The following is a 110,909-nucleotide window of genomic DNA, read 5'->3' on the forward strand; positions in this document are numbered from 1 at the left end:
TGGGTTGGTTCCAGATTTTGGGTGTTACACACAGTGCTTCTATGCACATATTTTTTCCTACAGGGCATCTGGTATAGATGATCAAGAGTTTCTTTAGAGTAGTCAGCTCTTCATATTTGCAAATTCAATCAGATGCAGATTTAAAATATTTCTAATCCAGAAAGTTGCAGAAGGCAAAATTTTAATTTGCCGTGAATCGGGCAATATGATGAATCCACACGGATGCAGTGGTGTATGGGTACGCCCTGCTGCAGCCTCCTGCCACTTTGCAAATCTTCAGTCTCTCTCTCCAGCACACACTGTCTGCTGTTTCCTGTGTCTCCTTCATGGACATGCAGGTAATTCTGAGATGGTTGAATCTGTACTAAGCATGCATAGACTCTTTCTTATCATTTTCCTCCTAACAATACAGTATAGCAACTATTTTCATAGCATTTGCATTAGGTAGTATAAATAATCTATAGATACACAGGAAGGTTTGTATAGATTATATGTAAACATTATGTCATTTCATATAATAGACTTGGCCATCCACAGATTTTTTTTTTTTTTTTGTGGGTCTGGGGATGGAACCCAGGGGGCATTATTTTGAAACCGGATCTCCCTGAGTTGCAGAGGGCCTCACTAAGTAGCTGAGGCTGTCCATGAACCGCGATCCTCAGCCTCCTGAATGCTGGGATTACAAGTGTGCACCACCATGCCAGGCCATCCACAGATTTTGAAATGGGGAATGGTGTGGAACTAATTCTTCATGGATACCAAGATGACCATGCATGTCCAGAGGTAGACCTGCTGGGTCATAAGGTATGCAGAGTTTCAACTTTATGACCTAATGCCGAATTATTTTCCAAAGTCTCATTTTAATAATCATGTCTATCTTCAGTATTTAAGAATTCTTTTCTTTTTCTTTTTGTACTGGGAATTGAATCCAGAAGTATTCTATCTCTGAGCAACAGCCTCATCCTTATTTTATGTTTTTTTTTTTTGTTTTTAAACAGTCTTACTAAGTTGTCGAGGGCCTTGCTAAATTGCTGAGGCTGGCTTCAAACCTGCACCCCTCCTGTCTCAGCCTTTTAAGTACTGAGATTATATAGGCCTTTGCCACCACATCTGGCTGAGTCCCTGTTTTTCTACATCTGTAAGCATAGACATTATCATCTCTTTACAAATTTTGGCTCATCTGATGAGTAAGCAGTCTCCTCTCGTGGCTTATAAACTAGCATCTAAACTACTTAATTCACTCAGCATGTTTCTGGGTCCATTAGGTTTCTCTCTAGTGAAAAGTGTGATGATGTCTTTTGTCATTTTTGGTTTACGCTTGTTTTCCCAAATATATTCTCCCAGTATGTGATAAACAGAATAAAAAGTGTATTCAAATGTGCATAATGTATTGATGTAATCATTTATGTCCATCTTCTTCTTTAGTTAGTGAATTGTGTCTTTAAAAAAACCTTTTTTGCCTTGATGTCAGAAAATGTTCCTATATTTTTTTCTAAATGTTTAATTTTTTTGTCTTCTGTATTGAAGTTGCTGAGACAGGCCTGGAGCCTGCAATCCTTCTGTTTCAGCTCCCAAGTACTAGGGTTACAGGTTTAGGGCTCCATGCTCTGTTTGTCGCTGTGGTTTTCTCATTGTTACTGTTCGTGTTGGCTTTTATAGATCTCCTTGATCAGACAAAGGAAGTTACCTTCCATGTGTAGTTTAAAACAAGGTAGGATTTTTATTACTAATGAATAAATGTTAAATGCCATCTAATGCTTTTTCTAGACCTAATGAGATAATTATCTCTTTAATTCTCTTACTGGGATAAATTATATGAGTATGTTTCCTAATATAACTTCCTGGAATAGGCCCATATATTATTTTTTAAACATAGATGGATTATGTTTGAAATATTTTATGTAGTTTTCCTCTTCCATATTCATGAAGGAGACTGATCTGTAACTTTTTCTTGTGCTATCTTTGTATTGTGTGGGGATCCATATTCTCTTGGTCTCACACAGTGAATTTGCGAATATTGTCCCTCCCACTATCTTCTGTAAGAGATTGAATAAGTTTGAATTAACATCTATTTCTGCCTCTTGAGAACCTGTTAGAACTCACTTGTATAATTGTTTGGGCCCATTTTTTATGATTCAATTTCTTCAATAATTATGAACCACTTTTTTTGTGTATTTGGGGATCGAATCCAGGAGCATTCTACCCCAAACTACACCTCAGACCAGTCCTTTTTAAAAATTTTTTCAGTCTATGCAGATCTCTGGGGGTATGGAGAATCCTCAGAAGAATGGAAACAAATCTACCATTCAATCCAGCAATACTACTTCTGGGTATCTACCTAAAAGAAAGGACACCAAACTACCAAGCTAATGCATGTGTATCTATGTTTACAGCTGCACAATTCACCATAGCCAAACTGTGAAACCAGCCAAGATGTCCATAAACAGACGAATGGATTACAAAAATGTGGGATATGTACACAATGGAATTTTACTGGGCCATAAAAAATACAATTGCGGTATTTTCAGGGAAATGGATGGATCTCGAGGACATTATGCTAAGTGAGATTAGTCAGTCACAAAAAGTAAGGAATCAGATGCTTTCCCTAATATGTGAAAGCTAGGGTGAATGGGGTCATAGGAGGAACTCCAGGTGAAAAAAGAGATCCTATAGAAGAGCAAATAAGACAACCTAACTGTGGGGATGGGAGGTGGGGAGAGGGAAACGCTTTAAAGCACACGATGTACTTATTCATATCGAAGTCAACCACTAAACCAAGAATGTGGGGGAGAAATGGGGAGGTAGTGAGGTGGGGACTTGGCGGAGGCTGGCCGGGTGATGTATGCACTTATGTCTACACAAATTTTTTACCCCATTATGATGTATAAATACAATGGACCAATAAAAAAATTAATATTTTTTTCAATTTTTTTAGTCTCACCCGGTTGTTGAGGGTCTTTCTTTCTTTCTTTCTTTCTTTTTTCTTTCTTATTTTTTTGGTGGTACTGGAGGTGGAATCCAGAGGCTTTCTACCTCCAGGCTATACTCCCAGATCCATTTTATATTTTATTTGGAAACAGGGTCTCACTAAGTTTCTGAAAGCCTCACTAAGTAGCTGAGGCTGGCTTCAAACCCGTGCAATCCTCCTGTCTCAGCCTCCCAAGCGCGGGGATTACAAGCATGCGCTACCACGCCCAGCTGAGGGTCTATTTTTCTAAGTTGCTGAGGTTGTCCTCAGAAGGAACCTGTGATCCTCCTGATCCTCCTGTCTCAGCTTCCCAAGTACTGACTTAATTCAAGCTATTAAGAATATAAATTTTCCTCAAATCTTAACTTTAGTTTTGAATTTAACATTGCTATTGTTTAGATTTAGTGTGTGTGGGGGGTTACTGGGGATTTAACCTGGAGGGATTCTATCTTTGAACTACATCCTCAATTGATTTTGTTTTTTTTTTTTGTTGTTGTTGTTGTTTGTTTTTGTTTTTGTTTTTGGCAGTACTGGGGATGGAGCCCAGGGGCATTCTGCCTCTGAGCTGCACCCCTAGCCCTATTTTTTATTCTTTTTATTTTTGAAACAGGGTTTCTCTGAGTTGCAAAGAGCCTCACTAAGTAGCTGAGGCTGTCCGCAAACCACGATCCTCCTGTCTCAGCTTCCCAAATGCTGGGATTACAAGGGTACGCCACCATGCCTGGCTCTCAGTTGATTTTATTTCTTATTTGGAAGCAGGGTTTTGATGGATTAGTGAGTCTCACTACTTGCCAAGGCTGTCCTCAAACCTGCCATCCTCCTGTCTTAGTCTCCCAAGTACAGGGATTACAAGTGTGTGCCACCACACTCAGCTAGAGTTAAATATTTTTCAAATCTATGTTACTTTGTTTAAAACCTGAAGTATTTAGAGCTCTCTTAAAATTCCTAGATCTGGGGATTTTTAAAAAATAGGTATGTTTTTGTTACCTACTTTTATTTGTGGTATTGGAGATTGAACCCAGGGGTGTTCTACCTCCAAGCTATACCTCCAGCCCTTTTTATTTTTTGTCTTAGAAACAGGGCCGAGGATATCTTCAAACCTGTGATACTCCTATCTCAGCCTTCCAAGTATTAGAATTGCAGGCGTGCACCACCACCACCAGGATTTGTTACTAAATTTTAAACATAGAATGTTTATGACTAGATAATAAGGTCTGTTTGATAACTCTTCTTTAAAATTTATCAAAAGTTGATTTATGGCCTACAATGGTAATCAATTCTTGAAAAAAAAAGGGTTTTTTTTTTTTAAAAAGGTGTTTTTTCTTTTTTTCAAAAAAAGTGTTTTTATTAGTTAAGCATACAGTTAACTTATGCCCATAACAGTTAACTTTGTTAATTGTTTCATTATTAGATCTGGGCACAGTGGTGCATGCTTATAATACCAGTACTTGGGCCAGGTGTGGTGGCGCACGCTTGTAATCCCCGCGCTTGGGAGGCAGAGACAGGAGGATCACGCAGGTTCGAAGCCAGCTGCGCACGCTGGCTTAGGAGACCCTGTTTCCAAATAAAAATGTAAAAATAGGTCTGGGAGGTAGCCCGGAGGTAGAAGGGCTTCCAGGAATCCCAGTACCACCAAAATAATAATAATAATAATAATAATAATAATAATAATAATAATAATAATAAAAAATAATAATACCAGTACTTTGGAGGCTGAGACAGGAGGATTTTAGATTTGAATCTACCCTCAGCAACTTAGCAAGGCCCTATCTCAAAATAATAAAATAAAATAGGGCTAGAGGTGTAGAATATTCCCAGGTTCATTCTTGAGTACCAAGGGATTCGGGGGGGGGGGGAGAAAGTTTTAGAAGGCCAAAGAACAGAGAAATTTATCTATTCAACCTCCTTTTGAAATAGACTCCCTCTAAAATAAGGACAACTTCCTGATAACTTGGCTTTTTTTTTTTTTTTTCATCCAGTCTTTCCTCCTGCTGAGCTTAAAGATTGAAGGACTGCCCCTTCCCTGGTCTGACCGAGGCCAAGGGAGCTGAGCCCTGTGCTCTCCGTTGTCTAAATCTTTATTCCTTTCTTTGGCCATTTGCTGTCTCTTCTCTTAAGAAAGCTTTGCTTGCCCTTGAGTTCTCCAAAAATGGAGATCTGAAAGGAGAAATCTTCCTTCATCTTTCGTCAAAGCTGGCTTTAAATAAAACCCATTTTCCTGCAATTTTGACTCTGGGTATCTGTGGCCCAGGTGAGCAGTAGAGCTCGCTCTTCAGCCCCACGCAGCAACGTCTCCATCTGGGCACAATTGGTTAACAAATTATTAATGTGCTTCAGCAAGGACAGGAGAAAGGCAAGGCAGAGGAAAACATAGGCGCCGGGGAACAGCAGCTGTCACTCAAGAGAGCAGCCACCCCCTAGGCTGAGAGTGTGCAGCAGGTCTCCCATCAGGCGTTCCAGGTCCCACAAAGAAGGTGTTCAGCAAAAAAAAAAAAGCCAGATTCCAGTTTGTAGGCAAGACAGCAGACCAGAGAAACCCACTATGTAGTAGCGGCACCCCAATATTGACTCAAAATAGCAGTCCTTCAGTGGGAAACCAAAAGACGGCTATGGGAAAATACCAGGAGGCAGCCCCAAAAGCGGTGACCAGCTGGAGAAAAAAAAAAAATGAGTTTCTAGAATAGAAAGAGAATTAATGAAAGTGCTAGACAGCAGCTTCTGGTGAACAGTGGCCCGGTGGGGGAGAGGGTGCTCCCCTTCCAGGAGACAAAAGATACTCTCCCGGAGCTCTCCTTCCCTGGGAGTTTAAGAGAAGCAGATGCTGCTGCTGGCCAGCGCAGTCACAATCTGAGCAGAAAATAAACTCAGAAGAGCCAGCTGAACCATGGGAAGAAGCCTGGCGCTCTGCAGTGGAGACAGCTAGATGGGGGAGCTGCGGGGAGAGCTTAAAAAGGCTCCTTGTTTGGGTCTCCCAAGGGAATGGATGACTGGGAATCCCTGCAGTCTGTTTGTTTTTTTTCCCCCCATATTTGGCTCTTTTTCTCTTTTCTTCTTGTTTTCTTACCCTCTTTTTTTTCTTTTTCTTTTTCTTTTTTTTTTTTTTTTTGCTTGCTCAGGGTACACTTGTTTTTGAATGCTCACGCCTACCTAAACAGCCACTTAGGCACTCCTTTTCACTGGATCAGTGAGTGTCCAGGCTCAGAGTCAAAAACTCAGGGTGGTCAGGGCAGTTGCCCTCTGTCTTCTAGTCTGCAGGGTGGAGAAAAGCAATGGACACTTGCATTTGAGAGTGGCCGTGTGAGATGGGGTAAGGAGCTGGGCTGCCTTGTGGGGAACTGCGCAGGAGCAGGGTCAGATGGCGGGCAGTGAGTGCCTCTGTGCTGAAGGGGCTGAAGGACAGGCTGGCGGGTCCACACACCTCCCCCAGCACGTGGACTGCGGACTGTGGTGCTCAGAAGTAGGGATGGGGCTCCACCCAGGTGAGTCTGCAGGTGGAGGGCAGACAGAGCTGGCTAGCACACCTGACGATGTTCCTTTTCACCCCCAGACACCAGAGCCAAGCCATTTCCATGTGAAGTCAACTTTGAAGCAGGCCAGTCTCCACCATCATAGCTGCCTGGTGGAGCGCGGTGCATCTCTCCTAGCAAGGTTTGGGTCAGAGCTGAGAACAATCAAACAGCAGGATATCTGTGTCTCACAAAGTTCCTCATAATTAGGAGATTCTAAATTTGAAACAGTGAAAAGAAAAGCTTCTATTTTGAAAACCTCGGCAAGAAGAAAACCAAATCTTTGTGTGATACATATTGCCTAGCTGCCTGGTACCCATCTTTAGTGATTCCCCACATTTTGTGTGTGTGTTTTTTTTCAGTTCGATCTAGTTGTATATGTTTTGTCCTTGATTGGGTCTGCTCTGAATACTTCTTTTTCCCCATCATCTCTTACCCCTTATCCTCTCTATCATCTTTTCTACTGTCCTCATTTTTAACTTCTGTCTCCCTTCACTCCTCTTTTTTCTTCCTTTATTCTTTTTTCTTTATGTGTGTGTGTGTGTGTGTGTGTGTGTGTGTGTGTGTGTGTAAGGGTACTGGGAATTGAACCCAGGAGCATTCTGCCTCCAAGCCACACACCCCCACCTTTGTTTTTAAATTTGAAACAGGTTATCACTAGGTTGCTGAGGATATTGCTAAGTTTCTGGGGGCTGGTCTCAAACCTGTGATCCTCTTGTCTCAGCCTCCTAAGTACCAGGGTTGCAGGTATGCACCACCATGCCCAGATCTTTCTTCTCTATTTTTAATTTTTTTTCTCTTCTTCCAACTCAATTTTGTATACTGTCATTAATGCAAAACCCTTTCAGATTATTCTCAATCACTTCTCATCATGTTTCTTTGGTCAGTGGAGTGGTAGATATCATTAGTGATGAGCATATGTTAGCACATATGTTAGTATATGATTTGTTCTTATATTACCACGGTTACTGGCGAGTACTCTTTTCTTTTGATATGTCTGATACTGGTGGTTGAAATGAACACTTTGATGATAATGATGATTGGACTTGTTGAAGCTAAGGCATACCCCCAATCTGGGGCTTATTTTAAAGAGATAACTACTCACTAAAGGATCCCCATATCAAAGAAGAAGAGGAACTAATCTCCACAGACATGCAGATCTAACACCTCTAAAAACAGAAACAGGCCACCAAGTGCGAGACAAAAATGTCTGGATTTGATGGGAAACCAGGTGGGAAATCTGGGGTCAGGAAGGCTTATAGTGGTGAAGGTAAAATAGAATGAGTTTGTCTTTCTCCTAAACAGAATGGCTGGTATTTATGCATAATTAACATGAAGGAAAATTGCTAAAGAAAAAAAAATCACCCACACTCTCTTCACAAACACATCAATTAAGCTTAACCTTCTCCTTGCTCAGCATTCTCATCTATATGCATGGAAGCTTTATGTTTTTTTTTAATTTTAGCATTGTGTAGTAGACTATTTGTGTGTGTGTGTGTGTGTGTTACTGGAGACTAAACCCAGGGGCACCCTACCTCCAAGCTGCACCTTCACCCCCTCACACCTATTTGATTTGATTTGATTTGAAACAGGGTCTCACTAAGTTGTTGAGGGTCACACTAAGTTGCTGACGCTGTTCTCAAACCTGCAATCCTCCAAGTACTGGGGTTATAGGCATGCACCACCACACCCAGCTCTAACATTTTGATATATGAATCCATGAGTTTATTTTTAATTTGGTTTGCTCTGTTCTATCTTATATCTTAGTTCTTCCTAGACTGAATCAGGAGGGTCAGTATAGCAGGAGTAAATAATGAAATTATCAAATGTTGGACTATGATTTTAAAAATTGAAGTCCAGGCTAAAGACAAAAGGCATTGGAAGTACATAAACAGTCAGTCCCAGTTTTCCTTACCCCAAAGACTTTGGTCAATATGCTGGACGGGGCAGAGCTACAGGGATGTGAAGGAAGCTGCGTGTCCTGGAACACTTGCCTCACCTGCACCCCAGGGTCTTGTGCATGAAACCTGAACCACACTCCTGGAAGGAGCCTGGGACAAGTGGGCAGTGTCACCGAGGTCCTTCCACTTAGCATCACGTGGGAGCAGCAAGGATTAGAGGGCCCAGCTAAGATGGGCATACCCAAGACAACATCTCAGAATGCTCTATAGCCCTGGGATGGTTTCATGATACAGACTGAAAGTAGCAAGGACAGAAGCTGGCCTTAAAAACTTTTGTATTAGAAAACAGAAAAAAAAAATCCACATCCTCCATGGATCAGTGGCCAAAGAAGACAGAAGTCAATGGACATCCTTGATGCCAGCAGGATGTCTAGACACAGAAGGAGCAACCCCCACCCCAAGGGGAAAGCAAGTAACTGGGGACATGGAGGATGGCAAGAGGGCATAGAATTACAATCCCAAGTACTGGGATTACAGGCATGGGCCACCACACCAGTCTTGACTATACTGTATTTTAACTATTCTCTTATCATTGGAAATTGCATATTGTTACATATTTTTAATATAATAAAAATACAACAAAATAGTTTTTTCTGCAATATTTATTTGTCAACTGTAATTAGTCCAGATTCTGAACTAAGCATTAGGAATTTAAAAAGTGGTTAAAAAAAAGGTATCAAAATGTCCCTTTGTCTGATGGAAGAATCAGAGGTATAAAACAATCATCGTGAAGCAATATAAATGGGATTATGAAAAGCATTTATAGCCGGGCGTGGTGGCGCACGCTTGTAATGCCCGCACTTGGGAGGCGGAGACAGGAGGATCACGCAGATTTGAAGCCAGCCTCGCTGGCTTAAGAGACCCTATTTCCAAATAAAAAATATGAAATAGGTCTGGGAGTGTAACCCGGAGGTAGAAGGGTTCTATCCCCAGAACCACCAAAAAAAAAAATATATATATATATATATATATATTATTGATTTAAAATACATCTTTAAAGTCAGAACAAAGCCAAGTATTGGTGGCATACATCTGTAATCTCAATACTTGGGAACCTGAGACAGAAGGACAACAGATTTGTAGCCAGCCTTAGCAACTTAGCAAGACCTTATTTCAAAATAAAAATAAAATGGGGCTGGGTGTGTATCTCAGAAATAAAACACCTCTGGGTTTGATCCCCAGTAACCCTGCCCCCACCCTGCCAAAAAAAAAAGTCAAGAACAAAACTTTAAGTGTGTATTATGTCCATAGACAATGTAGAAAGTTCTCTCTCTCTCTCTCTCTCTCTCTCTCTCTCTCTCTCTCTCTCTCTCTCTCTCTCTCTCTCTGGATTAAACTGATTAAACCCAGAGGCAGTATATCTCCAAGCTACATCCTCAGTCCTATTTTATCTGAAACACAGTCTCACTAGGTTTCGTTTTTTTCTTTTTTCTTTTCTTTTCTTTTCTTCTTTTTTTTCCTTTGCAGGTCTGGGGATGGAACCCAGGGGCATTTGACCTCCCAGCTACACCCCCCACACCCTATTTTTTATTTTGAAACAGGGTCTCGCTAAGTTGCGGAGGGCCCCACTAAGTAGCTGAGGCTGTCTGCAAACCGAGATCCTCCGGTCTCAGCCTCCTGAATGCTGGGATTACAAGCATGGGCCGCCATGCCCAGCTGGTCTCACTAGGTTTCTGAGGCTGGCTTTGAACCCTTGGTCCTCCTGTCTCAACCTCTCAAGTACTGATATTACAGGCATTTGCCACCATACTTGGCCTTCCTCCCCCCTTTTTATAGACATAGTTGAGATTTATTTTCTCTTTGTGCCAGGGGAGTGCAAAACTCTTTCATGAACTGTTAACTTTGTGGGAGTCATGTGATGGCCAAACCCTGCCAGATTTCCTTCAGACAGATCTTTGCCCAACTTCTCCTCCTCTCCTGGGGGATGATGATGCATTGCCTGGGGCGGTCCTGATTCACACCTGCTGTCCCAACACAGTAACAGAAGTGTTCTTCACGCTCAGAAGTGTGCAGTCACTCTAGCCATGGAGTCTTTCTGACACAAGGTGGCAGCACCTGCCCACTGCTGAAAACACACTGCACTTGTGGGTCTCAATGGATTCCATGGCAGGGAAAGTGGCCCATTCATTAAACCAGGACACATGCAAAATATAGCACGAGACTATCGGAAGGAGGGAACCTGAGAATATGAGGACTTAAAACGCAGTCACCCTGTCCATTCCCTAAAGCATCAGGCTGCCAACCCTTCCTGGCAGCTATGAGAAATGCTGTCCTCAGGTGGGGGATTCTCTCAGCATGTGAAACTAGATTTTGTTCCAGCCACTCCTGGAAAGGAGGGCAGTGTCCTCTCCACCAGAAGTTTCTGAGATTCTCACTACAAAGATATTAGTCTTTATCTGCCAAATGGATAGACCGCTCGGAGGTGTTCAACTGACCCATGGAGAGGGTGTTTGTTTTCCTGATGGTACTTCTGGGATTAATTGTTCTCTGTTTCTCTCCTTGTTATGGATTGAAATGTGCCAAAAAGATAGGTTGAAATCCTAAACATCAAAATGACCTTAATTGGAAATAGTGTCATTGATGACGGAATCAGATGAGATGAGTCCATAGGCTTTGGGGACATAAACACAAAACCAGTGTGCCTCCTCCATCAATTTCTTTCTAGACAAAGCTAACTAGGAGGCCAAGTGTTGAAAGGGAAATACCATGAGACGGAGGGCATTGATCCCTGAAAGGTGGTTTGGAGAAGAGCTTTTGTCATTCCCCCACGGAACTTGACATGTATGAGAGATAAAGTCTACTGTTCTAAGCCATAGAGATTCTAGGGTTTATCTATTGCATTGACCTAGCAGCAAGAAGTCTGAAATACTATCTCTGTTTGGGTTTCCTTATTAGCCCCCAGACAACGCTTTGCAAAGGAAAGCTCCACCAAGCTCATGCCAATTATCCCAAACCTGGGATAAAGAGATCTGTTAGGGCACTTGGATAATAACAAGACTTTATTCTGTTTTCTGTCACTTACAAACCATGTGACCTTGATAAAACTATTTAGCCTCTGTGCCTTAGTTTCTATACTAGTAAAATAGGTTTTTATCAGTGCCTTTCCATATATATGGTCTTTGTGTAAAAGTAAATGAGTAAAAATACATTGAGCACTGGAAGAGTTCCTGGGTCATCACCAGACACCAAATGGAGCTCCTTCTAAATGTTAACCCTAACCTTGTCAATACACTCTCTAGAGCTTCTCCTGAGTCCAGGAAAATGACTGCACAGACCATCCTCCCAAGTAATATCAATTTAAACTCTTTCATTCTTCCCTGACTCCTCTTCAGGCTACAGTCTTCCTTTTCTTAACACTAGAGGGTGCCTCAAGACTGGTACCACCCAAAGCTGTAGTTTTGACTCTGCCAGCCCAGCAGCAGCCGGCAGAGTCTGGGCAGTTGGCCACATGTGGAACATGATGCTTTGACCAAGGACGTGGGCTTCTCACCATCAGAATGGCTACCAACCCTTAAGGTTGTCTTATAGCAAGGTATCCGGTTTCACACCTATCCTGGATCACTTCCTTTGACTCTTATTCTTTTCCTTCCTCATAGTTACCAGCACTTGCAAATCACTTAACATTTATATATACACCACTTGTATGCTGATTGGTTTAAAGTCTCTCTTTCCACCAAACTACAAGTTCCAGGAAGGAAGGGACATATTTGTTTTCACAATATTCAAATGGTTAAAGCATCTTGAAAAACACTTCAGAACTCATTGACCCCATCCCCCCTCTCCTCTCACCTCCTATCCCTGCCCTCCCTCTAGAACACCACAGGAACATCACCCTGAACTTGGGCTGTTACCTGGCACCACCCTCCCAAACTCCGCACTTTATCATCATTTACTAACAGGTTTTCCATTTTCTAAATAGTTTCCTTCTAATTATGTCTACTACTACTACTACCCTGCGCAAACACACACACACACACACACACACACACACACACACACACACACACGAAACAAAAAAACACAAATTATTACTAATGGGTTTAACTCTCTTAGGCTTTTAAGGCATACTGATAAGTCCCATGTACAAGGAAACACCGCAGTGATGTTGGATTGAACTTCCCCGAGGCTCTAGAGTTCTTATTGATGCAGTGGGAATAGTAAGGCTGAGTTATGAGGTCAATGCAATGTTTAAATGAGATTATTGCAGGCATGGAGTAGAAAAGACATATACTAAGAAAGAACGGCTACTTGAATTAATCATACTTATGATTTTAGTCCAAAAGAATGAGGACTGTTCAGGCAAACAGAAGACTAGAGAATTGTTTCCAAGGCCTTTGGAAAGAGGAGTAGATTTAATCCTATTTAATTTTATCTTTCTCCTTTTAGAAACTAAAATGAGTCAGATAAAGTGGACATGACACATACCTGTAATACAAGTCCTTGAGAGACTGAGATAGAAGGATTGTAGGTTTAAAGCCAACTTCAGCAACTTAGGGAGACCCTGTTTCATAATAGAATATAAAAAAAAAATGGTCGAGGGTGTATTTGAGGTAGAATAACCCTGGCTTCAATCCCCAGTAAACCCCTCAAAAGTTAGGTAGTTCCCAATTTGAATTTCTATATTTTAAAAATAGTTGAAAAAAGAATTGCCTTTATATTCTCTGTCAGTGGAGATAATCAAATTGAAACCAAGTGCTGAGTTTTAAAAAAAATTCTGTGAAGATATTGTGCCTTGAGAATTTTGAATTAGATCACTTCTAACTCTGGTCCTCTACTTCTATGATTCTGTGAGAATTTATGATTCTGTGAGAATTCTTTTCTAATTTCTCCAGCCCATGAATTCTCTCACTCTTCAGAGGTCTTGTGTTTTGGAAATATGTAAGTATTGTATCAAAATTTGAGTTTTCATTTTCATCCACTATTAAGTAGTTTGTTTTTTAAAAAGGAAACTCATGGTAAATGAAGGATTAAGGGTAATTATCTCTGAATATAATGTGCCTTCTCAAAGTAAGTAATTTCATCAGTGTAGAGCTTAGAGGTAATAGTGTAAACAAATAGCATTTATTTAGAACTTATATTAACTTGAATCAGAATGAAATTCCTCATCATTATGGAGCCTGTCCCATTGCAGCAAAAGTGGAGATTAGATACATGCACTTGTTTCAGCATTTGTAAGAAAATGATCTTTGAGAGCTCCCCTTGTTGTCTCTTGTAGGATTTCAGCAAACTGGGAAAGTCACATAACAATTTCTCTGTAGAAAAAGTTGGTGTGCTCTTTCTATTTCATAGACATATACAGGCTAGAGACCAAAGAGAATGGACAGATTTGGAGGATGGTGGGACTCTGGAACTTGGTGGGGATGGCTAAATGGATGAACCTCTCAAATTTTGAACTTTCAGAGTCTTCTAAACCTTCTGAGCCTGCAGAACTTGCCCATTCCTCCCTAAAAAGAGTCAACAATCTCTCCCTCTCCAATCATCCCACTCCAGCATTGCTTGAAGAAAATACAGGGGCCTCTCCCCACTATCTTCAGCTCCCAGTAACTAGGCTCATATCAGGGTTAAACATTGCATAACCCAACAGTACAGTATGTGCTGTGTCTGTGCTAATGGCCAAAAGGGATTATAGAGCCCAAATGAGATGCAAGTCCTAGGTAGCAGATTAGAAGGAGTTTATGTGGATGAAAACTGAAGGCACCAGATCAAGAGGGCTGGAACATAAGACAGGGGAAAATTTACTGATTAGGGAGCACTTCTCCAGAAAGACAGAATGTAATACCCTCACAAGGACCCAGAGCAGTGATGGGTGATGGGTGACCTTGCTGTTCAAATGAGTTTTAGAAGCATGGAAAAAATGATGAACCAAGCTAGATGAAGTTGAAATGCCAGTACTATCCCAGCAGGCAGTAGAGAAAGAAATGAGAAAGCTCACGGAAGCAAGTATGGTTGAGTGGATATACCATAGAGTTGGAAGACTTACCCATGAGGAAGCCCAGATAATACATCATTCACAAATTCCAAAAGAAATGAGCTAGTGAGAAGGACACCAGCATCACTGAAAAGATCAGTTGGGCTCTCCTCCATAATCCAGGGTTGATGCTAGGAGAGGCAGGTAGAGAATCAATGGTGATGTTAGGCCCACAACTGAAGAATCCAGGTGGAGGCCCTTAACTATAGAGACCAGGTGGTTATAGTTATTATGATGAGCAACAGGATTGGAATGGCAGTCAAATGGGTCTGACCCACAGAGTTATGGATGTGATTTAAAAAAAAAAAAAAAGCAGAGAGAGGAGGGGGACTCAGAACGGAGCTCAGAGCCACAGAGAAGATACACCAGCTTCATGACGCGGCAGCAGCGCCTTACTGCCAGCGGCAACGACGAGTTCACTGGAAGGCACCAGACCAACGCACTCAACAGCCCACCAGGCTCCAGATAGGAGTGGTGGACAGTGAGCTGAAGTGAGCCGCTGCAGATCAGCTAGGTGGAATTCAGCAGATTTCTCGGTGCAGGGAGCATCTAAAGCTCCCAGGGGCTGGGTTCAGCACACCCTGCAGGGACTCAGAGCGGAGCTCAAAACCAGAGAAGAAATACACCAGCCTCACGGCTGAGGGTGTGGCAGTGGTGCCATATTGCCACCGGCGGCAGCAGCAACAAATTCACCAACTCCACTACAGCCCCATCAGCGCACTTAACAACAGTGAGTCAAATTGTGGCCCCTAGAGGAGAAATCCCAGTACTGCACTCCCAGGGACTTGACCGAGTGGGGGAGTGGCAGTGGCAGAGATACCACACCATAGTCACAACTCCCCGCAGGAGAACGCCAAACCTGGCACCACCCATGGTCTAAAGCAGCCTCAATTGACTCCCTGGGTCTGAGACTTTGCGATACAACCCAGTAAAGGAGTAGTGGGGACTGAGATACCACAGACTCAAGATCCAGAACACCTTAAGTGAAGTCGTAGTGACCCAGAGAAGGCACAAACTTCCGAAATCATGGAAAAGAGGAATGACAATGGAGCAATGAATGCCCACAACCCCACAACATCAGAACCTGATAAAACAGAACTTCAGAGATTTCTAGAAGATCAAATCAGGAAAATAACTGTAGAAATAATAGAGGTGTTTCGAAAAGAATTCAGAGAGAGCCAACAAGAGATAAAGGATGCAATTAATGAAGTAAAGGCCTCAATTCAAAGTACAAACAACTGATTAGACCACATGGAGAATAGAATCTCGCTCCTAGAAGATGATCACTCCAAAAATGAACGCATAGTTTCTAATTTAGAAAAAAAAATCCGACAGCAGGAATCTGACATTGAAGAAATATGGGCCCATTTCAAGAGAGCTAACCTAAGAATAATTGGAATAGAGGAGGGAAAAGAAGGTAAAACCAAAGAGATCAACAATCTCTTCAAGGAAGTAATAGCAGAAAATTTTCCAAACATAGAGCAAGAGGTTGATACACAGGTCCAGGAAACTTATAGAACTCCCTTTAGCAGGATCGGAGAAGAGGATCCCCACGCCACATAATTGTCAAAATGACCACTGTGGAAGCCAAGCAGAGAATCTTAAAGGCAACAAAAACAAAGGGCCAAGTAACATTCAGAGGTAAACCAATTAGAATCACTCCAGACTTCCCAAACCAAGTCATGAGAGCCAGAAGGGCTTGGAGTACCATATTCCAAACTCTGAAAGAAAACAACTTCCAGCCAAAAATTTCCTACCCAGCAAAACTTTCTATCAAATTAGATGGGGAAATAAGAAGCTTCCACGACAAACAGAAACTGAAGGAATTTATGTCTTCAAAACCAGCGCTAGAGAAAATACTCAAAGAGATTAACTACAAAGAAGAAATAGGTAACACACACCAGAACCAGAGAAACAAGAGTTTCCATCCAACAGACAACTAAGATTGGTTATCTGTGGAGATTCATTATTTATGTTAGTCTTTTACCTATTTCTAAATTGTATTGTTTGCTTTTATTGTTGCTAATGTTTAGGATTTCTAGTTGGAATACTAATATACCTTCAGATATAGCATTTGGAAATATTTTATCCCATTCTATTAGTAACTTTTAACTCTGTTTACATTGTCTTTGGATATACATTTTTTTTTTATTTTTAGGGAGTTTGTTTACCCTTCTGTTGCCTGTGCCATTGAAATCATATCCAAGAAATCACTGCCAATTTCAATGTTGTGAAGTTTTATGACCCAGGTTTTCTTCTAAAAGTTTATAGTCTTAAGATTGATATTTAGGTCTTTTATCTATTTTGAGTTAATGTTTGTATATGGTGTTAGGTAAGGGTCCAATTTTATTCTTTTTCATGTAATTATTATTTTTCAACAATATTTAGTTAAAAGATTATTATTTCTTCCACCAAGTGTTCATGGAAACTTTGTTCAAAATAACTTGACAATATATGGAAGAATTTATCTCTAGGCTTTTATTTAACTCCAATGGTTTATATATCTGCCTTTAGAACAGTACTACACTGTTTCAATTATTGTAGCTTTATATGGTTTGAAATCAGAAAATATACATCTTCTAGCTTTGTTCTTTTTTGAGATCGTTTTGGGTATCTAGAGTCCATATTCCATATTAGGATAGATTTTTTGTGAAAAATAAATAAATAAATATATGATAGTTTCACCTTAAAAAGGAAAAAGAAAGAAATATTCTCTGGTAAGAAAGAAAGCAAAAAGAAATATTGAAATGTTATCTTTAAGTCATCAAAAGCTTGGTATCAGACAAGTGAAACTGTTATGTGAGATTATCAACATTAATATTGGATAAATTGCTATAATACTAGATGTCAACTGCAGATACCAGCTGCAGCCACGCCCTCTCAGCATCTGCATTCTTATTCATGCAGTCCATAGGCGATTCTCAACGTGAGAAATAAGCCCCGAGAGAAGGTGTGGTCGCTGGCCAAAAGTATTCTCCACTCTTAGATATTCTTTCATAACTATTATTTTTTTAGTAATGATTCTTTTAACTCTCCACATGAAATTGCTCCGGTGGTGAAAGATCAGGACTGTGAGAGATAAGTCTATCGTTTGAGGAAAATTGCTCAGCTGCTAGAGAAATATATCTGACAACTAAATCTAAAGACTTCATGTTATTTCTTGGTGTTTACCTGCTAAACTGTGTCATGAGTTTGTTTAAGTTTTCAGACAGCGGATAGTATTGCAGACAAAATCCAGCAGACATTCATCGAAATTCTCTAAATCATTATATGAAAGCTGGAATCTCCGGACTTCGTCCCCCATTCAGCTCAAAGGAGGTTGATAGATAAAGAAGGACATTGGACTAAGCCCTAGGAAAGCTCCGAAAGGGTTAAAGAAAATCAAGGGTTAAAGAAAATCGGACTCTTCAAGTGATTTTGGGTGTGACTTTTGTTCTTCTGAAATTAGACTACTAAAAGCCTCTGCAGCTGCAAGGCCAAAGGGGGCTGGGCTCCAAGCACAAGATCCACCTGAGATAATGGGACTGATCTCAATCACAAAGACCTGTGATATCCCAGGTCCTTACTTTTGTCTTGTCCAGGGTTGGTAATCTGCATGTGTATCTCTCTTTTTTACTTTGGGTGATTTGCACTTTTTTACTAGAAATTCACTGGGAGAGGGGAATATATAAAAAATCTTGTGTCCAGAATAAAGTTGTTCGATTGCACAAGAAGCATTGATCCATGTCAGGTTCTTTTTCAAAAGGTGCCGATCATAGGATTATTTTCCTAGGAAAGAACCACTACAGATAAGAATCTGTAGTATATCACTCTATCTTTCCCCATCTTTGCTGAGACTCTCGACTGCGAGCAAACTCGTGCCCCATTGGACTAGCTGGCTTTCAACAGTCAACCACTAAGCCAAGCATGGGAAGGAGGGATGGGGAGGGAACGGGGTGGGGATCGGGTAGGGGCTAACTGGGAGATGTGTGCATGTATGTCTACAAAAGTATTATTTTTATCCCATTATGATGTATGAATACAGTGCACCAATTAAATACATACATACAGAAAAGAAAAGAAAAGAAAAGAAAAGAAAAGAAAAGAAAAGAAAAGAAAAGAAAAGAAAAGAAAAAAGATTTGGGGGTGTATCTCAGAAGTATAACACCTCTAGGTTAAATTTTCAGCATGAAGAATAAGAAGGATGAGGAGTGTCCTAGACACAAAACAGATAACCAATATGGCGTTTCCTTGGCTTGAACCAGTAGAAGACATTGAGGATGGATGACAAGGAGTCTGGAAGAAGTATCTCCAATAAAATGTCATGATCCCTTTGCAATTTTCTGGACCTGAGCCAGTTTTTAGGCTTAGCTAGGTCCCTGGGATAAAGAACCCTGAAACCCCACAGCAAATGGATACAGTACTCTAAAAGTTCTTCCTAAAGGAGCCCACAATCATTTATTTGAGTAATTGTATACTAGGAAATCAGGCTCTCAAATATTCTAGGGACCACTAGGCACAGGATCCAAGCTGACTTGTTATCCAGAGAACTAAATAATCCCCATGGTTCCTTGTTCTGGATGGTAGGGCATATGGGAGACAGCAATAAACAAAGTCCTCACCTAGATGCAGCTCATACCCAATAGGAAGTTCTCCATGCTCTAAATGTAAGTTTTGGGTTGATATAGTTGTTAGTTTGATCATTGGGTCCTAGGACATTGGGCTAAAATCTATCAAAGTGGGGCCAAGTGAAGCCTTTGAAATTTCCCCACCACCAGCTAAGATAGTAAACATACAAACAACATCACATGGTAGAGGTAATTCTGGATATTAGTATCAAAAGGATCAGGAATGATAATTCCCATAATATCTCCACTTAATTCAACAATTGGCCCATTTAGAAACTAAATGGATCCTGAAAGATTACAGTAAACAACCACAAACTCAAACAAACAGTAGCCCCAGTTCCAGCCACTGTATCTATTTATCTGCTCTGAGCAGATTAACATGGCCTCGGGTCCACAGCAGGCATCCTTTGATATTCTTTTCAGAGAAGAGGACTAGACACCACTTTAATTCATATGGAAAACTAACATAATATGTGCAATTTTGTACTAGTACTATGCAACTCTCTTCTATTATAGACATAAAGTCAAACAAGCCTGACAGAAATTCATCATGTTATAAGGGGTATATCTAGGACCAAGCACATGAACCTGAGAGAACAAACAAGCTGCATGAGCAAGTATCCCAGACCCTATAGGGGCTCGCACCACAGTCGCACAATGCCCCTCCCTCAGGTCATGAGAAACCATAGGAGCAAACTCAAACTTGGTCCACAGATGAGCTGGTTTGGTGTATAGGTTCAAGTTGAAATTCTATAGTAGCTACAGAACAAAGAGTGGCAAGAGAAAATCTTTTCAACTGGGAGAACTTTGGATAGTGCACTTAGTCATCTATTTCATGAGAAAGAAAAATAGCCTAATGTTAGATTATGTAGAGTCTGGTTGGAGAAAGATTGAAAGGCGAGGGTAGAAGTACATGGATGGTCATGTGAGTGGGCAAGACATGTGAAGATCTTTGTAGATTATGCCAAAGCCCACCACAGAGATTCCACCATGGACGAGGCATTAATTACCAAGTAGACTGAATGAATGGTACTGCACAAGGATACAGAAGGAAGGTTCCACAATCTGAAAATTGGAGGGTGTACATGGGTCCAACCAACAGCATGATTTCCCACTAACCAAGGTTGAGTTTGCTGCTGTGTTTGGTTGTAATGCTGGGAATTGAACTCAGAGCCACAAGCGTGCTAGGCAAGTGCTCTACCACTGAGCTGCATCCTGAGCCCCTGTATAGCTCTATTCCTTGAGAAGACCAATAGCCTCCCCTGACAACTGAATTATCACTTGAGGCCCCTTCTATTCTGCAAGGTCCACGATTCTGTTTTCCTATAACAGTTTGTACCAACATTCTGCTATGTGCTACAGCCAAACTTTTAGTCCACTATACTCTACTAAATGTTTAGCTATAAAATGATCTGGTATTCTTTAGTCTGTGCTTTGGCCAGCAGTCTGCACATGAACTTAACCGTCTCAGCACCCTCTAACTGCCTTTGTGTTTGGAGGTTGAATGTTATTGGATCAGGAGTTTTCCTATCAGCTAAATGATGGTTGAGGTTGTAAAATCTGCTAAATGACATTATAAAATAACTTTCGATGCTGTACAAATATTTTCTTCTGTTTTTATTTGGAGGAGTGACAAGTTTCATAGTTCAGGTTTCTTTATAGATTTCTCAGTAGGTGGTCAAGGACTGTAGTAATGTGTTTTACACAGTGTTTTATTTAATACTAATAATAATGAGTATTGCAAGCAGAAAGTGTTGCTATAATATAGAAGGAGTTTAAGCTCTTAATACCAAGGTAGAGGAAAGAACTGGGTGAGCCCCAGTGCGCACAAACACTGCTCATTATATACTAAAACACATGTTTCAGAGGAAGATCAGTAGGAATAGTTTTATAGCACAAGTAGCTTTCCTTGCTTGGCTTAGCCTTCCTGCTTGTTGATTTTTACTCTTGTGGGTACATTCAGTAAATACAAATCTTTGCTAAGACTAGGACCAGGGGATTAAAGATTGGGAAAGCAAATAAAGCTCTTCCCAGATTTGGCATTTGATCAAAGTATTATTTAGCCTGATTCAAAGTCTGGGTCCTTAACTCAAAAAGTTATGGTGTCAGAAAACAGTATGAAAGAGCCCCCCTATAGCTTTGTATTAGGCAAGAAAAAAATTCAATTAGACCCCACAAAGAAGTAATCAGTGAGAAATTTTCTCCTCTAGAAAGTTTTAGAAAGGAGATATCATGGCTCAGGGGCAGTACTCTGAAAACTAGTATATTATAACTAATTATACTTTAATTTATGCCTTTAATAATAATTAAGTATTCAAGGTCTTAAAAAGTAGCTAATATACAAAAATGTATTTTAAAGGTGCAAAATGATTGTATCATTTATAAAATGATGAGAATATGACAAACATTCATTTAAAATATAAATATAATGTCATGACCAAGGGCATCTAGAAATGTACTTTGGCATATTGATTTTTAATCTTTCAAATGGAGAGAGAGAGAGAGAGAGAGAGAGAGAGAGAGAGAGAGAGAGAGAAACTTTTGAGTAGATAAACTTCAAAGAATTATTTTGAAGGTTTGATCATTATGAGATGCCTGCTTCTTCTTGCTATAAATTAAGCTAATCATATTATGAGCTAATATTTTCTGAGAATTTACTAAATGTAAGGCACTTTAGTTACATAGATTGTTGCATTTATTCTATACAATATCTTTATGAGGTAGGCGCTAGTACTTCCTGTTAACAGATTAGGAAAACAAGGTTTAAAGATAATGAGTAACTTGACCTATATCAGGGGATAAGGAGGTTCTGCTCTGCCAAATAGACTTGGCAGAGGCAGGAAGAAGGAACCTGACTCCAGAGCCTGATCCAGCATGATGCAGTGCTGCTCCCTAAGGAGCTGAGAGGGGGGATCTAGCCAGGCATTAGCCACCTTTCTACCACCTGCCTGGGGATCATAAAATTCTAGACATGAGTCTCAGAAGATAGCATCAGCACGTAGAGTTCTTCAGGAGCACTGCTCAAGGAGGTCACTTCCGAGCATGTTGTGCATTTATTCTGACTTCTATGGGAAACTCTAAGTGGGGATGAAGATCTGGAGGTTGGGACTGGAGCTGCTCACTAAATCTTGGAATAGTATTACTCACAGCTGTGTACATAGTCACCAGCACAAACACATGTATGGGATTGCCTGCTCCCAGTCATGCTCCAGGCACCCCTGGAGCTCTCTGTATGCTGGTCCTCTCCTACTGCATTCAGTGACTCAGCTCTTACCCCAAACCTGACTTTAAGGCTAGAAGGGGAAATTCCTGGAGAACAGGTGCTGCCATCAGTGGCTGTTCACATTGCATGGGTTTTGGGTTTTTAACTACATCCTGCAGCATCCTTGTTCCATTGGGTCCCTTAGTTGTTGAGTGCTGGGGCTTTGTCAGTTCAAGACCAGAAGAGCTAGAAAGATGACACCTTTTACAAAGAAAAGAATCCCCAAAAGTGTTTTCCAAAGGGAAATATTAGGGTATTTTCGAGTGTGTCATCCACTTAGATAAACCACACTTCTCTGTGTTCTCTTTCCATGAAGATGGCCTCGTTTGCTGTTTTGTTCTTTGTTTAACACATAAATTAGTAACCATCAGGCTGTGTAGTCAAACTGGAGTCAGTGACCCAAACCACCCAGATGGCTTCTCCAGAAGATTGGAAGGGCCAGGTCAGCCGGAGTGCATCATCTGCCAGCCAGGCAGCAGGGGAATTCCTTTGCAGAGGTTTGAAGTTTCTCTTCTCTCCTGCCCAGGTTGTTGCATCATTTGTCTGGCAGATGCCCTAATGAGCCAGCTAAGCAGGAGCATCCTAAAAAGTCTGGAACCCTGCACTGGAGGGGAAAGAAGAGAAGGGAGGATGTGGATCAGTGTGGTTTTCTTGAAACTATTGTCACCAACCCTGGAAAAGTTCTGCAGGAATAAGGACAGTAAGGACAACGAGGGACCAGGACTGGGTTCGTCTTATAAGTAATAAGACCCAGAGAGAAGGGATTCGACGCGAGTGGCAGAGAGGTAAGTGCCAGAGCTACCCCTTGCACCCCAATCTTCTAGCACCTGCTCCAGCCACTGCTTGACACATCACGCTGGCTTCTTGGTCTCCAGGTTTGAAGAAAGCAGCTAGAAGACATCCAAATACCAAGGCTTCTTAAGTGTAAAAATAAAAGTCCAAGTGAATCTTATTTCTGGACTGAGATGGATGGAGAAGCCCCAGCTCAGCCCAGAGGACACATGGTGAGATGGGTTTTCTCTTGGTGGTGGGGTCCTGCTCTGAATGTGAGTATCGCAAGTGTCCTTCCTAGAGCAGGTGAGCTTCTTCCCACCTGGAAGAGACCAAGGAAGGATTCTGAGTGCAGGCCATAGCACCCCCCCACACACTCTTCTGCTCAACAGAACGCACAAACATTAGACAAAGAAGGAACATGGTGACCGTGCAGGCAAAGCTCTTCTTTGATAGCGGCAAGGATTGGAACATTGTCATTAGCCTCAGGCAGAGCAGGACCATCTGATCCTGCTTCTGCACCCTTCCCTCTGCACCATACTGACTTTTTTCTTTTTGTTTGTTCCCAGAAGTGAGGGCAGGGGAACAGGAGAGATGTGGGGCTCAGAGGGCAGTAGGAAGCCAGGAAGTCAAACACCAGCTCATGTTGCAGATGAAGTACCTGTGCTTCTCAGCAGGAACAGAGAGATGAGAGAATCTCCCGTGCTGTCTTGGTCCCCTCATAGGGCCTTGTCCCCTAAAATGTGGTGTGCTTTAACAGAGAGCCAGGCTACTAAATCAGGACTCCCTAATCTCCTAGAGAAAGGATTCCCGAAGGTCACTGACTAGAAGGTACTTTGGAGATATTCCCTTGAATGATATCCTCACTGCCGCCTCCCCAATCTGGGCTGATAACTCTCTGGAGTCATTATCTCTCCCACTCTGAGCTTCCTCATTGCCTCAGAGGCAGCTTTTGCTTTGAAGCCAAGAGATTGCTGCACCATTGGGCTTTGGAAGAACTGGGCAGGACATTGTAGAGACTTTGACCCCAATGTGTGCCACATAAGGACTTAGTACTTTAGAGAAATTAGCCCAGGGAGAGTCCCGGGTGCTGGTCCCAGAGGTAGCTTGGACTTGGTGCATATTAATTAAACTAGGGGTTAGGTGCAGAACCCTGGGAGAGCTGCAGGGGAGGGCAGGAGACTCAGTAAGGCAGGGAAAGGTCTGGGGCTGCCATGGCAAAGCTCAAGGTGGGGGCTTGCTAAAGGAAAGATGGGAGGAACCTGTGGAGTTTTCAAATGTGACCACTCCTGGGCCTTAGCCATCTATGGCAGCCAAAGGTCTCAATGAAGATGGCTGGGGCAGGGGGGAGAGGACAACCAGGTGATGAGATGCTGCTACATATCCACCCTATAGACTCTGCTTTCTTTTTCTTCTCTCTTTCTTCCTGTCTACTTCTCTCACCTCTTATCTTCCTGTCCTTTCCCCCTTTCTCCTACTTCTTCCCCCACCCTATTCTTTTTTTCTTTTTTGGTTGATTCCCTCTTGCATATTCCATATCCCAGAATTGTCAGTAGCTTTGTGTAGCTTGGTTTAGTTGGGGAGCAAGGAGTTTCTGACCAGGGCACAAACCAATGATTTCAAGTACCTTCTTAACACCAGTGAAATATGCATTAGAGTGGGAAGGAGAAAGCAATGGCCGACTCTAAGTCCCAGGAATTGCAAGCAGTAGGTAGGTTCAAAGAGCAGATCCTTAACCAATCAAAAAATACCCATGCATACCCCAAGGGGAATAGAGAGAAGTATAATGTGCAATCTCTATCTTTTCAACCAGCAAGTAGTAAAAGAGTAATCATCCTAATGGTGCTTATTAAGCACGGTGGGTTCCTGAGCACGATAGCGGCACATCACACATCTGCCTGTGATTCTGTTTCAGAGCCTTAAAGTACAGGAGTGGGACACTGTTCTGCTTCCCCAGGCAATGGGAGAGACCAGGGGAAAGATCAACATGGACTTGGGGTTGGGGGGACTGAAAGATGTGGAGAAAAAAAACAATAGTATCCCAGTGCCGGCAGTTATTTGATCTGAGGTTTAATTTTCAGCACCTCCTTACTGATGAAGGCACACAACGGTGAAGCAGAAAGCTTCCCTTGAAGGGACCAACTCCTCTTCTGAGAGAGGAAAGAGACAGGAGCAAAGGGGAAGGGGAACTCTCTGAACCACCAGGGCATTGCCTGTCACTTTTCCCATGCTTACCTGTACTGTACAAGAACAGCCCCATCCAGATTCCCTTTCCTCTGGAAGGAATAGGGATTCCAGACACTGCCTTTTCCAGGGCCCTACAGTTTCACTAATGTCTGAATTTCAAATATGTGGTCTTTCCACTCGAGGATGCTGCACTTGAATTCAGAGTTCTGTGCCGGCACGTGGGTGCTCGACTTTCAGGCTGGTGGCAGCAACCCAGGCCTCATGCACATGCACAGGAGCATGAGGATAGAGTCACACTGTTCTGAGAAAGTTTGGAGAGCTCAAAGGGAGAGGGTGCTCAGCTCTAATCTCACTGCCATCCCCAGTTTCTCCTTTGCTTCCTCTCAGGTCTCTTTCCCATTTAAAGATGTTTGTCTGTTTGCTTTTCAGGCCATCAACCAAGGGACAGGTTGGAAAGTGTTCCTCCTTCTTATGCTCTGCCTGCTGCTACAAGGTGAGTCTCAAACATGGCCCAGGTTCAGGGCTTTCAAAACCAGACCTGAGTTTTCTAAGCTGCAAAGTTTCCTGGTGACACGACAGGGGGAATCGGCGCAGTCATGGCCTGCCCAGGGCTCTCTGTCCTGGGATTCAAGGCCATGTAGGGACCCAGGGAGTGGTCAGACCTGGGTTCAGGGGCACAAGAGAGGTAAGAGGCACACACTGAAAGGGCATATGGTGATTTCTAGACTATCTGCTCTTTTGATATTCCCCATGTCTCTGCTGTCTCCCACTGGAGTTGAGAACTGCAATTTAGCTGCATTTTTAAGATAAGGGTTTCAAAAGACTGCAGTAGCAGTCAAAAGACTGTGTAGCAGATGGAGGAAGCAGTGCTCCATCAACACTTGTTCTACAAACCTCTGGAGCCAGTCCAACACCAGAGACATAAAGATAAAGACATTTCCCTAATCTTTAATTTTTTTTGCGGGGGTACTGGTTGATTGAACCCACTGACATTCTACCTCTATGCTACACTCCATCCCTTTTTATTTTTTGGTGGTACTGGGGTTCCTGGAAGCCCTTCTACCTCTGGGCTACACTCCCAGACCTATTTTTACATTTTTATTTGGAAACAGGGTCTCCTAAGCCAGCACACATGGCTGGCTTCGAACCTGTGCGATCCTCCTGTCTCTGCCTTCCAAGCGCGGGGATTACAAGCATGCGCCACCACGCCTGGCACCCCTATCCCTTTTTTATTTTTATTTTGAACTAGGTTTTCACTAAATTGCTGATAGTCTCACTAAGTTGCTGAGTTTGGCCTTGAACCTGTGATCTTCTTGCCTCAGCCTCTCAAGTACTGGGATCACAGGCATATGCCCCTGTGTCTAGCTGGACAGTTTGTTAATCTTAAAGAGTTCAAAGTCTACACCAAAACTATACAGGAATAAAATTTACATGTATTCATTCACTTACTTTATTATGTATTTAACATTTATGTGACATTTAACATTTATTTATTTAGCATACATTTGTAAAGGGTTTACTATATGCCAGGCACTGAGGACAAATTAATAAAAAAAAAACAGGTTCCCTGCCCTCAAGGTCTTTGCAGGTTAGTGTGGTAAGGCTAACCAGGTTTAGATTAGGCTCTGATGATAAACGGCCCTGTTTTCCAGTCCTGGCATCTGGATTTTATTCTTCTTCTTTTTTTTTTTTTTTTTTTTTTTGTCATGGTACTGGGGTTCCTGGAAACCCTTCTACCTCTGGGCTACACTCCCAGACCCATTTTTAAAAATATTTTTAAAATTTGGAAACAGGGTTTCTTAAGCCAGCAAGTCTGGCTTCGAACCTGCACGATCCTGATCCTCCTGTCTCAGCCTCCCAAGCTCAGGGATTACAAGCGTGGGCCACCACACCTGGCTGGATTTTATTCTAATGGTAATGAGGAGCCACCGGGAATATAGTATGTGCTTAGAGTAACTATTAAAATCTGGTCCCAACTAGATGCTGCACTAATTAATTATAATACCAAAAAGGAATTAACTATGTCTACTATGTCTGGCTTTTCAACAAATCAAAGTTTTCAGTATTTGCTCAGCACTTTGTGAGATTACAAGCATGTGTCACTGGCTTCCCTACTGGTTTTTTTTTTTTTTTTTTTTTGGTGCTGGGGATTAAATCCAGTGGCATTCTACCTCTGAGCTACACCCACAGCCCTATTTTATATTTTAGTTTGAAACAGAGTCTAAGTTTCAGAGGGCCTCACTAATTAAATTACTGAGGCTGGCCGAGAACCTGCGAACCTCCTGTCTCAGCATTCTCTTTCTAGAACTACAGGCATATTGCCACCATGCCTGGCTTCCTTACCCTTAAAAAGTTCACAGTCTACCAAGAAACTGTATGGGAATAAAAGTTATATGAATATTTCAACACACTACCTTTTTATTGTAATCACCTACTGCCTCCTTTAATTTTCCAGTAAAGGCAGTCTTCCCCTGTCTCCAATCAGGAGGCCCATAATTTTTCTGCTAACATATAAGTAACAGTCCTAAATTGAGCACTGTTTAAGTTTCAAATGTTCTAAATTTGACTTGTTTTTCTTTTTCTTTTTGCAGTACTGGAGATTGAACCCAGGGGTATTTTACCATCGAGCTACACCCCCATCCCTATTTTATTCTTTAAACTTATTTCATTCTTTTGAAACAGGATCTTACTAAGATGTGGCAGGCCTCTCAAGTTGTTGAGGCTGGCCAAGAACCAAGGATTCGGTTAAATATTTTGGTCAGCACTTTATTCTGAGTTATACAATGTCATCCCCACGCCCTGCAGACCAAGCCCTTGCTCCCTTCTCTCTCCCCCACCCTCACTTTTCTTGGGATCCCCTCGGGTCTAAGCAATGGGAGGGAGGAGGCTCTCTTCCTTAAGGGGATGGCCCATAGGGATCTTCTTTCCCTATGGAAGCCACCTCTTTCTCGTGGTTGTTGTGGTGGCTTCGTGGACACTTGGATGGCCCCAGTGACTCAACTCTTCTCTTTGCTTAGGTTCTTTTTTGGCCCCTGTGAATGGAGGACCCCATGCCAGATGGCTGCAAGCTGGCTCTCTGTCCTATGAGACCCACCTTTGTGCCATGGAAACGTTTGTCCACTGGCAAGAGAATTCCTTTGCAGGTACAGTATCTCTCCTCTTTTCTCAAACCAGGCCCAGGTCCAGTCTGCATCCCTTCCTACTGCAGGCAGTGCAGGGAGTCAGATTAATCCAACTCTCCTGCTGATGAACAGAACAATGCTCCTCTCCATTGTGCCACATGTACATCAGGAGAATTCCTGAAATCTGGGGTAGGAGCACTTTATCAGAATGTCATCACTATCATTCTGAGATGGTCCTTGTTTTTAATAGCGAATATTCTTTTCTTTTAAATTTTTTATTGGTGCATTATATTCATACATCATATTGGGGCAAAAACTTGTGTGTACATACATGTACACATCATTAATTTAACCCCTACCCAATTCCCACCCCATTCCCTCCCCGTCCCTCCTTCCCTTGCTCGGCTTAATGGTTGACTTCGATATGTTTAAGTACATTGTGTATTTTAGAGATTTTTCTCTCCCCCCCTCCTTTCTCCTCCTTTAGGTTGTCTTGTTTGCTCCTCAATAGGATTTCCTTTTTCATCTAGAGTTCCTTCTATGACCCATTTCTCCCTAGCTCTCACATATTAGGGAAAGCATCTAATTTCTTATTTTTTTGTGACTGACTAATCTCACTTAGCATGATGTCCTCTAGTTCCATCCATTTCCCTGAAAATTATGTAATTGAGGTTTTTTTAATGGCTGAGTAAAATTCCATTGTGTACATATCCCACAGTTTTGTAATCCATTCATCTGTTGATGGACATCTTGGCTGGTTCCATAGTTTGGCTATGGTGAATTGTGCAGCTATGAACATAGATACACATGCATTAGTTTGGTAGTTTGGTTTCCTATCTTTTGGATAAATACCCAGAAGTGGTATTGCTGGATCAAATGGTAGATTTGTTCCCATTCTTCTGAGGATTCTCCATACTGTTTTCCAAAGTGGTTGTACTAATTTGCAGTCCCACCAATAATGTTTTAGAGTTCCCACTTCTCCACATCCTCGCCAGCATCTGTTGTTGTTTGAATGATTGCCATTCTAGTTGGAGTTAGGTGAAATCTCAGGGTAGTTTTGATTTGCATCTCTCTGATTGCCAGTGATGTTGAGCATTTTTTCATGCATTTATTGGCCATTTGAATTTCTTTTGTGAAGTGTCTATTTAGTTTGCTTGCCCATTTTGTTATTGGATGCTTTGTTTTCTTAGTGTTGAGTTTCTTGAGTTCTCTGTATATTCTAGATATTAGTCCTCTATCAGAGATGTAGGTGGCAAAAATCTTCTCCCATTCTGTTGGCTCTGGATTGAGGTTCTTGACAGTTTCCTTTGCTGAACAGAAGCTCTTCAGTTTCATGCAATCCCACGTATTGATTCTCCTTTTAATTTGTTGTGCCTTTGGGGTCTTGTTGAGAAAGTGTTTATCTGTGCCTATGTATTGCAGTGTTGGACCTATGCCCTCTTCAAGGAGCTTCAAGGTCTCTGCTTTGATTTCCAAGTCTTTGATCCATCTTGAATTGAGTTTTGTACAGGGCGAGAAAGTGAGATTAATTTCCAGTTTTCTGCATATGGTTAACCAGTTTTGCCAACACCAGTTGTTGAACAGGCTATCTTTTTTCCAGTGTATGTTTTTGGCCCCTTTGTCAAAAATCAATTGCCTGAAAGTGTGTGGACTTGTTTCTGGGTCTTCTATTCTACTCCATTGGTCTATGTATCTGTTTTTTGGCCAGTACCATGCTGTTTTTATTACAATGGCTTTGTAGTATAGTTTAAAGTCAGGTATTGTGATTTCTCCTGCATGGTTTTTGTTGCTGAAAACTACCTTGGCTATTCTGGGATTTTTGTTATCCCAGATAAATTTAAGGACTGATTTTTCTATGTCTGTGAGGAATGATCTTGGTAGTTTAATGGGCATTGCGTTAAATCTGTAGATCACTTTTGGAAGGATGGCCATTTTAATGATATTTATTCTGCCAATCCATGAACATGGAAGATCCTCCCATCTTCTAAGAGCTTCTTAAATTTCTTTTTTCAGTGTTTTATCATTTTCTTTGTAGAGATCTTTTACCTCCTTGGTCAAGTTTATTCCTAAGTATTTTATTTTTTTTGTGGGAGATCCTGAGTGGAAGTGTTTTCTGAATTTCTTTTTCAGTGGATTTATGGTTGGTGTACAGGAAAGCTTCTGATTTTTTAAGATTGATTTTGTATCCAGATACTTTGCTGAATTTGTTGATCAGTTCTATAAGCCTTTTGGTTGAGTTTGTTGGGTTTTCTAAATATAGTATCATGTCATCTGCAAATAGTGAAAGCTTGAGGTCTTCTTTTCCTATCTGTACTCCTCTGATTTTCTTTAATTGGTTTATTGCTCTGGCTAGAGTCTCTAGTACTATATTGAAGAGAAGTGGTGATAATGGACATCCTTGTCTTGTTCCTGTTTTTAGGGGGAATTCTTGAAGTTTTTCCCCATTTAATATGATGTTGACGGTGGGCTTATTGTAGATTGCCTTAATAATGTTGAGATATGTTCCTTTTATTCCAATTCTCCGCAGTGTTTTTGTCATAAATGGATGTTGAATTTTATCAAATGCTTCTTCAGTGTCTATTGAAATGATCATGTGATTTTTGTCTTTGATTCTGTTTATATGGTAAATTACATGGATTGATTTTTGTATGTTGAACCATCCTTGCATCCCTGAGATGAACCCTACCTGGTCATGGTGTATGATTTTCTTGATGTGGTTTTGAATGCGTGTTGCTAGTATTTTGTTTAATATTTTTGCATCCAAGTTCATCAGAGATATAGGCCTGAAGTTTTCCTTCCTTGAACTGTCTTTATTCGGTTTGGGTATTAGTGTGATGTTAGCTTCATAGAATGTATTTGGGAGAGTCCTGTTTTTTTCTATTTCATGAAATAGTTTGAGGAGTATTGGGGTTAGCTCTTCAATAAAGGTTTTATAGAATTCACTTGAGAAACCATCTGATCCTGGGCTTTTCTTTGATGGTAAGCTCTTTATTGCTGTTTCAATCTCTTTGATTGTTATTGGTTGGTTTAAATGTTCTATATCTTCTCGACTAATAGTGAATATTCTGAACTTTTTTTTTTTAGTGTGTATGCATGTGGCACTGGGGATTCTACCCCCCAGCTACATCACCAGCCCTATTTTATTTATTTATTTATTTTAAAAATTTAAAACAGGATCTCACTATGTTGCTGAGGCCCTCTCTAAATTGCTGAGGTTGGTCTCAAACTTGCAATCCTTCTGTCTCAGCCTCTCAAGTACTGGGATTACAAGTGTGCATCAATACGCTTGGCTTATAGCCTTAACCATTTATCAGTAAGTTACCTTTGGTGTGTGTGTGTGTGTGTGTGTGTGTGTGTGTGTGTGTGGTACTGAGGATGGAACCCAGGGGCATTCTACCTCTGAGTGACACCCCCAGCCCTATTTTTTATTCTTTATTTTAAAACAGGGTCTCACTGAATTGCAAAGGGCCTCACTAAGTAGCTGAGGCTGTCTGCAAACCACAATCCTGTCTCAGCCTCCCAAATGCTGGGATTACAAGTGTGCGCCACCACGCCTGGCTCAGTAAATTACCATTTAACTTTATCCTTAGTGGCATTGTTCTGGGTATGTTGCTAAAAAACCTACAGTGAGTATTGACACAACCATAGCCTTTATGACCTCTGCTCTTCCTGTAATTAGACACACCTAATAAGCAGATGCCGTGGGACCCTGTACTCAGAAGGTGCTTGGCTTAATACTCTGCTGTTGTTGTCTCGAAATTCTTAATAACTTTTGAACAAAGGATTTTGCATTTTCATTTTGCACTGGGACACACAAATTATTTAGCTATTCCTGGCAATGGGATATTAAACAGAACTTTCTTGGCTTCAGAGGCCCTAAAAACACAGAACAAATTGTCAAGCACCCATGTTCTGAAGCAAGATATTGAAGCAGGTATTCAGGACTCGCCATGTAGCCATCTGAGCCAAATGTGAGAGGGAGAAGCATCCTCAGAGGGCAGAAGAGCTCACTGTGAAAGCTGCTTTGGAGAGAGATATCAGTGTGTTGCCTCCACCTGCGCCCAGGGCAAGAGGAATCACATCGCTCACCTTAAACCAAGTAAGGGAAGCTTGCCATTGTCCCGGCTTCTTCTGATGGCAGGACAAAAGTGCAAAAACTTCTGTGGCCACACATGAGACCTCCACAGAGAGGGCCATCCAGAGGAGACGGTGACCACAAAAAGAGAAGCAGATGGCCAGAAGCCATAGGACTGTTGCTGGTGACCACAAATGGCCAGTGGAAAAGAAGACTATTCTCACAAGAAGAGAACTGCCTCCACAAGCCACCCCAAAAGACAGCTACAAGGCAAAAAAGAGGCTCTGTTAGTCATTGGCCATGTCCAGAAAGCATGAAGGGCAGATCAGACCTGTTTCATTCACCTCTCCCTCCTCCCCTCTGTGTCCAGCCCAGGAGGACCCCAGACAGCAGGTTTGAGCAAAGAAAGAAACAAGCAAGAGACCCCAACTGTTCCCCTCCTCCATTGGCACACTCCAAGCCCAGCTGAGAGATAGGAAAAGGCTTCAGTTATATTATATTCAGAATGGGCTGGATATATTATTTTGGACTAGAAGGGACATTTTTTTTGTCCAAGAGAAACAGTGTAAGACTAGACATTTATTGTCCAGGAGAAACAATATAAGCTACTAGACCATGAGGATTATGCTTAGGATTTCATTGAGGAGAAGAGAAGTCCACTTAGATAGTATAAAGAGGTAGTGAAAGAAAGAAAAAGTTCGTTTCTGCTTGCACTTTATCAAATTTAAGTCATTTGGCAAACTGGCCATATACTGTGGTTCAGTTCTGCATTGTATTTAGGCATAGTGCCAAAGCAAATATATTCACAATACTGCTCACCTGGCCTTTTACAGTGGCATTTGATTATTTCTGTTTATAAAGAAAAGAGGCCAGAATGAAAAACAAAAAATTCGAGTCATGGTCAAAAAATGTCCCACCAAGCAGAGCAGAATTCTCGTAAAAAGTACACGGATAGTCCCCATTGTTTAGTGTCTCTCTTTTGCATTACATGCAAACCAGGACCTTCTGTCAGATGTTGCTTGAGGTTTCTTACATGAGCTTAAGGGACGTCTCTTTGAACATCTTCACTGGAGCACAATGGGATGAATTCAACTCTGGATGGACTTAACCTAGTCCTGGCAGAATAGACGTTAAGATTCTCATCAAATGTTTATCTTTCAGATGGGGATTTAGATACAGCTTCATTCCACATCCTGGGGCAACTCCTGCTCCTTCCGTGGCTAAGCTCTGCCACTTTCCCAGAGGCACTTTCTGATTTGATTCTTCATTTTAGCAGTTTGTAGTTTGTAACTCCATATGCAGTGACTATACCCACCACTCCTTCTCCTTTGACTTCCTTCTCTGCCTGCAGCTGCACATGCATTGAAGGGCCCAAGGCTAGTGTCTGGGGAGCCTGGAGGAACTGTTACCATCCAGTGTCATTATACTCCCTCGTCAGTCAACAGGCACCAGAGGAAGTACTGGTGCCGTCTGAGGCCTCCAATGTGGACCTGCCAAACGATCGTGTCCACCAACCATTATACTCATCGTGACTACCAGGGGCGGGTATCTCTGGCAGACTTCCCACAGAGCGGCTTGCTTGTGGTGAGGCTGTCGCAATTGTCACCAGGCGATGTGGGATGCTATCGCTGTGGCATCGGAGATGGAAACAACAGGCTGTTCTTCAACACGAATCTGACCATCTCTGCAGGTACGGGAGGATGGGCCAAGCTTTGTGAAGTGCAAACTAGGAAGGACTAGGTGCAAGAAAGGGTCCAAGGTCCAAGTAGGCTCTAAGCCTTAGAGAAGTGTGGAGGGAAGGCAAGGGCAGGGCAAAAACTCCGGGGTAGCCTTCCATTTCAGAAGGGAGTTACCTTCAGAAAGAAAGTAGGTATTAGAAAAAAACTCCCCAACATAATACACATCTGCTCTCCCACCCAGGCCCTGCCCCCTTCCCAGACATTGTGGAATATGTGTATGGAGATATCCATCAAGCAGGCTGTGTGTTACAGTCAGATATCTCAATGCTGTGACCACCAAAACCTGGATACAACAACTTGAAGGAAAATTTATTTGCTCACAGTTCTGGAGATTTCAGTTCATGTTAAGCCATGCAGAGCTCAGAGCATAGCTGTGGGAGGCAGAGAGGGAGAGAGTAAGCAAGTGCTGTCCTATCACATCGTGGTGGCTGGAAGCATGAAAGCTGGTGAAGCGCATTCAAGGACACACGCACAGTCCCCTAGGCCACACCTCCTGGGACCCACCTTCTCCAGTCATGCCCTTCCTGCCTGGGCTACCACCCAGTAAATCCATTGCAATGAATTTATCATTGATAAAATTAGAACTCTTGTGAGTTAATCACATCACTTTTTTTTTTTTTTTGGTGGTACTGGGGTTCCTGGAAGCCCTTTTACCTTTGGGCTACACTCCCAGACCTATTTTATTTTTGGAAACAGGGTCTCTTAAGCCAGCATGTCTGACTTCGAACCTGTGCGATCCTCCTGTCTCCACCTCCCAAGCACAGAGATTACAAGCGTGCATCGCCATTCCCGGCTAATCACATCACTTCTGAACATCAATATATGAGCTCTCTTTCAGGGGACATTCTATATCCAAATCATAATACCATGAATTAAATAATGTGTCTTCTTAGGGTCCTGAAAGTTCTATACTAAGGCATACAGAGAAAAGGCTACAGTACAGAACAGGTGTAACAGGCAGGACAAAAGAAAAGGGACTGGACTCTCCCATGACATACCCTTGCTAAGCCCCTTAGCAGACAGTTCCCTGGTCCAGGCCTTGCCTGGAGAGTCTGGAGAGTTGAGCCAGAGCCAGGCACAGGGTGTGAGCAAGGGCCTCCAGGTTGTGAAAGCCACACTACAGGAGAGACAGCCTGTTAGAAGGGCCTGATAGGAGAGCAGATGAGTTTCTCGACCATCCGCTGCTGCACCGACCGGAGCCTGAGTACTTCTTGCTTTCTTTTCTTTTCTTTTCTTTCTTTTTTTTTTTTTTTTAAAAGAGCAGACCCTTATGGGCTGTGGGCCTCTGGGGAAAGGGGCAGTATGGGGGTCCTAAGTATTTGGGTAGAGCATATGTGGGCAAAGGAAAATGAAATAGGACTATAAAATACTTGCAACAGACTAGAAAATACATCTAGGATTCCCACTGCTTTATTTTATCTAATATATTGGCCAAAGACTGCAATCTCTGAGTGAGGCTGTATTCTGTTCAGCAAACAGTTTAAACACTGTGCCCTTTGCTAACTCCAGTTGGCCACCTGGATACCTTTCTCATGTGTCCTCTCTCTACCATTTGTACAGATCCTTCCAGTGCCATTTCCATGACCACTCCAGTCTCTACTGAGCTCGTCACAGCATCCTTTAGGATGACATCTCCAGCAGCCAACAGATGGACCCCAGGAACCACTCAAGCTCTAGAAGAACAGAGGACAGAATGGGACACAGTTGCTCCAATTGCAGGAACCAGCAAAGCTACAGTTTTGGCAAAGGGAAGTCAATCCCCAGGAATAGCCAGGGCAAGTACCCTAGAGACAGACAGTAGGGCAGAGGGTCCCATCAAGGCAACAGTTCCCACTCCAGAGAATCCAGCTTCAAAACTGAGAAGTGTGTCCAATGCAACAGAAGATATCTGGGCATGGAGCACCAGAATTTCAGTAACAAATATGGCTAGAGTCAGTGAGGGTGGAAGGGAGTTGACCACTACTGAAGTTGATAGGCCAGGGGAGGAAGCAGAGAGGGTCAGGATAGTCCTGGATGGAGCCAGGAAGACCACAGCAACCACAAGGCCATCAGCCCAGATCTCAGAAAAAGTGACCTGGGAAACCCTCCGAGAAACAATACTGGTTTCTAAGCAAGGAGCCCCAGGCTCTACTGTAGAAGCATCTCCAGCTGCAGAGTCATGGACCACAAGCATCACCAACACAGAGACAGCATCTGTGGAAGGATTTACCATTGAGGACCTAGACAGCACTGGTGGAGACAGAGGTCCCCAAGCAAAGCAAAGCCAGGCCCCGGCAGTAGGCTCCCCGAGGATCCCTGACAAGGAGTCCTCCATGAAGAGGTGAGCCCCAGGCCCTCCCTCCTCTGAGTTGGGGCCCCACTCCCTGGTATACATCTCTTCCTCTTTTTACCCTTCTCCCTTACTTGTCTACAAGACAGCAAAGTGCAGGGGATGTAAACCTCAGAAACCTTCCTCCTGTCAGGATCCTTGCTATGAAAACTCTACCTGAGTATTTCCACATGAGTTGTGAGCAAAATCTAAGTGACAGAATTACAGATTTTTTAGGCGGGAACATTGTGGGGGTTTTGTTTGTTTATTTGTTTGTTTGTTTGGTTGATTGGTTTTTAAAATGAGAGAAAGAAACGCCAAAGAGGGGAGATGACTTTCTGAAGTCACAAGGAAAGATTGTAGCTTCAGAGAGACAAATATCAAGGCTATGTCCCCTGTCTCTCATTTTTCCTGCTTCTCACTTTAGCATATAATGCAGGCTGTGTTCAAAGAAAGGAGTGGAGCAAAGGATTTGGGGCTTGAGGACCTGAAGACAGGGTTCCAGCCCCAGCTCTGCTACTAACCAGCCATGGGAATGAGGGTAGCCAACTAGCCTCAACTTTTCTGCCTGTGAAATGAGGGACAACACGAGCCAACCAGTCCTTAATATTCTGACTAGTGCTAACCTTTACTCTCCTGTGCTCTCCCATCCCTACCCTGGAACCTTCCACTCCAGTGATTTTCCAGAAGAGGAAAGCAGCTCTTGGATGCTGATTCCAGGCTCCATCGTGCTGGCTCCATTTCTGATTGCAGCTCTGGTCCTATGGCAAAGGAAGCTCTGGAGAAAGAGGGCCTGTGAGTTGAGTTCAAGTAGCCCCAAAGCTAGGGAGAACAGTGCTCCATTCCCCAGGGTTGGGTCAGGTTAGCAGCAATGACAGGACTTTGGGATGTAGAAGAGTTAAACTCTAGTCTGAGCCATCCAGTCACACTTGGTCTTAGTTTCTTAACCAATAAAATGGGAAAAGTACCTCTGTGCATATGTCTTAGGGGCATCCTAGAGTCCAAGGAGAAGCTCTCTGGAGATTGTCAGGACCTGTGTTAACCATAGGCTTGGAGCTCCATAAGCCACCCTGGTGACAGAGCAGAAGCACAGGGTCCAGTCCTGGGGTTGAGCTGTGCATGCGGGCCTTCTGCGTGACCCCACTGATATCCTATCACAGCCATGTGCCAGGTTTAATACTCCTACAGTGAATGTTAGACAGTGTGGAGACCTGGTAAAGAAGGGGTGGGGATTTCTGAGAGCGAGGTATGAGACTGAAGTTCTCAGAGCCAAGCCCCAAAGAGCTGGCAGAGTCAATCACTGCTATTCCAAGAGCTCAGTTGCTCTTCTTCCATGTTGGGAATTTCTCAGACACTAGTGGAGGGTGGAGGTGATCCCTGGGGAATCAGATTCAGTGCTGGTCTCCCCAAGACCCTCACAACCTGCTCTGTGTCTCTGCAGCTCGGAAGGTAGAAAGGACACCAAAGGTCACCCTGATTCAGATGACATGTTTTCTGGAGAAGAACCTCCAATCAGAGCAGCTGCCCCATGTGGAAAGGATGGTGTTGCAGGCTGACTCTCCTACCCCAGCCATCCCAGCTGTCCCACAGAGGGACCTGGGATCCTCAGAGATGTAAAGACAAATCGCTCAGTCACTGTGGAAGGAGGACTGGCACCAAACATGGCCCTTCACATCTTAACTTCCTTCACCTGCATAAAGTGGGGCTCCACCTGGGGAAGCAGAGGCTGACACCTTGGGCCTTGAAAGGTCAAGTATTCTCCACAGCCAAAGATGACAGAATGACTCAAAGAAAACTTCAAGAATGGGCTAATTAAATAGTGGATTGTGCCACCTAGGAAAAGTGTGGAGTTTCCACTCCTGAATGTTTGGAAATGTACGAGGCTTCTAATCAGTGTGGAGAGTGACAGCTGCTCTTGCATCGACTCCCAGCCTCCTCTGCGTAACCCCCTTTTCTGACATCTGTTAGTATGCTGCCTGCTGCTCACGTTTAAAGATATTCATGCATCCCAGCCTTGTCTGCTGAAGCAGAGTCTAAGCTCCTTCACAACACTACTTGTATTTTGTCCATCTCACTATGACCCCAGAGAACTTCCAATTCAGTGGACTCCCCTCCAAAAATATCTGTGATTAATTGGTTGGCTGAGAGGGTGTGGTGCTGGCTCAGTGGCCTCTGCAGAACCACCCAGACAAGAGCTCTGAATCCCCCTGGGCCTCTGCCCCTTCATTTGGGAGTCCCCTAGATGACCTTATTGGCAGGTGGTTTCTATATTGAGACAAAAAGGAAGAATACCCATTCCTCAACTGCCTCTATCCCTTCATCTTCGTCCTTATTACTCGGTAGAGCCCCCCCCCTTTTTTTTTTGGTGGCACTGGGGTTCCTGGAAGCCCTTCTATCTCTGGGCTACACTCCCAGACCTATTTTGTATTTTTTTATTTGGAAACAGGGTCTCTTAAGCCAGCAAGGCTGGCTCTGAACCAGCACGATCCTCCTGTCTCCACCTCCCAAGCGCGGGGATTACAAGCTGCGCCACCACGCCCGGCTCGGTAGACCTTTTGACCCAGCCAAGATTCTCTGGGATTTTCCTAAATTCATGGAGTAGGAGGGTATTTTCAATAGATTTTTTTTTTTACCTTTATAAAGTTCTCTTTGTTCAATTGCTTACAAATCCTTGATATCATGAGCTGTTTGCAAAGCTGGAAAAAATGATTTTAAGAGTTGAGGTAAGGTACAAATGAGAGGAATTTTATATGAATTCTTCCTTATAACAGTGTTACCTCATGTCTGTCGGGGAAGTCTTGTTCCAGCCTTAACCCTACCACCTTATTAGAAACTGTATTTGCTTTTTTTCCTTGGCCAGATGTGTTAGCAAACTGTTTGGATGTCATGATTGGACAGAGCAGCCTTTGAGCAATAAAAGCAGAAGAGAAAGGAAAGTTCTAATATATGGTTGAGAACTGTCAGGGGTACATTTCCAAAAAGCCCAGCTCCAGTTTCTAAGCTGCCAGCAACATCAGAAATCCTGTTTTTTAAAAAAAACATTTTTAAAAATTGGTACAGTATAGTCTCACATCTTAATGTAGTTCGCAATGAGAGTGACACACATGCACACAGTACTTGATGAGCCTTCCCCAGTCTCCTTTCTGCTTCCCCACATATAATATTGAGATGGGCCTTGGTATTCTCACATGTAGATAATGTCAACAGAAGTGTTTCCCTCATTAATCCACTCCCAGAAATCCTTTCGTAATACCTCTGCATATAAGGTCTTGGCCTGAGACACTCCACCAAGAAAGTCAAAGAGATGCAGTCAGTCTTCACCATTTGTGAGGAGACCCATTGCTTTGACTCAGTGAGGAAGTTGCACACGTCTAACCAGTTGGAATCATGGAATCTCAGAGCTAAGAACTCTTTAGAGATTTTGCCTGAAACCCTCAGTACAGAAGTGAGAAAGCGGGCTCTGGGAGGGGAGTCGCTTGTTTAAAGTCACTCAATTAACCCAGCCAGTGATAGCAGAGTAGGGACTAGAAGGCAACTAGAGCTGGCTCCAGTGGCTTCTCCGTGTCACCATCGCTAAGTTATGACAGAAAGCACAGCTAATTGTCAAAGCCCCATGGAACCAGTCACCTGGCCAGACTGTTTTCATGCCTACTACTTCAGGGAACCTGCCTGAAAAACCTATAAGAGAGACGGGGCAGACACCATTACTCTACTGAACAAGTAAGGAAGAGGCTCTGACAGTATGTAATTCAGCAAGGCCATGGGCCTCATTAGTGGCAGGGATGGGCCAAGAAGTTGGGCTGATTTTTTTTTTTTTTAAATCTGGCTAGTGTGTGCCAGGGTCTCCACAGAATACCAGCCTCTCGGGATTTTAAGAGGTGTTCGGAGGAAAATAAGTTTTAGTAGATCAAAGGAGTTTGGGGAATGCTAAGTTAAACAGCTTACTACAGAATTTCTAGAGCCTTTAATATACAAAAGAACATTGTGAATAACTCTGAGAGTGGCGGTGCTATGTGTGTCTCCCAAGTGTGAGGGACTGGATCCAACGGGGCTTCCTCAGATCACTCATAGGGAAGCCTGGTGCACTGGCGCACGAAACCAGGTGTTGGACAACTTCTTCTGCAAAGGGCCAGACAGTAAATATTTTAGACTTTGCTGTCTATCTATTCATTCTCTATGGGCTCTGCCCCTGCAGCACAAAAGCAGTCAGAGGCTCAAACCATCATAAAGCAATGATGGTGGTTGCCTTCCAATGCTTGTTTGCAGAAACGGGAGGCAAGCTGTGTTTGGATCTTGAGCCCTGTTCTACACAGTCCCTATACTATGCCATAAAACCACCCAGGATTCTCCTGCCCCTCTCTGATCTGATCTACCTAGAGACTTTCTGGCCAACAACTCTGGGGCTCTCCTTCCTCTGAACTTTTCAGATACTTTCTGCCTGGAGCTGAGCAGCCAGAATGTCCTGTCTGACTGCCATCTTGAGGGAGGTAGGAGAGCAGGGCAAGGGCCGGCTCAGCAAAGGGCCTGGCCAAGTGGCCGGTGCCAGGACAGCAACCAGAAGTAAGGGATTTTAGAAAAGCCTGAGAGTCATCAGTGGTGGGAGGAGCTGGTACAAAAGTTCAAAGAAAGGGCCAGTGCAGAGCCAAGATCAATCTCAGGGCCAGGAGAAGAAGGCAGAGATAAGACCAGAGTAGAGCTCGGGACAGTCCCCAGTATTTACAGCTTTCCTTTATGGGCCAACTGATACAAGGCTGGGGCAAGAGCTTCCCTTAAAGGGAAAAACCAGTGGGGCAAGCCAACCCCACAGCTTGATATTATCAGAAAATTTTTTCTAATTTCTATGTCCCCAGGAGTACAATGCCCCCATCACTGAGATGGGGGAAGCAGAGAAACATTGTTACTAGGGTAGAATTGGGGAAGCCTCCATGGGGATTTTCAACCCGGGATGCGGGGAACCACTGACTGTCACAGGATCAAGCAGCTTCTCAGGTCAGGCCACAGCTCTCTAATTCTCCTCCTTTCTACTTTCTCATCAACATCAGTAGTAGTAATAGTAGTAGCAGTAGCAGTAGATGTATTTGGTACTGGGGACTGAACCTGTTTCCGGCTTCCCCTTCTACTCATTAATGGTAGAAGTTACACTTGCTCACGTGTCTCTACACAGCACCTTCTATAGCACATGAGATGCAGCATTTCTGAAAGGTAGCTATGATCATTCCCATTTTACAGATGAGAAAATAGAGGTCCAGAAAAATTAAGCAAACTACCAGAGAATGAGCAAGCTGACACGTGGATACAAGGTGGTCCACCCTGCGTCCTATGTCCTTGGTCGTCAGCCACATTCCTCGTTTGGGGTTATGGCCATGTATCTGGTCAGGTCCTTTCCTACTTAGAGTGCCATGGGCTTGCTTGTTTCTCTCTTTTAGGTTACACAATCATTTCCAGTAATTTGTAGTCACTAACTAGCTTATTTCTCTGTAGTCACTAACTAGCTTATTTCTCTGTAGTCACTAACTAGCTTATTTCTCTGTAGTCACTAACTAGCTTATTTCTGGTTTGGTGAAGTGTAAAATAGACAAGTTCAGGGAGCCAGAACTGAGGGTAAAAATTCAGGCACTGCCCCAGAGTCCTTAGTGGCATCTGTACAAATAGGACTCAGGTCTTAATGATCCCCAGGGTGGCCATCTAAGTTTACTCAGGGCAAATGCTTGACCTGAAGCCAGCTTCTCACTGTCTTCCTCTAATGCTTTGGGACTTGCTTCTCCTCTGATAACCAGTGTGGTCTGAGAAATACAGAATCGTTTTACTGCTTTCTCAGTCAGACACAAAGTGGAAGGTAGCTGTACAGAGAGCCTTACTCTGACAGGTTGACACCAAGTATTTGATTTCTTCCCACCAGTACAGATATCCCAGCATTGAGAAACACTAAGTAGAGATTAGGGAGTGTACCACAAAGGAAACGGACTCCCGTGGGTAGCCTTCCATGCTAAGGGCCTTGCTAAGTCACTAAGGCTATTCTCGAACCTGTGGTCTTCCTGTTTCAGCCTCCCCAATACTGGGACTGCAATCATGTGCTACAGCGCCCAGCTTCTACTTATTAGTGATGCAACTGCTTGTTCAAGTGTCTACACAGCACCTTCTGTCTCACATTTCATGCAGCATTTCTGAAAGGTAGGTATGATCACTCCTATTTACAAATGGGAAAACAGGTTTTCTCACACAGAATCCAGCATCACCACACAGTCTAGTCCTTGTGAAGTGACAGAGCTTGGCTTACAAGCCCTGGCTCTCCCAGGCCTGCTTCCTTCACGGTCAGTAGGAAGATGAGCCGTCGGGGTCAGCTGAAGCCCACCTGGGCCACAGGGGATGGAGGCCACAGCAGCAGGAGGATCGAACCCTCACCTTTGGAGGCTCCTGGAATCCACAGCAGGAAGCGCTGGACTAGGGCGCTGTCCTTTGCCTCTGGCCCCCACTTCATTAAAGACACACGTTCAAGCCAGGTGTGGTGGCACACGCTTGTAATCCTAGTATTTGGGAGGTTGAGATAGGAGGATCGCAGGTTCACGACCAGCCTTGGCAACTTAGTGAGGCCCTCCACAATTCAGTGAAGCCTTGTTTTAATATAAAAAATAAAATAGGGCTGGGGTGTAGCTCAGAGGTAAAATGCCCCTGGGTTCAATGCCCAGTACCACACACAGACACACATTCACTGGTTAGATCTGGGCTCTTATGGTTTCCCTCTGGTCTTGTTCAAACTCCTCGCCTATTTGCCTCCTTTGTGTGGTTTTAGAAAAACCAGTTCTGCTCTGAGCATGGAGGGTCAACAAAGGCCACTTCTGCCCCTGAGTCACACATTCTTGCTTCCTCACCCTGGTTATTTTAGAGAAGAGGGAGGGAGCTGGGGCTGCCACGTCCAGTGTTTACCAAGTTGCCCAGCGAGGCAATTTGTCTGAATGTTGCCATTCTTCCCCCACCACACTTTTTCTTCAGTACTGGGAATTGAACTCAGGGGCATTCTTCCTCTGAGAAACACCCCTACCCCAGCCCTATATTTCATTCTTTATTTTGAAACAGGGTTCACTAAGTTGCGGCGGACCTCATTAAGCAGCTGAGGCTGGCCATGAACCTGCAATCCTCCTGTCTCAGCCTCCCAAGTACTAGGTTTACAAGTGTGCACCACCATGCCTGCTTACTATTCACTTTTGACAAGACTTCAGAAAAATGGTTACTGGGTTTGCTTTTTTAGGGCCTGGCATGGGAAGAGCAGTCTGATTAACACATGTAACCAGCCTGAACTTATCATTTTGCTGGCTCCCTCTTCATCCTCTTCCACTGGTGTAACACAGACAACTAAAAATTATTTGCAACATTCATCACCAGAAAGAAACACATTCCCCTTCTACAGATGGGAACGTTGAGACGTAGATGAGCTTGAGCTGCGGGGTGAGGTCGGGAAGCAGGGGTGCTGTTTTTCCAATGGTACCTGCCAGGCATACCCTGGGCTGAAGGCCAGGCTCAGACCAGGAACAAGGAAATAGCAAGTGGTCAAGGGACTGCAGTGGCTGATGAGAGGGCTGAGCCCTGTTAACTGACTCTCGCCTATTGACTTTGGATGTCTCCTCCAAAAATCCTTCCTCTTTTGATCCTTTCTAGCTGGGCTATAGAGTTAAGAAAGGGTGGGAGAGTAGTTTGGTAACCTCAAGGAGGTTTGCTCATTCGTCTCTGCCTCTTGGAATCAGAGAATAAAAGCTCTTTGGAGCCTGAGGACTAGCCCCAAAGGAGAGTTGAGAGGGCCCTTGGGCCATGGCCAACTTTCCATTTCAAATTCTTTGGTGTTTGGCTTTACTGTCCAGTGCCCATGACACCCTCCTCAGGGCAAGACAGAGCCAGTTTCAGGAGCTAGGACCACAGCCTGTGCCTTCATTCCTCCTCCAGCCAAAATGATAAAGGGTACTGACATGCCCTCCACCCCAAAGGAAGTGCTATTCTCTCTCTCCAATTGGGAGTTGATTGAGCTAGGAAAACAGGCAAGAGACTGGATACCTGGGTAGTGACACAGGGAGCTGGTAGTCAAAGAGAAGGAGGGGCAGAAAAGACTGGAGGCACATATGTGTATGTTTGGCCAGCTAGACACCCCTTGGCACTATCCACAGACCGGTACCACTAATTTGGCAAAGGCCTCTTCCCTTCTTTCTCACCACTATACCTTAATATCCAGCCATCCTTCAGTTTTTTTCCTCATTGATACAATTTATGAGATTGTAGGCAACATGCTCTAGGCTACTTAGCAACAATCCTGGGGTTCCCTTATATAATTACCCAGTAGTAAGGCATATAGAAAATCTTTGTAATTAATTCTTCTTCCTCCTGCACCTGTCCCCTAATAGGGAGACTCACCGGGGAAAAGGTTTGGATCTCCATACTTAAGTCTGGACTCTGAAACTCTTAAAACACTTCCTCAAGCCCAGCCAACTGGACTCTTCCAGTTCCTACTTCCCCAGTGGGATTCCAAGCAATGACCATACCTTGGCTGACCCTAGCCAGTAACACTCTAGTTATCAGCTGAACAACAAAGGCTGAGCATCGTCCCCAGCCCGTGCTCTCCTCCCCCAGCCCAAAAGGCAGATCTGGAACAGGAAGAATGAGTGCTGTGTTCCTGCCAAAACATAGCAGCTAGGGTCAGGAAACAGTCTAACATTATCTGCTGATGAGGTAGGTGGCTCGTATGGTATGAATGATTCCAAGCAGCCAATCTCCTTTACACAAGTGGAAAGGATGCTCTTTAGCTCTGGCAGATTCACTGTCACAATGCTACTTTTCGGTGACTAATACTAAAATGACTCTACATTCTAGGCTTGACAAGGAATTCTGGATTATAAGGCTGGCTGACCTGGGATTAAACATTGACTCCAGACAAGGGTTAAACATTGACTCAGCTAAAGACCCACAGATGGGTGCAAACAGTATTTCATATGTTCATTCTTATCTCAGTTGTCTGGCAAAAGCAACACTCTTAAGAACCATTTACACAGAGGCAGGCCAGATGGGCAGTGGAGAGGAGCAGGGAAGGGGTGTGTGGCTTGGGGCCCCCCTTCTCTATTGGCAGTATTGGGTTGATCCACGGTCTTGGAACAATAAGCTTATGATGAACATCTGGGAGTTGGATCTGTGTGGCCCAGTGACCTTGGACCTCTTCAATCCTTTCTAAATCAATCAGGGTTATAAATGGAAGCCCCTTGAGGACTGTGTAATCATAATCCAAAGTATTTGTCCTGATAGTAAAAGCTTTGGAAAGTGGAGGAAAATGCCCAATGCTGGAAGATCTTGGTTATAGATCCGTTTATGCTACAACCTCACTGTGCACGCTCGGCCAAGTCATTCCGCTTCTCCACTCTGAGTTCCGTGTCACTCCATGGGGAATCATTCTTGGTTCTGAGAGACTGACATCCGGTTCCTTTGATGCTAAATCATAAGCAGCCGGTAGATGCCAGCTCCTGTGCGTATTATAATTAATCTTTGGAACATACTTATGGAGTTTGAATAAATAGGACCAAAGGCATTAACTGGCTTGTCCAAGGCCCCCCAGCTAGATATGGCAAGGCTTGGATGTGAACCCGGGCTACCGAGGTGCAGAGCCTGTGCCCTTTCTTCTCAGCTGCACTGTCTCTCTGTGCTTGCTGTCTCTGGCTGATGTGGGTCCTTGACAGTGTTGCAGATGGGTGAAGAGTCTTTAGCTAGATTGTCCCTAGGGAATGAGGGTGCATACTCCTGCATGTCTCTAATCTCCTTAGAGACATGGTCATAGAAGATGCATGTCGTCAGCCAAGAAATATCTTCCCTTCCCCAAGCTATGGCTACATCTTAATCCCAGGAACCTGAAAATGTGGCCTTATTTGGGAGATGCATGGGATTAGGTTTAGAATCTTGAGATGAGGACATCTGGATTATCTGAATGAGCCTTAAATGCCATCACACTTACCCTCAGAAGAGAGGCAGAAAGATGCTGAAGACACACACAGAACGCAATGTGGCCCTGGAGAAAGAGTTCAGAGTGAGGCAGCTACACCCCCAAAGAACACCAAGGAAAGCCAGAAGCAGCCAAAAGTTAGGAGGGCAAGAAACAAATCTCTCCTAGAGCCCCGTCAGGAGGGAGGTCCTGCTGATTCCTTGATTTCAGACTCCTGGCCTCCGGAACTAAGATAGAATACATTTCTATTGACTAAAGTCACCAGAACTAGCCGGGCGTGGTGGCGCACGCTTGTAATCCCGGCGCTTGGGAGGCTGAGACAGGAGGATCGCACAGGTTCGAAGCCAGCCTCAGCTACTTAGTGAGGCTCTCAGCAACTTAGTGAGACCCTGTTTCCAAATAAAATAGAAAATAGGTCTGGGAGTATAGCCCGGAGGTAGAAAGCCTCTGGGTTCCACCCCCAGTACCACAAAAAAATAAAAAATAAAAATAATAAAGTCACCAAAACTGCAGTCATTTCATAGCAGCCAATCAAAGCACAAAATCCTAGAACTGGAGGGGTCTTGGGAACCACTGGGCCCTGCCTTCTCATTTGATACATGGAAAGCCTGGAGAAGTAAAAGAAAAAGTGATTTGGCAAAGGTTGCTCAGCAAGTTAGAGGCAGAACAGAACCAGGAAATAGGTGTGCAGACCCTAGACCAATCCTCCAAATCTCTCCACAATGACTCATACCGAGTTCCAGTCTCATTCCCAGGCAAATGAGAAACTTTTTTCTTCTCCATATGTATGTAACATATATTCTGTTTTATTACTTAAAAAAATAGCATGGGACTGTGTACAGTGGAGCACACCTGTAATCACAGTACTTGGGAGGCTGAGACATGAGGATCGCAGGCTTGAGGCCAGCTTTAGCAGTTTAGTAAGAGACTGTTCCAAAGTAAAAAAAAATGAAAAAGGCTAAGGCTCTTGCTCAGAGGTAGAGCACTCCTGGGTTTAATCTCTAGAACCACAAAAAAGGGGACCACTGGTTTGAACAGATGAAGTGAGAAGTGACACACATTTTGGAAAGCATAATTACCACTGAGTTGCACGGTTGGACAGTTTGGTCAGCCCTCCTTCCTCAGGTGTGAACACAGGGCCACTGGGGTCCAGATGAGGAAACTGGAGCATGAGGGGAAGCTGGAGACTCAGTCGCACCGCTGTGTGTGGCTGAGCCCAAACTGGGTTGCAGGATTTTGACTTCTTGACTCTTTCCCGGGTTCTGCTTTTTACTTTCCCTTTTCCCTTAGCTGAGTCCATGCATGGAGTAGATGGGCTTTGAGAAGGTGGTGGTGGTGGTGGTGGTGGTGGTATGTGTGTGTGTGTGTGTGTGTGTGTGTGTGTCTGTGTGTCTGTGTGTACTGCTAAAACAGTTGTGCAGATCGAAGGGAACATGGACCAGGACGTGATCTAGTAGGCCCTCCACCATCATGAGATAATCGAGCAGAGAAGGCAATCTGCCTCCACCTCCAGGCAGTGTAGGAATCACGGATTTCATAGAAGTGCCCCCCATTAGCTTTTTTTTTGTGTGTGTGTGGTACTGGGGGTGGAACCCAGGGGCTTTCTACCTCTGGGCTATACTCCCAGACCTATTTTCTATTTTATTTGGAAACAGGGTCTCACTAAGTTGCTGAGAGCCTCACTAAGTAGCTGAGGCTGGCTTCGAACCTGTGCGATCCTCCTGTCTCAGCCTCCCAAGCGCGGGGATTACAAGCGTGCGCCACCACGCCCGGCCCCCCCATTAGCTTTTACTCCTCAGATTCATTCCTTCCTTCCTTCTTTCCTTCCTTCCTTCCTTCCTTCCTTCCTCCCTCCCTCCCTTCCTCTTTCTTTCTCTTTCTTTCTTTCTTTCCTTTCTTTCTTTCTTTCTTTCTTTCTTTCTTTCTTTCTTTCTTTCTTTTTTGTGGTACTGGGGGTAGAACCCAGGGACTTTTCTACCTCCTGGCTGTACTTCAGACCTATCTTATACTTTATTTGGAAACAGGGTCTCACTAAGTTGCTGAGTATGCCAGCTTTCAGTGGGCCTCCCTTAATCCCTATCCAGCCTAGACAACCAGACACATCATTATTCCCTGTTTTTGAGGAAACAAATTACTGAGAAAAAAAATACCCTATAAACATCTTGGCTACTGAGTTCAAATGGAGAGGTATAATATGGAAAGCTTTTGGAAGGAGCTGCCATGTGGCAGAAACAGGTTTGTCCCGTCTCCCTACCTGCACATCTCCCTCTGCCCTCACATCTGTCCACTAGACATCCATCTTGGAAAAAGGAAATAGGAAATTTGTTAAAGAGGAAAAAAGAGAAATGAGTTGTTGACAGGTCCTTGTGCCCTCCTACCTACCACCATGGGGCTGAGTCCGGCTGCCAGGTAACAAAGGGAGTAATGATGGATATTCAGATGGGTTTGGAAATTCCAGAGCCAAGGGGCCTGCACCTTGCCTGCCCTATATAGAACTTTGATGATGACCAAAGTCTTCTCAATATCCATTGCACCCTTAATTACATAGGAACATTGGTGCACAAATGACTACAAGGGTATTGTGGGAAATGTGGTTCAACTTCATAGGATTCCCAAAGGCCTCAGAAAGATACAGATCTGAGCTGGGAACGGTGGTACATGTCTGTTATCCCAACCACTTAGGAGGCTGAGGCAGGAGGATTGAAAGTTCAAGGCCAGATCTGCTACAAGAAGGGCAAGGGAGGGGCGAGGGACCTGGAAATCCTACCAAAGGATCTGAGTGGCAGGAACAAAGAGAACACAGAGTGGATCCCCGGCCTCTGAGGAGGAGCAGGGACAAAGGCCCACTGACCAGCAGGGCAAGTCATATCTCATCTGACATGGCCATTTCCTCCTAGAACACGAGGCCAGAGCAAGACTGAAATAATGGGCCAGTCCCTCTCGCTGTGCCCACAGGTAGCATTGGCTACCCGAGGGGAAAGAAGGGAGGCCAAAGCGAAAGAGAATACAGAATAAGACTGAATTTCAAATCTGGAATAAAGTGGCTGATGTGTCATTGAATTGGATTGAGGTTGCCCAGAATTGACTATGACTTTGCAATTCTTTTTTTCTTTCATCAGTCAGATTGTGAGTTTAGGGTCTGAAATTCTTGCCATCCAAATTGGTGATTGTGGATTAATATGCACAAGTAAGTGGTTAGGTGAAATATGACTCGGGCCTCTGACTTCCCGGTATATTTCCTGGGTCCTATTTCTCCTTTTCTCCTTCCCCTTCTGCGGTTTGGCCTACAGGACTCTGCAGGGAGAGTCGGGTCAGCCCCGTACAGGTAAGCTAGGGCAGGGGTTTCCATGCGCAGGAGTGTGGGGAGGAGTGTGTGTGTGTGTGTGTGTGTGTGTGTGTGTGTGTGTTGGGGAGTGGGATTCTCTTGAATGACACCATACAGCTGAGGACATTGGGGGAAACACCTGGGAACCCCAATCATATCATGTCCTGGGAACCTGCTGTGGACTAACTGCGGCAGGGAAGGAGGCTGCCACTCAGTAGGTCAGCGCCCTCCTCGGTGTGGAGTTGAGCCTCCGGGTCCTAACCAGACTCCCCCAGCTTCAGGGAAAAAGCCCAAATCTTCAGTCCCTCCAGCAAGTGAGAAAGGAAGAACCAGTCTCCCAGGTTGCTGGAAGCCGTGCCTGCCGGTCTCTGGGAGCTCTAGGGCAGGTGGAAGGGGCTTTGCAGAAGGGGTGTAAAGGGTGACGTGGGTACAGCCGTGTCCTCAGGAGCTGGGGGAAGTGTCCCCTAGTGACTGGGGATGTGAGATCGAGGACTGACCGAGCCGCTCCTACTGCCTGTGCCCAGTTGAGTGTCAGCCTCGCACTGCGCGATGAGCCAGGGATTTTTACATGTAATATCTGGCTACATTCTCCACCTATAGGTTGGCTATTATTATCCTTATTTTCCAGATGGAAAGAAATATGAAGTTGACTTGCCTATAGTCTTGCAGCTAGAAAGTGACCGAGCAGGATCGTCAGGCTGGATACTCTGCCCTCTATCCTGGCTGTAATGATCGAGGATTCCCAGTAACAGTCTCTCCAAAGCCAAGGGAAAGCAAATGGAGCCAGCCAGGAAAGCTGAAATGAAAGAAAATCAAGGGACCTGTGAGAGTCACGTGCCCCTGGCTGGCCGCCGTGCCTATGGGAGAGTGGCCCTTTAAGAGCCCAGGTGTGGGTCAAGGCTCGGAGCACGGTTTCAGTTTTGGCAGCAGTATCCACCCACAGCCCAGGCAGCAGCTTCTAGAGAGCTAGGGGTCACTGTCTGGCCGGCAGGCTGTGCCCCTGAAACTGGATCAACAGGAGAAGGAAGTAGCTAAACGTAAGTGTGGCTGCTCTGGGATCCCCAGAAAGGATGCTCTCAGGGATGGTGGCGCAGGCAACCTCACACATTCTCACCCCTAGCCTCTCAAGAGCCCAGTGAGGAGGGCAAGGGCGCAGACTGTGTGGAGGCCGTGGGGAGCCGAGCTGCCTGCCCCGATGGGAGGAGTAAGGGCAGGTGTGCGTGTGGAAGACCCCATCCTCCTCTGCAAATATCAGCAGATGCGAAGGAATGTCTGTGTTCAGGGTGTGTAGTTAGTTCTTCCCTTTAAGCTTGCCCCCCTCCCCGTCCCCGTAATGGGATATAGGCATGTACCACCACACAGTACAGCCTCTTAACTGGGTGGCCTTAGGCAAGTTACCTAAGGGCTCTCAGCCTCAGGTTTTTTTCCTTTTCTTTCTTTCTCTCTTTCTTTTCTTCTTTCTTTTTTTTTCTTTTCTTTTTTTTTTTGATATATGGGAGGTATTGGAGATTGAACTCGGGGCATTTTACTTCTGAGCTACACCCCCAGCCCTTTTTATTTATTTTTTGTTTGGAAACAGGGTCTCACTAAGTTGCTAAGAGTCTCATTATGTTGCTGAGGCTGTCTTCAAACCTGCAATTCTCTTGTCTCAGCCTCCCAAGTACTGGGATTATAGGCATGTGCCACCACGCCTAGCATCCTCAGTTTTCTAATCTGTAAAATGGGCATGTAAATGACAGGTATCAGCTGGGCATGTTGGTGCATGCCTGTAATCTCAGTACTTGGGAGGCTGAGACAGGAGGATTGCAGGTTTTCAGTCAACCTCAGCAACTTAGTGAGACCCTATTTCAAAAATAAAATAAAATAAAATAGGGTTAGGAATGTAGCTCGGAAGTAGAATGCCCATGAGTTCAATTTCCACACAAAAATTAGATAAAAATAAAAAGGGCTGGGGGTATAACTCAGAACTAGAACACCATGGAATTCAAACCCCATTACCAAAAAAAAAAAAAAAAAACCAAAACAACAACAACAAAAAAACATCACCTATCACTTTAGGTTGATGTGGGCTCAAATGAGAGAATATGTGTGAAATAGCTTTGTGGTCTCTAGAGCAAAATAGCCATTGATCAATATTTTTTAATTTAGTTCAATCACTCAGGGATTTATTGAGTACCACATAGACTTAGGTGCAGATGATGCATATAAAATTCTGGAATATAGTGAAGCCTCTTCTGGTCTTTGAAATTTTCTGTCTTCACCTTCCAGGGTAGGCACCATCGGTCCCTTTCTTTCAGCTTCTAAGAGACTCTGAAATCTTTTCTAAGTACAACTGCAGCTTTGCCTCAGAAGATCCCAGCTACCTGAAATATAAGTATCTATTACAGTAACATCCTGCCCTAGCTCCCAGTAAGAAAAAAATGAGTTCCGCACAGAATTACAGAACAAGGTGGGGAAGGGCTACCCCCAGGCCAAGCCCTGACTCACCTCCTCGCTCTGCAGCCAGAAGTCTCAGACAAGACCACCCCTCCCCTGGCCCATCCTGACAGTATTCCCCAGCCAGCTGTGGAACCTGCAGGCATAAGCTCCTTCCCCTACCCCCTATTCATCTTGTGCAGCTGTCATGGCGCCTGGGAACACCCTAGGTGGTCAGGTTTTGGTACTGGGGACTGAGCCAGTACCAAACCTGGTCATTCTACCTCTGAGTTACTCCACCAACCCCCTTCTTTCTTTTTTCTTTCTTTCTTTCTTTCTTTCTTTTCTTTTTTTTTTTTTTTTTTGGTGGTACTGGGGTTCCTGGAAGCCCTTCTACCTCCGGGCTACACTACCAGACTTATTTTTACATTTTTATTTGGAAACAGGGTCTCCTAAGTCAGCACGCGCGGCTGGCTTCGAACCTGCGCAATCCTCCTGTCTCTGCCTCCCGAGCGCGGGGCTTGTTTGTTTTGTTTTAAAACAGGGTCTTCCTAGGTTGCTCAGAGTCTCATTAGTGCTAGTTGCTAAGGCCGTCCTTGAACCTTCGATCCTCCTGTCTCAGCCTCCCAAGTACGGATTACGTGCTCGGCTCTGGTGCTCAAGTTTTGTATGACAATTTATTATTTTTTTTATTTTTATTTATTTTTTTTTTTGCGGGTCTGGGGATGGAACCCAGAGGCATTCTAACTCCTAGCTACACCCCCTGCCCTATTTTTTTTTTTTATTCTTTATTTTGAAACCGGGTCTCACTGAGTTGCAGAGGGCCTCACTAAGTAGCTGAGGCTGTCCGCGAACCGCGATCCTCCAGGTCTCAGCCTCCCAAATGCTGGGATTATAAATGTGCGCCACCACGCCCAGCTATGTATGACAATTTTTTACATTATTTTTCTCTTCACTAGGGGAATTATAGCCTCTTTAACATCTGGAGAAAGAAACTGCCAATATCCAAGGTTTGGGTAGAAGGCAACTATCTGGCATCTGAAAGTGAGGGGTCTGCCCAGAGCTGCATCTGAAACTCTTCATCCATGCATCTGTTGCACCTGGATGTAGTGATATAGTAGGAAGAAGTGACAGGAGTCGGGAGAGCAACTCTCTTCTCTCCTCTTCTCTTCTTTTCTCTTCTCTCTTCTCTTCCCTTTCCTCCCCTCCCACCCTTCTCCTCCCCTCCCCTCCCCCCTTCTCCTCCCCTCCCCTTCTTCTTCTCCCCTCCTTCTCCTCCCCTCCCCCCTTTCCCTCCCCTCCCCTCCCCACTTCTCCTCCCCTCCCCTCCCCTCCTTTTTTCCCCTCCTTCTCCTCCCCTCCCCCTTCTCCTCCCCTCCCCCCTTCTCCTCCCCTCCCCTCCCCCTTCTCCTCCCCTCCCCTTCTCCCCTCCCCCTTCTCCTCCCCTCCCCACTTCTCCTCCCCTCCCCTCCTTTTTCTCCCCTTCTTCTCCTCCCCTCCCCATCTCCTCCCCTCCCCCCTTCTCCTCCCCTCCCCTCCCCCTTCTCCTCCCCTCCCCCCTTCTCCTCCCCTCCCCTCCCCCTTCTCCTCCCCTCCCCTTCTTCTCCTCCCCTCCCCTTCTTCCCCTCCCCTCCCCTCCTTCTCCTCCCCTCCCCTCCTTCTCCTCCCCTCCCCACTTCTCCTCCCCTCCCCTCCCCTCCTTTTTCTCCCCTTCTTCTCCTCCCCTCCCCCCTCTCCTCCCCTCCCCCTTCTCCTCCCCTCCCCTCCCCCTTCTCCTCCCCTCCCCTTCTCCTCCCCTCCCCTCCTTCTCCTCCCCTCCCCTCCTTCTCCTCCTCTCCCCCCTTCTCCTCCCCTCCCCTCCTTCTCCTCCCCTCCTTCTCCTCCCCTCCCCTCCTCCTCCCCTCCCCTCCCCTCCCTTCCTCTCCCTTCCCCTCCCCCCCTCTCCTTTCCTTTTCATACTGGGGATTGAACCCAGAGACATTCTACCTCTGAAATAGACCCCCAATCCTATTTTATTTTATTGAGTTGTACTGTATTGTATTTTAGAAACCGGGTCTCACTAAGTTGCAGAAGACCTTGAGAGATTGCTGAGGATGGCTACAAACCTTTGATCCTCCTACCTCGGCCTCCTAAGTATTAGGATTACAGGCATTACTATTTCCTGTTTCTTAGCACCTCTGGATCTCTGTGGATTTAGGTTGTAAAGCATGATCATATCAGTTTCTATTTGGTAAATTCACTTACCCTATACTTTCACCATTTAATCCCATTCACACCCAAAACAAACCTGGGAGACAGGAAGGTTAGGGAATTAAGACTGTATGAGTTTAGATGAGTGTTATCAAGTCACCCAGCAAGTGTGAAAAATGACATGGCATAGCTTTCTTATGTGACCATGAGAACATTTTAATATCACTCAAAAATAAACTACCCAACTTAAAAATTTACAGCTTGAGCATCCCTAAGCCCCAAATCCAAAATTTTAACTGCTCTAAAATTTGATTTTTTTTTTTTTTTTTTTTTTTTTGCAGTACAGGGGATTGAACCTAGGGGCATTTTACCTTCAAAGTATACCCCCAGCCCTATTTTCTATTCTTTATCTTGAAACAAAGTTTCACTAAGTTGTGGAGGGCCTCACTAAGTAGCTGAGGCTGTCCACAGACCCTCCCATCTTCTCCTCCTAAGTATTAGAATTACAGGCATGCACCACCACACCTGACTTCAAATTTAATGTGTGTGTGTGTGTGTGTGTGTGTGTGTGTGTGTGTGTGTGTTACTGGGGATTGAACCCAGGGGCATTCTACCTCTGAGTTACACCCCTTGATCTATTTTATTTTTGTTTTGAAACAGGGTCTCACTACGTTGATGAGAGTCTCACTACTTGCTGAGGCTTTTCTTGAGCCTGGAATCCTCCTTTCTCAGCCTCCCAAGTACTGGCTTATGAGTGTATGCCACCACGCCTAGCTTAAACCTGAAATGTTTTGAGAGCCAACGTGATGGAAGTAGGAAATTCCACACTTGACATCAGTCAAAACACAGCTAAAGATATCATGTAAAATACCTTCAGGCCATGTGAGTAGTGTATACATGAAACTTAAATGAATTTCACATTTAGACTTGGGTCCCAAGATTTTTCATTATATGTGTGGAAAGATTTCAAAATTTAAAAAAAAAAGCTGGGCGTGGTGGCGCACGCTTGTAATCCCAGTGCTTGGGAGGCTGAGACAGGAGGATGGCACGGGTTTCAAGCCAGCCTCAGCTGCTGAGTGAGGCTCTCAGCAACTTACTGAGACCCTGTTTCCAAATAAAGTATAAAATAGGTCTGGGAGAATAGCCCAGAGGTAGAAAGCCCCTGGGTTCTACCCCCAGTACCACAAAAAAAGAATTTAAAAAAATTTTTTTAAATTCCAAGTCCAAAGCACTTCTTACTTCAGGATTTCCAATAAAGGATCCCCAACCTCTATTACGCATGTACTTTGTTCAGCAGAGACAACCCCCCCCAAGCAATGTCTTGCCCTCTTGCTGGTGGGCAGGGCTGGGGGCTCAAAGTCACAGCACGGTCACAGAGTGATGGAATAGAAAGAAGCTTTGGCGTGGAGACACCCAATTAGAGAAAACAAAATAATACACCCTACACGTGGTAATGCAAACTAAATAGCAGCTGATATTTTTTCAGGAAGAAATGTCTCTCTTGTCTCCTACCTCTGGGTTCAGATGTCTCTTCATAGGAACTGCCTTTTCTGTGAAAGGCAGAGAGGGGAGAACAGAACTAGACTTCTCCCCTTCCTGTCCCATGGCTTCCTCTCAACAGTAAGGCTGTTGGTTTAAGGGACAGTGCAGTGTCTAAGAGCCTACACTCTTGGTCCAGAATCCCATCTCAGTTACATAGGAGCCTTAGGAAAATTTCTTTTTCTTTTTTTTTCTACCTCTGAGCTAAAGACCCCCCCTTCAAAAAAAAAAAAAATATATAGGATCTAAGTTGCAGAAGGCACTATGTTGCTGAGGCTGGTCATAAACTTGTGATCTTCCTGCCTCAGCCTCCCAAGTACTGGAATTACAGACGTGTGCCACCATACTCAGCTTTGGGCAAATTTCTCGATGTGTCTCAATTCTCTCACCTGTATGGTGGGCTTGCTCAATTTATCCTACCTCCTAGGGTAGCTGTGAATATTAAACCAAATAACACGTAAAGCACCTGGAAAGAACTCAGCATACAACATACACTGCGCATTCTTCTAACCTAGTCCACAGTGCTGGTCTCCCTTCTCAGCCATCCTGATCCAATTTGACTAGCTCACTCCCAGTTTCCAGAAGATGCCCAGCAAGCAGCTTTCTGTTCTCTCATTCTGTGACAGGAAGAAGGAGAAGACTGTATTGATTTCAGAAAGAAGAGAAGGAAAAGAACAAACATTTTTAAGCTTGTCACCATGCTGAGAAATTTGCATATATTGTTTGTTTAACCTTTATAGCAACTCTCTGTGTGAGGTACAGTTATCTCCAGTTTATGAATGAGGAACTGGAGGCTCAAAGAGTTTCAGCCCAGCCGGCTGCTCCACATCGCAGGGCCTCCCAATGAGAACTGAGGGCTCAGCTGAGTAGTGGAGGCTTTGCGCTACTCCCAGCCAAGTGCGTGGCAGCCATGACAGTCAAGTGGACAGGAAGGAGATGGACACTCTTGCTCTGCCGAATGGCAGAACAGGCTTTAATTGGGATAAAACCTGCAGAGGAGGCTCCTCAGGAAAGGGTGGAGCCCGTGTCCACTTACAGACTAGAAGTTTATACGGGTTGTTTAAAGGAAGATTCCATGGGTCAGGAGGGAGCAGTGGTCAGCCATTGCTAGGGAGGTTGTTAAGGGTTATTTGCCGGGATGTCAGAGCTGGGTTAAACAGGACAATGGGAAATTTCACAAAGCAGAGTAAAGCTGTAAGCAAGAGGCTTGTCAGGCACATCATAGGCAAGAAAATGGGGACGTTTTGGTAACCAGGGAGAAGGCAGTATTGAGAAAGACTTGAGAATTTCTGGTCAGCAGAGAGATCTGCAAAATGGCACATCCTTATAAGATGGAGTCACTTTCCTTTGAGACTCTAACACCTATGAGTAATTATAAACTCTTACGGTTGAAGAATGCTTGATAATATTTAAAGTGCTTCCATTTACATCATCCCGTTCTGTTCCCCCATAGTCTTCCATCCTGTAGCTCTAGTCCCTCAAGCTAGAAGCGTCAAGGACTATTCTTCCCATTTACAGAGGAGGGGTCGAGCCAGATCATCTTTTGCCCTAGTGATAGAGCTCTCTTTGTAGCCCATGGTAGAGCAGGACTCTGGACTCTCAGTTTTCTTCTATCCTTGAAGTTCCTTTCCATGCAACTACTCTCAGGCTCACTCTAGTTTGTGAGCAAGCCCTCTCTCTCCCCAGGGGAGATGGACTCCAGCAGTGCCTCTCCTAAAAGTAGGGAAAGGAGGCCATTTAATCCAGGCCAAAAAAATTCCCCTTCCCACGAAAAAAAAAAAAAAAAAAGAAATATACATATATATATTTTTTCTTTTTTTTCCTTAAACAGGGTCTCACTAAGTTTCGGAAGGCCTCACTAAGCAGCTGCAGCTGGCCAAGAACCTGCAATCTTTCCTGTATCACCCTCCCAAGTTCAGGGATTACAAGTGTGTGCCATCATGCCTGGCACTAATTTAGAAATCTGAGAATAATCTGAAACATTTCAGCTTCACCACTGAAAAAGTTACAAATTTCTAATTTAAGGACCAAAAAAAATACCTTTAAGCATGACCTATTAGCATAAATATAACCCAATAGAACATACCCCTCTGCTCATTCAAGGAGTGATAATAGGGAGTGATCTCAAAGTCCAATTTTTCCATGGGCCTTGTGATTAAGAATCTTTCTAGCCAGGCGTGATGGTGCACGCTTGTAATCCCCACACTTAGGAGGCAGAGACAGGAGGATCGCACAGGTTTGAAGCCAGCCGTGCTGGCTTAAGAGACCCTGTTTCCACATAAAAAGTATAAAATAAGTCTGGGAGTGTAGCCCGTGGGAGTGTAGCCCAGAGGCAGAAGGGCTTCCAGGAACCCCAGTACCACCACCACACACAAAAAAAGAATCTTTCTAACCCATAGATTTCCCACTTGCAACATGAAATCAATAGCATCTGCTTCCTGAGTTGCTATGCCAATGGATAGGGTACCAGCAAAGTATCTGGCACATAGTAGGTGACCAATAAGTGTTTTGTACTTTCTTTCTTCTTTCTTTCTTTCCTTAAGCAAACCCTTTAGCTCCAGCCACTTTGCAATGAGGGCCTTTCCTGAGACTTGAATTGCCTGGGAAAGCCTCTGGCTGAGAAAAAAGGGGTCTCTACTGATTCTCAAAGCACAGGATTTTTTAGTTGCTACTAAAGAAGCTTCACCAAATTGTAGGCAAGAAAGAGTTCCTGTTCTAGGGAGCATCTGTGTCCTCTCTTGTCCATTATCTCCCTCTGGGACTGGACTCTGTGCTTCCTTGCCAACATCACCCTCTACCAGGTTTGACCTTCCAGCTGTGCAGGCCTGAGGCTCTCACCCCTGACTTCAGACTGTGCAGAAGATAATGTCTATGTGGACATGTCCAGCCATCCAAACATGTCACAAATGAGAGGAAGGCCGGGCTAGAATTTGGACCCCCTACCTTGGTAAGCCTGGCATCTGACTCTGTAATATAGGACACATCTCTTTACTAATTTGCAGGAGGGAATGCATCCCCTAGCTCAGCCCATGGGAAGACCCACTCCAATCTCACAAAATATTAGGAAGGTTTCTTCTCTAGAGGAAAGAACAGGAAAGAGAACCAAGGATAAGTTCTGCTGGCTGGGGCTCTTAAAAGCATGTGGCATTTTGATTCCCACTGGTGACCGCAACTAGGACCAACACATATGGCAAGTGGTAGGGTTCCCAGGACTTCGCAGCCAGCCCACCTACCTGCTGCAGAAAAGACATGCTTCATAGCTGTGCCTGCCTGGGAGCTTCTCATCTGTTCCCCCAGTCAGCAGCCCTTGTGCACATTCAAATCAGGTGGACTCTGGCATTTGGCTAAGCCCCACTCCAAGCGTTTATCTTTGGCCAGGTGAGATAGGTCTGGGGCAATTCACTGAATTAAAAAGGGCCTCAAGTTGCCACCTGACATCCATATCTGCCCCCACCCCTCCCCATACTCTTCCAAAGAACTAGAGAAACAGAATGCCTTTATCTCCACAAGGAAATAAAAAGGTTCCTTGCAGGGAAATTCCCCTATGGAAAAGAAATAACAAGACAAACAACTCTATTGCCTTTGGCTCAAGCTGGTGAAGGAAGTCTCTGGGAACAGGAGCCGGGGCCAAAGCAGTGAGGAAAGATAATGCTCCAGCTCTGTCTTGCTGCAACTCTCTTATCTTTATGGGAGCTCATTACTGCCCATGGCTTATTATCCCTGTTGTTTTCTCCTCTTAATATTCTTGGTCATATTCATTCTGAAGTTTAGAGTCTGTTACAGTTAGCTAGGATGTAGGAACTCTCTGCTCTCCTCTCCTCTCCTCTAGGCTGTAGTTTGGGTTCTGAAGGTAGCTGCTGTCGGCCAGGGCCAGGGCCTCAACCTTCCCCATCCCTGGGCTCTGTTCCTAGTGATGACAAAATTCATCCAAGGTGCCGTAGAGTCTCCTCTTTGTCTGCCAGGTCTCACCAGGAAGGATTAAAAGGACTATGATATCTACATTCTTAATCTTCACCCTACAACCAAGTCACTGGGAAATCTTAGGCATCACTCAGCATCTCAAAGTCTTGGTTTTCGTATCCATTTAGTGGTTGTGATTATATATTTGTTGTTTCAAGGAAAGTTATAAAGCTCAAATGAATAGTATCAAAGATGGCACTTTGTGTTTTTTGTTGTTGTTGTTATTTTGTTTGGTTTCTTGTTTTTGTTTTTGTTTTGTTTTGTGTTTTTTTGGTGGTACTGGGATTCCTGGAAGCCCTTCTACCTCCGGGCTACACTTCCAGACCTATTTTATTTTTGGAAACAGGGTCTCTTAAGCCAGCGTGGCTGGCTTCGAACCTGTGCGATCCTCCTGTCTCTGCCTCCCAAGCGCGGGGATTACAAGCGTGCGCCACCACGCCTGGCGCCAAAGATGGTACTTTGATCAGCAATGGCTCTACAAACATCAAGAATATACACTTTGGGGTGTGGTACACCGCAGTAGAGAGGTCAAAAGCATGGACTTTTTACCTGGAGAGTGGAGGAGCCATCCGTCCGTCCATCCATCCATCTGTCCATCCGTCCGTCCATCCATCCATCCATCCATCCATTCATTCATCAGTAGAATTTATTTCAGTTGCTGGAGACAGAAAACTAAAAAGGTGTTACAGAAACTGTGAGGTCCGCTAGTCTTAGAAGACAGAAACACTTCATCTTCTTGTGCTTCTTGTTTTTCAGCATCTCATAGAGGAAGCCAGCCAGCCTGAGTGGCAGCGCGCTCGGAAGCCACCAGCGATGGCACTCCTCTGGTTCACCTGCCTGCTGGCTATCGTCCCAGGTGTGTCTGCTAGGTCCCATCTCCCCAGGGCTCTACTCCCTTCATCCTACTGGCACAGAGGATCCAGTTCCCTGAGGACACTGAAATCACACTCCTCCCCAGGGATGCCCCTCTCAAAATGTGTACTCCCTCGAGAAGGAGGCAGTGCTGAGGGTCACTGGGATCAGCAAGCACTGGAAGTCTGGGGTCTAGTGAAGTGTCTTCTCTGGGGTCAAAAGACTTTGGCCTCAAATCAAGAATCTTTCTGAGTTACTACAGGAGTTGGAGGAAACCAATTATCTTTCCTGGCTCTTAATATGTTTATCTAGAAAAAAAGAAAAGAAAATCAGCCAGGTGTTGTGGTATGAACATGTAATCCCTGGGTTTACGAGGTTGAGATAGGAGAATTACAAATTTGAGGCCAGCCTCAGCAATTTAGTGAGACTCTGTTTCAAAAATAATAAAATAAAATAAAAAGAGCTGGAGGTATAGCTGAGAGGTAGAATGCCCTGCGTTCAATCCCCAGTACCACAAAAATAAACAAATAAAGAAAGAAAAATAATCCTAGCTGGGTGTGGTGGCTCATGCTTGTAATCCCAGTATATTTGAGAGACAGAGACAGAAGGGCCGTAGGTTCACCACCAGCCTCAACTACTTAGTGAGGCCCTGTTTTAAAGTAAAGAATAGAAAAAAAAAATAGGGCTGGGGTGTAGCTCAGAGGACCTGGGTTCAATCCCCAGTACCACACAAAAAAGGGGAAAATAATCTAAAGTGTCTTTAAAAATACATGGAAATAACTGAATGTGGTACCTCATGCTTCTAATCCCAGCATTTGGGAGGCGGAGACCAGAGGATCACAGTTCACGGACAACCTCAGCTATTTAGTGAGGCCCTCCACAACTTCGTGAGACCCTGTTTTGAAGTAAAGAATAAAAAATAGGACACGGGGTGTAGCTCAGAGGTTGAATTCCCCTGAGTTCCATCCCAGAACTGAAAAAAAAAACAAACATGGAAATAACAGATAGCAAATCAAAAGTATAGCCCCCTACAAAAGTGATGTTCAAAAACAAAAAACAACATAAAAATAAAAATAAAAAACAACAAATAGGATAGCATAAGTTTGTCATCTACTGTCCTTAAAAAAGATTATCACTGCCGGGCGTTGTAGTGCACGCTTATAATCCCCGCACTTCAGAGGCGGAGACAGGAGGATCACGCAGGCTCAAAGCCAGCCTCGCTGGCTTAAGAGACCTTGTTTCCAAATTAAAAAAAAAAAATAGGTCTGGGAGTGTAGCTCAGAGGTAGAAGGGTTCCATCCCCAGTACCACACACACACACACACACACACACACACACACACACACACACACAATATATATATATATATATATATATATATATCACTAAATGAATTACAAATAGAATTTAACAATGACTAGATAATCATTTTACCCAATACAGCAATTATCAATCTGTAGCATTTGCAAATAATCCACAGAGGGCACATATATTAAATAGAAAATTGCATCTCTTTGCTGGGAGGGCTGTCTGGATCCCTTCAGCAGGCTGTATCCTCACCTCCCACAACCCGCCCAGGCCTAGCATCTCAAAGCCTTTGTCTTCGGTCCCCACAGTGGTCTCCATGAAAAGTCCCATCTTTGGTCCAGACGAGGTGAGCACTGTGGAAGGCAATTCAGTGTCCATCAAGTGCTACTACCCAGCCACCTCTGTCAACCGGCACACGCGGAAGTACTGGTGCCGGCAGGGAGCCAGCGGCAGCTGCACAACCCTTGTCTCCTCGGAGGGCTACATCTCCAAGGACTATGCAGGCAGAGCCAACCTCACCAACTTCCCGGAGGAGGGCGCGTTTGTGGTGAATATTGCCCAACTCAGCTCGGATGACTCTGGACAGTACAAGTGTGGTCTGGGCATCAATAGCCGGGGCCTGTCCTTTGATGTGAGCCTGGAGGTCAGCCAGGGTAAGTAAGGATTGGGTTCTTTGGGCTTCTAGGGGAAGTAAGAGGATGCCAAGGGAGGGCTGAGAGAAAAACTTAACACAAAGGGGGTCCTGGCCAGGAGTCATAACACACCGAGGCAGAGACTCTTCCAGTCTATAGCACTTCAGGACTTTGCTGACAGCCTGGCAACTTCTCTCATATTTTTTGAAAGTAGAACTGAGGTAGGATAGAAAACATAAAGAGAGGTAGAAAAGAGGCATGAGGGCCAAAACAAGAGTGGCCATGATTAAAAGTCCAGATTCAAAGTTCACCTTCACATACTCTGATCACAAACAGCACAATTTAATCGGTTATTAGACCTCTCCTCGGGTCATCTGAACACTTCAGCTGCGTGTCATACCTTTGATCAAACCCTCAATGTTACATCAATGTAGTTCTGATTTTTTATGTTTGCGAAACAAAACAAAATACATGGATGGGAAAATAATTAGATATATTTTAATCAAGAACAAAGAAGCAAACAGTGCCTAATAGGTAATCATAATTAACTCTTCCAGTGTCCAACACAAAGGAAAACTAAAAACATCCTCTTAGATTATGTCCCTATACTACACATTTACACATGCTAAGATGTCTAGTTAAGATGTAGCTAGCATGTTCTACCATGTCCATGTTCTATCCTGTCCCTCTTTCTTTACTTCTCTCAGTAAAATAATTCTGTGTCTCTGGCCATCCTTAAATTCCTTTCTGTGACTGATGTCAAAAACCCTCACGGGCTGAGTCAAGGTCCACCCCCTTTTTAGGGCTCCTCAGGACCCTTGACCTAGTGACAGGACAGAAGGTCTATAAACCCAAGAAATATAAAAAACAGAAAAGACATACAGAGATCCTTAAATTCCTGCTATTAATGCACCCTTTAAATCAAGGTGTTGGTCCACCAGAAGGTTTCTTGTAATATGAATGTTCTTAGCCAGACATGGTAGCCCATGCCTGTAATCCTAGTACTTGGGAGGCCGAGACAGGAGAATTGCAGGTTCAAAGCCAGCCTCAACAACTTAGTGAGGTCCCGCAACAACTTAATGAAGTTCCTCAGCAACTTAGTGAGATTTTTGTTTCAAAATAAAATAGAGCTGAGGAGGTATAGCTCAGAGGTCTAACACCCCTGGGTTCAACCTACAGTACCAAAAAGAAAGAGAGAGAGAGAGAGAGAGAGAGAGAGAGAGAGAGAGAGAGAGAGAGAAGAAAAGAAAGGAAGAAAAAAGAAGGGAAGAAAGAAAATGAGTATTTGTTTACCTGAAATTCATTAGTCTATCAGAACTATTAGCTTAAGTTAAAGACTAAGCTAATGATAGAAGACTTAGAAACCCAAACAGGTTTGACTCCTCCTTGGCTCCTCAGTTTTAGCATTTGTTCTTCCCAGACATGGGGAAGGACCCCTTGTGAATGAGGATCTTATGACATGCAAGGGCGGGATAGAGAATTTCTTTATGGCCATCTCTTACACAGAAAGGGGAGGGAAAGGATAGAGTAATCTCTTCAGGTTTTATAGATAACTCTTGAATAAAGAGGTCCTACTTTCTATGACCTAATTTGGAGAAGAAAAATTCTAGTTTCTATGGCTTGCCTTTGAGGAAAATGAGGAATGAGAGACAAGAGGGCAGGAGAAGGTCAGAGAGAAACTTTGCCTCTGAGGCCTTTGCTTTTGGGTATCATTTTCTGAGCCCCAACAGCATTTCTCAGCAGAGTAGATTATACCAGGCTTTTGGCCCACCAGACCCTCGCTGGGAACAGCAAAGAGCTCCATATTGCAAGAAAGTGAGCTCACAACTTGCTCCCTGACCTTCATCCTGCAGGTTCTGGACTCCTAAATGACACTCATGTCTACACAGTAGACATGGGCAGTACAGTGTCCATTACCTGCCCTTTCAAATCTGGAAATGCTCATAAAAAGAAGTCCTTGTGCAAGAAGACAGGCCAGTACTGCTCACTAGTCATTGACTCCAATAAGTATGTGAACCCCAGCTTCCAAGGCAGAATAAGTCTCGTCATTTACGGTACCAGCCAACTAATGTTCAGCGTTGTCATCAATCACCTGAGGCCCAGTGATGCTGGGATGTACCTCTGCCAGGCCGGGGAAGATTCTGATGGTGACAAGAAGGATATTGACCTCAAGGTACTAGAACCTGAACCTGAGCTGGTTTATGGAGAACTGAGGGGCTCAGTGACCTTTGACTGTGCCCTGGGCTCTGAGGTGGCAAGCACGCCCAAATTCCTGTGCCGGGAGAGCAAAGCGGAAACCTGTGATGTGCTCATCAACACCCTTGGGGAGAGGGACCCGGCCTTGGAGGGCAGGATTCTGCTCACTCCCAAGAACAATGGCCACATCAGTGTGTCGATCACCGGCCTGCGGAAGGAGGATGCAGGGCGCTACCTGTGCGGAGCCAACTCTGATGGTGTGTGGGAGGAAGGCACACCCATCCAGGCTTGGCAACTCTTCGTCAACGAAGGTGAGATCCCAGAGGACGGGAGGGAGGGTGGAGCAGTGTGGCGGGTGAGAAGCTAGCTTGGCTTCCTGAGTCCATTCACCAATATCCATCCATCAGCCAACCTCAGTAACCACTCACTGAAGAGACCTGAACTGGATGCTCTGTGGGCAGCAGTAGAGGAGAGCAAGAAAATGCAGTGGCCTCTGCCTTGTGCTAGCTCCTAGCTATTCTCCTGTTATCACAGGCTATTTGGTGGCTACCTTTGGGTAACAGGAATAATGAGAGCAAAGCTAATGGTCTAGGCAATAAAGACTGCCTGGGTTTCAGTATGGTGGGCCCTATTCTTTCCTATTCCATGGTAGGCCCTGTTCCCTCCCCATGCTCCATCCCTTTCACATACTTCATCCCACACCTTCACATGGAGAAGGATTGGCATACCTTGGTCTCAAAACTTCCCAAGAAGGCCATCCTCTCCAGCCTCTAAAGTTTCTATTCCTGCATTTCTTAGGATTATTTGTTATTCAGTACAATCTGGTCCATTCAGTTACACATGATAAAACAAATCCCTGTTCTACCGGGCATGGTGGCACACACTTGTAATCCCCGCACTTGGGAGGTTGAGACAGGAGGATCACACAGGTTCGAAACCAGCCTCAGCTACTTAGTGAGGCTCTCAGCAACTTAGTGAGATCCTGTTTCCAAATAAAATTTAAAATAGGTCTGGGAGTATAGCCCAGAGGTAGAAAGCCTCTGGGTTCCACCCCCAGTACCAATCAATCAATCAATCAATCCCTGTTCCTTCTCACCCTAGGCACTCTGCATGACGCTGTCCTCATGAGAAACAGCACATAGCATTTGTAGTTCCTGTCTCTGTAGTCTCTGTCGCTGTGACTTTAAGAGACTTGTATTCCCTACATATACTTTTATTTCTAGCTCTTGGTCCTCACCACATTCTTCCACATCTTTAGTCACTCAGGTTTCTCTCTGGACCTCAGTGTCACCTGTTTAGAGAATGGATGACCTTCTCTTTATTATGCCTCTCAGGGTCCTTGACTATTAAAATTATCTGTGCTACATAGTTTAATATATATATTTGTGTGTGTGTGTGTGTGTGTGTGTGTGTGTGTGTGTGTGTGTGGTTCTAGGGATTGAACCCAGGGAAATTCTACCTCTGAGCTACACTTCCAGCCCCTTCCTTTTTATTTGTTTTTATTTTGAAACAGGATCTTACTAGGTCACTGGGGGTCTCCCTAAGTTGCTCAGTCTCAAGCCAGCAATCCTGCTATCTCAGCCTCCCAAGTACTGGTATTATAGGCATGCACCACCATGGTTACCTCATGGTTTACATTTTAAATTATATCCATGCTAAATATATTTGTTAATTTAGATATTATCCATTGGGCCATTTTGTAAGATTAGCTAAGAAACAGAGGAAAAACTTATGCAGTTGGGGATGGTAAGAAATCAAAAAAGAAAGATTAATTATTTTTTAACATCTTCTATTCTCTGCTAAAATAAGCTAGTAGACATCCAGCCTGGTGGTGAAGGGCACCGGAGTCTGGTCCTGGGGATTGCAGCTGTAGGCTCTGTGACATGAGGAAAGTCTTTTTCGTTTTCTAAGGAGGGAGAGGTGACTTGTCCAAGCTTCACTCTTCACCGTGGTGGAGACCGTGGGGAGAGGCCTGCTCAGATGTGCAAAGCTGTTCCTGTGTGACTGTCTCCTCATACATCTCTGCTGTGCTTCCAGAGACCCTGATGCCCCCTACCCCCACTGTGGTTAGAGGTGTGGTAGGAGGCTCTGTGGCCGTGCTCTGCCCCTACGACCGGAAGGAGAGCAACAGCATCAAGTACTGGTGTCGCTGGAAGGGGTCTCAGAACGGCCAGTGTCCACTGCTGGTGGAGAGCGGGGGACAGGTCCAGGAAGAGTATGAGGGCAGGCTGCTGCTGCACGAAGAGCCAGGCAATGGCACCTATACTGTCATACTCAACCAGCTCACCGCACAGGATGCCGGCTTCTACTGGTGTCTCACCAGTGGCAATACACGCTGGAGGACCACGGTAGAGCTCAAGGTTGTTGAAGGTAACAGTTAACTTGGGGTGAAGGGGAAGGGAAAAATCTTCAAGCCTGCTCTGTTCAGCAGCAATCCAATCCCCCAGCCACTCTTCCCTCATCTGGCCTACATGCTGATGTATGGATGGGGATAGTCCTCAGGAAACAGCCTACCTGTCCCAAGGTCACAGAGCCGTACCTGTGGCAAGCATCCCCATGCTCTGTCCCTATGTGGACTGCATGTAGCACCTCTTAATATCAGGATCATTGGCCTCTTTTGCACTAGGCAGGTGTCACCTAAAGTACACTATTGAGGGTGGTTCTTATATCAAATCTAGAAGAAAAGAAACAGTAAGGAGCAAATTAAAATCAATGAGCAAAGTTCTATCTTCTAGGATGGACTCTGGACTGATCCCAGTGGGCATCGATAATAATTATTACATTAGCATCGCCATCTGTTCCTATGTGTTCAGCATAATGTATTTATTTACAATGCTATCCAAAGAGGAAACGTGGACACAGGTTGCCACCGTAGTCACTTCTCTGCCGCGTCTCCAAGTGCCAACATCTGTGCTTATTTCTACCTCCTTTCTTGCTCCAGGAAACTCGAGCCTCAAGGTACCAGAGAGAGTGACAGCTGTGCTGGGAGGGACCCTCAAGCTCCCATGCCACTTCCCTTGCAAATTCTACTCCTATGAGAAATACTGGTGCAAGTGGAGCAATAGGGGCTGCCAGACCTTGCCCAGCCAAGACGAAGGCCCCAGCCAGGCCTTTGTGAACTGCGACCAGAACAGCCGGCTCATCTCCATGACCCTGAGCCCAGTCACCAAGAACCATGAGGGATGGTACTGGTGTGGGGTGAAGCAAGGCCACCGCTATGGAGAGACTGCAGCCGTCTATGTGGCAGTAGAGGAGACGGCAGGGGGTGAGTTTACGAGGGCAGGACTTGCACACTATGGAACCCCAAGGGAGGATTTCTCGAAGGCCCTTTCCTAACAACTTCTCAGCCAGAGGTGGCCCCTAGGTTTGGCTATAACAGGCTGGAATGAGAGGGCAGCAACATAGTTGGGAGTCCTCCAAAAAGGCCATCCCTAATAAACGTAAAAAGTAAGTAGAAATAGTGGGTTTGCTATTGAACTTCAGTATCTAGCAATCTTCTACATGCAGAAATCTTTTATATGTGGGCATTTGAGTTGCTATCATATGCCTCCCACCCTCTGCCAAAAGAGGACCAGATACCTTCATTTCCAAGATCCAACCAAATAAAAAAATTTAAGGCACAGAGCCAAGGGAGAAGCTCAGTGGTAGAGCATGTGCATGGCATACAGAAGGCTCTGGGTTCAATTCTCAGTACCATAGAATATTAAGGCAAACTCCTCTAGTAGGCTTGCATTTCTAGCCTCTTCTGAGATGCCATAGTCCTGATGAGGGTATTTTTAGTTTCCCTACAAATCCCATTTTGTCTGGGTCCAGCCAGTCTGGTTCAGTTAGGGTCCCCTTGCCAAGCTGCCACCAGGAGGCAATACTGTCACACTCGACCCAGCAATCAAGAAGCTTCCAGGCTTCTTGATCTCAAAAGACTTCCCAGCATCCAAGTGTTGAGTCAGCCCTATTCACAACTGAATCTATGACATGGAGTCTTAAAGATGGAAATGATTTGGTAGCAATGGACAGAGACCATCTGTGATAAACTAGAGAAGGCCATTCCTTCTCTGTTGCTAATGTCATCCCAGATTCCACCCCAGCAGCCCTGAGCTCTAACTCTGACCCTGGGATCCCTGAAGAAGCCTCACTGCTCAGACTTTCTAACCTCCAGGAGTAAGAACACAGCGAAAACCCATAACCCAGCCCTTGCTCTGTTCTGCTCCAGAGTCCCGCGATGCCCGCCCGGCACAGGCAAATCCTGCTCCCGAGGAGAAGGTGGAGGAACCCAGCGTCAGGCAGATTGAGAACAAAATCCTTCAGGAACCCAGGCTTTTGGCAGAGGAAACAGTGGTGAAGGAAGACAAAGTCCAGGAGAAGGGAGCATCCGCAGATACCGGCAGGTGAGGAAACACTGAGGCTCCCCACTCGGAGAACACCCCAGAGCTGAGGGTCTGAGGCTGAGCCACCAGGTCCCAGGAGCACAGGAAGAGTGGGGAGAGCCCCACCGACTCTGCTTGTGCATGGGGGGTGGGGTCCCCGGTGCCCTCAGCCCTTCTCACATGGCTGGGGTGGTGTCTACATTTTGGTTCAAGCTTCTAGGCTGGGGAAGCAGAGAAAGCCCCATCCTTGCCTTGCTGAGCCTGGGAAGGCTTCTGGGGAGTACAGAGCTAGACAGCTGTGTCAGGAGGGCAGAGGGGACACATGAGAAGGAGCACTAGCTGGGCCCAGCCTGCCAGCACATCCTGGGGCTTCGAGTCTCACTTCTGGGAAGGACTGACTTGAACCTTCTTTCAGCCCTGATGGACAAGGCAGGAGCTCCAGCGTGCTGCTGTCCACCCTAGTGCCCCTGGGCCTGGTGCTGACGGCGGGCGCCGTGGCTGTGTGGGTGGCCAGAGTCCGGCACCGGAAGAACGTGGGTGAGTCGAGAGGACACTCCTACCTCCACCCCGGCCTCACGCTCTCAGGCTTGGCTCAGCCACCCTCCCGCCCATGGACGCACACAAAAGATTGTGGGAAAGCAAGTGGGGAAATGAGCCCGTACACCCTCAAAATTTAATTAAGTTCTGTGCTCTGGAAGGCCATCATCCATTTGATTATTCAGAGTCTGAGTTCAGAGGCAGAGTTGTCAGGATGTGGGAGCCCTGGGCTTCCACCTGTTGTGACTACCAGTTGGCTGTGTGACCTTGGCACATACCACTGAATGCCTCAGTCTCCTCATGGCTCTAGACAGGATGATCACGGCGGCCACCTCACAGGGCTAAAGTGAGGGCAAAGTGAGGTGCTGCGCACTGATCGTGCAATCCTGCTTATGCAGGAAGAGGGACCCAGATCATTTTTCCATCCCGCTTTGGGTTGGAGGTACAGGTGAGCAGCCACAGGCCCCAGCCCCTGGCTGTCCCTTGGGCTACAGCAGATCCACCCAGAGAGGGGTAGCTGCCCAACACCATCCCTACACCAACTCCTATTTCTTCTGGACAGACCGGGTTTCAATTAGAAGCTACAAGACAGACATGAGCATGTCAGATTTCGTGAACTCCGGGGATTTCGGTGGCAATGACAACATGGGAGCCTCTCCAGTCACTCAGGAGACAATTCTGGAAGGAAAAGTTGGTAGGTCACCAGAGAATACTTGACTCCCGGGCAACAAGAATTAGTCCCAACCCCGAGTCAAGGGCAGAAATAGCGGCAAATGAGAGCTAATGACTTCTCTCTATATCCAGAGGTTGCAATCACCAACGAGAACACCGGAGACGCCGAAGAACTCAAGAAGGCAAAAAGGGTAAGGGGGGAGGGAGAAGGAGTTCCTGCTGTGTGATAAGAAGGTGCAGCATGAAGGGCTACAGTTAGGTTTCAGAACAACGACACCTCTGTATGAGAGCTGACCCCAGGATAGGGAAGATGTGTAAACAGTATGAAGACTTTCTGAAGGAGAGACATCCGTGTCTTCCTGGTTGGGAGTGTTGATGTGCATGAAGCAGAGGAAGGTTGGGAGCTATAAAACTTCAGGAGGAAGGGAGACCAGACATGAGGCAAGGAAGGCAAGTATGTGAAAGACATGGTCAAAGCTGGGTGTGGTGGCGCATCCCAGTTCTTGGGAGGCTGAGACAGGAGGATCACAGGTTTGCAGCCAGCCTCAGCAACTTGGCAAGCTCACTGCAAATTAGTGAGACTCTGTTTCCAAATTTAAAAAATAAAATAGGGATGGAGGTAGAGCTCAGAGTAGATTGACCCTGAGCTCCATCCTCAGTACAACACACACACAAAAGAAATTGTTAAGAAGGTCTGGGAAGTCTCTTGGGGGTAGAATGCTCCTGGGTTCAATCTCCAGTGCCCTGTTTGCAGTACAGGTGGGAAGACCACATGCCAAACATTCAGGTTGAGTGATGCTTTTCCAGGACTGTGGGAACCCTGGACTTCCCACGATCCACCCATTTAACTTGAGGGTTGCTCAAGACCCACCCTTTCAGAAAACTTTACAGTGACTTGGAGACTTGGAGGTCTGGCCAACCCCCAAGTAAGTGCTTCAGTGTGAAGGAGCCCCATCAAAGGCGGCTCCTGCCTTGGGGTTATATCACCCTTCCCTCGTGGCTCCCCAGCCTCCCTAGAAGATATCACCTGGCCTCTAGTCCTGAGGCATGGATGCTGTTTATGATACCTACCATTTTAGTTTTTTTTGTTTTGTTTGTTTTTTTTTTTTCAGTACTGGGGATGGAACCCAGGGGCATTCTACCTCCAAGCTATACCCCCAGCCCTAGTTTTTATTCTTTATTTTGAAACAGGGTCTCACTAAGTTGTGGAGCACCTCACTAAGTAGCTGAGGCTGATTGCGAACCTTTGATCCTCCTGTCTCAGCTTCCCAAGTACTGGGATTACAAGCATGTGCCACCATGCCTGGCTCATACCTACCTTCTCAATATCAGCAGAGAGCTTGGCATTCAACAGAGTTAGGGGATGAAGCTAGTCCTAGAGACAGCCTTCCCTGAAGCCTGAGGGTGCTGAAAAGCTACCTCTCTGGGCTGGTAGAGAAAGGAAACCACAAGCCACCTTGGTCGATGCCAGCCCAGGCCACCTTGCCCGTGGACTGTGTGGCCACAGCTTCCGGGGACAGGCCCAGGCAACAGAGGTGGTTCCACCCCACATGTTGGAAGGAGGTAGTGAGACAAAGGGAAGTATTTTTAGAGACTGCAACTTTCCATTTTACAAAATTAGTCCCTCCTGGTGAGCACAGGGCGGGCCTGAGAACAGGGGGTCATGCAAGCATGTGTTCCTTGGGCCAGGATGATGAATCCAGGGTATTGAGTGCATCTCTCCCCTCCTGATCCCCCTCCACTGACGCCTCTCTGTTGCCCCCTTAGTCATCCAAAGAGGAAGCCGACATGGCCTACTCAGCCTTCCTGCTCCAGTCCAGCAACATAGCTGCCCAGGCCCAGGACGGTCCCAAGGAAGCCTAGGCAGCGCCAGCCACTGCTCCTTCGCCTGCGACAATCACCTTCAGAATCACGTTGATCCTCTGCCTGTACTCACCCCACACACCTAGCCTTCACCTGTCTGTCCTCAGAAGTGTGCTGACCCCCTTCTTAATGACACTGAAGCCTGTCTGATCTGTCCCTACTAGAGGTAGGGGGCACAAGGAGTTCTTGCCTTTATCTACTTCCATTGAGAAAACCTAAGGTATAGGGGGCTCCAGGTCTTAGGAAGGTCTCTCTAAAAGAACCAGGAACGAGGACAAGAGCTCATTTCAGAAAGGAGTCATTTGGAGCCTCTCTGCATCCATATGAAGGGTTTTCAGTGGGGTTCCCCCCTGCTTTATCTCTCCCTCCCTTCTTTCCTCTCTTCTTTCCTTCATTCAGAAGGCATGTTTTAATACTTACTAGAATCCAGGCCCCCTAAACCCAGCTCACAGCCATTTCGTCAACATCACTGGAGCCCAGGTTCCTTTCAGTGTGTGTCCACTCACTAAGACCTGTCATTCTCAGCAAGTCCACTCAGCCTTGCCCTTGGTAGGTGACATCATCAAATATCTGGAGTCCCACGGCAAGCATGCACGTCATCCCAAACACACACACTTACCATTTCTCAAGTAAGAATAGTGAAGTCCTGAGAGGAGAGGAGTTTTCCTCCAGGGCCTCTAGTGAAATAAACTAGTACTGACCAGAGTTGATATCTCCTGCCCAGGATCTTAGAGCCTGGCACCCCTCCCCCCATTGAAGGCAGTTTTAGAACTAGGAGGAGAAGGAGAAAGAGAAAAGTGTAAATGGAGACTGATATTTCCCAAGCACCACTGTAAGAAATACAACCCTTTCCTCCCAGTCGCTCACCTGAACCTCTAATAACTGGCAAACGCAACCCCTTGTATTTGAAGTGTTCCAAGTGGAAAGGAAGGGAAGAGGTGTTTAAAAGTGCCAGGGAGGGACCAATCTCCCAAGAGCGAAAACTGAACATCTGTTTTCCTTTGAGATCTGTATTTCAACCAGTCTACAAGCTGTCACTTGCTAACAAATTAGAGTTGTGACTTAATTAATAAAGAATGTGATTGCCACCAAGGATGCTGGGTCTCCATTTGTTCCCCATATTTATGCTTTCCCAGATAACCCTTTCAGAGCCTTGTGCTTGGGTTGTACTTTTAGGTACCCTAAGACATGTGTCTAAATCAACAGGGTCCCCTACCTCCAAGGCTGGGCTAAATAGTGCTGGAAAGTGAGGCCAAGACTACCTTCAATAAATAATTGTCTTGAGGATTGAGGATGCACAATACTCTGGGTTCAATTCACAATACTATAAAAACTGTGTGTACTCCTAGAGTCAACTAAAGTGACTAAAGCCTGTCTGATCTGTCCCTGCTAGGGGATTCTATGAGCAGATTCTATAGGCAGATTCTATGAACCTGGAGGCTTATAGAATAAACTAAAAGCAAGTAAAACCAGTGTTATAAACAAAAAGCAGCTTTGCAGGTGGGCATCCACACAGAGCAGTTCTAAGACATGGAAGACAGAGGCCAATGGCCCCAATTGGCTATGAAGCTAAAGCATAGCCAACCAGCTATGTAAGCCAAGGAGAGCAAGAGCTTTTCTTTCAAAGCTAATAAAGAAAAACCTGTGTGCAGGTGTGTGGCTCAGTATTAGTAGTAGAGCTTTTGCCTAACATGCACAAGGCCCTGGGTTCTATCTCTAGCACTGAAAAAAAAAAAAAAAAAAAGGCTGCTAATCCACTAATCCACTCCTATTCAAGCCAAATGTCTTTGACACAGATATAGGAATGCAAATATTCTAAAACTGAGGGTTTTGCCGATGAATTACATCAAAATTCACCAAACATCCCCATATATTTGGGGGTTTAACCTTAAAACACCACTAGGAATATGGCCATATAGGAAAGAAATTTTAGACATCAAAATTCTACACTGTTAGAAAAAAATTCATAGGTAGGCTTAGAGTGAAGGTTGCTGCTCCCAAAGCCCTGCTTGTGTGGAGTTTCTCACTCTGGGGTCGGCAAGCCTATGATCCAAGTTCCTGGAAGGAGGATGCAGCAGGATACCTGAGCCAGGTGCCTCCACCTGATGAGAAGGGGCTCCCTGGAGAGTCAACCAGCGAGGAGATTCTCATAGTCAGTCATTGTGGAGTCATGGGGAGGACCATCTGAGGATAGATGTCCTCTGTTTAGACAGGAGCAGGAGATGGCCCTGTGGAACCTAGCCATGGGGGAGGCTGAGGCAGCGTAATGCAAAAACTAAGCAGAACCTGTAACAGAAACCTCCACCCCAGTGGGTGGTGAGTCTCCATTCACTCTCACTATTTCAGGCGGGGTGCCGAGCCCCTTGTAAAGCTTGCCTCCTGCCATCCTCACAGCAAGCTTAGGGGAAACACATCTTAGCCAGTCAGGACAAGGGGAGGATAGCAAAGCAGAAGTTAAGAGGTCACTGTGGAGAGCAAGTGACCTTACCTGTAGGATTCTGAGTGCCTCTGCTGTAGCTGGTAATTCTTGTACCCTCCTGCCTGGCATAGGCTCTGGATATTCTCCATCAGGCACATCCCTTCTGGCCCCAGAGGACGTCTGGCCTTTGAGTCCCTTGCCCCTTTGTGCATTTTAGCCTGTCATACTCCTGGGATTGGGTGAACTGGGGAACATAGGACCCTATGACTCAGAAAGGTCAAAGCCACAAGGGAAAAAGGAGAAGAGAGGAAGGACAGTAAACTGCACAATTTAGCTGGGAGCCAGTCTTCCCTTGGGCCCCATCCTAGAGACTCTGGGGCAATGTCTTAAGGCAGAGACTGGACAGGCTCAGGTATGGGAGTTGTGATCTCTCCAGTCACCTCCCACCCGGCAGCACTCCGATGCCTAATTCTTGCTCTTAACCCCATGTGATGTTTTTGAGGGTTTTGTTTGGGTCACACACATGGGAAGCTCTCCTGTCTGTTCTCATCCGCCCATCTTCAGCACGGCCTGGCCCAGCCGCTGTGCAGCCTAGCCCAGATCCTCACAGATGTCACACATGCACACAACATACACTGTAGTTCACACATCACACACACAACATGCACCACAATCCACACAGCACACACTATACAATGCACACACACACATCACACCATACATGCACACCTTACATTGCACTCATGGCCATGTATCATACACTCACACAGCACACATTACACATTTATGCATCATACACACGCTACAGCACACTTCACATTCTCACACCACACTGCACACTCACACCCACAGTCACACACACACATCATAGTCACTTATTCACACTCTGCCTTTCTCTCCTCTCTCCCTGTGTCTCCGAGGCATCCCAGCTCTCCAGCCAAACAAATGGCAGAGCTAGCTACACACTAGCCCTCAGGGTGTTGGGAAGGGCTAAGTAGGAAGGAACCTAAGGAGATCCCACCTGGAACCTCTGGTGGTCAGTCTTCTAACCAGAGGCCCCCGGCTGACCTCTGACCTCTAGGCCCATTTGCTAGCTGGGAGACATCACAACTACAGCTGCTGGGAGCCAGTGGAGACTCCGGGAGGGTGGAGCAGGGCAGGCAGCCCGCCCACACAGCTTCCTCTGCACCTGCTCTGAGCCTCACACCGACTCCACTGCGGAAGTTATTGTTTTGTTTTGGAGAGCATGTGACAGAGCCCGTGTACGGTGAGCAGGGGCAAGTGAAGCGGGCATGGAGTGCGCACGCTGGGGAACCTGGAGGCTCTGTTAGCCGCCCCCTCCCTGACACAGTTCAAGGAACAGCCTGCATCCTCTACAGGCCAATATGAGAGGCTGCAGTGTGTGGCGGTGGGAACCCAGAGCCATAAACATACAAGAACAAGCCCCCGGGATGCTCTAATAAGTAATAGCCCTGCACACCTCTACTTTACAGGGCTCTTAAAGCACTTCCATGTCTGTGATTTCTGCTGGGCATCATAAAAGATGTGTGAGCTGGACAGGGCAGGGACCACCTTTAGTTTTTAAGATAAGGATAAAGCAAATGAGTCTAGCTTAGAAACTAGTGCATCTACATAAAGTACAGGGGCCCCTCCAAGAAAAAGTGCCAGGGCAAGGAGAGATCAGGCCTGTTGATTGCTATCAGTCTTGAGAGCTTCCTAGAGGCTCTTTGACCCCCAAGTACCCTTTCTCAACCAACACAATGTGTTTTCTCAACTCCTGACTTCCGCTGTGCTTTGCTGGTATTTTCTTTCTCTTTTTTTTACCTAAGTCTAATTAGCAAACAAGACAGATTGTCATTTCCTCATTTTCAAGCGTCTGCCCCTCAAGGGAGCCAGAATCTCTTTGACGTTCCTGATTGTGAAGGGCCCTTGGGTGAGCAAGGGGTCTGTGCCCTCCTACCACCCAGGGACTCTCGGATGGGATCTTGCTCTACACGGAACCATGGACCTCTGGCTTTGGTCACTGTACTTTCTGCCAGGTAAGTGCTATGGGGAAGCACTTCAGACTTTTAATGATCTGGCCACAGGCAATCAATTGCCAGGCATCTCCAGCCCTGATATTCCTGGACAGATTCAGTTACAAGTAAGTACCTAGGGCAGAACAAGGATGGAGGTCAGTCAAGGCCTTGAAGGCCCTCCCCAGTCCCTGCTGTTTCCCCTCTCTCTATGCCAAATGCTTCTGTTTGGGTCAGGTGTTGACTCAAGGGAAAAAGGTGTCCCCTTTCTAGACATACTCACATTTAATATGGGATCTTGCAGAAAGTACCTCCAAAGTTCTTTCTTCTTATCTCTACATTCTCTTTTTTTCTATTAATTATTTTTATTGGTGTATTTTAATTAGACATATTTGTAGGACTCATTGTGATATATTTGTACATGCACATAACATATTTGGACAATTTCATTTCCCAGCACGTCCTCCTCTCTTCTTTAGACCTTTTTCAGTACTGAATTTCCAGTTTTCTAGCCTATATAACTCCTTTTACAGCCTCCATCTACTTCCTGGATTCCATATCTTAGTTTACAACTGCCTCCTGGACACCTCCACTTCAATATTCCACCAAGGTCTACAATGCAGTGTGCCTAACACCTTACCTCAAACTCTTCATTCATCACCATCCAAGCTAGATGCTCCATCTTTCATAAGTACGTCTAGTATCAACCACTAAATGCCAGACTGTCTGTTTACCACCTCTCTCCACTTACTCCCAACCAGACTTGGGTTCACCGGTGGCCAATGTGTGTAGTTTCTAGATCCATGTTTAGCAGGATGAAAAGCAATGACAGTCTTTACTAGGGAGGTGACAGGGAAAATGAAAAGGAATATAACACACAGTCATCTCCCAACTATCTTTCCCACTTCCTTCAACTCCTCAGCCTTTTTGGAAGTTCAGGTAAATTTTCTTATAGCTTGATTCTTATCATAGAATTGTCCTTTCCCCAAAATTCAGTGACTCCCACTGCCTAATGGCCTAGATAAATATTTCCCTGTACTTCCCTCCAGCCCAGGGGGACTTCTCCTTGAAAATACACTCTATGTTCCTGCCACCAGGCTCTGCTCGCACCAGCCCTCCTGCAGGAACACCCCTCTTCTCACCTTCACCTTTCTGAGTTCCTCAAAGTTCATCTCAAAGTCCACTTCCTTTTTATAGACTTTCTTGAACTCCTTCTTCTGAATTGTGACCACTGGTTAAATTCATATTGTGATTCAGCGTGTTTATCTTATTTGGCTTATTAAATGATTATCTTGTGGGACAAAATGCTTTCTTATTCACAATTGCTTTCCTTCTTGAAAAGGGACAAAACTCAAATATTTGTTACACCAAAGACTGAGAAGTCTTAAAATCCAAGGGCATTCTACGTACCTCTGAGCTATATCTCTGGCCCTATTTTATTTTTCTACAAAACAGGGTCTCACTAAATTGTTGAGAGCCTCACTAAGTTGCTGAGGCTGGCTTCAACCTGAAAACCTCCTATCTTAGCCTCTCCCAAGTACTGGGATTACAGATGTGCATCACCACCCTCAGCAGCAGTGGAGTTTTAATGCAATGTCAGAAATGCTGAGAGGGAGTAGGAAATATGTATGCAAACAGGATGGTTGTCAAAACTTAGAGAAGGAAGAGGGGCTGGGTGGGGAACAGAAGATATAAAGATGCAGAGTATGCCTAAGTTGCACCACCACAAACTGCCCTGAGCACACCACCATTCTAGCTGGGCCAGAGGGTCCCTTCTCCCCCGCCCCACTCACCAGAAGGTATGAGAAGTGTGCAGACCAGGAGCATGCGCCCATCCCAGGACCTCACACACTCCTTCTCTTCCAGAACAAAATTCCCTGTCCAAATGACTCTGGATACACTTTCAATGGCTGTGCAAGCTTCTCTCCTGGGTCTTCCTATGGCTATTTGGGAAGGAGTGGGGGCAGGGATACTGTGTCTGCAAGCTGGGGTATCTGCTATGTATATACCAGGAGCTTTGTGGTGTGGGCAAGAGCCAGAGGTGAAAAGAGAAGAAATGTGGGCCAGAGGCTGGGGCAGGACACATGGGGCCATTTTCCCTGCATAACTATGCTTTAAAATGGACATCCAAGGAACATGTGTGTCTTTGTCAAGATAGGGAAATACAAACTATTTTATTCAACAGACTGATGGTTTGGTTTATAACTTTAAAATATCAAATGGCCTTTGGACCTTTATTTATAGATTCTACACATATTGGCATGGGCCTGGTCCCCAGAGCCCAGTGCATGTGGGACAAGCTGTGGACCACATTGACTAGAGCCTGGTAAGAAGTTCTATCATAAAGCAAGGCAGTATCACAAGGCATAGGCTTTCAAATATTTGTTAACTTTTGACCCCTAATAATAATAATAACCTACCTATACAGCAAAAATTCATTCTTGATTCATTCATAAGAGTTTGGGGCTTTAGCAATCAGATGCATGGTAGTATTAGTTTGCAAGATGGAAAAAGTATACAAAAGAACAAGTTTGGGAGTAGAAATCAATTCTCCTTTTCCCTCTCTCTGTTTGATATCATCTTAGCTATTAAAGGGGAGTCCAAGCAGAGATGTTAGAAAGGCAAGACTGGAACTCAGAGATAAAGATGCCAGAGATATATGTTTAGGTGCAATCCATGTAGGGTTGGCATTAACAGCCACTGGAGTAAATGAGCTAGTATGGGAGAGAGAGAAGGAGGGCAGATAGAGAACAAGCCAAGTGCCAAGTCCTGGACCAGCCCAACCTGAGAGGTGGGTGGAGAAGAAGCAAGAAAGGAGACTGACCAGGAGCAGCCATGAGGAGTCAGCATCAGCGAGGCCAAGGGGAGTGTTTTGAGGTGGGAGGCTTTGAGTCTGACAAATGTTGCTGTAGAGAAGACTAAAATGAAGACAAGTAGGTGGCCATCAAATAGGGCAAGCAGAAGAGCAGGTGGGGGGGACCTCACTGAGAGTTTTAGTGGAATGTTAGGGGCAAAATTCTGACGGGAGTAGATTGTGGGGAAACTGGAAGTGTGCAAGTGAACTTAACAGAGCGTTTGAGAAGGAGAACAGAGAAGTGAGGAGGCAGATGGAAGGGAGGCAAGGGTCAACTGCATGACATATACACACACACACACACACACACACACATACACACACACACACACACTATTTATTTATTTTTGCGGTACTGAGGATGGAACTCAGGGGAATTCTATCTCTACCACATCCCCAGCTCTATTTTTATTCTTTATTTTGAAACAAGGTCAAGCCAGGCATGCTGGTGCACACTTGTAATCCCAGCATTCAGGAGGCTGAAACCAGAGGTTTACGATTCGCAGACAGCCTCAGCTACTTAGTGAGGCCCTCCACAACTTAGTGAGACCCTGTTTCAAAATAAAGAATAAAAAACTGGGCAGGGGGTGTAGCTCGAAGGTCAAGTACCCCTGGATTCCATCCCCAGACACCCCCCCCCCCACACACACACAGGAAGAAACAGGGCCTCACTGAGTTGCAAAGGGTCTTACTAAGTAGTAGCTAAAACTGTTGGCGAACCACGATCCTCCTGTCTCAGCCTCCCAAATGCTGGGATTACAAGCGTGCACCACCACGCCCAGCTAACTGCATGGTTTTTAAAAGTGGTGATATCAGAGCCTGTGTGTGAGCTGTGCATGACAGCGCTAACAGAGAAGGAGAAACTGATGATTTCAGGAAGAGTAAAAGGATCATCATGCACGGGAGCTCTGCATCAGGAGGAAGGGTAGACTCAGGATGCTGGTGGAAGGCCTGGCCTATAAATGGACCCTTTATTAAGGATCATCATGCACGGGAGCTCTGCATCAGGAGGAAGGGTAGACTCAGGATGCTGGTGGAAGGCCTGGCCTATAAATGGACCCTTTATTAAGGATCATCATGCACGGGAGCTCTGCATCAGGAGGAAGGGTAGACTCAGGATGCTGGTGGAAGGCCTGGCCTATAAATGGACCCTTTATTCTCTGTGACAGCACTATGGACGGGCCATCAGCCTGCATGAACCTAGGCTGTGTAAATGAGAGTAGGAAGCAAGCCGAGTGTGGTGGTTAAATGTCTGAAATCCCAGTACTTGGGAGGATCACAGGTTCAAGGCCAGCCTTGCAACTTAGCAATACCCTGCTTCTAAATAAAAAATAAAATAAAATAAGGCTGGGAATGTAGCTCAGAGGTAGAATGCCCCTGTGTTTAATTCTCAGTATCAAAAAGGAGGAGGAGGGAGAGGAGAGGGAGGATGAGGAGGAAGAAGAGGAGGAGAAGGAGGAGGAAGAGAAGAAGGAGGGTGGGATGTTTCTTGTCCTTTTTAAAAGATTTCAAAAATCCTATGCCCCCTTTGATAAACACCAAAATCTCAGACCAGCTCTCCTCTTCCCAACATTCTGCTTGTGATTGAGTTGATCAGGCCTTCATCCCCTCTCCTACCTAGAAAATCACCAGAGTCTGTCTCCAGAGAGTTCCAAGGCCCTATGGACTTTTATCTCCTTTTGTACTGTCAAAATTATAGGGTATTGTCCATGTTTCATACATGTATTTACATCCAATTATATATTGAAAGTGGCATCTCAAACCAATATATCCCTCTCTTCTACCATTACCACTAAAAATCAAGTCATAATTCTTATTTAGTAGCATGTTTTGAAATATGAATATTAAACAAATTGGTCCCTTTAGATACCTTCTCCCATCCCTCCATTTCTTCTCCAGAATCATTTTTTAAGATGGTTAGATAGCCTAGGTAAAATTGAAAAAATGTATCCAGGACACTCTCAAAATGCAGATCCCTGACCCTACCTAGACAGGTAATCACCATGCCAACATCCGTATCTTAGTGAGTTCCCTTGGGCTGGCACCTACGCATGCTGTGCTATTTGGGAATCCTAAACCAGAAGACTGTATCTGTTTTCTCTGCTTGGTAAATCTGCTTGTCTAAGTCTTGGATGCAGGTTAAGGGTTACAATGAACTCCAAAGCTAGCTGGTTACTCTTCCTGAATCTGGTGTTTCTGCATCACCAGTCAGAGCTTTCTGGTTGACCAGAGCTCCGTGTACCCGCTTTCCTTGGGCTTCATCCATCAGGCATGCACAATGAGGACCCAGGTGAGTGAAGCAGGGAATTATCATGTGCTTCACTTTGAGCAAGACGAGGCTACTGGTGGTGACTGCATAAACGATGACCTCATCTTGCTCCGTCTTGCCTCTGCCCCACTTTATGACATCTTGCTCTTAAGGAAAGCAGCATCTATGCCCTGATTCTGGCCAGGTCAGACTCATTCAAAAACATTCATGTATTTCCAGCCTCCGCACTCAGCTTTCCACACAGGTGTGGGACGTCTAGACACACAGAGTGATTCCCCCACCCCCTCCATTGGGCCTTTGTCTCAAACTGAGACTTTGTGAACCACACACCCTTCCATTTCTCATCCCAGTTGTAAGGCTGCTGCATGACTCAGTTTCCAATATGTTTAAAGCAGCATTGGGTTTGCACATGAGGATTCCTTGGGGGACCTTGTGTTTCTGGCTGGGCCCTCTGCCTGCCATGTTAACATCAGCTACACTATTCATTCTCAAGGTACTGCTGTAGATGCTCACTTTCCAGTCCCTGTGTGCTCTCCCTGACCCTCATCTCGGTTTTACAATTGTATCTGTGTCTTTACTTTGTCCAAATTCTTTCCTGTACCTGTAAAATGCTCATCCTAAACCCTCAAGCCCTGACCTTTCCTTGATCCTGATTTGACTGACCTTGGAACTATTCTGAATGCATGGTCTGGGAGATTGGTCTCCCTAAATTGGAGGAGTTCTCTCTGCTCACGAGCATGCCATGTTCTCTCTCACATCCCCACCTTTATGGGGACTTGCATCTGGAAGACTCTCTTTTCCTCCACCCCAGCCCTCCAGTCAGACCCCAACACACACACACACACACACACACACACACACACACACACACACACTTACTTTACTCTATGAACTATTTTTCTAGAAATATGCAGACACTCACTGGGACCCAACTGGGACCCAACTGACAGTCATTCACAGACTTACCCTCTTCTGGCTTAACTGTGTTGCCCTACCTTCTCTTACCCAGCGCATTAGCTTTTTAATGTCAGGGATCTGCAGGCCATGTCTTTTATTCTGCCCTGCTCCATGCCCTTGTTTTTCCGTCCTATGCATTACCTACCTCAATGACAAGCAACATCATTGCCCTTCAAGCCCCTTCCTGCAGGTCATCCTCCAACTACACTACCCCCAACAATAGCCTGGACCCAGTGCCTTCGCTCGTTTCTTCCAAGGAACCTTGTGCTATGTCATGGGACTTATTACTGGCTGGCTATTGGTATCACTCATTAAATGATTTGATCTGCTAGTGAAACAGTGTGGGGGGGGGGTTCTTGAGGAAAAACCTGGCATTTCCTTAAGGTGAAAGGGAGTTTCTTGAGAAGAAACTCAGTGTTTCCTTACCGGGTTCTTATCTACGGTGAGCAAAGAATGACCCCCACAGACCGCAGGAAAGGGAGTAAAAGGTTTATTGGAAGCAGCAGGGAATAGGGAAAAGTGGCCGAAAACCCCTAAGGGCTATCGGAGCTCTGGTGTCCAGTAGTTGCCTTCACGTCACTACCTGAGTGTAGCCCGGGCCAAGTGCCTTCAGTTGCAAGCTGCTTTCTCCCAAAGTCCACACGATCTGCCAGAAAGGAAGGGCAGGTCACCCCTAGGGGCCCTGGTCAGCCTTGATTTCCAGCAGAGGCCTTCAGGTCACTACCCGAGTGTAGCCCGGGCCAAGTGCCTTCAATTGCATTCCACCTTCTCTCAAAGCTAACGCAACCTGCAAGAAAAAGAGAAGCTCCCCAATGGGGAGGGCTTCCCAGAGTGGGTAACTATCTTAGTGACTGCGCTAGGGGTTTATATATATCTGCATGTCCTCTATTGCTTGGAGTTTGGGAAACAGCTCTCAAATTTGCATAGGGTATTTGCATGTCCTTTGAGGGGTCTCCTTTCAGTAGGAGTGTCAGACTTGCTCCAGTGATGTCTCCTGGGTTTGTTGATTAGTAAACAGATGGTTTTGTGAAGCTTTAGTGTTCTTATCTCTGAACCTTGGAAGTTAATTAGTATTCGTTGCTCCTAAGGAAATTACATTTTTTTCTACTGAGGCCTCTTCCCTATCTGCCTACTTCCTTTCTATCTCCTCACTAGGGAGGGATATATATGAAAGGCATTAGGAAAATACTTTTGGATGATTTAATATAGAAAACTGTTGGCATGAATGACTGGCTGAGTGGAACTGGGCAAAACAAGAAAGGAAAACCTGCTGCCACGCCTTCCAGTCCCATGTTGAAGTAACATGGGGGTTATATGCTATTTGGGGCCACCCTAGGCATATTATTTTTCTCTGCAGTAGGTATCGTAATTTTTACTGTATTCTGCAGGGGGAGGTTGTCTGAGTCCTTATGAGTGTGGGTTTGGTGATAAGGCTGAGGCTAAGAGCTAGGTTAAGCCTGGGGCATAGAGATGGGAATAGGCATAAAAAATGGCCCCATAATATTAATAAGGTAGAACATGGGAGGAAGATGAGGCAGAGGCTGAGGCTGAGGCTGAGGCCAGGGCCTGGCTGAGGCTAGGCTAATGATGAAGGTGGGGTTGGTTCTGGGGGTGAGTGTGAGGCTGGGCTGGGGTTGGAGAGAGAGCCAGAGTTGGAGTTGTGGCTGGGGTTTGTATATAGCTGAGAATGAGGCTTCCTCTGCATTAACTTTCTCTCCTGCAGTATCCAGTGCTCTGAGGACCCTCCCAGAAGTAGAGCTGGATGGAGAACTAGGCGGATCTGTTACCATCCAGTGCCCGCTTCCTGACATTCACCTGAGGATGTATCTGTGCCGGCAGATAGCTGAATCGGGAATATGTGTTACGGTGGTGTCCAATTCATTTGTCAAGAAGGAATACAAGAACAGAGTCACTTTGAAGCCATCCTCAGACAAGAGTCTGTTCCTTGTGGCGATGAAAGAGCTGACTGAAAGTGACAGTGGAATCTATGCCTGTGGAGTGGGCATGCACACAGACCGGGGAAAGACCCAGAAAGTCACCCTGCACATCCACAGTGGTAGGTGCCCCAGTTGCTTGCAGGTGTGGCCCATCCAGAAAGCGTTTTTACTCAGGAAGATTGTGACAAGCGTTGAACTATAGCTGTTCCCCAGATTTCTCTGCTATTGACATATTGGACAATCCAGTAACAAATGGGACCCACATAGTTGAACTTCATAGTTGGTCAACCTCCTGACCCTCAGGACCATCTATCCACAGTGGATGAAGGAAATACAATAGATGGTGCTCTTGTGTTGGCCATTCTACCCAGAGCATCGGGGGAGAGTGGACCAGAGATTGAGGAGAGGCTCTGAGATGCAAGGAAACTGGTAGCAAAGGACACAATTGTCCTATGTAATTGTGCCATGAGATAGATCAGAGATGGATATACAAAAAGACGCTACTTTATCAATCCATATTTATAGGCCAACTTTGTAATGATCTGGTTTGGTCCTTTATTTCTCATGAATCCTGCCTCTTTATCTCTAGCAACTTCCCACATATATGCAGCACCAACTCAATAGCCTACAATCCCAAGAGTGTCTGGTGATTTTGCAGGGAAGTTTGGCTGGGCTAGGAGGGAAAGGCATTTCTGTCAGGGAAGCCCTAAGCCCAGTTCGTTCCTTGCTCCTTTCCGGGAAACTTTCTTTTTCCCCTTGCCACCATCCACCGTGGCTCAGCCAGCTTCTAGTCATACCAACCAACCCGTCTCTAGCCTCAGTCTTCCCTCTAAAGAGCACAAACGCATTCCTCTTGTCTTCAATAGAGTATGAGCCATTCTGGAAAGCGGAGCTGATATCTGAGCCTCCACAATGGTTTTCTAAATTTCTGCACTCGCAGATGCCTGACTGGTTCCCAATGGTCACGCGTACCACTTCTTCCGAGTTGGTACCCAAAGGTCAGTCCACGAAAGCATGAGTGGGAGAGGTGAAAGAGGTGCCATAGCATTGCAGAAATGAAGGAGGGGGTGTGTCCAATTTATAGACTGGCTGGCAAAGCAAAGCTGAGTCTCAAATGTGTGTTTTTCTGGCTTTGAAAGAGGGTACCTCGCTGAGATCTGCCTCCAAACAGGTTGCAACACTTACACATCACCACCAGGTGGCATCCCAAGCAATGACATCTGTGCTCCATTCACAAAATACAATTCTTTTATGAATGACTGCTGAAACCAAGACTGGGCAGACCTTTCCCAGCTGGAGGTCATCATGCCTCCTGCTACCCACAGGGCTGTATTTTACCTGCAAGCATCTAGTGTTTTTTAACAACTCTATTTTTCAACTGGAAGACGAATGATTATCAAGTTAACAATACTTTCATACTTCAGTATCATTTTCCTTTTTTAAAAGCATTTTGAAAGCTAGGCATGGTGGCACATGTTTGTAATCCCAGTACTTGGGAGACTGAGACAGAAGGATCCAGGTTCGCGGCCAGCCTCAGTACTTAGTGAGGCACTCTGCAACTTAGGGAGATCCTGTTTCAAAATAAAGAATAAAAAGTCAGGCTGGGAGTATAGCTCAGAGGTAGAATGCCTCTGGGTTTAATCCCCAGAACCACAAAAAAAGCACTTTGATATGCATGTCCCTCATATCCTCAAATTTGCCCTATGAGGTACATACACTAGTGCAACATTATTATATGAGGGGATACTGCTAAGTGCTGTGGGATAGTATAACTCAGCAGGTCATAGAGCCACGGTTGTGACTGATAATTGTGTGATTAGGGGAGAATAAATGAGCCTGCAAATACAGCACAAGAGAGAATGGAAGTAAAACTATAACCCAGGCTTCTTCCTGCTCAGAGGAGGTCAAGCTCTCCTGGGAAGTCAGGGAAGGCTTCCCTGAGCATTTGAAGATGTTTAGGTGTAGGTTGGATTGATTAGGTATAAATAACATGCTGTAAGGGCACTTTGGGCCATAAAGACTGCAGGAACAGAAGTAGTCTAGGCAAGAGAAAAGAGTATACTGAGGAAAGAGAGAGTGAGCCAATCCCTCTGGAGACTAGTGAGTACAGTATACATGGAAGGTCCCTTTTTCCTGCCCTCTCTTTTCAGTTACTACACCAGCTCAAAGGACCAAGGCCCCTCCAGGTTACCAAGCGTCCCCCACCACTCTAATAACCCACCATCCTCAAGTTTTCAGAACATCTTCAGTTGCAGCGGCCAAGCCGGCCACTCTTTTGCCACCCTCTGCAGCCTCAAAGACCTCCGCTCGGCAGGGAATGCTTGAGCCCCAGGAAGCCAGCTACAACCACCACACCTGGCTGCACAGACAGAGGTAAGAGGCCTCCACCTTCAGCGATGGACTAGAACCTCAGCAAAGCAGGCCAGACTTAAGGGATCCCCTAAAACTCCCTGCAGTGCCCATCTTAGCTGTCTCTCCAAGATGCCAGTGTGAAATATATGACCTATGAATATAGCACGTTAACCCCAGTGCTATTAACAAGAGTACACTTGTCAGTACCCCAGTATTGACCTCATTGAAAGAAGTGTTTGCCAGGCGTGGTGGCGCACGCTTGTAATCCCAGCATTTGGGAGGCTGAGACCGGAGGATCACGGTTCGCGGACAGCCTCGGCTACTTAGTGAGGCCCTCTGCGACTCAGTGAGACACTGTTTCAAAATAAAAGAATAAAAAATAGGGCAGGGGGTGTAGCTCGGAGGTCAAATGCCCCTGGGTTCCATCCCTAAACACGCAATAAATAAATAAATAAATAAATGTACTTGTTTCCTTTTATCTTTTTAAATTCATTTTTTTGTGCTACTAGGGATGGAACCCAATGGCCTTCTACTTCCGGACTACACCCCCAGACCTATTTTATTTTTTACTTGGAAACAGGGTCTCACTAAGTTGCTGGGAGCCTCCATAAGTTGCTAAGGCTGGCTTCAAACTTGGGATCCTCTTGTCTCGGCCTCCCAAGTACTGGGATTACATGTTTGTGCCCCCATGCCTGGCTTTACCTTGTTTATTTGTTTGTTTGTTTGTTTGTTTGGTACTGGAGATTGAACCCAGAGGCATTCTACCGCTGAGCTGCATCCCCCACCCTATTTTATTTTGAATCAAGGCCTCTTGCTAAGTTGCTGAGGGTCTCCTGAGGCTAAATTGCTGAGGCTGGCCTAGAACCGGAAATATTCCTGTCTCAGCCTCCCAAATACTAAGATTACAGGCATGTGCCACTATGCCCAACTTCCTTTTGCCTTTTTAGTTGCTACCTGGACATTTTAAGTTTCACATGTGGCACTGTTAGTGGCCAGCACAGGCCTAAAGACTGGAGACAACCACAAGATGGCAGCATTGCAGCAAGCAGGTGGCAAAGAAAATGCATAATACCTGGGATTATTTGTGCTAAGCACACACAAACAGGTTAGTAAGGAAAGGAACCTCCAGCATTATCTTAGATTCTATAAATAGGAAAACTGCGGCCATGCGGGCTAAGTGTTTTCAACTAGAACCGGGACTCCTGATTCCTAGTTTGGTAAATCACACCAACCTCCCAGTGAAGAAGAAAACAAATTAACATTTTCTTAGTCTCAGCCACGTGTCTTGTAGTGTTACCATGTCCTTAGGATGCAAAAAGATGAAGACATGAGATAGCCAGGTCTTGCTAATACAAGTTGGACGGCAAGAAGGTTTGTTACAGGTGTGGACAAAAGAATTAGGAACATAGACCATGAACAGATCACTGCTAGTTTACCATGACTAGGGAAGAAAAGAAGACTCCTGCACCGGCTCTTTAAGAAAAGCAAGAATTCAAGATGTAGAGAAAACAGGGGGTCCTTCTAAGCAGAGGAAGCACTCAGAACAGCACCCTCTTTCCCACAATTATAAAAAACTAACTCATTTAACAGTTGCAACAATCATGTGAGTGAGCCAAGGCGTCGAGTGTCGGGAGAATTGGCATTTATTGAATCCCACCATAGACCAGGTGCGTTAAACTTTTTATACACACTATTTTTGTTTCATTTTCTGAACATTCTTGTGAAATAGAACTATACCCATCTATGGAAGAAAAGGCCCAGAGAAGCTAGGAGACTTGTTCAAGTTCATCCACCCAGTAAAAGATCTGAATTTGAAGCCAAGTGTCCTGACTCCACAATCCAGTCGCTCTTGGGGGACTGGGAAAAGTCCTGTTAACAAAGGGGCAGGTCTGCGAGTCCCCTCCAATGATGCTGCCCACGTGGAGACTGCTTCTTTTTTTTTGGGAGGGGGGTGTACTGGAGATGAAAGCCAGGGGCATTCTACCTCCGAGCTACACCCCTAAGCCCTATTTTTTATTCTTTATTTTGAAACAGGATCTCACTGAGTTGCAAAGGGCCTCACTAGGTAGCCGAGGCTGTCTGCGAACCGCGAGCGACCCTCCTGTCTTAGCCTCCCGAATGCTGGGATTACGAGGTGCGCGACCACGCCCAGCTGAGAGTGCTTCTTTAAACCTAACATTTTCTCCTTTTCCTTCCCTCTCCAGAGCATTCGATCATGGCTCGAAATCTGGAACCTTGGAAGGCCAAGGACTTCACATCCTGATCCCAACCGCTCTGGGCCTCTTCCTGCTGGTCCTGCTGGGGCTCCTGGGGAAAAGAGCCCTTCAAAGGAGGAAAGGTGAGCCGCTGGACTTGGGCTTCCCGCCCAGGAGGGAGAACTGAGCTACTCAAAGCACCCAGCGCATCCAGATCTCTGCTGGAATTTCCAGACAAAACACACGAGCAGCCTGGGGTGTACGGAAGCTGGACAGAAGGCGGTGGCCTGAGCCCTTTGGTCTTCAGCGCAGGGCAAGGCTGTGCCTCCGGACCTCGTGCGCACACTGAACGTCTTCACACGTGGCCAAGCATCGAGGGAGGGGCAGCCTTTAGTTTGGGGAGGGAAGGGAAGGACGAGCGCCAGCCTCTGAGGCCATCTGCTTTTCTCTCTCTCCCTCGTTACTGCCAAGAAGCCTTCTCCAGGCGAGTCCGCCGACTGGCGAAGAGGATGCGCGCCCTGGAGGCCTCTCAGCGGCCCGGGTCGCAGCGGCCCCGCGAATCTCAGAGGCCGCGCTCGCAGAACAACGTCTACAGCGCCTGCCCGTGGCGAGCTCGGGGGCCGCAGGCCGCGGCTGAGCCGACGGCGATAGCAGGTGGGAGATGGCGGGCAGAGAAGCACCGTAGTCTGCCGCCAGGGCGCAGTCCACACTTGGCTCTGGAGGCGCCCGGAGCGCAGCACTGAGCTTTCCCAGGATTTCCGCAGGGCCGGGAGGGGCGGGGCTTGGTCCTGGCCACGCCCTCCTCATAGCCCTGTTGGTGTTCCCCTTAGGCCAAGGACCCGCCCCTCTAGCGGATCCTGGAGTCTCGGAGCCCCCCGCCTCGCCCCAGGTAAGCTCCCCCACCCACCCACCCCCATTGACAGCTGCAAGGAACCTGCGGCGGCTGCAGGGGCTTAAACCAGGGTGCTATCACTGGAGCTGCCCCATAGCTGCAGGGCGCAGGCATTCTTCCCAGCCCCTGAGCCGGAATTCAGGTTGTATGCGTTCCATTCCTTGATGGTGTCAGGGTACTAACCCCCCAGGAATTGTGGTAGCTTTAGTTGCCTGGTTGTTGTCTGAAAGTTTCTCAAGGCCCGAATGGATACTGGATGCCTGGGGCTTAGTAGAGAATGATAGGTGGTGACCCTAATGTACCTGAAGGACTTAAACATGGAAGGGATTAGCTTGCTGAGAGGTCCTAAGGGGCCACCGTGTGGACGCTGCTATCCAGTTTTACCTTAAAGTGAGGGAGAGCTTTCTAGTAAACTCTCTTAAAATGATACGAGGTAGTTTACATATCACAGGAGATTAGACTTAATCTAGAGGGTGACTTGGCAGGAGACAGCCAAGAGTTGACACCTGGGGTGCAAAGAATTCATAAATCCAGGAATGGACCTAGGGAGCTCAAGTTTCAATCAGAAAAAAAGCCTTTAAGATATCTATCTTTGTTTTCCCACATTAAGAAAGCATTCTAGGCCAAGTATGGTGGTGCACAACTATAATCCCTATAATGTGGGCGGCTGAGACAGGAGAATGGCAAGTTTGAACTCAGCCGCAGCAATTTAGTGAGGCTGCCAGCAACTTACTGAGACCCTGTTTCCAAATAAAAACAATAAAATAGGGCTGGGGATGTAGCTTGGTGGAGGAATGTCTGTGGGTTCAATCCCTGGCACCGTAAAAAAAAAACTTAAATAAAGGAAAGAAAATATTCTCTAAAGAAGTCACCATGGCCAAAACACTGGTTTCAGTATCCTAAAATAAAATTAGGGGTAGCAAAGATCCATGTTTTAATTAGCATGTAAACTAAGCTAATACAACAGACCCCAAACACAGGGCTCAGGAGATAGAATCCTATTTCCCTCTCAAGTAAAGTCTCAGAGGCAGAGTGGGTGGCCTGAGTCAGGAAGTCACTCAGGGACTTTTGGCTCCACCATTTCCTGGATGGTACTGGTCCTAGTCAATACTCAGTCTCCAATATCATACCTACATTCCAGCCCACAAAGAAGAGAAAGCTGCTTCTTTAAGACCATGGCCCTGAGGTTCCACACACCCTTCCCGTCTCACCCCATTGGCCATAACTGAGTCATGGAGCAACACCAACCTTCAAGGGAGGCTGTGAAATGTAGCTCCTGGCTGGCAATCCTGTGGCTAGAAAAGGGAGAGTGATATCAGCTCTGCCGCAGTCACTGCCAGCTTCTTGAGCTTGTCCTGCCCATCCCTGCCAGAGAAGGCTGGCCACAGCTTAGAAATGGTCCAGCGGTGCCCATCCACGCACCCACCAGCCTTGTCCCCTGGAGCTGCACTGCAAGCACACATACTCTCCTGGGCTACACCTTTCTTAAAAAATATCATCTCCCTACTTGAGACTTTCTATTAGGGGCAAAAAGCACACAAAAACTATAATAGAGAAAATTTACAACAAGATGTATGTGCTTAATGATTGATTGTTTTAGCTTCATAGAGAATATTTTCATTTTTTAAGCCAAATGAATTAATTTCAAATGATGAACTCCGTAACCGGCAGTGGGGGCATTTTTGGTGTTTTGTGTACTTGTGCATGCTAGGCCAATGCTCTGCCACTAAGCTACGCCCTCAGTATCTTCCCCCTTTTTGTTTCTTAATTTTGAGTCAAAGTTTTGCTAAGTTGCCCAGGATGCCCTCAAACTTGAGATTCCCCCTATGTCAGCCTCTTGAGTAGTTAGGATTACCGGCATGTGCCACCATACCCAGCTAGGATACATGTTTTAAACAAGCTATGTCTGCTTCCCTCTTTTGGAAAGTACAAAATTTATGTTTTTTTTTTTCAATGAGCACTTAACCAAATGCCTAGTATATTCAAGATACCAGACTTCTAGGTCTTTGAACTTGTTCTGAAATACATGTTCATGATCCCCACCAGGGCTATGACAGCAATTGTGCCATGTCGGGGTCCTTGACACAGCTCTGTCCTTTGAGAACTAATCATCCTAAAGGTGTATGATCCTGAAGTTTTAGTCACGGGAAGAGAAACACCACGGTGCCCATGGGGTCTGCAATTTTCCTCCCTGTCGCTGCCCAGCCCCTCTTTGGAATGCACTGTCACGCCACATCATGGCCTCCCCATGCCCTTACAGAGGTACATGAGTTGACTCACTCTACCTCTGAATAACTTCCTAAGTAGATGCATATTTATCCCACAAGTCACATTATCTTGCCCCCTAGGGGATTCTCTTCTGGCTGCCAGGTTCCCTGCACCCGTGTTTAGCCACATGATTTCAGTTTGAGCCCCATTTAAGGTATTTCCTGCCCATGTTAGATCTAAGCGTCTTCCAATTATTTAGGGTGAGACACCACCCTGAAAATCCCCAGGGCTGGCCCATTTGATGGAGCTCAGCCACCTCTGTATCTTCACCTCCTGGAACTTAGCAGCCATGGCCATGCCCCCCATTTCCTGTTGCAGAAACCCACCTGGAGACACACTGAAATCATCCACCCACACCCAGTGATGCTTCTTTGGTGTTCCTAGGTGCCTGAAGATCCCTGGCTCCATGCCCCGTCTCTGAAGACCAGCTGTGAATACATGAGTATCTGCCACCAGCCTGCTGTCAAGGTGGAGAACACTGATTCAGATGACTACATGAATATTCCCAGCCTGACTCACCTTCCTGGATGTCCCCCCAGGCCCAGGCCTGGGTGCCAATGAGTCTAGCCTGTCTGCTGATTTCCAATACCTATTCCCTCTCTTCTTCAGCTCCCATGCCCCCTCTTGATTCTCATCCCCATCTGTCTGTGCCCTGAGCACGGCTCTGCTCCCAGCTAACCTTGTGCACCTTTGCAGCCCATTGTGTTCATCAAGAGGCCCTCAATGCCACCTTTGTCTCCATGCCACCTGCTTCCTCTCTAACCTAATAGTCGGTGGCATGTGCAGGGCATTTCATCCATATCTTTGATCACAGGGACTTTGCTACCCCAGTTCTAAGTCATATAGCATCAGGATGGCATGTAGGTATAGCTGCCACTTTATAATTTCTTTCCAGGGTTGGGCCTCACACAAACAGAAAGCCTTTGGGCTGCACTGCGAGGACGTGCCTCAGCCCACGAGCTAGGAAGAAGCACTCCCAGGACATTCCCAGGAATGCCTGTGCCTTGACCCAAAGGCTGGCACTTGCTACTGAGCTACTTATTTCTAGTCCTATGCTAAGAGCAATTCATTGTAATGTGATAAAGTATTCTACATTTTGGAACCGTGATTGTTAGTGTTGGCGACACATATCTGCATAAATCCTCTCTATTCTAAGCCTTCCTCAGATAAGCACCCTGGCTCCAATTTCTTTCCTCTTTTAGACAGAGTTGTGGTCATCTCCTTATTCTTCCATATCATAACACTGATATTTGTGCACTTAACTCTGGTTTATGTCAGCCACCCCAAATCATTACCTCTCTCTGCTTTTAAAAACACACTTCATCTCTTTGCCAGTTCTATGCAACATACAGCAAGGTGGGTAAGGAAAGCAGCCTGGGCTCCCTGGAGGGTCAGGACCTCTGCAATAGCACATCTGTCATGGAAGACGAGACATTCCCCTACACATACTCTCTCTCTTCAGCTTTAGGGCAAGGCACAACAGACACTATCTTTTGATTGATGTCTAGCCAGAGCTTGGACCTAGAGAATGCCTACTCTTGCCATTGAGAAGGTCTTTCTCACATACACAACACAATCTCCCCAGGCACTTGCCCAGAAATAGGAAGGAAAGGCTGCCAGACCTGAGGTGTGTTGCCTTTTCTGAACAAGGAACATCAGCACAGATTGGACAGTACCTTCGGGTACCATGACACCAGCAGCAATGCCAGCTCAACACTGACCCCTTCTCAAGCAGCCGACAAGGAAAAAATGACTAGAGAAAGAAAAGAGGGGCCTCCAAGAGAAGAAGTGGTGGAGTGGGGTGGGCACTGTGGTGGGAAATGAAATGCTTGGTGACACTCTGCTTTGTGACGGTGCCTTAACCTACATGTTATCCTTTATCATTTACTTTTCAAAGCAATGCCTCTCCTCCTCACCCCAATGTTCTGCCCCTGCAGATACGTGATGTTCACACGCTGACATTCAATTTTATATTCCTGCATCTTTCATTGTTCTCAACAGTCCAAAACAGGCAAAAAAAAAATGTTCATTTTATTAAGTATTTACGGAGCACCTGACCCACTGCTCCACACTGTAACAAGAATCATGGGAGATAAAGGGAAAACATGGGGTGCTATACTTTGCTACTTTCATGAAACTTACAAATAAATATAACTCCAGTCAAAATACTGACAGTAATTAAATAAGCGTTGTAATAAATATAGGAATTCATAGATTATTCACAGCATCCAGAGGAGCCTTCCATGACTGTTGTTTGAGCTGTTGAAAGGATGGTCTTTGAAGATAATCCTGGTGTCCACTGGCCAAGGATGCTAAGTACCCAGAGAGCAGCACAGGAAGGGGCACCTGTTTGGAATGACTCAGAACAAATGAGTCTAGGCATTCACAGCTGGTAGAATTTCTCCATCCAGGTCAGAAGAATGTCCACTTCCCCAAAGGCTTTGATCAGAGCTGCTTCAATGTCCAACTAAAGGGAAGAGAGAGTTGGAGGTCAGCCAAGTTAGTTATAAAAAGAGTCTTCCTTCCAACCTGCCATGCTTAAACCAGGTCTGACTCCTGATCATGGGCTGGATCACTGTGGAGGGATCTCAGATGAGCTCACCTGCACAACACTTGTCCTCCATCTATATGTGTTTGTCTGCTCAAGGATGAGGACAAAGAGGCCACTGTGTAGCAGTGGGCAAAGGGCAAGGGAAATGCACATGGCACCCCTAACAATAAGAGCCATAGCATCAGCGGACATGGCCACCTGAGCCCACGGTGAAGGTGAGGAAATGAGTGCAGGTAGCCCCTTTCCTTTGTGTGTTTGTGCTTCATGCTATTTATTTATAGGTAGATGTATGTGTTACTCCAAAAACATGGTCAAAAGCACATTTAAAAAATTCTTATGGGTACAGAAGCTGGAGATAAAATTTGAATTTTCTTTGGTGTGTTAGTTGAGGAAGAGGTCATATAATTTCCCATCATTTCTGAGACCACCTGTGGCTTATGGAAAATACTGCAGATGTGTTTGAAAGTGTATGGGGGTGGCGGTGTCTCCCTTCTTTCTCTCTCACTTCTGACTTCAGTTGTCCAATAAGTACCCATAAAACTCTCTCCTGGGGGAAGTCCCCAATAGAAGCCATCTTGTGGGGAACATAATAGCTTGAAAATTAACTTATAACTTAACTTGAAAATTAGCTGGAAAAAAAAAGAAACCACTTTATTTGTAATGCTTATGCAAAGCGTATGCTGCAAATAAGCCCACGCTCCTGCTCAGTCAGGTGGTTTGGGGGCAAGCCTGGTGGAATCACCTACAGTAGATTCTGCATCCATTCTCTCTTGCTAGTCTGCTTCAGTTGGATGTGTAAGCTCCCAGCTCCTAGACCCACCTGCTTGAACACTCTCTGGAACAGCAGAAACCGCCTGTGTGCACTCTTGCTGATGGAACCCATTTCATTTCCTTGCTGGATAATAGGAGAAAAAGTCATGCCAAGAGTTTTAGGCAGGAAGGGCAAAGGTAAGCTCCCTCTCACCGGGGTACCAAGGCTGGAGGACAGGGCTGAGCTCTACATCCTCAAAGTAGCCAATGCCCAACTCCCATCATGTGGCAGGAGCCACCTCCTGTGATTCTCACAGCAGTTCCTCCAGGTAGAAATGTCACCCCCATTTTACAGATGATGAAACTGAAGCCCAGAGAGGTTGAGCACCCTGAAAAGTGTCATCCAGCTGATTCGCACACTAGACTTGAACCCAGAGCTCTTTTCCATGGCACCCACAACTTCCTTATGGAATAAAAACCAGAACTAAATGAGGAGAGGAGTATCCTCAAAACACACCAACTCCTGGGCTCCTGGACCCAGCTTTCTTCTACTTACATTGAGTTGTAGTTTTGACAGGATAACAATGAAGTTGTTGGCCAGGGTAGAGAGTGACTTCAGGATTTTGAATTCAACTTTTTTGCTGTAGTAGTTTTTGAAAACACTGTTCAAGTAGAACTTCAGCAGGGCGTGGATGAGGTAGCAGCTCTCAGCATCCTAGGGAGGGCCTGGGTCATTACAGAGCTGAGGCCTCTGCCCACCCTCGTCCATAGAGGGCCAACCACATGCTACCCAAGGCAAACTAAGAAGCAGAAGAGGAGCCTTCTAAAAGATGATAATAAGCACTGGACCTAAGGAAGCTTCGGGGGCCTGTGGAGAATTGCCAGTTTCACGGAAGGAACCGAAATCCCAAGAAAAAGGTAGCCTGTCAGAGGTCACATAGCTGTCATGGACAGGCACTCTTGATTCCATATCCAGCTAATATCTACTTTATTTTGCACTGGTGGTCTCTCCAATGTGGGGAGGTGATAGACCCTGAAAAGTGCTTGAACTTTGACTTTGTGGTGGAAGGTTGGCAGGAAGAAGACAGGGAGAAGAAATGAGAAAGGTAATATCCTCAAATACAGCATTGCCCTCAGCTCCCAAACCTTGTCACCTCTTAGGGATCAGGGATCAGTATGTTTGTGCTTGCTGACTATATAGGCAAAGAGAAGACAGTAATGGGTGAGAAAAGAAGACAGAATTGCAAGAGGAGTTCCCCTCAGTAGATGCCCATCATGTTTCAATAAGCAAGAAGAAATAGAGGCTGGTGGCAAATGTGCTCAGTGGACAACAATGTTTGCAAGCCTCATTACCCACTCCTGTCTGTACCCATCCTATGTAGGCTCAGCTCAGGGTGGAAGGGAGGGGCTCCCATCAGCCCTACAAAGGGAGGCGTCATCTTTCCCTACTACCTGATTACCGAGACATCCTGCAGAACCTCCCGCCGCAGTAGCCGGATGCTTGTGATGTTATCTTGAGCTTGCTTTGGGAACAGAAAGAAAAGATGTCTCCAAGTTAAGGGTCAACATTGAAGCCAACCCTCTGACTATGTACTGCTTCTGCAGACCCCTGAATCTAACCAGTCTGTGACAGTTCAGAGGCCAAAGGAGGAGCCAGGAGGGCGGACAGATGCCATCTATAGGAAACCACTCAGCTTGCCCCACCCCAGGGGCAAATGGAATCCCAGGGCTTCTTAGAGCCTGGACACAGGCTTGTTGAGGGACCAGTGTAATTCCTGTGGTCATTTGAGATAGGAGGAAACAAGCATTTGGGTTCAAGGACCACAGTGAGTGGATTTGTCTCCACTCCCAGGTGGTAGGGACAGGTGTAAGGCAGGAGGGCTGCCCTGGGAGCTGCCTCTGCAGTCCCACCACTCACCCTGGCTCTTGAACTTAGAGCCAGATTCCATCCAGAATGAAACCTGAGTGAATCAAGCTCTCTTCTTTATCTTCCCTGGTCTCTATTTTCCTAGAGGCTGACCACATCTGAACCTTGATTTCCTCATGGGTGACAAGGAACTGGCGGTGCCTCCTGACTTCCCTGCATCCTTATATAGGAAACTGATTAGCAGGCTGTGAAGGGCTTCATAATCCTAACATCTTTCCCTGGGGTTGACCCCCATATCTGGGTACAGAGCACTCACCACTGTGTCCCTGACAGCCCTGAAGGCCTTCCACATTTCCTGGAGATCTACCCCCTCCACTCTGCAGGGCCCAAATAGGAACTCTTGTCCCTGGAGTCCTGGCAGCTGGCTCCAGATAAGCAGGATTAGACTCAGGGATGGGAGGGCAGCCATCTGTAACCAAGAGCCCATCTGCAACAAAGAAAGGGCAGGTGAATTCTGATGAAAGAAAGAAAAGCCTTCTCCAGAGGCAGGCCCTCTGACCAGGAGTGGTATATCTCAGAATAATGCTCTGTGAGCCTGCCTATGCCACAGATGGGAAATCTGAGCATACAGATGAGAAATCTGAGAATAGGGTAATTCCATGGTTTGTATGTCCTCAACAAACTCAAGAGTCTCAAGAGAATCTACAGAATGTGAAGAGATCTTTGTCAGCTATTCCTTTGATAGAAAACTAATATCTAGAATATGCAAAGAACTTAAAAGACTTGACACTTAAAAAAAATCCAATCAAGAAATGGGCATGACAGCACACTCTTGTAATCTCAGCATTCGGGAGGCTGAGACCAGAGGATCATGTTTCACGGACAGCAGCAGCTACTTAGTGAGGCCCTCTGCAATTTAGTGAGATCCTGTTTCAAAATAAAGAATGAAAAATGGGGTAGGGGGTATAGATTGGAGGTTGAATGCCCCCTGGGTTCCATCCCCAGACCATCAAAAAAAAAAAAAAAAGAAAGAAAAGAAAACAAAGAAACGGGCAATTGAACTAAATAGACACTTCAGAAAAGAGGAAATACAAATGGCCAATAAATACATGAAAAAATGTTCAGTGTCATTAACAATCAGGGAAATACAAATTAAAACTACACTGAAATTCCATCTAACCCCAATCAGAATAACAACCATCAAGAAGTCAAACGACAATAAATTTTAGCAAGGATGTGGGGAATAGAAACTCTTCTACACTGTTGGTAAGACTGACTGCAAATTAGTACAGCAGCTCTGGAAATCAGTGTAGAAATTTCTCAGAAAATTGAAAATAGATCCACCATGTGATTCAGCTATATCACTTCTGGATATCTTTCCAAAGGGACTGAAATCAGAAAATTATAGTAACATATGCATATCCATGTTGATAGCAGCATAATAATTCACAATAGCCAACTTTTATAGCACCAACCTAGGTGTCCATCAACAGATGAGTGGAATATAAAATTATGAGTTATAGGGCCGGGCGTGGTGGTGCACGCTTGTAATCCCTGCGCTTGAGAGGCGGAGACAGGAGGATCACATAGTTTCGAAGCCAGCTGCGCTGGCTTAGGAGACCCTGTTTCCAAATAAAAGGTATAAAAAGGTCTGGGAGTGTAGCCCAGAGGTAGAAAGTCTTCCAGGAACCCCAGTACCACAAAAAAAAATTATGAGTTATACACATCATGGAATTCTAGTCAGCAATAAAGACGAACAAAATTATGTTATTTGCAGGAAAATGAATGGACTCAAGAACATCATGTTAAGTGAGATTAGCTAGTCACAGAAAATGAAGGGTCATATGTTTTCTCTCATATGAAGAAACCAGGGAGTAGGGTAAAAAAAGGATTTCCAATAATGGAGGAAAACCAATAAAAGTATTAAAAAAAAAAAAGAAATCTGATCCCCACTGTGAGAGACAAGACCTGTAAAATGTGATTAGGTCATCAGGTCTGCCCTTACCAATGGGTTCATCCATTCATGGGTTGATGGATTAATGAATTAATGGATTATCTCAAAACGGGTCTGTTGTAAAAGCCAGTTGGGCTCTGTCTTATACAGGCCTCTCTCACCATGCCATTCCCTTCATAACCTTGGACTCTTAGTCACATCAACAAGAAGAACCCCATCAGATATGACCACCAATCTTAACCTTTCCAGTCTTTTCATTATAAATTCCCCAACCTCTGGTGTTCTGTTAGAGCAACAGAAAATGGATTGAGACAAGTGGGTTCCCAGACTAGGGAGAAGAGGGCTTTCGTGTCCCTCAGTCTCATACTTGCTGGTCTTGTCATTGCTCATCTGTCCTCACCATGCCCATGTACCTCCACACCCCTGCATCTCCTTCCTTCCCCATTACGGTTATGACCTCCAGCTGCAGTCAGAATTTGGCTAAGGCAGGATGAAAGGAATTCTCATGTGCCAAAGAACACACCTAGAGAGCCCTTACTCAAGAGGAGAAAGCTCACCCAGAAATTTGCCTGCCTGATGGTTACCCTTCTGTTGCCAGGCACACTGAAGAAAGTCTGTTTCTCCTCCTAGGAGATGGCCACCCTGGTTCCTCAGCAGGCAAGCTGGGGTTAATCCTGATCTTTTGGGAAGGGTGCAGAACGCAGGGCTGGATCACAGACTCACTCTGTCATCCCAACTGTCCCACTCACTCTTATGTGTGTGGGTATGGTGCTGGGGATTGAACCCAGGGGCATTCTACCTCTGAGATACACCCCAGCCCGATTTTTTATTCTTTTTTTGATACAGGGTCTCACTAAGTTGAGGAGGGCCTCACTAAGTAGCCGAGGCTGGTGGCAAACCCTGATCTTCCTGTCTCAGCCTTCCAAGTACTAGGATTACAAGCAAGCATGTGCCACCACGCCTGGCTCCCACTCACTCCTAACTCTAAGAACTGACTTTTCAAGGAACCGATGGGAGGGAAGAATCTGAGTTCCGGATGAATCACCTTTCAAACTCTCCCATAAACGGCCAGCAGGGGAAGGCTGTGCAAAGGGCCTCTGCAAGGGAACTGGGTGCCATTATATACCTATTCTAGCTATATGCAGATAATTTTTTTCCAGTGCCTTTTTTACCTTTTGTGTTTCTTCCTTCTTTCTTCCCTCCCCCTTAGCTCCACTCCTCTTTTTTCTTTCTTTCTCCTACAAACATTTAAGAACCTTCCCAAGCTGAGTCTGATGGTAACACATCTGTAATTCTAGCACTTTGGGGGGCTGAGACAGGAGGACTGTAGGTTTGAGGTCAGCCTCAGCAATTCAATGAGATTCTCAACAATTTAGGAAGACTCTGTTTCAAAATAAAAAATCAAAAAGGGGCTGGTGGTGTAGCTAGGAGGTAAAATGCCCCTGGGTTCAAACAAAACCCCTTTCCTATTCCAGGCACTGTTCTCACACCTGAGGTGTCTCTCATCCCTAGACAGGGCAGACAGAACAGAGAAGCCCTGTCTTTGGAATGAGCACTAGCACCTGGAATCAAGAAGCGGTGCTAAGGGCCAGCACCCACTGTCCTCTGTCACACAGATCTCTGCTTCAACATTTCCTTCAAGTCTTCCCATTCAATTCTTTCAAGCTGGACAGGCTTTGCAGACTCTCCTCAAAATGTATCTCTGGGTCTCATAATCCTCCCGGTCTTCCTCCCATCTGGCCTAAATTCTACCTGGTGTTAAATTGGAGAAAGCAGCTTGTCATCCTCTTCTTACATACACTCGAAATGTTCACTTCTGCCACACATACACCCCCAACCCCCATTCCCAAGTAAGGCACCAGTTAATGCTTCAGCACAGAAGACACCGGCATCTCCCATGGCTCACCTCGGGTCCTGTAGGTGATGCTTGGGGCTGGCTGTCTGGAGGTGCCGGCTCTTTTTGCAGAGGGGAAGTCGGGCAGGCCCCTCAGCACTCACCGGTTGGTATACCTCCAGGTGGGAGATTCTTACCCCGTAGTTGTTCCAAAAGTAAAGGTGTGCAGTGAAGCCAGGCTTTGTGGAGATTCGTCGTATATAAGGGGGCTGAGAGGAGGGGCCGAGGAAGAAGAGGGAGGTGGAGAAAGGGAAATTGGTCATGCTTCCCTACAGAATTACTTCATTGCCTAGTCACCCTTAACTTTAAGACAATGGGGCAATTCAGAAAGCGCTCCCTCAGGTGAGATGAGACCTGGGTCTGAGTTCAGGCTCTGCCACTGGCCGGCTGCCCAGGGGTAAGTCTCTGATCTGCACTTCCTACATCTGTGTATATATATATATATATATATATATTTTTTTTTAAATCTGTCCTATCTTTCCCAGAGGGCAAATGTAAGGAGCAAATGAAAGAACATCACAGAGGTACTTTGTAAATTCTGTACACACACAAACACTGCTACAGAGAGTATACCAAGCCCCTTACTATCAAAATATTCAATCATTTTGCCCCATTTCTGACGGAACAGTAGTCCAAAGGCTAAAGATAGCTCCTAAGTACCTCTCCATTAGTTCCTCAGAGCCAGGAATTTTAGAAGTGGTGCCTGACATGTAGCCGTCCATCTATGATCCCTAGGACTACAATTGCTTAACCAAAATATGTTCTTTCTTTAGGCACTAGAAACTCAGAAGAATAACGAAGTCTATGCATAAACAAGTCCAGAAAGTGGGGCACTATGGGTGTCCTCGTGGGCTAACCTTGACTGTGCTGTGCTGCCTGGGACCACCCAGGGGACACAGGCAGTGTATCAAGCATAGCAGGAGGACCAGTGCAATCGAGAGACCTGGCCAGATCTCCAGCCAGCAGGGTGCTCGGGCTGGAGCAATGTTTCCCAAAATTCATTCCACAAAACCTAGTCTTAAGGAATGCTTGCCTTCCAGAATACTCCATGAAATGAGAGAGCACACAGTAGGGCCAATTAGAGAAACCTAGTATGTGCTAGCCCCTCCTGGGAACATAAAATGCTTCTGAGTGTGGTAAAGACTTTGAGAAGGCCAGTGGAGAGTGGGAATATGGTTAGCCTGGTTCCCCACAAACCTTTCCCATAAGTATTTGACTATGTCCCTGAGGAAAACAATTTGGAAAACCCTGGACTCTGAATCAGGGGTACCACAGGCCAAATCCAGCTTGCCACTGCCAAGCTATAAAAAGCTGCTAGCTAAAATAGCTCTTACATTTTTTAAAGGACTGGATAAAAAAATCAAAAGAAGAACAATATTTTGTAACACATAAAAATATGTGAAATTCAGATTTCAGTGTCTACCAAGAAGGTTTTCCAGGCACATTCATTTACGCATTGTCTCTGGCTATCCAGGTGAGCAGCTGAGACTGAGAGCATGTGTCCAAAAAGCCTGAGACAGTCACCCTCACTACAGAAAGAGTTTGCCACACCCGATGCTAAATTACCCTTCGGCATGAACATTCTAAGAATTTCCAAGCAAGAGAAATGGGATTGGGAAGGGGCAAGATAACTTTCTTCTTCAGATGAGTGGAGAAAAAGAACAGGAAACCCAGGGCACAGGCCCTTGGCACAGCTTGCCCAGTCTCTCTGGCACCAGCGCCCCTTCCTCCATGGCACACAGGCTGCTGTTTGTTTTCTTAAAACACACGCCTGCTATCTCAGGCCGGAAGCCTGATAGGAGGTGCTGTCACTAGCTTGAATCCTCTGCTTCTGGAGGGCTTAAGTCTTGCCCCCCTGTCCTAGGCAGGGGTCTTACCATACACTTCAGTATCTAAGTCATTCCTAAAAATCCCTACGTATATGGGAAGAAGATGCCAAGGGACAGTGATGAGACACAGAAGACCAGGTGTGGGGCAATGGGCACGGGGGAAGCAGGAAGGAGCAGACAGCTAGGGCAGGAAGCCAAGAGGCAAGAGGAGCCCCAGGGCAGCTGCAATCCTAGCAGACTGCTGACAAGTGGGGAGCTCAGGACAAGATGAGCTGGTACCAGGGCAGGCTGCAACAGAGGCCCGAGGCCATGCGCACAGCTTGACAAGCTCCAGGACACCCACCTGGGATCATAAGTGGTGCGCTCTAAGGGGAGAAACTGCAACAGGGATAGTCTGAGCCAATGCATGTCCAGCCTCAGCCTCACACAAACCCATCACAACACCATTGCCTGAGAGAGGACGGTCAGGAGAGAACTCAGGGACCTTGGCCCAACATTGATGAGCCCACTAGTTAGGATCACAGGCTTTGGAGGCTGTAGACCCAAGCTGCTAAGGAGCTCTCTGATCCTCAGTTTCTTCACCTGTAAAGTAGGTCCTCACCGGGCCACGGAGGCACAATGGCACATAGCCTTGCTCTCACAGGGTAAAGCAACCAAAGCAACAAGATTCAGGAGCTTGCTAAGAAGCTCAGAATTTCAAGCCCTTCCCAAAACTCCTGAACGAGAATGTGCATTTTAAGAGATTCCCAAGGTGATTCTTAGATACATTCTTCTTTTTTCTTTACTTTATTTCTTCCTATTTTCCTTTCTTGTTGTTGTTGTGGTGGTGGTGGTGGTAGTGATGATAGGGATGGAACCCAAGGGCATTCTATTTCCAAGCTATACCTTTATTTTTTATATGGAAACAGGGTCTCACTAAGTTGTTGGGAGCCTTGCTAAATTGCTGAGGCTGGCCTCCAACCTGAGATTCTTCTGTCTTAGCCTCCCAAGTACTGTGATTACAAGTGCATGCTCTCATGCCCAACTAGGTACATTAAATTTTGAACAACATGTACACAAAACACATGGAAGGCTTGACCTAGCATCTTCATATGATAAAGGCTTAGGGCATGGGGGCTCTGAGCAAAGACAGTAAAGGCTAGAGCAGGGGCTCTCAACAAGTGGTTTTGCCCATAGAAGATAGCAGCCAATATCTGGAGACATTTTTAGTTGTGATAACCGGGGAGAGGGGGTGATACTGACATCTAGTGGAAGGAACCAAGGTTGATGCTAAACATCCTACACTGCACAGGCTAGCCCCTCACCACAAGGAATTATGTGACCCAAGATGTTAATAAGGAAGCAGTGCCTGTGGGGGAAAGAGCTGGGAGAGGAACAGAAAAAAAAAGAAGAATGTATCCCTTACTGCAGGGGAGGCAGGACCCAAAGGCACCTGAGGGAGCCAGTGGGTGAGGCCTGGCCCATTGGCTCTGTCCTGGACCACACCAAGACCTGAGGCTCTTCTATTCCCCGTGAAAGAATGGACCTTGGGGAATTTCCTCTATAAAAACTGGATGGAAGAAAGGTTCATCTAAATCTTCATGAACAATGCCAGTTTTTTTTCTCCAACATACTCTATGAGATTAAGTATTCTGATAATCCCATGCTACCATGGTCCTGTGTATCTCTGTGCAGAGCCTGAACTTCACATTTGGATAGTCCATCTACTTGAATTCCACACCCCAGCCCTGATTCCTCTAAATCTATATAGAGGAAAAAGGACTGAATCACCAGAGTAGAGTTCTTTCTCCACTCTGAATGAGGCAATAAAGAGCCCACTCTTAAACCTGAAGCTTCCCGCTGTCAGATTGATAAAAATGTCCTTCAGGAGAGAAGTAATGAGCATATATTAATTAGAATTTCCTGAAAACTGAAAGATAGGAGAAAGTGACGTCGTCATTTCCTTCCAGTGAATTGAGTTTAATCTTCACTGTGAAACAGATTTTTATCTCCCTGTTTGGCTGGGGAACCCATGTAGTAATGGGTGTGAGGTGTCTGAGTGTTTTCTTAGCCCCTTTCCCTTAGTTGTGGTCCCTGCAGCAGCAGGAATGAAGGTTGGCTCCCTTAGACAGGCACCTGTCACCCGCCTTCTCTGTGCCATAGATATAATAAGTGACTTATTTCTGCAGGCATTCCAAGGGATGGGAGTAAACACAAAGGCTGGTCATTCTGCGTTGATACAGCCTGCGTAGATATACAGAATGCTTCCAAGAGATTTTTCTCCATTGACACTCCTGTCATAAACTCTCAAGATACTATTACCCCTCCTCTGCTGATTAGCAAGCTGAGGGTCAGGAAGGTCAAGTGATTTTCCCTGGGCCTTATGGATAAATGACAGCACCTGGACTGGAGTGCAGGTCTTCTGGCTTTTAGTCCTTCTGGACTTTTTAGTCTTTCTCCTGTGGATTCCTCTGCAGAGCCTGAATTTCACCTTCGGGCAGTGTCAAAGTCTTTCCTCGTTCACTTATTCATCGAATGAAAATTTCCTAAGCACATACTGAGTATCAGAACATGTTATTAAAAAAAAAAGAATTACTTTGACAACATTTAGTTAGTGTTCAAAAAAAAGTCTAACCTAAAGGGACAGAAAACAGATGTCTGGTCACTCAAGACTGGAGTTAGGGGCAGGGTGGGTACGAAGGGAATGGGAGTGACTACCAAGGAGCACTATGTTTCTTTGGGGAGAGGGTAATGTAAATGCTCTAAAATTAGTGTATGGTGATGGTTACAGTACTCTGAATATACTGTAAACCACCGAATTGTACAACTTAACAGGTAACTTCTGGTATGATGTCACCTCCAAGGTGGCTTTTTCTAAAGGAGAATTTTAAAAGGAAGGAAGGAAGAAGAAAGGGAGGGAGGCTTCAGTAGGAATGAAAGGTATCCCATTCTCAGGGATTAATCAGGGTCAATACTCCTAAAACAACGTTCTCTTTCCTCCTCTCCAAATTCATTCTCTCCATTCACAAGGAGCTCTTTGGAGTCCCCAGACAGCACTGATTCCCCTCCTATGTGCTCCCATGGAGCTGCTGGTCCTTTGCTGATGGAACCAGGGTCACCCTTCCCTGCACCCTGGTTGTCTCCTTCATCGGGCTGTGAACTCCCTGGGCACCAGCTCTAAGTTTTATCCATCTCAGAATTCCCCTCAGAACCTGGCACATGGCAGGAGCTTAGTCAGCATCTGTTGAATGAGTGAATTCCAAACGACTAGGGTAGCATTGACCCCTGCCTTCCCTGGCACACAGGGAAGCCCGTACAACCCTTGGGAGCTTTGAAGTGATAAGCATCTCCTTCATGCTAATGAGGTGATTGATGGCCAGGGACTCCTCCAAAGGCTTGAGTGGAGGCTGCTTGCCAGGGGAGCCAATCATGTGAATAGAGGGCTAGAACCTTCAGCCCTATACCCATTCTCTCGGGGAAGAAGAATGAAGCCAAAGGCTGAGTTGCTCACCATTGGCCAATAGTTCAATCAATCATGTATTGGTAATGAAGCCTCCAAGAAAACATTAAAGGACTGCGCCCAACATAGAACACGTGGGGGCTCTGGAGTTTGGTGCGCATAGAGGATTTTAGCTGTTACTGAATTGTATCATTTGATAATAAACTGATAATCATGTAAGTAAATTGTTTTTCCTGAATTCTCTGGACCCTTCTAGCATAGAACCAGGGAAGGCATGGTGGGAACTTCTGATTATTGGGTGTTTGGGCACAGGAATAACTTAGATTTGCAATTGGTGTCTCAAGTTGGAGAAGTCTTATAGGACTGAGCCTGTAACCTGTGGGATCTGACCCTGTCTCCTAATAGATAAGGTCAGAATAAAACTGAATTGTAGGACAACCAGTTGGTGTCCACTGAAAATTGGACAATTGGTTGGGGTAAAAAAAACTTACACATTTCATGGCCATAATTATTGGTGTGAGGGGAGTAGTATAATTAGGACTATATAATTAGGCTAGTCTCCAAATATTAAATACTACTATGTACAGGTCAAATTATTACTATTATTATTGACACCCTAATTATTTGTCAAGAAGTCTTTCTCAAGCATTCTTCCCCTTTGCTTAGGCAATGGCCATAGGCCATAGAACGTGGCCTGCATCCCATGACATTATTAAACACCTGGAACAGCCTTGCACAAACCTCTGTAGAAGAGTAAAGATCCAGGAAATGATGTCATGGCCACGCATCTGGACATAGAACCCAAGGAAGCAGATCTGTGGTTGGGCCAGCACAGGAGCCAGTCCTGGGTCTGTGACTAAGAACATCCCAGTCTCATCCCCAGTGCTGCTGACTCCAATAAGTCACACCATTCTGTGCCACCCGATTCATTCCATCCATGGTAGAAAAGGTCCCTAGATCTCTATCTTACAGTCTCTCCTTGAATGCACAGTTAACCATGCATTCAGCAGGGTAAGGTCAAATTATAGCATATAATTTGGGGCCCAGCAGTTGACTGCACAATTTAGCCAGGCATCACACAATGGGGAAAACAGCTCTGGAGTGGATAATAGAAGTCTGAGAGATTATCTGCAGAAGAAATCCTTTTGCTCTTGGTGAAAGTGCTACAGGGGACCTTCTGCTTGCAGAAGCCTAAGATGCCAGTAAGACATTTAGGACAAGCCAAAGATCACACACACACACACACACACACACACACACACACACACACCTCACCCCACCCCACATGCTCACTACAAGGATTTTAAGATTGGCAAAGAAAGGCAGCCTAAGGCCTGGCAAGTCTGAGCTTGCCCAAGAATAAGAGTAACCAGATATTATGTTCTTAAAAAGGCTTATATATAGTGCTTGGGTTCATAGACTGTCTTGGGTTCTTAAAACAACATCTTTCTTTTTCCTTTCCTTTGGCTTCTTGTCTCGATCCTTTGCCCACAGCTACGTGAGCAGAATCAGGGACTCACCAGAAGTCAAAGGAATGATACAGAACAAAAGCTGCTCCCAGAAGTTGGGGTGGGGCTTTCTCTATTCACACACTGCCTTCAACTTTTGACAAATATTCTCTTGGAAAACTTTATTAGTCATGAAGATGAGGAGATGCTGTTTTCCTCCATAGAGTGTTCCCTACCTTGAAAAATTACCACCCCTCTTCCTAGACCTGAGACATGGACCCCAAAGAGAGGGAATGTAGTTGCTTAATTTTGGTTGAGTGAATTCTATTTTCTCACAATGAAGTCATAATAATAATTTGGAATGCATAACTTGAATGCCCATGTTTCTGTAGCTTGTGGCTAAAAATTAGAAATGAAAACCTTCCAAGTTCTATAGACTTATCTGTTCATGTGAACAGAGCAGGCTCTTGCAGAGTCTCTCTCCTTAGAGTATTTTGAGAATTCCCAAAGGGTGTTTCTCTGATAAGTTCAGAGACCAGCCTACACCATCAGGGTGGGCAGAGCCAACTGCTGCCCCGGTGATGGTGTGAACGGGACTCTACTTGCTAGTTCACGCCTGCCAAAAAATGGTACAAGGTCACATTCGCCCCTAGAAGAGTGTTTGAGCCCAGCGTGTTACGGAGTTCAGTGAACAGCTTCCTCAATTCACACTCGAGGTCCTTCTTGGACCCCAGGACGCCTTACACCTTCAGAGTGGTAGGTTTAGGGAAGTGCTGGTTGAATGGGACTGGAATTCATCAGTATCAGTGATGTTGATTTCTATTACTGAGCCCAGCCGACCATACCAAACTCCTTTCTTTCTCAAGGTGAGCCATCTGTAAGGGGCAGGAATTGCCATTAACTGCCTTGCATTCTGGCTTCTAGATGCTTCTATCAGCCATGTTTGTGAATGTCTGAACTCCAGGTGTGAGCAGAGCCTTTTGCCCAGAAAGTTCTATGGTAGCTCAAGGAAGGCAAATGTACCCTTGTAGGAACAGGTGCTGCCCAGCTCTACTGTCTACTGGTAAGTGTGTGTGTGTGTGTGTGTGTGTGTGTGTGTGTGTGTGTGTGTAAAGGGTGTGATGGGAAGGAGAGTGTCAGCTCTAGTCCAATAAGCTAGCCAGCTATGTAATGCTTTACTAAGTATGTCTACAAATTGATATTCACAAAAAACCCTGTGAGATCAACAGAGCAGATAGCATTATCTCTGTTGTATGGATTAGAAAGCCAAAGCAACATTTGGTGACTTGCCTACACTCATAACGCTAGAAAAAGGAACTATCTGGAATTGATCCCTGGTCCCCGACTCCAAGTCTGGGCATCTGGGAGGAAGCATCATGTGCTAAAAATCTGCAGACCACAAAGTCACAGTCAGCATTTGAATGCTGAAATTCTGCAGCTTACTCCCAGTTCCTCTTTCTGCTTACTCCCCGGACTTTCTGTTTCTGTGGATTTGCTATCATGAATGTTGCATATAAATGAAATCATACAGTATATATAGCTTTTGGTGATGGGCCTTTACTTAATGTTATTAAATGCACCCATGTTATCAGTATTTCATTACCTTTTTATTGATGAATAATATTCTGTTGTAGGAATATACTGCCTTTAGTTTCCCCATTTAGTTTATACAAATTGAGGATATTTTCACTCTTTCTGCACTGGGGCTGTTATGAACCGTACTGCTCTGCACATTCATGGACACGTTTTTGTGTCGGCAAGTCTTCGGTACTCTTTCAATGCCGAGAAGTGGAATTGCTGAGTCATAGAGTAGTTCTATGTTTATCTTTTTTTTAAAAAAAAAATCACTGGAAGTACTGCTTATTTATTAAGTAATGAGTTTTGCAAACCACTGAGAAGCATGTGGATAATGAGGTTATTGCTATTTGTTAAATTTAACATCTTGAGGAACTGCCAGGCTATTTTTCAAAATTCCTGCACAGTTTACAATCCCACCAACAATGTATGAGGATTCCAACTTTCTTGCTTCCTTATTAATACTTATGATTCTCTATATTTTAGCCATCCCAATGGGTATGTTATATTGTTTTTATTTGAATTTCTTTTCTTTTTTTATGTTTTGGATGCTGGGGATTGAACTTAGGGCCTGGCTCATGGTAAGCATGGGCTCTACCACTGAATTACACTCCAGGTGATTTGAATTGTATTAATGATTAGTGGTGTTAGTTATCTTTTCATGTGTTTATTGGCTATTCATGTATCATTTTTTTGTGAACTGTCTATTCAGTTGGTGGTGTCTTTTAACATCAAGTTTTTCTTGTTTTGTTGAGTCAGAGTCTCACTATGAGAAGGCTAGCCTCCAGTTTCTGGGCCCAAACAATCTTTCTGCACTAACTTCATGAGTAGTTGGGATTTCAGGTGCCTACCATTGTGTCTGGCTTTGATATTGAGTTTTAAGAGTTGTTTATGTATTCTGAATAGCAAGTTCCTTATTTGAGGTAATTTGCAGATATTTTCTCCCATTCGATAGGTTGTCTCTTTACCTTTTTTTTCTGGGGGGGGGGGTACTGGAGATGGAACCCAGGGGCATTCTATCTACAAGCTACACTCCCCAGCCCCATTTTTTATTCTTTAATTTGAAACTGGGTCTCACTGATTTGTAAAGGACCTCACTAAGTAGCTGAGGCTGTCCATGAACTGTAATCCTCCAGTGTGTGTGTGTGT

At 45.4% G+C, this 110,909-nt stretch overlaps 4 protein-coding genes across 4 annotated transcripts; 3 read left to right on the top strand and 1 right to left on the bottom strand.

Annotated features, from left to right (window-relative positions):
- Window positions 1–25,413: 25,413 nt before the first annotated feature.
- Window positions 25,414–49,456, top strand: FCAMR (Fc alpha and mu receptor; the record flags this gene model as incomplete). The annotated part of the gene is made up of 8 exons (XM_080698722.1): window positions 25,414–25,539; window positions 25,660–25,723; window positions 28,248–28,373; window positions 33,773–34,117; window positions 35,727–36,486; window positions 37,094–37,269; window positions 37,916–38,087; window positions 49,339–49,456. 8 exons carry the CDS (start codon window positions 25,414–25,416, stop codon window positions 49,454–49,456), a joined length of 1,887 nt encoding a protein of 628 aa, XP_080554848.1.
- A 12,891-nt stretch (window positions 49,457–62,347) lies between these two features.
- PIGR (polymeric immunoglobulin receptor) lies at window positions 62,348–72,295 on the top strand (the record flags this gene model as incomplete). Its single annotated transcript, XM_080698723.1, has 9 exons — window positions 62,348–62,684; window positions 64,517–65,170; window positions 66,897–67,229; window positions 67,801–68,124; window positions 69,070–69,244; window positions 69,639–69,760; window positions 70,323–70,454; window positions 70,565–70,623; window positions 72,200–72,295. The coding sequence occupies 9 exons, from the start codon at window positions 62,348–62,350 to the stop codon at window positions 72,293–72,295; spliced, it is 2,232 nt and encodes a 743-aa protein (XP_080554849.1).
- Window positions 72,296–76,716: 4,421 nt separating this feature from the next.
- Window positions 76,717–93,014, top strand: FCMR (Fc mu receptor; the record flags this gene model as incomplete). The annotated part of the gene is made up of 8 exons (XM_080698724.1): window positions 76,717–76,753; window positions 84,533–84,865; window positions 85,613–85,744; window positions 86,897–87,119; window positions 89,303–89,436; window positions 89,768–89,947; window positions 90,124–90,182; window positions 92,838–93,014. 8 exons carry the CDS (start codon window positions 76,717–76,719, stop codon window positions 93,012–93,014), a joined length of 1,275 nt encoding a protein of 424 aa, XP_080554850.1.
- Window positions 93,015–94,836: 1,822 nt separating this feature from the next.
- On the bottom strand, window positions 94,837–98,108 carry IL24 (interleukin 24; the record flags this gene model as incomplete). Its single annotated transcript, XM_080698578.1, has 5 exons — window positions 94,837–94,920; window positions 95,825–95,899; window positions 96,311–96,469; window positions 97,215–97,277; window positions 97,938–98,108. 5 exons carry the CDS (start codon window positions 98,106–98,108, stop codon window positions 94,837–94,839), a joined length of 552 nt encoding a protein of 183 aa, XP_080554704.1.
- Window positions 98,109–110,909: the final 12,801 nt, after the last annotated feature.

This window comes from Muscardinus avellanarius (genome assembly GCF_963383645.1).
Source record: "Muscardinus avellanarius genome assembly, chromosome: 7".
NCBI lineage: Eukaryota > Metazoa > Chordata > Mammalia > Rodentia > Gliridae > Muscardinus > Muscardinus avellanarius.